This window comes from Aplidium turbinatum, chromosome 12 (assembly GCF_918807975.1).
Source record: "Aplidium turbinatum chromosome 12, kaAplTurb1.1, whole genome shotgun sequence".
NCBI lineage: Eukaryota > Metazoa > Chordata > Ascidiacea > Aplousobranchia > Polyclinidae > Aplidium > Aplidium turbinatum.
In genome coordinates this window covers 3,585,526-3,729,704 of record NC_137483.1, presented here as the reverse complement: position 1 = coordinate 3,729,704, position 144,179 = coordinate 3,585,526, and the positions used below count along the sequence as shown (strand labels likewise).

The 144,179-nt window shown below is 37.5% G+C and overlaps 6 protein-coding genes and 1 pseudogene across 7 annotated transcripts in view; 3 read left to right on the top strand and 4 right to left on the bottom strand.

Annotated features, from left to right (window-relative positions):
- The window catches only part of LOC145781102 (uncharacterized), a 17,058-nt gene extending 8,832 nt beyond the window's left edge, over positions 1-8,226 (bottom strand). Inside the window, exons 1-2 of the mRNA XM_082592857.1 lie at positions 8,130-8,226; positions 7,598-7,723 (exon numbers count right to left, since the gene is read on the bottom strand). Coding sequence (XP_082448983.1) covers positions 7,598-7,723; positions 8,130-8,142 — 139 coding nt within the window. The 5' untranslated portion in view covers positions 8,143-8,226. The remainder of the gene's footprint in view (positions 1-7,597; positions 7,724-8,129) is intronic.
- Positions 8,227-18,561: 10,335 nt separating this feature from the next.
- Positions 18,562-20,819, bottom strand: LOC145781431 (uncharacterized). The gene is made up of 3 exons (XM_082593213.1): positions 20,753-20,819; positions 19,414-19,553; positions 18,562-19,331 (listed from the first exon to the last, which is right to left on the bottom strand). Exons 2-3 carry the CDS (start codon positions 19,510-19,512, stop codon positions 18,942-18,944), a joined length of 489 nt encoding a protein of 162 aa, XP_082449339.1. The 5' UTR covers positions 19,513-19,553; positions 20,753-20,819; the 3' UTR covers positions 18,562-18,941.
- A 4,292-nt stretch (positions 20,820-25,111) lies between these two features.
- LOC145780812 (GRIP1-associated protein 1-like) lies at positions 25,112-45,197 on the bottom strand. The gene is made up of 18 exons (XM_082592454.1): positions 45,073-45,197; positions 44,540-44,676; positions 41,871-41,985; positions 41,467-41,608; positions 40,793-40,950; positions 39,102-39,246; positions 37,357-37,555; positions 36,559-36,658; positions 35,847-35,993; positions 35,125-35,355; positions 34,295-34,507; positions 33,621-33,812; positions 33,002-33,175; positions 31,224-31,314; positions 30,306-30,436; positions 29,282-29,513; positions 28,667-28,842; positions 25,112-28,406 (listed from the first exon to the last, which is right to left on the bottom strand). The coding sequence occupies exons 1-18, from the start codon at positions 45,112-45,114 to the stop codon at positions 28,365-28,367; spliced, it is 2,667 nt and encodes an 888-aa protein (XP_082448580.1). The 5' UTR covers positions 45,115-45,197; the 3' UTR covers positions 25,112-28,364.
- A 7,783-nt stretch (positions 45,198-52,980) lies between these two features.
- On the top strand, positions 52,981-72,274 carry LOC145781308 (uncharacterized). Its single transcript, XM_082593085.1, has 24 exons — positions 52,981-53,184; positions 53,266-53,389; positions 54,116-54,239; positions 54,447-54,563; positions 56,699-56,913; positions 57,359-57,543; positions 58,010-58,188; positions 58,827-58,922; positions 59,435-59,626; positions 60,171-60,385; positions 60,998-61,169; positions 61,684-61,789; positions 62,391-62,605; positions 62,719-62,920; positions 63,772-64,016; positions 64,321-64,441; positions 66,154-66,320; positions 66,707-66,925; positions 67,614-67,757; positions 68,180-68,817; positions 70,158-70,267; positions 70,802-70,937; positions 71,285-71,384; positions 72,067-72,274. The coding sequence occupies exons 1-24, from the start codon at positions 52,981-52,983 to the stop codon at positions 72,272-72,274; spliced, it is 4,434 nt and encodes a 1,477-aa protein (XP_082449211.1).
- Positions 72,275-76,478: 4,204 nt separating this feature from the next.
- LOC145781146 (coiled-coil domain-containing protein 154-like) lies at positions 76,479-91,733 on the top strand. Its single transcript, XM_082592910.1, has 17 exons — positions 76,479-76,722; positions 77,140-77,236; positions 81,424-81,642; positions 81,908-82,081; positions 82,452-82,591; positions 82,905-83,007; positions 83,531-83,677; positions 84,407-84,564; positions 85,018-85,161; positions 85,597-85,777; positions 86,156-86,254; positions 87,019-87,154; positions 87,520-87,755; positions 88,160-88,377; positions 89,025-89,358; positions 89,929-90,172; positions 90,749-91,733. Exons 1-17 carry the CDS (start codon positions 76,529-76,531, stop codon positions 90,961-90,963), a joined length of 3,039 nt encoding a protein of 1,012 aa, XP_082449036.1. The 5' UTR covers positions 76,479-76,528; the 3' UTR covers positions 90,964-91,733.
- Positions 91,734-95,162: 3,429 nt separating this feature from the next.
- LOC145780944 (uncharacterized) lies at positions 95,163-110,054 on the top strand (annotated as a pseudogene). Its single transcript, XR_014290685.1, has 17 exons — positions 95,163-95,346; positions 96,063-96,172; positions 96,528-96,738; positions 97,517-97,707; positions 98,553-98,772; positions 99,612-99,738; positions 100,280-100,375; positions 100,705-100,919; positions 101,220-101,364; positions 101,933-102,122; positions 102,616-102,843; positions 103,744-103,913; positions 104,656-104,832; positions 105,204-105,371; positions 106,097-106,235; positions 106,636-106,802; positions 109,159-110,054. The product of XR_014290685.1 is annotated as an uncharacterized LOC145780944 (transcript).
- A 2,769-nt stretch (positions 110,055-112,823) lies between these two features.
- Positions 112,824-136,989, bottom strand: LOC145781307 (paired box protein Pax-3-like). The gene is made up of 10 exons (XM_082593084.1): positions 136,944-136,989; positions 132,232-132,397; positions 131,784-131,931; positions 130,576-130,681; positions 121,607-121,836; positions 116,731-116,938; positions 116,135-116,388; positions 114,486-114,759; positions 113,540-113,785; positions 112,824-112,936 (listed from the first exon to the last, which is right to left on the bottom strand). The coding sequence occupies exons 1-10, from the start codon at positions 136,987-136,989 to the stop codon at positions 112,824-112,826; spliced, it is 1,791 nt and encodes a 596-aa protein (XP_082449210.1).
- Between the last annotated feature and the right edge of the window lie 7,190 nt (positions 136,990-144,179).

The following is a 144,179-nucleotide window of genomic DNA, read 5'->3' as shown; positions in this document are numbered from 1 at the left end:
CCTATACAATCTAGAATCATAACAACGCTAAAAATAATCAATATTTTTAATGGAGGAGGGGCATGGCCCAATGCTTTCCTCGCGTATGCCACTGGATGTAAAAATTCGAGAAATATTCAGAAGTTAGAAACTCATAGTTATGAGTAAGACTAACCAGTATAGGCTACTAGCCTGCAACAAATATATTTCTTCGGAAAAACGTTTTCGGTATATGACCACTATAGCTTGTTTGATTACTAGGCTGGCTAAAAAACAACTGCAAATGTACGCAATGCGTTTTAGTAAGGTGTTAGTACAAAAAATATTGACGCCGTCAGTGTAAACGCAAACGTTCGAAAAATCATACGCGGTATGCGTCAACGTAACTTGTAAAAAAAGTTGGCGGCGTCAGCGTCACCGCATGCACTAGCGTAAACTAATTTTGTTTGCTAGGTACCAAACATTCACACGGTATAAACCAATCGAAACAAACAAGTTTTATTTTGAATTTCCACGAAGAAACACAAGAATCTGAAAGTGTTCATCTGACATTTTGCTGCGTTATGGTTTCAATATGTTTAAAGTCATACTAAAGGAAAAACCTGACTTTGCGATTTTCCACGTTCTTTGTGTTTAACATGCTACCATAAAACGATTTTGAAAAAAATTTGGCCCCATTGCGGTCTGATCACCATTTCGCGCATGCTTTTGTCTGAGCTTTCAAAACGGGAATGGGCTTAAGCAGCGAAGCGTGCGATTATACAGTCTACGTCACCAGCGACTAGCAATCAGCTGATCGGGCAAGAGTTTTTACTGCGTGAGTTTCAAATGGTAGGTCTTGTTCTTCAAACAGTAAATCAGCCTCTTTTACATAGGTTTAACGTATTCAGGCCTTCAATCAATGTAAAAAAAAGAAGTTTTTGAAGGCAAATTCCACAAAGGCATGTGAAACGATTTCAACTAGGCAATTCAGAAGGCGTGGAGTAATCAGCATTTTTTACATGGATTCCACGTGTCCAAGCCTTGAATCAATGTGAAAATCCTTGGAACGCAACAAGTCTGAACTTTCCAACCAACGCGCGAAAAGACTTTTGATATCGCTACAGCTACTGCTGTCGCTGGTGACGTATTCTCGAGCAGTTTTTCCACTTCTTGGTCATTTTGCAAAAAATAAAAAATAAATGAAACACTGGACTTTGCGCCTTGCCAGCGCCATCGAAAACAATTTTTTTCATTCATTTTTTATGAAATGTATTCTTGAGTGTTCAGTTTACACATTTTAATGCTTAATCTCCGTTTAAAAATTTTATTTAGTATGCCTTTGAGTAAAAAGTGGCTCAACTTACCTCATCCTCCCCTAAATATTCGACCAACCTTTCCCAACGACAATTATTCTAAAATGACGAAACTAACTTAAGATATTTCAAATGCACGTAACCAGCTTATGTGACGTAACAGTGATAAACATTGTGAAGCGATTCCCCACAGATGTTCAAAAGGGTTTGTGCAATGTTTTACAGGTCTTACGAAGAATGTTGCAATCTCTGCTCATTTTTTAATAATATTTCATGCCGTAAGTTATGTGACGTGTGATTTAGGGAACGATTGTCCGTAACATCTGGTCACTCTAGAAGTAAAATTTTCCGAATTGGTTAAGAATTAACCCTTACCCATTAAACCTACTTTTTTTGAAAAGCTTACGTGCACCGCAAAAATTATTAAAAAAAAAAAAAATTGACTTCGAGGGGCGTCGAAACGTTGTTCTTACGAATATAAAGCACAAGATGAAAGCACTGAACTAAACACGCCAACGAAAAAATGTTGCATTCACACGGTATACAAACTCTATGCGAAGTAACAATAAGTTCGTGGGAAAAAAATCTCGCTGGCTGTAAAGGTATTCTTTGATAATAGTAATTCAATCTACTTGAGATTAACGCTTCAATAGACAATAACAAGTCAGGGAGGGAATACGAAGGGTTTTATTAAGTCTGACAATAGATTAGAAGGGGTTCTATTTATCGTAAAATGACAATTGGCACCAATAGTAATTTGATAAACCTTGGTATGCACTGCAGTGGCGTATTCTCCATGCATACAAAGCATGCACTGCATGCCTTACAATTCTGATGAAATCAAAAATCTTTTAGGAACAACAAATTTAGGTGTAGAAATTGAAAATGTTAATAGCAGAACCTCTTCGCTCTAATTTCAATATTCGAAACAACCCGTTAGTTCCAAATTCGAAACAACCCGTTTGTTTCTAAATTTTGAACTTTTCTGGTCCTGGCAACCCTGCATGCTGAAGAGAGCTCACAGCTCAGCATGCGTTGATAATACAACTTGCCTATTCGCCGCTTTTTTACTACAGTGTGGCGCAAATGGGACCAAGGCATGCAAAACAAAAATCACTATCTGGGGATATTCCCATTATGAAATCATCATCATCATCATCATAATCCATCCTCGGTTTGTTCCCCACTAGTGGGGGTGGCCGATTGTTTCCGCGCAGCAATTGTTTTAATCCCTTTTCTCCATTTCACCTTGTCCCTTGCATCTTCCTCCTTCAGTCCGACTTTTTTAAATTCATCCTTCACTTGTTGTTTCCACGTTCTTCTTGGACGACCGCGTTTCCTCTTCCCATCCACCTTTAGATCTAGTGCCTTTCTAAGAAAACTTCCTTCCTCCCTCCTTATCACATGTCCATACCATCTTACTCCATTTGCCCTTGCCAGTTGGTTATGGTCTCTCTCATCTCTAGCATATCCAACAATTCTTCAGTCCTTTTTTCCCTTCTCGTTTTCACCCCACACATTGCTCTCACCATTGACCTTTCCGTTCTTCTCAGGATTGCCAGTTCACTCTCTCTCAATATCCATGTCTCGCTACCATATAGCATTGCAGGCCGCACACAGCTCCGATATACTTTCCCTTTCATCCTTAGTGAGAATTTTCTGCCATACAACATTTCCCCACATTCCCTGAACTTTGCCCAGCCCAATCTTGCCCTTGTTGTCACCGCTGCTTCACATCCACCACTTCCATTTATCCGATCACCCGATCACGATCTATCCGATTTATCCGATCACCAAGGTGTAAGTTATTACTGACACTCGTAGCCTAGCGTGTTTGTTTTTTTAGACCAGTGTTTCTCAAACTTTTTTTAATAGCGCCCCCCTGGACAACGAACAGAGTATCAAAAGACCCCTTCGACAAAAAAAGTAAAACCAAAAATTAAAGAAAACATAATTATGACGTCACAAAGTTAGAAGAGTGGAATTCGCATTCTTGAAACAGTAGGTAAACTCAAAATTCGCTCAATTAAAATACTCTCGGATTGTAAGATCGGATTTGCGTAATCGCAGTGCTTCAAAGTAAGCCATGCGTTACGACCTCAACAAGCTTGTTAAGACACTGCGAAGCTACGTTGCCAACATAATTGCCGCATATCTGCCACAGAGCTCTTATAGTCACCGTTTTCTTTTGTATTTCTTTGAAGCGAGACATGACAAAAAATGCTTTGCAATCCTCTTCTTATAACTGCCCCGATTTACTCTCAGCACCCCCCAATCGCCCGCTTTATAGCCAACGCTCCCTTCCTGATTGCAAACTCCCCCAGGGGAGCGCTGGGCGCCCACTTTGGGAACCACTGTTTTAGACAATGAATTTTATTTTTTAGACTATTCCAGTATTAGGTTAAAAACAGATAAAGGTGGCATTAACATAATCTGCCAGCTCATCTCATTTACTGATAAACTAATATTCAAGTGTTAAGAGGCAATCTGTGATTCTATTTTATTATTCAGCTATTGAGTAATTTTCAAACCTCATTTTTTGCAAAACAGCTCCAACAGTTATCAGCTACGTAAGGCTCAGATTGCAAGAAAAGCTATAAAACCAAAGGCAAATTTGCAAACGATTCCTGGGGGGCATGCCCCCAACCCCCCCTACGCTGGCTATGACCCTCCCTCCATTGCAAGCCTATGAAAATCAACCAGATTACGACCCTAATGGTATGATAACCTGCATTGCACTATTACCATCAGGCATGGATATTCACTAAATGCTCATAATTGCTTGTTAATTCAACTACTGTGACTACTCTTATACTTGCTTTACACCTAGCCTACTGCAAAGGCTTTGTTAAAAAAAGCACCTTACTAGTAACCTTTCAAATGTCCTTCCAAACAAGTATTCTTTGAACATGCTTTAGCCTACATAACATTTGCTGTCTTCTGGAGCTGAGTGTGCCAGGTGCATCACAAAACTTTCTGCAATTTTCAGAAGAACCGCTACTAGCCTACCGCCCTCTAGTGAGGTGAGAATAATGCAATCGCTGTGAGCCTTCGTATCCCTTTCTTTTGATATAGTATCTATAACCCAGTGATTCTCAAATGGGGTAAGCGAACCCCAAGGGGTTTGCGAAGCGATTTCAGGAGGCCCGTAAAAGTTTCTGAGTTTGCAGCATAGTTGATAAATTACGAAATTTAAAAATTAGTTTATGCTTTAGGCTATTTGTGCATTGCCATGATTCTTAAACTGTACGGCAACGTAGGCTACTGATCCTTTCGTGGGTCCGTTGTTTGAAATTTCAAAGGACATCGCACAAAGGTTTGGTTTCCTAACTTAAAATAATCATATGGATGAGTTGAATCTTTTCGTAAGGCAATGTTGACTATGTTCAACTTAATTCTTCTGATGCAACGCATTGTTGATAACTGCTTAACTTAGAAGTGCAAACGTTAGTCAGTAGTCTATCAACAGTCACAGTTTTATCCTGACTGGTAATAGGCCTACAACGAAATACTGATTACAAATAAAAACAGGGAGAAGTTCTTTTTACCGATCGCAAAAAGTTATTAATTTTTGATAAAATTTATAGAAAAACATGAAACCAGCATATAGATTAGTGAATTTGATCCTGTGTGCCAACATATAGCTGATAAAATAACTTCGTCGTCATCATAAGTGCGCCGCGAGATTAGCAAATTTTTTTCAGTGATGTCGCTTTGCAGCTTAGGAAAGATTTGATTCCATTAGAAGACGCGATATACCAAAATATCAGATAAATTTTTTTTAAGGCACCCCTTCTACGGCACCAAAAGGGGTCCGCCAAGACCAACAGGTTGAGAACCACTGCTGTAACAAGTAACAACATTGACAATTGCAACTGATTTAGATCATTTATCGGTTTGTAGAAATGTTTGTATCGTCATAACAAGTCAACAAGCATAAACGGCTCAGAAGAATTCAAGATTAATTTTTATAGTGCTCATTTTGAGAGTGCATCTCCGGTGCATTTCAACACTTTTGATAACCCACCAGGGTCGATCAACATAGCAACTGTCTTTTTGTCTTGTTTTTTTTTTACTCTTACAAATTGTTAAAAAAAATTCACTAGCCTATTTTTTTTCTCTTTTTTCTAAATTTATAAAAAATTTATTGAGGTGTTGCGACCGTGCCATATTTTTGATTGCCCTGCTTTGGTATCATGCACGTTATAACATCAACGTTTTGTCGCTTCTACCTTTTTCTAGACCTCTGCTATATTTGTCATATGTTGTTTTTTTCGTTGTGATGGTCAGAAATAAAAACAAAGTGAACTGATTCTCAGACTCCAGAAACCACTTTGAAATCTTCATCCTGGCAGTCTTGCATACTTTTTTGAAGTTTGGAACCACTGACGTAGGCCCAGTCATCAAGATTGTCAGAGTTGCTATCTGTATCCAAACTTAGGCTACACCCGGTGGTTGAAGAATTAGATTGAGTGTATGGGAAGGCAAGGAAGTCAATCTACGTGTCCAACTTCAGGCATTCCCTCAGTTGTTCTGTTAAAAGACGCATTTGCAGGCTTTTAAGCGGTGTCGAACCGGCGCCCTTTCGAGTGCCGTCTCAATGTACTCACCACTCGGCTATGCAGCCGACAGAGTGAAGTTTGCGATTGTTGTTGAAGTGTTGTCTGTAAACTATTTCCTGCATTATATGACGTTAGTAGAGAGTGTATACTGCTCTAGCGTACATCCAGAGTGTCGAACCAGCGCCGCTTGATCTTGCGATTCCTTCGTCCACAAAGTCGCGAGTTTAACCAACTGAGCTATCGGAGAGAACTATGATTAATGGTTTAAAAAAGTTATCTCTCTAGCCAAATTGGACTATGAATATGCTACAGATAGTAACACCTATCAAATGTCACACGAGTAGAAATTGACACCTTGCTTAAACACTTCAATCTTTCGGTTCCCAGTGTAATGCTGAATGAAAACTCTGGGGCTGCATTACTGCGCTCTTTGCACGAATACGAATATACGAATATTCGGTATTATCTGGCGTATATTTTTGCATTCAAGATGATTTTTTAATTCAAAAACTTTTTAGGATGGAGATGATCTTGCATTCGAAGGAAACTCTAGGTCGACTATTTTTTTGTAACTACCTTGTTAAAGTAGGCTGTTTTGTATTCAACCCAGCGTCTTATTTTTTTTGTTTCATGACATACGCTGTGTCATTCTTTTCCCTAGATTTTAGCTTTTGTATTTCAAGAATGAAGGAATTACATGTTTGAGCAGTGATGTACACGCATACAAAAAATATTGACGCCGTCAGCGTAAACGCAAACGTTCGAAAAACCATACGCCGTATGCGTCAACGTACCTTGTAAAAACAGTTGGCGGCGTCAGCGTCATCGCATACACTTGCGTAAACTCATTTTGTTTGCTAGGTGCCAAACATTCACATGGTATAAACTACTCGAAACAAACAAGTTTTATTTTGAATTTCCACGAAGAAACACAAGCATCTGAAAGCGTTCATTTGACATTTTGCTGCGTTTTGGTTTCAATATGTCTTTGCCCATTGAAAACATCCTTTCAACTGCAGCGCTGGAAGGTTTTGGTGTGTTGTAGCGAAAAAAAGACATTAAAAAGTATACGTTGACGCTATACGCTAAAAAACCGCGAGAACTTTACGGCGTAGCCTCAAGCGACAACTATCCAAAAATATGTGGCCGTAAGCGTTAGCGTAAATAAAAAGTCTACGGCGTATACGTACATCTCTGGAAAGCATAGCCTACTTAAGCAATTGATTACTAATAGTAATTATTCTTTTAAGTGTATTGTTATAGTTACTTGTTAATACAATACCGTAGATGACGTTTTTTATTCCTAAGCAAACCATTGCACTCCAGGTATAAGAACGAAACTTACTAAGACGAAGAATTTTTATGTCAAAAACACTTGAATCCATTTTTTTTATTAATGCAATCATTTGAGAGAAATTTTGACTGTTTGTCAGAGATTTTGTTAAATTAAAATCTTCGTGTTTTAAAATAGTCGCACAAGGCTTCCCGAAGAAAATATTTAAACACAAGCAGCTTACGAATGACGAATATTCGTGTTCGTACGAAGAGCATAGTATGTGGCACATGATTAGAGTGTGAGCTGAAAGACGATATGTTTAATTCTTTCGTTTAGCCAATTTTAGGAATTGTATTTCATGTCTTGTCAAGACGCGAGCTATTAATTGGACATCGGGGATGGTTCGGAGCACTTTTAATATCTAGTTGCGCTGCAAATGTGCCGGCTTTGGCTATTCAAAGAAAATATATGTGTCTTCTACTTACCGTTGTTCTTCAGCTTTGTACAATACACTTCCAAGCGTTGTGCCAAGTCCTTTTTATGGACGGCACACTTTTTCATTAGGTTAATTTCTGTGTCAATGGAAACACGAGAACCACCTTTTTTGGCAACTGCAAAAGATATCGGTGGTAGCGATTATATAATTGCAATATTATTCGAAGACCATGTTCCTCACTAATGTGGAAAATGTTCAAGAGATGTTCAAAAGAACTATCTTCATGGAAGTCAGATGCATCCGAATTATGATGATATAATTTAAATTATTAGGTTTGTAGGCTATATTTAATTTTTTTGTAGTCTATGTTAAATATTTTGAGGTAGCCTGGGTTTGTTCATGCTATCAAGCCAGCCACTACAGTATCTTGGTTTGAGGCATGCATGTTCAAATCCCTGGACATGCGGAAATTCACGTGTCTCCACAAAGCAGATTGGAATCGTTTCCAATGCAGCGCTAAAATCTTGGTAATATTTCAACTGAATATGATCAAAAGTAAAACAAAATATGTGTTTACTTACAATAAAATGGCATTTCGTTTCTTTCTTGTTCTAATGTTCAAATCAGGACTATATATAAGTTTCAGCGTTTTCTACTGAAACAGCTAAAAAATAAAACAGGAATCGAAAATTATTTTAATATTGTTGTTGTCATTTTCATAAACTGTTTTTGGACTGTTAGAGTTAACTAAGTGTGAAGAGGAATATAAAACTATTACCATGGTCGTTGAGAGGATAATTTGGGCCGGTACCAATGAGATCCTCGGGCCCCAAATTCAAGTTCCCGGTCCCTTGGAGAGGTTGCAAGCCCTTAAAATCAAACCGGACCCTGGTCTAAAAGTACCCCTTGGACGTCCCTATCAGCTCTACTGGCTGTTACACTCAACGGGGCGGCCTATTTTGTTTTGTACCAACTGTGAAGAACTTTTTGAAAAGTTGTTTAGAAAGTCGATATTTTGATTTCGACTTGCACAAGATAACAAAAAATTCAATCAGGAAATCGAACACGTGGTCTTACATCGTTCGAAGTAGGCTGCAAGGAGAATACTAAGCTATATAGGCGCTGTCATTGTGTGTTTATGATTATGATCTAACAAAGAGATAGTAAGGTAGGCTATTAGTCAGAGGTTGGCAAAATTTTTACATGCGAGTGCCAAAAGAAGTTTAGATAATGCTGAATCTATTTGGATGAACATCCCTCGAGATTTATTATCTGTGATAAATATTTCACCTGGTAAAGACTTGAAAATATAATAGCATAATTATGTACCAGGATTTTTTGCACCGATTACAAATTTGACCCGTTGTGCTGTGTAATTTTCAGTTATCATTTTGCGTGAGCGAGGCAGTTTCTCAAATGTTTAGATTTGACCATATTTTTGCTGTGATACTATATGATTCTTTAGCATTTCTTTTAATAATGTATTTTTTCTTATAGGCTTGAAAAGGGCTATATGACTAGCCGAAAACGTTCGCTTGTTGTTTTTTGTTTTTATAATGTTAAATGTAGTGTTGTTGCTTAGTTATGTCTGTTTATGGTTTAAAAGAGTTACCTCTCTACCCAAATTGGATTACAAATTTGAATGGACAAACCACTCCACCAATGAAAAGGGCCATGAAAAGAATACTTTGGGCCCAGTACCAATAAAATCATCGGGCCCTCGAATCAAAACACTGCTCAGAAAAACGCACCCTATCCAAAGAACACTCGGTAGTTTCATTAAATTTTCCGGCCCCTCTCGGAAAGATTCCGGGGTCCTAAAATTACCCCGCACCTGGGTACAAAAGTATATCCTGGACCCCCCTTGCCAACGCTACTGCCAATTAGTCAGCTAGACATACTGTTTATAGGCACTGATTGATTAATTGGCGTTTATTTTATAGCAAGTATTCATTAAGTAAAGTCAAATAATACAAACGATCACATAGAATGTGTGGATACTGCAACGGGTGGCTGCGAAGTGACCTGGGAGGTATTCTAGTCAAGCAGCCACCCTCAACTGATCTGAATTAGTAATCCTTAAAATACAATTACCTTTTAGTTTTGTACTCTCCACAAATTGGTCGTCTGACGACCGTGCTTACAAAAACTGATAGTTGTTTGAACGTACGGTAACCTAGAATCACAATGTGTTCAACAAATTTAGCAACTTGCTGAAAGCTTGCTTATAATTTTTCAGTTCGAAGTGACTCAGCTCAACAAACTAGTTCTACTAGAGTAGGCGACTTCCACATAAAAACTTAGAAAGAATGATCCGAAGTCTGACGCACTTCCGGAGACTACACTGCAGTGCAGTGATTCCAATCAGCTTTTTTCAAATTTTTTTTTAAATTTGTCAGAGGTCAGACCATAGCCACTTGTATTTTACAGTAAGCTTTTAGCCAAAAATAAAGCTGCAACTGGTTAGCAACAAATTAAGCAGTGTAAGTCTTAGCAAATATGGTAGACTAAGTCATATTTTTTTTTATATATCCTTACCACACAAGCTAACCAGTGACAACCAGGAGTGACTACCAAAGGCAATATTAAAATGAATGCAGTAGCCATAGTTTGTGATGCAAAATATAGGAAGAAGGCCCTGGAAAAAGGTCCACGGTTTGCACACGACTTGTGGTAAGTAGCTACGCTAGCATAGCTTACACCCCTTTGTCGGTTGAAGTTGCATTTGCTCTCCATTCAGCGACACCTAGTGAATGAAATAATTCCCCGGCAACAACACTTCAAGAATCGGAAAACTTCAATCTGGCAATCTCGGTTACCAGCCCTGTGTCAAGAGCCTCCATAAGTATGCGAAACTATCAGGAATAACCTGTCAAGGCTTTGTCAGTCCGAGGATAAAGATTCAAAACCAACCAACCAGTTGTGATCTTGTCTATTCAAAACAACTGATGGTACTTGAAGCATTTAAATGATGACTGGCTTCGTTTAACTGCTGGTTGTTCGGTCTAGTTCAGTTTTTTTTTATATTTAACCATCACAGCAAAAACCACACATGCCAAACATATCAAAGGTCTAAAAAAAATGGAAATGACAATGTGCAAAAGTCTTGTTGGTTCTTCCAAAAAAAAGTCCTTGTTTCGCATGCGACAGAACAAGAAAACGAAACCAAACACTGCATTTCTTTTCTAGTACTAGCACTACTGTAGTTGCAACGTTTATCTGAAGAACGTTGCAACTAGTGCTAGAAGCGATAATTGTCCTGATGAACACCCAAGGTTTTCAGTATTAAAAAAAAGAAAATAATTGAAAAAAACTTACATTCGGCGTTAGTGAACGCTTCGACATAATAGTGACGAAACATTAATGTTGTTCTCGCACATGCTCGTTATTGACCAAAGTTCAGCGTAGAAAGGAAGTAATAAATAGAGTTCATTTAAGCCCCCTCCCCTCTAAGAAAACGATCCAGTAGACAATTCTGCACTACTCATCTTCAAACGATAATGATTTGAGAATTTTGTCATACTTTTTCGTCTCATGGACTTGTAAACTTTATTAACATAGCTATTGAGATTCGTTACATCGTTTCAACATCTTTGTTTGCTGCCATAGTGAACTTCAATGCCTTTAGAATGTGGTGAACCATCTACTGTAGGCCTACAGTTAGTCTTTCTTGTGCTTTGTTATTTAAGTCAACAACAGACTGTGAGGAAACTTGAAAATCAAGTTATTTTGCTTGGTTTTATATGGGTATCGTACTCTATAAATTAAACCTTGTAGATCTACCAAAGATCACTCATCTAAGTTAATTTTATTTACTCTTTGTTGTTTTAGGGGAAGAGAAGTTTATCGCCTTTTTCAAATTCCACTTTCCACTAGATTTAAATTACAACAGTAGCCTATATTGCCTACTAAGACCTTTGGTAAAACAATTTTAAAATTTCCCTCCAAAGCCTCTCCTCCCCCCCTTACCCTGAAAATTAACACGAGAAAGTGGTTATTTCGATTTGTGTGCCTGACTATGCGCATGCGCGAAAGTGCAACATAATACAAACAGTTGTGTGAAGCTGGTTATATTTAAACCGCCGTAAATTGACCAAAACCTATTTCCAAAAACTACTTTTCAAAATGTGAAGTCTCATTTAATTTGTTCTGATAACCGATTTAGCCTAATAAGCTGTAGATGTAATGTAGGCTTGCTCGCTTGGCTGCACCTCAATTAGGCTACACTGCAACTATCTGCCTTGTAAAGCGTTGAAAGCAAAAACTGGGTGTCTGTGACATGGGTGCAATGTTTTGAGCAAACGCACATTACTAGAGATTTTCATAATACACTAATATTATGAATTTATTTATTGTCTCTTTGTAGTTATCATGTTTACGATGTCATCACATTATTGATTGGTGCACCATATCCTGGTATAGCATGCCTTTCCAAATGCCACTTTTGTAAATTTATCCTACATATCATATATTACTATATTATACATTAACATATCTTACTATACGTATATCTTATATATTACACCCGACCGGATAAGGATGATGATTAGCCTACTATCTTTACTCTTCCATGAATAAGCTACTATACCGTACCATTTTGTATAATTTAATATTTGCCAGATAAGAATATATCACTATGTTACTACCAGCTTGCATCTAACTACTCCCTGATTATTATAAGCTATTATGTTCGTTCAGAGGATCGCTTGACTTTTCGTAAGATTATTATTTAGGTCGGTTTGGAAAAGGTGCTTGAAACAACTCACACACTACATCCTTCATCGGCACTACCAAAGAATCTCCACCTCTCATTAGCGATACCAAAAACACTCCATCCCTCATTGACGCTATAAAAGATGATTCAACTCTTATTAGAAATACCAAAAACACGCTGCTATATCATCATGCTTCTTATGCTCTTACATGCGCAGGAAATTAAATTAAAAAACAAAGCTTTTTTAACTATTTTATCTTGATAATGAGCTGCCATATTATGTATTTGTTCTGCAATATATAGGCTACTTAATATCGTTGCTGCGAACACTTTATTTCTGTATGAAATCTGTAAATAGTCCTTGTTTTGATAGTCCGTTACGTAATTTCAATATGTGTGTGTAACTGTGTATATTAGTTTGTTTTTGTGATGTTGGGTTCAGTCGTGTTCTCATTGCTTTAAGAATTGGCGCTCCAGTTGTTCCAGGAACGAGGAAGCGACTGATTCTTAACTAATTCATCAACTTATTTTAAAGTATCAGGTTTGGTGGCCTTGCTTAACTATATTTATTGATGCATATACCGCAATATTAGATCCTTTCATGCACGTCTTAAACCATTAAGGTTTTGCCACCTTTTCCTTTTGTTAGTTTTGTTACTGTATTTCTTTTTCACAATATCATTTCTTTTGCATTCTGACAAAGAAAAATAAATTGAATTGAATTGAATTACGCAACTTATTCTCACTGCCTTATGCAAGAAAGAACACAATCGGTACCGTTTTCAAATTCTTTGGTTTGACCCCACCTGGAATCAAGGTTAGGTCTACCAGCACCAGAGCCGAAGACGAAACCACTCAGCCACTGAGCTTGTTGAGATTTTTTGTATGATTTGTGTTATACTAAACCAAACTTAGGCTTACTTGAAAAGCAAATAGGCTAAATATATTGATTTGGCATAAAACTTGGCACAAACCAGTAAATACAGTATCAAGTCTCAAGTTTAATAAATGACCACCTCAACTCAACTGTGCTCTACACTCTACAGAACCGCAGAGACTGCAACTCCAATTGGGCCACGACCTTTTAATGCGCCTGTGCTGCAAGTAATTACGCACAAAATCAAAATAAAGCATTGATTGGTTGCATGAAGCTAAAACATTCAATTTTTTTACGTTTGCGCCTGATTGAGATTGTACGAGAGACAGATGCAGAAAAAAAAACTTGCCATGTTAATTTAGCAGTTGCAACATTTTAAAACACATTATAAATGTTTTTCATTGCAGAATACTGAAAAAGGTTAAATAATGTCGTGTTCATAAGCAGGGGAACCGGAACGGTTTTTGACTGGGGGGGCAGGATTATGAAAAAAGGGCACTTTTGTTGTTGAAAGGCCAATTTGTTTTAAAAGTTTTAAGATAAGATATAGCAATAATGCTCATCCATCAGCTCATCATCGAGTAATGATACAAGTGTCCGGTATACCAAGAACAATGGCACGGGAGGGCATCATGCTATGTTATGATGATGTAGGGTGGTAGGCTAATTACCTACTGTGATACAGAATTTTGTGTTGTGAATATTATTTTGAGGCAGAAATTAAAGATTATTTCAAATTGTTATATTGTATTGTAAAATGTGCAGTAAGTTACATGACCTTAAAAGGGCACCATTGCCCCCTTGCCTCCAGCTTCCGGCGCCCCTGTTCATAAGCGGCTCATACCAGCTCAGTGATGCTAATAGATCTGAAATCGATTTCAGGTCATGTCAAACCAAACACTTTAAAAACGGTACCGATTGTGTTCTTTCTTGCATAAGGTGGTAGCCTACCATAATGAGAAAAAGTTTGGTGATAATGTAACGACATCTTAAACCAGATATAAAATGAAAATTGAGCCCTATCGCTAACATACCTTAGTTAGCTGTTGTAGAGCGACAATAAATAAAACCTTTACATTATTATTAGGCAGCTCATACAGCAAGAGATCAGCACAACATATTATGGACTAACAAATTAACAACTTGGAGAGCCTGGGAAAATAAACGCAAACTAGGAAAGCCAAAAATGCGATAAAGAGACGAGATGGACAAGGAATGCTTAACAACCTATTGGCATCAAAAGATGCGCATTTCTAGCACTAGTTGCAACATTCATTCCAACGTTGAACAAGTTGATTTATTGCTTCACTGATGTTTTGCGCATCATGACAATGCGCATCCTCAGAGCAAACAACATGCAAAATAAAATTTACAAACTTATATACTGCAGTGCGATTGACGTAGCCTACGTCAGTGAAGCAATAAGTCAACCTGTTTATTGCTGCTTTTGATTTCACTTTCATCAAATGAACGTTGCAACTAGTGCTAGAAACGATAATTGTCCTGATGAACACCCAAACTTTTCAGTATTCAAAAGACGCACAGTTAACTGGATTGGCAAAAAAAATAAAGCTTTCGCTCTGCAGTGAGCTTCTATAGACTGGAAGTTATGAAATCATGTTGGGCGCATGATCTAACGATTTGAGCCTCTATCTATCAATAGAAAGTTTGTAAGTTTAACATTCGTAAAGAGCATGTTGTATAAAGATTGATTTCCTTGGTTTGAAATCTGCTTCATTCAAACTTTATGTGCCTGTGACGACAAACCAATTGGAGCACAGATAGGGATTAAGATCTACAAGTAGGCTTAGCCTATACCTTCTAGCTAGAACCAAGGCTTGCACAACTCAAAATGGTGCAAGGGTCCCAACAAGAAAATTACATTCACGGACTGCACAGGTCACAAACTATGTTGTAAGATTTTTATAAAGTGACTATCTGGATAATACTAGGAAAAAATGAAATTTAAATGTTCCATACCACACTATCTCACTGTTATATTTAAAATAGTTAATCTGTGCTTATTCATATAAAATAAAGCTTTGGTAGAGAGTTTGCTTTGTTGAACCATAGAGAAATAAAACAGAGTAACCTTAGCGGGTTTAACATACTTTTTTACACACAAAAAATATAATATAATTAAAATAAACTCAAACATTTTCGACACGTACGTGTGTCCTCATCAGGAATTAAATCTGCAATACGGTACATAAAATGAAAAATCGTAAGATAAATTTGACTGCACTACAACTGTAACGACACTCTGGACTGAAAAGCATAAACCATGCATAAACTGAACAAATGATACAGGAATGATTGCGAGTAAATTATGCGGTGGGAAACAGAACACATGAGGTGTAAACTACAGGCATCGGACAAACAATTAGAACACACACAAAAGGAACGATGAGCCACAGGCGAATAACTGCCGGTTGAGATATGGATAGTTACGTTTGATTCTTAAGGCTTCCATGATGTAAGTCTGGTTTGCGTCACGCAAATAACTAAATTTATACACAACATTCGAAGAACGAGCAAAGGGCGTATAGGCGACTTCAGTTGAAAATATTGGTGCACTTTGATATTGGTACAATCCATATCTCAACCGGCAGTTATTCGCCTGTGGCTCATCGTTCCTTTTGTGTGTGTTCTAATTGTTTGTCCAATGCCTGTAGTTTACACCTCATGTGTTCTGTTTCCCACCGCATAATTTACTCGTAATCATTCCTGTATCATTTGTTCAGTTTGTGCTTTTCAGTCCAGAGTGTCGTTGCAGTTAGGCCTACAATGCAAAGTCAAATTTATCTTACGATTTTTCATTTTGTGTATATTGCAGATTTAATTCCTGATGAGGACACACGTACGTGTCGAAAACGTTTGAGTTTATTTTAATTATGTTATCTTTTTTGTGTGTAAAAAAGTATGTTAAACCCGCTAAGGTTACTCTGTTTTATTTCTCTATGGTTCAACAAAGCAAACTCTCTACCAAAGCTTTATTTTATTTGAATAAGCACAGATTAACTATTTTAAATATAACAATGAGATAGTGTGGTATGGAACATTTAAATTTCATTTTTTCCTAGTATTATCCAGATAGTCACTTTATAAAAATCTTACAACATAGTTTGTGACCTGTGCAGTCCGTGAATGTAGTTTTTTTTGTTGGGACCCTTGCACCATTTTGAGTTGTGCAAGCCTTGGTTCTAGCTAGAAGGTATTTTTTTTCTCTATGATTTTCTCTCTGTTTTATTTCTCTATGGTTCAAATACAATAATTAGACTAAAACTGTCATTACATAATGTAACCTAATTGTAAAATATTTTTGAATCCTTTTGCGGATCGCATGTGGCTCGTATGTTGTGCACTGTGCAGGTCACTTCTAGACTCTTAAACATTATTTCTGACAAAAATGTGATTGCAAAAAGAAATTAACCTATCGAAGTCCGAGTGGAAATAAAACGATAATTAGTTTAAAGTATTTGTGAAATTTGTTTGAAATTCAGTCACAACAATCACCAAAACTTATCACTGGATTTTTTGAATTAAAAAGTAAAAATCTTATAAATTTCTGAAAATTAAAAATGTAGACATTCTGGATCGCAAGTATGATGATGGCTTTTCTTGGTCATTATGAAAGTTACTTTGCAAAGAACACTCAATATTGTCTGCCGTGCGTAGGTTATCAAAGACAGCGTTGTTAAAATCGATCTGTTAAATTGAACGATTTTTTTCTATTGAATTAGCATCGAGCAGGCTTCAAATGGCCAGATTAAACGTGAGTCGCTTCAACTAAATAAGTTTTAAAAGTAATGAAATATTCATTGTTGCCAAAATGTAGCAAAATTACACGATTTAAGTTTTATACAATTGCTAACAGGCAAGATTAGTCCCAAACAACCACCGGTCCGTATTGGTTTGAAATCTTTATCCTCGGTCTGACAAAGCCTTGATTGGTTATTCCTGGTACTGGTAGTTACGCATAGCCTACTTGTAGAGACTTTTGACGCAGGGTCGGTTGCCGAGATTGACAGAGAGAAGTTTCCGATTGTTGCCGGGGACTCATTCCATCCATTAGGTGCTGCTGAATGGATAATAGTCCTTAGAATGCGTTACCAGTACTCAAGTTGTGCACACCGCGAGTGGAATAAGCGCTGGTTGATATTAAACCTTCTTCGTTCACGAATATCATGCGCTAACCAATGGGGTTGTGCGATCCACTCGGTGGCGCTACAACTGGGTCCTAGCAACACGCTCGCAGTGATTGCTTCAAGCTTTAGCACGCTTTGTGTAACGCGCGTACAGCTGATATGGGTGGGATGGGAGTGCAGTGTTCTGTTGATGTGAGGGTAAGAAAGTGCATATTACAATGCTTGATACATTTTAGGCTTGATTTAACGTTGCTGTGGCTATAAAAGCAAATAAGTAAACAGGCTTTTCGAACACATTGCATGACAAGGTATCGACTTGTGGTGACAGGCAGAGAGGGAGACAGAGCAGTTTTTGTAGCTATAATCCTTTAATAATGTCCTTGAAGTCTATGATTGTGCTGTCTCTTCCTTGTAATAATAAATTGAGATGATTTAACTCCGTAAATATGTCAGTTAAATAAGCAAGATTTTCTTCAAAATTATCAGCATTCATCACATCAATCAATTTTTTTTCAATCATGCCATTTTGTTTTTGGATTTGTTTGGCAGTTTGCTTCTTTTGTATTTCACTATCAATTTTATTCTGCATAAATGCCTTTACTTCTCTTCTTAGCTGAAATAATCGATTCAAAGCATTGCTTTTTGATTCAAAGCATTTGCCTTTTGGTGACATTAAATAAAAACTCTTCTTTAATGTCATCTTTTATTTTGTAATGGACGTAAACTAGCATCTGTGCACAAGATCGAACTCCAGTGGACTCATCCACTGCAATGCTGAACAAGTCAGATTCTTTAATTTCCTTCACAACAGTCTCCTTAACATTTTCTGCCACTTCAAAAATTTGTCTCTGCTCTTTTGTTGGATAGTGAAACTTGCATTCCCTGCCATCACCTTTTATATAGGCTAAACTTATAGGCTACTTGCATACCATGCCTTAACCATTTATATAGGCTACCAAGTAGCCTACTTGCATGTTTAACTGTATGATGATTGATGAATCAACCATGTTTGATGGGTGTGCGGAGCACACACTCTAGATCAGTGATTCCCAACCTTTCTTGGTGTCGGAGCCGAATTTCAAACTTCAGAGTGCGTATGGAGCCGCATGAAAACACTCAAGTAATTATAACGAAAATTTTAACCCTGTTGGGCCCACTGTAAGAAAACACGTTCAAAAAAATTTTTTTTGCTGTTCAGCACTTGGTTTGTGACTCATTTAAACCAAAAACATATTTTTTTTTGTATGCTAGCCCTTTCGGCCAAGTTTTGGGCCATGTTGCATATATGATACATTGGGCCTTGAGTGGTAATTAGCAGACAGCATTGTTGATATGGTGGAGTGGCAAAGATGAATGTAGATAGAAATTTTTTGTTTGGAAAAACCCTGTCAAAGACTGTAACTTTTCCGATGATCAGTATTTGGGCCAAAATTCCCCAATGATCTTTAGTGATAGATTATGAAGCTTCATCCGAAAAGCAAAAATAGTGTACTATCGGAACTGAATGATGCAAACCACAAAACGCAATAGCAAAAATTTTACTTTTCAATTGTGAAAATCATAAAAGCAATTTCGGGTTTCCACAAAGCAGAAGCGGATCTCGCATTACATCTCTCATTACACCAGAAACAGGGCTATGCCAAGTACTAAGCTCTCAGTAATGTCGGACTCCATTCATTTGTACCAGACCCATGTTGAAAAACATGCCGATTACTTTCTCTATTTCTTTAGTGTTGGTATCAACACTTTTTCCAGTTTTTTGCACACTATAGAGATTCGTATTCTGAACTACATTTTCTATCATGTCCTCGCTGACAAACCTAAAAAAATACTGCAATGGCGTTTCCATGTGTTCATTAGCAGGTGGTTCGATCAAAGGTCCTGTAAATGATGCAGCAGGTTCTAAAAAGTTCTTTTTTCTCCATTTGTAAGCAGAATTACTTCGGTTCCGGATACCATTGGTAGCTCTTTTGCTTGTAGTGGTAACATTAACAAGTGGAACACCATCATCATTGTCTTCTTCAATGCATGGAACATTCGCAACCTAAAGCAAAATATTAGCATATGAACAACCAAAATTCAAAAAATCCAGAGGCAATGTAAGCCAAGTAGGCTATTGACTGTACCTGATTAGTGTGTTGTAACATATGCTCATCATTATCATCGTCGTCATCAGATTCAACAAAATTAGGATCATCGTCATCACTCTCATCCCAGTTGATCATATTGATCAAATCTTCTGTGGTATAACCACGCAAGCCATTTTCTACAAAAAATTTAACAGTTGAACTAAAAGAAAAAATCTCAAAGAATTGAAATTTGTGACTAAGGACCATGGTGTAATTATTGATCAAGACAAATCAAAAAAATAATACAAAAGTGGTTAGCAGTAGGGTTGGACTAACTTGGTATTCTGTAGCTAGTTTTCATGCTCCAGCGTTTGTCACTTTTTTGAAGGCATCAGTTCATTCAGTTTCACAGTAGGCTACAATAATTTGATATGGTTTCCAACATTAGTGTAAATACAATAGCCTATATAGCCTAGGGTTATCATATTTGAAAAAACAAAATTCCGGACAGTGCATGACTATTTTCATGAGACCATATATGCACTACCGAACTATTAGCCATTACTATTAGCCATTAGAATTAGTCAAGGATTCTGTATCAAAAATTCACTAGGCTTCCTCCTCTATGACATTTCAAGTAAATCTCTGATTAGGCTATATGTGCGAAATCGCCTGCTTTTATAGACTGTTGGAATGTTCTAGTAATTTTCGCAGCACGTGATCTATATCTAACCAATTCTGATTCAGCACAACGGTCAATAAGTTCAAGAAAGTTCTAAGTGGTAAACATCACTGATAAGGAAAACGCTCTGTTACATCATAATTCCGTACAACCTCGCAGTAAAAAAAAATGGCAGTGTTGCACAGTACGATTGCAGATGCAGTAAAATGAGCTGGCTGAGCGAATTTTCTAGAAAAAATTTTTCTAATTTCCCAAAACGCCCATCATAAAATTCCGGACATTTGAGCATTTTTTTAAATTCCTCCCGAACGCAAAATTTAACACTAAATTCTGGACATGTCCCGAATTTTCCGGACGGTATGGCAACCCTAATATAGCCGTATTATAAACTGATCAAAGACATAGCCTACAACTAGTAAGGTGTGATTAAATTTGAACTGTGTGCTTATTTTTACAAAGTTTAGTGTGGAATAAGCAATGCACAAGCTCAGCAGATCAAACAATTTGGATAAACACAGTATGTCAACAATGACTTGTCCTTCATCATTATCAGGAATCAGTGGCATGCAAAGCCCAATGTTGCACCCGTGCAACATCAAATTTCAAACATTTATAAAATAATGAAAAATCAAAAATGTTTATTCAAAATGAACTTACAATGAATTACTAGCTCTAATGGAACATGTTTCTCACAAAAACAACAAAATAACTTACCCTATAAAACGAGATATCTTCTTCAACTTTTGTGTACTTCTCAACTCCTTTCAGCAGACAAAATCGCGCCAAAAACAAACCTGGCTAAAGCACGTGACTTACATCTACCAATCGGTTTTCAACAAAAAACTGTAGCTCAATAGCGACACCAGCCTTTTATAAAAAAAAAAGTAAGTTTCGCGATATCCAAGGGGGCTCTGGAAGAGCCCTAACGTCATGTTGCATATATGATACAGTGGGCCTTATAGGGTTAAAGCATGAAAGCGTGTACCAACGAATAGCAACACTAACAAGAAAAATAACACAAATCAATTTGTCCAACTTGGCTTTGAGCTTTAACAAGTTCAGTTCAGTTGTTTTTATTTCTGACCATCATATCAAAAACAATAGCCTACACGTGCGCAATTGCAGAGAATGCAGTAGCTGCTTGAGGTGCTCATCGGTCAACCGATTGCGGTATTTATTTTTGATTCTAATCATTTTGCTGAAAAGTGCTTCACATACGTAAGTTGATTCAAATACAGAGGCGTTTCTCTGGGCATTGGTTTTCAAGTTGGGATACTTTCCCTCTGGAACTCGACTCCAAAATTCAAGTAGGTCTTCACTTTGAAATAATTGTTTGAGCTCGATATCTGACTGCATGTCTAGCAACTCCAATTGTAAATTATCAGGAGCAGTGGCCACATTAACTGCAATAGGATTTGATTTATGATTTCACATTGCATGTCGTACCCCCTGCTTTGGTGCTTCGTACCCCCAAAGGGTACACGTACCCTAGGTGTAAGATGTAAAGTGAAAAGTTCACTGACAGTGCAACCTCTACGACACAACGACTATGCAGTTTGTAAACAATTTTAACTTCGTAAATAATTTTGGCAAGTCAAAAAAGAATCGCCTTAAATATTATAAATAGATTTTTTATATTTTTTGTGGGATTTTCAGGGGCCAATGAGAGCCGCAAGAAGGCTAGCTTGGAGCCGCATGCGGCTCTAAGAGCCGCGGTTGGGAATCACTGCTCTAGATATACGCCACTGCAATATCCAGGGTTGCCATCGACATGGACCCCAAATTAAGGACAACAGAAAAATTAAATTTTCATACAAAATAAAACAAACGTTTTTGAACAAATCTCAGCATTTATACGAGCCATTATATATCACATGCCATATTGTTTGCCAGAAACAATGTGTTCCAGCAACTCATTGTTCGTAAAAAAATACTTTGTGCATCTCACGACAACTCAGGTCTAGGTTTACTTTTACTGTAGTAGGGATTTGACTGTCATTCTACTAAGTTTATTCACTAATTGTTAAAAATAAGACAAAATAAGGACTCAAATCAAAAAGAAGGACATTTCCTAGCAAATAAGGACAGTAATACTTTCTAAGATAGAGTTCTTCAAAATAAGGACAAATCTTAGAAATAAGGACGGTATGGCAACCCTGGCAATATCTCTGGAATGGGGTGATTTACCAATTAGGTCCGTGTTGTGCACCGTCTTCCTGGTGTTCAATTAAAAAATAGTTTTCGATTTCGCCATTTACTCGACAAACCTCCTAAGAAACTCGAGTTGCTAAGCGATCTGCTTCCGACGGCCCTCCCTACTGACTACCTTAGTTAATTACAAGCACTTTTGCAACTTTATGAGAATTCTGTAACTTTATGAGATGTTTTTCCTATTTTTGTATCACTCTGCGTTCCAACCTTCTAAAAACAAACATGTTTTGATAACTACAATGCATATCCGAATCATATTTAAAGTTATTCTTTCGCCCACGCGTGACCAAGCGCTGTACAACGCATTGTCTATTCAGCGGTCGGCAACCTACGGCTCCGGAGCCGCATGCGGCTCTTTTATCTCTGCGCTCTGGCTCATGCGGATGCGCTATGCAATGAAGTTCAGGAGCAGAAATCACATTAACTGCGTGAAATAAATCATTAAAAGAATATGTGTATGTTTATATCTGACCATGAACCGATTAGTTGTGTTTCCCAGTCATGTTAAAAGTTGACAACTGTTGGAATGGTAACTACAAATCAGTTCTACAGGGTGCGGCCGAATAACTCAAACAAAAGGCTTTTCTGTAAGCGTTAGGTTTTTGCTGTAAGCGGTCAGTTAGATGGTGCGCCTCCGAGCAAATTTTAGTTTAATGGAGACGAGACCAAATGGCTCTTTCAATGCTAAAGGTTGCCGACCCGTGGTCTATATGCTGCGCAAGGCTAGTTCTCGTCTAGAAGTACCCAGTTGTACCGCCGCTAGTGGTTTCGTGGTATCTTGTCGCACAACCCCATTGGAGCTATCGGAATGATGATACTCATAAATGACAATACTCACATCATATACCGCATTCGGGGACAGTGTTTCATCACTGTGGCCGATGGCCGAGTGGTTAGCGCGTTGGGCTCGCAGTCGAGAGCCTGCATGTTCGACTCCAGCCACCTGCACTTGCTGTTGTTTCTCTGGGCAAGAAACTTAACGATAATTGCCTCTACCTAGTGATCGATTTCGAGTAATGGGTAGTACCAAATTTAAGTCATAAGTAAAGTAGACAACCGGAAAACAGACATTGCCGTCGGCTGCAGCGTGGGTCAGGTGTATGTCGGAAGGCGTACACCGATGCATAGCGCTCAAGTCCGCTTTCCCGCAATGCAGGATAAAGATAAACAAACAAACAAACTGTGCAACCAATAAGAGAAGCGAGTGTGAAAAACTGAAACTTTACCTCAGATCTGTCTAAGTTTCCGCTTACAGGCCAAAGCTATGATCTGAGTATTGGGAATTAATCAGCAGCAGCGCCAACTTTTTTCATGGTGTCAACTGTCCAGTTGGATGGTGGGCAGCTCACATGTTAGCGAACCATAAATTCTTCCACTCTACTGGGCATTGTAGGCTTGGAGCCCTGGTTCGGCACCGCTAAACATCACGAGCCTGCATCTCTTATAAACTGTAGCCACCGACGTTAGCTTAAATACGACCAAACTGACATATTAGCCGCGGAATCGTGTAGGAGGAGATGTAGAACGAGTGGCGGCAGCAGAGAATCCTGTTTGAAAAGTTTACTCAACAAACTTATTTGATTTTGTCTCATTGGGATTGGAGCGAACGTGAAACATAAGAGGATCCTCGAAACATAACAAAAATTCGAAAAAAATGAAGGGGCCCTTTTTGAATTCACGTATTCAATTATTACTCTTCATTCGGATTAGCCTGAGTTTCCCGATTTAGAATTTCGATTCGATCGTCTTTAACCAGTCAGTCACCTGTCTGAATATGACGTGGCATTGTGACAAATCAACCTCTAGGATGTTTTGTTTATTGCACCAACTGCGGCGGAATGTTCTTATAGACTTAAGGTGCTGATGGCAACTCATAGGGGTATTCAGACAGCAAACCAATAGCTTTTTTAATTGATGCAAAAGGTGGTTGGCTTGCCGTCTCGTTACATGCTGAAAGGTAAATAGATTGAATTTAAAAAAAAAACTTAAGTTCAATTGAAGACCTGAGTTGTAGAACTATTTAAGTCAGATTTTGTGGAAATTAAGTTATTATCCAAAATACGTTGTATGATGGTCGACGCTTGTCGTCGAGCAAAATTTTTATTTAAAAAACGGCTTAGTTTCGCTATAACACACGCTGGTGTTCGCATAGAAATAAAAGATTAAACAAGGTTAACAGACGTTACCTTGCTTTATCTCAAAAGCCGTTGTTTTGGGCTTGAAGTTCTACTACTTAGGTTTTCAATTGCATTCAACAAATGAAAACTCGAAAAAAATTTATCTTTTTTCATCATTTAAAAGCTCTCAGATTTCAAATACAAAAATACTGTATGAAGATTTGGAGTACGGTAACCCGTAGAGGTTGCAAACCACAGACCAGTTCTATGGGGAACAATCAAAAGCAAGGGGGGAACAATCAAAAGTTGTCATAGCATATTTAGGACCGTTATGAAGATAATTTGTACCGGGTACAAATGTTGTCATAGCATATTCAGGACCGTTATGAAGATAATTTGTACCAGGTACAAATGTTGTCATAGCATATTCAGGACCGCTATGAAGATAATTTGTACCAGGTACAAATGTTGTCATAGCATATTCAGGACCGCTATGAAGATAATTTGTACCAGGTACAAATGTTGTCATAGCATATTCAGGACCGTTATGAAGATAATTTGTACCAGATACAAATGTTGTCATAGCATATTCAGGACCGTTATGAAGATAATTTGTACCAGATACAAATGTTGTCATAGCATATTCAGGACCGTTATGAAGATAATTTGTACCAGGTACAAATGTTGTCATAGCATATTCAGGACCGTTATGAAGATAATTTGTACCAGGTACAAATGTTGTCATAGCATATTCAGGACTGTTATGAAGATAATTTGTACCAGGTACAAATGTTGTCATAGCATATTCAGGACCGTTATGAAGATAATTTGTACCCGGTGCAAATCTTGGATCTCAAATCAAAACACTCCCAAGAAACGCACCCCACCCAAAGTATATGCGGTGGTTTCTTCAAGTTCTCAGGCCACTTGGAAAAGTTACAGCCCCCTAGAATCATCCAGGGCCCACAACTTCGCCCTGCCAACGCTACTAATCATATGACGTCATTCTATTGCTTTCATTCATCTCCACCTTTCATACAACATTTCATTTACGTAACTTAACGTGGAAAGTAAACGCACACACATCTTTGGCAACCATTAAAATAATGTGTTTCATTTTTTCTCTTGCCTTCAACCGCACTGCAGTATATAACATTGTAAATTTTATTTTGTATGTCATTCGCTCTGAGGATGCGCATTGTCATGGTGCGCGAAACGTCAGTGAAGCAATAAATCAACTTGTTTGTCTTTGCTTTTACTTTCACTTTCATCAGATGAACGCTGCGACCAGTGCTAGAAACGATAATTGTCCTGATGAACACCCAACCTTTTCAGTATTCAGCGCCACGATGATTCTGGTGACTCCAAGCAAAGGTCTTCATAAAATAATTGCACAACTGCAAGACTTGCATACGATGCTCTTGTAATTTGCCTCCAAGCGAGTTAGAACATGCGACATGGTAGAGATGAGCTACAGTACGATCTTAGAATTAAGCCGGAAAAAGTATTTATCAATGCTTTCGACTTAACAAAACGCACACTTCATGTTATTTTAGAAGCCTCCAATAAACTGATCCAGTGTTTGAAGATCAAGCCAGGGACCAACCATATAGTAGCCCAAACACAACTACTGATAGATATGAAGCTGACTATAATTCAGAAGAACCAAACTTGATGTCTTTGACCACCAGCGCAAAACAATCGGTCTCAGAATGGTCACAGTGGATTGGACGCAATGGAACAATTATATAACAATAATACTAACCTATGACGTCAATACACGGGTTTATGACCAACGCAAGAGACATGACGACATCAAATACTTTGCATTGTATGGGACAATTCGGGAGTGGAACTGCACTATGTTTGTAATGAGGCAATTTCAAGGACAAGAATGAGTGAAAAATTGAATGTAGCCAGCCGAGACTAGCGAACTTAGGGCTGTGGCTGGGCACTCCTGATTTAAGACAAACATGTCTGTGGGAATGTTGGATACAATTACTTGCTTCACTAAAAACATTTATAGTATGGGCCTGAAGTTGGAAGGATAAGATCTTAAGAATTTACTAAGTCGATGATTTTAATAGGACACTACAGCCCTCACAATAAAGCACAAATCAAAATATTGGTATCATTATGTTAACGTTTCGAGCACTGCATCAATGAGCACCCTCAGGCCAAACAATACGCCTCCCTGTTTTAATGGGAATAAATCTAATATTATGGCATAGATTTTTAAACAATAAACTTCATCAATATTCAGAGGCAATACTGACTCAGAGGATGCATCTGACGGAGTACACGAAACATGGATGGCATCATTGTTGTACCTATGACATCATAATAAAGCTTGTGACCAAATTGAAACAACAATTATCCGGAACAGTTGGGTACATAACAGCATGGCCATCACCGCATCAACCCAAGCGCAGTCAATACAAAGAAAACATATTCTGCCAATGTTAGATGCCGGAACTTCATAGAGGTTTAAAGTAAAAGGCGGTAGTTTCAAACCAGGTTGCCGGTGTTGATGGACCACAACACCGGAGCAACCAACAACATGGTGAGGTAACAATTCACTGGATGACCCCACCTAGGTCATTGTTTCATTGCTACCTTGGCTTTTACCAATCAGAAGCTGATAAAACATATTCAAGTCTTTAGCATGGTATTACTCATTGCTTACACACTAAAAGTCTATAACGTGTAATCACTTTTTTTGTAAATGCAACGATTGATGACGTAGGGGACAAATGGAACTTTCGGTTCTAAGGTCCAAACAAAGACGGCTGACATAGGTAGCATGGAACTGATAATGGTGCCCACTTCAACTGGTAGTATGGAACTGATAATGGTGCCCACTTCAGCTTGTAGCATGGAACTGATAATGGTGCCCACTTCAGCTTGTAGCATGGAACTGATAATGGTGCCCACTTTAGCTTGTAGCATGGAACTGATAATGGTGCCCACTTCAGCTGGTAGCATGGAACTGATAATGGTGCCCACTTCAGCTGGTAGCATGGAACTGATAATGGTGCCCACTTTAGCTGGTAGCATGGAACTGATAATGGTGCCCACTTCAGCTTGTAGCATGGAACTGATAATGGTGCCCACTTTAGCTGGTAGCATGGAACTGATAATAGTGCCCACTTCAGCTTGTTTAATTATATTTCATTTCCTAGACAACAAATCAGCCGTTTTTACATTGATTCAACGACTGATTTGCTGTCTGGGTTAGAACTTCCAAATATATTAAAGGTATTCAAAGATAAAAACATATAATCAGATAAAAATGGCAACACGACATACAGTCGTCAATCCAACGTACGTTAGCTTGGCGGGTGGGGGAGTCGCGCTTGATAAAAACTGGTGGGATTCTCTAGGTAAGAAGCGAACGTCAAAGAAATAAACGTACCTCGATGATGAGAACATGCAACGACAAAGTACCAGTGTATACTTGATAATACTATGACAGTTACATCACAAAGCACAAACACCGGGCTGGACACGGTCCTTGGTGTTGAACCAAGGAAGTTTGCTGAGCTGTCGGAACAATGGTCTGGCTTGCATTGCGACCACAACTCAGGAGAGTTTGCTTTAAGGAAGATTTAAAACATTTCATTAGCATTAAATGTAAACGTCTTGCGTAAAGATGAGATCTCAGATGTGCATTGTGCAAGGATGGAAAGTGGTTCACAAGTTTAAAGAGAAATTTCCCTGGAAATTGACTCGAGTTTTCAAGCTTATCCGAAAGCGCCGAGAGAAGTGCGTTTGCTTGGCTTGTTCCAACAATTTGTGACGCCACTTGTGATGTCATCACTCCGTGACGTCAACATTCGGAAAATTTCTGAACATCGCACCCATCCTCGCTTAAAGTATCAGGTGCGGATTAAGCGCATGATCTCGTAGAGAGGTCGAACTGTCACTTGTTAATAAACCGATCAAATAGAATTTTCTATAAAAATTGCACAGCGTAGGTTCATGGAAGCAATATGAGATCATTTCTTGTCGGCCAACAACTCTGACATGTTGGATAAGTCCTGAAAGCAAATAAGTTCATTCTATAATCAGCACGAGTTGAAGCAATGTAAAACATAGCGCCAGCTTTGACGTATTCTTCAAAACTATGTTATTGTTATACATACGAACTAAATACACGCATGTAACTTCCGAGATAAATACGATAATTGTAGTGAAAAAAAAAACGGTCGCAATCTTTCATGAATATTAAAGTAAATTCAAATTGGAACCTATCAAGGCGACAAGATTTGGGAATTGCAAAGTGACTTCTTAAACTTACTTGTTTGAGAGCTAAGTTTTTGGTCATCTCTTCCTCCAACATCCGGGTTAGTTTGCGGTTGAGCTCTCGGATGTTAGTGACATCAACGTCTTCTTGACCAGTGATGATGCTCTTCATGCGGTCGCTAAACTTCCGGGAGCCAAGTTCCTCTTGGGAAGACCTGGCTTTGTGATGGTCTAGAAACGAAGAGGAATTACGTTGCTGGGAAGCAAAACGTCATGAGGTAGAATATGTTACCTTTATTTGTTACGTAAGCAGCAAGTAACAAAGCCAGATGGTGTGAAAGTACAGTTTTATTAATTTTAAACTTTCCGCTAGAAAGTTATTTTTTGCTTTGGCACTGCATTGAACCAAGGAAACAAGCCTCCAATTAGAAAGAGTATTTGTATTACTAGGAAGGCAAGTGAAGTCTTCCAGAACACGATAAACTTTTACCACCGTAAATGATGATGAAGCACTTTGCAATGTAATGGTTAGGTCATTGTGATGTGGGGATGCGTGGCACAAGCTGAACAGGGGTAGCTATTACATGAAAGTGACTTGTGTCGCAATGAATGTAACGAATGCCAAGAAAAACTTAATGTAAAGCAAGAAGGTGGCACAAACAAACTCCACCTGTCCGAGTGTGGTGAACATATTGCTGAAGTAGTTTTGTTTTTTCGAGCAACTCATCCGCCATCGCTCCAGCGCTCTCCTCCAGGTGACGCACTTGCTCCTCCAGGTTCCACTTGTCCTGCTGCAGGGCAGTCACTCGGCCCAGCAGGTCCCGACTCTCGGCCTTGCTCACTGGGGCGACTGGAGCGGGGGTGGCGCTACTTTTTGAGCCCGACAATCCACCACTTCCTGTCTGCAATGCCAACAACATCAAAGTTACATAACTTAACGTTTCTTCCACAATATTGTTACCCAGACAGTACGTAGGCCATCTTTTACATTGATTCAACGTCTGCAATGACTGATTTGCTGTCTGGGTAGTTTCCAACAAATTCTAGTATTTTCTATCTTGGCTCCAGAAAATATGAGACGAGTAGTTAGCATCAAACTGTTCACATCCTACTTCTATGACAGATGTTGTAGCATTGGCGGTGAGTCAAAATGTTGTAAAACAAATTTCTTACCCTAACAAGTAAAACAAATCCAGGAATAATAATAACAACTTGTTACGTCAAAACTAGGCATCGACGACCAGTCGACCACATACTGATGTTCCTGAGGACAAGCGACGAACTCGCGCTCTTTCGAAGGGTCTCAAACCAACACGGCCAAGGTTACAAGTAAGACTGATCGTCCTGTTTCGGTATCAAGCACGTCATAACGTTCGCGTTTAGTCGCTTCTACCTTTTTCTAGGCTTCTACGTTTGGTATAAGTTATATACTTTTTCGTTAAAATGGTCAGAATAAAAACAAACTGAACACTAGGATGTTTCATATTTTCACCATTTTAGATTAATATGACGTCATAAAGATGTGGGGCAAGGCCCTTGAAGTTCTAAACACCAGAATTTTTACGTATTATGAAAACTGCTTCTTGGAAAGTGACAGAAGTGGTGTCAAAATGAGCATAAGAGATGATTTCCTATGACGTCTTCTCGGAATCGGAAGCTGTTTCTTGTGTCTGTGATACATTGGTTGAACCGACCTGTGATGTGGAATCGGAACTGGTCTGTTTGTTTGGCGAGATGAAGTCGCGAAAGCTGAAAGAAGATACGGAACTGCCATCTCCTCCCGTCGTATCCTTCGTGTCGACCACTTGAAGGAGCTCATCTAGATCTACAGGATATAACTGGTTTAAACCGGTTTGGAAAATTTACAATGGATTAATTAATCAAGTCACTTTCAGAGCAATAATAGCGGCAAGATCAAGCAAAGATGGTCATTTCGTGGGTTGTACGATTGAGTTTTGCATTGAATTTGCACGGAGCAACTCATAATCTTTTGCATTGAGTTTGCACGGAGCAACTCATAATCTTTTGCATTGAGTTTGCACGGAGCAACTCATAATCTTTAACAAGCGGAAACGTAACACTTCAAGCACGTGACCTGTCTTACGTCACTGGTTCAAAGCTGTTTTACCAGCAAACGAAACTGCCAGAAATAAGTTATCTTTATACAATAATCAACATTCATGTAAAGGAAAAAGGCAAGTTGAGGAGGAAAGCAGCAAGGTGGGGTGGGCTTGACAAGAGAAGACGCGTTAGACAGATCGATGTGGAGGCAGGGTGTGAAGGCGATTGCGACACTTGGAGGTGAATCCGGCCACCCTTGTTAACAGGGACATCACCAGATTAAAACTGGACTACTACTACTACTAACAACAAATAATTTATTTTCACACGAGTCAGTTCAATCATAAACAGTTAAAATTCGATTTCGATCAGCTGGCAGCAGATCATCTTCAGTTAAGCTTATTCAAATAGAATCCAACATTGTTGTGGGTTTAACACCTGGATATTTCATTTTCTTGATTCCTGTAACACTCGTGGAAATATGCCAATCGTGACGTAAAACCCACAGAGAGAGTGTCATGCAACGTCACAACTTATTTGTGGATACATACTTGAATTGCTTGAAGACATTTCTCCGAGCTTCTCTTGCAACTTCTCGTTTCGCTTACGTTCGTTAACCAGTTGTCGCTTCAAATCTTTTAACTGAAATTGCAACAACGTCGTGGTGCAAAAGACTAAATGATACTCATTAGAACTCATATGCGGGTCGCCGTCGTGTCCCAGAGAGCAAAATCCGTCATTTTTACATTGATTCAACGTCTGCAGACCTTGAATCAATGTAAAAATGACGGATTTTGTTCTCTGGGGTGAGCCTCTGAGGCCGAGGGTCTATCCTTTTGTCACCCAAGATGCAACTAGGAAAACGTATCGCTTTGATAGAATCGGAGGAATGACACCACCACATGGAGGATATAGTAAGCAAGTAACATCACACGAGGAAAGGTCTTGCAATCCAAGTATGTAAAGCAAAATGTCTTTCATCGTCTTACTTCAACTTAGTTTTTATGTTAGATACAGAAAGTGCCGGGGCACGTCTTTTAGGTGCAGACAGTTAGGTGCCTGCTAAATAGGTGCGCACATTGTGGCGTCAGGATATTTAGATGCTATTCCCAGTAAAGTTTATTTCATTAGGTGCTTGATGGTAATACTGCAGATAGAGGCGTACGCAAGATCTTCTCAAGAGAGAGGCATAGATTTTGTATTTAAAACAAACAATATGATACAACGCCCTTGACGTCTCGCATGTACTTAACACAGTGAACCACGCGTATTGAGGGTACGTTCAGTGGGATACGCAGGATTTTGTTACTGGGGAAGGAGGCATTCGATGTAATTTGACATTTTTGATCAAGAGTAGCTTAATGCTACTTTATAGACTGACCAAAGTCTAAGGTAGCTGATACTATCTGTTGGTAAAACATAAACTCTCACGCTCTTTGCGTATGTCACTGTAGTGTACTATGTATGCATTGAATTATTATCAGAGCAAATTAAATCAAATATAGTAATAACTATATTTGATTTAATTCGCTCTGCTTTGCTTAGCATTGAGCACTTTTTGTAATATTAATAGTTTTCATTGTTTTGAATTATTATCAGATATGTCAATATGAAAAGCATTATAGGGCAACGTCATGAGCCTAATTAAAGCACGAATTAAATTTCTCTGTGAAAGTTTAAATATCCGAAAAAGTTAAAGTACCGCATCCTGTATGTTTGTGGTACCACAAAGCGAACTCTCTACCAAAGTTTAAATATGGAATGCAATTTATTACGGTAGGTTTGCGTCGGCGAAAACTTTATCAATAAATTATTCAAGTTTCCAAACATGCCTGAGTTCACTTGTACTTGCATATTATTATTCAGGCACTGCGCTCTGATATGTTTCAAAGTGAAATTCACTTTGTAACAGCGGGGAGAACTGCAGCATAATCAAGCATTTCTGATGAATTTGACCTACCGAATAACGCCTAAATGACAAGGCGCCACAGTGCACCGCGCCTAAATATCCTGTTGCCACAGTGTGCGCACCTATCTGGCAGCACCTAACTATCTGCACCTAAAAGACGTGGACTGGAAAGTGCTACAACTCATTTGGTTTACAAGGGCCTTGTTGATATTAGTACAGTACACGCGGTGTAGGCAGATGTAATATATAAGCAGTACTGGTTGGCGAAAAAAGAAGTATTTTTGAACCCAAATAAACAACTTTTTCTTACAGCTACGCAAGCTGCACAGACAACAACGACTATTTTGTGTTGTAAAAGTTTTTGTTGGTAACGGGCGCATTGGTACAGCTAGTAGAATAAGCAGTAAGCACACAACTCACCGCAGCATGTCCTTTCTTCTCAACTAACTTTTGCTTGCTCACTTCATCTTTGACCTCTTGCTTCAACTGGATGATGATCTCATCATACTTAGTGGATTCCTGTCTCTCTTCCTCAACTCTGCGCTCCGCTTCAGCAACGAGAAGATCCTTTGAGGCTACCTCTTCTCGGATTTTCTGGAAGAGTAGATTAGTAATCGTGTTTTATTTTACGTCTACTGCAATAACATGGTACAGTGCGAGTCACAGATGCAACACAAGAAACAACTGGAAGTAGTTTAGGACATGCAGTCATCGATTCAATTGCTCTCAATATTTTAGCATGCTACTAAGTGTACTGCAGAGCACAGTCGCGTGCGATCTGCCGACAGTGCAATTATTAGTGTACGGCACAACATTGTGTATAATAATCCTAACATGCTTATTGTTTATCTTCAATATGTAAAAGAATCTCATCAAAATAGTCCATTCTGAAGTACTTGAAGACACCTGAAGTTTGATAGGCTACACAATACACATTTTACCAGAATTTAAAAACATGCTTCGGGGGTTTCACAACACCTTCTGGGATGAAGCTTCAGGTGCCGTTTTCTGCGTTTGAGGCTACTACTGAGGTACCTACCTCGAGATCACGTTGGTGTTTTTTCTTCAGTTTTTCAAATTCCTTCTCGTGTTCTTCCTGTTTGGTCTCAGCCAACTTTTCAGCATCCACCAGCGCTCTCTCGAACCATCCCTTTGAGTTTTCCAAAGACGATACATTGGCCTGCATGTCTCTCATCTGCTGCTGGCAGGTGTCAACCTCTCTCGTCTTTGCCTTTAATAAAAATCGAAAAAAATTCTCGTCTGTGTATCGTTTAGGTAAAGATGGTCCCATGTCCTATACTTGATCCAAGCATCAGGGGAAAGTAAGGTTCTCATTATAACCAGCCTTATGCACTAACGAGAGGAGGGTGGCCAGTTCCTTTCTCTCGGTCGTCTTTCCTTCAGCAATTATCATCACCAATTTATCAAACCCTGGGTAAAGGTGAGCAGTGCTTTTCAACAACCAGCTGAAGCCGGGAGTCGAACCAGGATTGCATGATTGGAAAACGAGCGCCGTATCCACTGAGCCATCCCACTGTCGCAGTTGATAACAGTAAACAAATTTTATTTATGCTCTGTTTTTCTCATATTGCATTAATGTAATATGTTCTGCTTGTTGACGGCTTTATAGTAGAAGTATTCAATTGTTGGAAAAAATGTCTTGTTTTAAAACCATCAGCGCAGTTTAAGAATGGTTTTGCATTTGACACTTACCCTGTCCTGGTGGTTCATTCTAATGAGTTCTTGCTCCTGTCTTTTGCAGGTGTGCTCAAGAGCCTTTATCTTCTCTTCATAATTATCTTTTGTGTTTTTCGTTGTTGCCTCATACTCCTGTTTCAAAGAGGACAATTGGGTCGAAAACTTGGCATTGTTCTCCTGGGACTCCACCGCCTGAGTATCCATCACTTTCTTCCGCTTCTCCGCCAGCTAGGATATAATACAAAAAGATGAGGAGTAACACGTTCATGGAGAAGCCTACCACTAACACATGGATTGAAGTTTGGTGAGGGAATCTTCAACTTCGTAGTAGATTCGATTTAGATTAAGATGTTTTAGATATTGACGTTGAAAACTAGAAATGTTGAAAATACATCAGAAATAACAATAAAACTTTCACAAGTTCGACCCCAACAATAACAATTCCTATTTACAATGCAGCTTGGTTGAAACTTAAATGCTTACTTGTATCACAATTTTGATCAGTTTGTTCTTGCCGAGTATATACTCTATGCAAACAAGAATAGCGACAGACACTGAAGCCATACCAGCCGATTTTCTTACCACTGTGGTATGAAAACAAGCAACCAGTTGTAACCCCAAGACAAAAATACAAAAAGGGATTTTATCTCGCTATATTAGAAGTAGTCGGAGCAGTGGACTATAGTATAGCGAGTATATTGCACAGTGCAGATCTGAGCTTTTAACTCACATTAATCGGGAGCAATTCAAAGAAACACTTTACGCTTTCTCTATTCAACGTACGCTTCATAGTCTAAAACATTGCCACATTGCGTAAAAACATCATTGGGAAACCCGACGCTAACCTCCTTAGCCTCCGTCAGTTCCCTGCGTAGCGCGTCATTCGATTGTTCGACCTGGTCCACGCGCTGCAGCAGTGCACCACTGGCGCGCGCGTTCTCCTCAAATTTAGTGATTGCGTCATCTTTCTCCATCGTCGCCTTCTCACGTCGAGAGTCCATGGATGCGATGCGCTCCTCCAACGCTTTCACTCTGGACGAATGTTCAGACCGTTCGGTTTCATACGACCGAAATTTCTATGAAAAGAAACATACAGAATACAGATAGTCGACGTCGTTACTTGTTGTCACAGAAAATGCCACATTTAAAAAAATCAGACTCAGTGTTCACCCTGAATGCACTCATACAAACAACAACCTTCGTGGCCATACCCAGATACGTATGGACTGATGAGGCCAGAAGGCCGAAACGGTGTGCCACCATCTGCAGTTATAGACCCAAAATGAAGTATGTTAGATTTTTGTTTACAAAACATTCATATTTTTTTAGCAAGAGCTACCCCTTAAATTTAAAGCTCTAAAAAGATATAAATTTATAAACTTGTGTTTGAAACGCTGCATTGTCAAAATAATTGCAAAGCGCACCATTAAAGAGCAATCAGTGCTTGCATGAAGATAACGGGTTTCTAAAGATTCACAAAATTCGTGAATGAGAACAAAATGCAAAGCCTAAAAACAGAATTTTTTTCGGTTCAACATTTTTATTCTACTCATTTTAATCAACTTACCTCTTCCTCCTGGTGCAACAAGGACTTCAATTTGTTTATCTCTTCCACCAGTTGACTTTTATCTTCCTCTAATAACTTGGCCTGTGTTTGAAAGCTGCCAACGCTGCTCTGCTGCCTCTCAAGCAGATTGTGGGCGTTCTGCAAGGCCTGAGGAAACATAACTGTAAAATTAACTACGGAATTTAGATATATTAAGTAAGCTGCCTTATTCGCGTGTCACACGGCCGTAGCCCAGAGCATTACACGCCAGTTCTTGCTCTATCGTTAAATTTGGCCAAGTCTTTTGCAGAGCATCCTACTTTCAGACCATGGTATTCGAGCAGATGTTGCATCGTTTGCTCCAGTCTGATTATTGCAACTTGTGCATTTACAACATACCTGAATTAAAATTAACTACCGAATATACAACTATAAGTAAATGAAGTTTGCAATATGACTTATGAGGCTGCCAGACGATTCGTGTTAGCAAAATCCTGGTGCTTGGTGAAACTTACTGAGAAAAAATTAACCACTTGTACAGACATTTTTGTTAGATTGACATTTGCCTTCCCAAAGTATCGCATCCACATGAAAGATGCTCCAAGGTACCAATGATACAAATAAAACATAAATAACATTTTACGTCTAATTTTATACTTTCTTCACACAAGCAGACAAATTATTCCAACAACCGAGCGAAATCGACTTGATGACGTCACAACCGCATACCCACCTTCCCCAAGGAGGAAGTTTCATTCTTTAGCTTTTCGACTTCGCACTGAAGAGTCTGTTGGGATGCATCGTGCTGGGAAGACAGTTCGGCCGATTTTGCCCTGCAAAATGTTTAGAAGTAATTTTGATGCCAGAATTGCTTAAAGGCCGAATGATATCTTACCATCCATTAATTAAAAGGAAAAGAAATTCCACTAAAACTTACACAAACCCACCCGACAAACGTCAAGGCCAAAATTTGTTACAGTATCATTTTAATTACGGTAATTATTATTAGGAGTTTTTAGATATGCATGAACGGAGCATGCTTACTCAATCAGAATGACTAAATCTAAGAAATTGCTTAAGACATAGCTCGTGTTAACAGCAGAACTAACTCTTCACGACTTTAATTCACCATATCAGCATGTTGCACTTCTTCCAATTGATACTCTACACATATCAGTGGTTCACTTCTCAACCTTGTTATTTAAAAACAAACCTCGATTGCAGAAGGATTGAAAAATCAAATAAAACTATTGACAAAAGCTCTAGTGATGACAAAGTGGAACATTAAAATAAATTATATATAATATAACTGAAACTTGTTACTTGTTATCAAGTTGGTAAAGATGTGGAGTAATTTAGCAAAACCATCACCCTCCACGATCTTGAACGAAACCATCTAACTTTTAAAAGTCAAAAAATAAAAATCACTGGAGCCCGATCTAACGCGCCAAGCATCTGATAACAAATCAATAGTTATAGCAAAACAATCTTGGTAATAGTTTAGCAGCCAACGTTTTGACTTGGCACTCACTGGAATTCTGTTATGAACTTCTCCTTTTCTTCCTGCAGAGCTAAATACAAAGCTTGCTTGCGATCAAGCTTCTCACGGAAGGCATCGGCCTCACTGGCCAGTGCTCTGTGTTCTCTCATGTGGCTGCTCCGTTCATCTTCAAGTGCTTTCTCAAGCAACATCTTTTCTTCTCTTTCTGTCTCGTACTTGACATGAACGCCTGAACACACCGAGTCATGAGCACGCGGTTTTTGAAATCCTTGTGAGTGAAATAAGGTCAAGTTTTTCAAGGATATTTGTATACCATATGGCCAAAATATTGTGGTGAAATATGGTGGGAAACCTTGTTAAGCGGAAAGCACAATAACAATTCATACGCCGTCTATTAAAGTGCGTCAAGATTCATAAAGTACTAAGTCAAATAACCATTTCTTAAAATTCTTCATAAAAAAAAACAAAAAAACACAACCGTAATAAAAACACAAAGCTGCACATGATACAGTAACTTGAAATAGATAACAAAACTACGGTACGCGTCATCATTGATACAATATGTACAATTGTACAATAACATCCTAGTAACACATTGGCCCAGGTGAATATGAAATGGGTGAGATGAAACATGGATGAAACCTGGGGGAGGCATTCAGTCATAAATCATGCAGACTACGCATGATTTCACGTACTTCGTCACTACGTTGGGAGGAGTATTTGACAAAAACTACAAAATTGAGAGATATAATCATTGCACATCATATGCAGGGCTTCTGTGGTTACACTAAGTGTAGACATACCATATCTTTGCGGTGCCACAAAACGCTTTTCTTATACGTTTATCAACCTTAGAACAGCATTTAGCCATCTTTTCCCATTCATTGGAATGCTAGTATATCAACGATAATGTCAGACACTGCAGACGTTTTTCTGCCCCTGGACAGGTTAATGATGAAAAATGATGCGGTTGCACAAGTAGGAGAGGAAGTAGACGTCAACAAAAAAAGCCAATGGTCAAGGCGGTCTGATGAGATCAGTTACTAAAATTTTCTCAAGTAAAATCGCTTCCAAGGTTCAGAAGTTTTGAAACGAAAGGAGGCAATAAAAGTGGATTGTAAACAAAAAAATTAAAAAGCAAATATAACCCCGCCCAGTATCACAGACGCTGTGTGAGGATGGAAAGCACGTAAAAAGGTTAGTAGAAAACATACGACGATCCAAAATGAGACAGTCAGAGATTTTTGTAAAAATCATCGAATTATTATACCAACGCCCAACATAACAGAATTGTTCCTTTTTTTGTCAATTTTATGTCATATGCTACCATCAGCACAACCTGCAAACCTCAAAACAGTTCACATGGTTGGTAGGCCAATCATGGAGAATATACGCCGGACACTAGAAACTCAAGATATTGGGGTCTAAGTTGTGGCACCTTTTGCAAGATTCATCTCGAGATGAGGGATACTCTACCAACAAAAAGTCAAAGCCTATGTCAACTCAGCAGCTCCTAAATTGTAAATACCGCTGTCGCATCACCTCCAGAGTTACCAGACAACAACTGCTATATATTTCTTTATATCATTATAACGCCTGGCGGTGTTAAAATGCGAAGGCATTATCCTAACAAAATTAGGTGATAATTTCCTTCACTGGATCGGCCCTCCCTCAGCATGCCCATTGCCCATGCAATTTACAAGAACAAGCAGGAGTGTTTAACAAATACTTTTATTGAAAGCATGAGTGTTGTGTCTACGATAGCACACATCTACCTTCATATTCGCTCAGTTGCTGCTTCAGTCTTTCACATTGAGCTTCTGCATGGAGTAGCCGCTCGTCTGCTGAAGTCGTGGTCAGAGGATGACTATCAATGGTCTGATCGGTTCCATTGTTCTCAATATTTATATGATCTTTGCTCTGTGGAGTAGGCAATGGTGGTATATCATACAATTTATACCATGACAAAATTCGAAGTGCGAAGAAGACATCCCAGTCAAGAAATAACAATGCAAGTTTAACTATATATATATTCCCCATTGCATTTGCCGCATCTTTGCGCTGTTTGCATGACCCATGACTTGTTAGTAAGTACAAGGAAACACCAATTTTGGGCTGGTAAAAACACAGACAATGTCTCCCTAACAAAAACAACCCATCGGTAGCAGCAAGGGGTCTGCTACTATTCGGCGAGTCCGATTCGGCTAATCCGATTCGGCGAGTTCCCTATTCGGCGAGTTTTTGAAATTTTATTTTTGAAAGGGAATTATCGGGTACCGTAGCCTAAATATAATTGCCGTTTTTACATCGTTAAACGTTGAAATCGTGCAGAAAGGAATAAAAATTAAATGTTTGAACTATTAAATTAAAATTCGTTATGTCAGTTCAGTTGAGTTGTTTTTATTTCTGACCATCATATCAAAAACAATACACGTCAACATAGCAAAGGTAGAAGCGACAAAACGCGAACGCTAAAACGTGCTTGAATTCGTCATGTCCGGTCAGTTGTTTTTATTTTTGATCATGACATCAAAAACAATTCACGTCAACATAGCAAAGGTGTAGAAAGAGGTAGAAGCGACAAAACACGAACGTAACGTGCTTGAAATCGTCATGTCAGTTGTTTTTATTTTTGATCATGATATCAAAAACAATACACGTCAACATAGCAAAGGTGTAGAAAGAGGTAGAAGCGACAAAACACGAACGTTAAAACGTGCTTGTGACCGAAGTAAGTTATTGAGTTGAAAGAAATTTGGCACGGTCGCAACACCTTGGACTTAACACCTTATCTTAGGTACCCGATAATTTCCTTTCAATCCAAGCTGTAGGCCACACATTTGTTGATCCAAACTGATCATTTTAACTATTCAAAAGTACTAACTTATACATATAAACATGATTTTTTTTTGTAACATTTTCTTTTTTTTATTTTCCCTTCACATCTTACATTTTTCTGAAGGTGTTGCGACCGTGCCAAATTTCTTTCAACTCAATAACTTACTTCGGTCACAAGCACGTTTTAACGTTCGTGTTTTGTCGCTTCTACCTTAAAAACAACTGAACGGACATGACGAATTCAAGCACGTTTTAGCGTTCGCGTTTTGTCGCTTCTACTTTTGCTATGTTGACGTGTATTGTTTTTGATATGATGGTCAGAAATAAAAACAACTCAACTGACGAATTTTAATTTAATAGTTGAAACAATTAATTTTTATTTCTTTCTGCACGTTCAGCGACGTTAAAACAATGTGAAAACAGTTAGGCTAGGGTACCCGATTATTCCCTTTCAAAAATAAAATTTCAAAAACTCGCCGAATAGGGCACTCGCCGAAAAAGGCTCTCGCCGAATAGGGAACTCGCCGAATCGGACTAGCCGAATCGGATTAGCCGAATCGGACTCGCCGAAACGGCCATTCCGAGCAGCAAGCACCTAAACTTGCAGCAGCTATGATTTACCACTAACCTCAATGACATGTTCATTTGTTGATGCATCATTAGTCGAAAGTGGATCTTTTTCGTTAGGTTGTTCATCATGGGTGGAGGTGGAAGTTGGTGTCAGTTTTTGTTGTTTAACCAAATCCATGTGTTGTTGTAGTTCTTCCTTATGCTTAAGTTGAATGCCTACAATGAACAGTCACATGATTTCTCAACAAAAATAGACTGTTCCCCTGGACATGAATGCACAAGAAACTTTTAGCAGACTCTTCTTTGATGTGTCCGCCACAATCTCCAAGGAAATCAAAGCCACATTATTGTGACATGAACGAAATCGCATTCTGAAGTTTTTGTTTGTCGCCTAATAGAATAACCGGAATGGCCCGTTTCGGTGAGTCCGATCCCTTAACGGGGGATTTTTTCAATTTTTTTTTTAAATTATCGGGTACCGTAGCCTAATTATCATTGCCGTTTTAGGGTTAGGGGTTAGAGGATAGAAACTCACCGAATCGGACTCACCGAATAGTAGCAGACCCAGAATAACAGACTAAAAAATACTGCCAATAGCGTAGCAATTAGCTGCAAGGAATCAATTACTATCTTCAATATAAACAATATAGAAGCTTGAGCCATCAACAACAGCTTAATAATGACTTGGAAATGTGATGGTCAGATTTTTTAAATGATGCAACAAGATTTTACTTTCAATGCTGTTTTTCAATGCTTTGTTTTCAGCTTGCAATCTCCGCAGGTCAGAGCCTGATGACGAGTCTGGTGCAGTGCTTCCACCTTCTCTTTTCATTTGTTGATTTTCTTTTTCCAAATTGTCAACAGAAATAGTTAACTAAAATATATATTGTTGATTAAAATTACAATCTTGAGGCAAAGCTAACAAAACATAACGGGATTATAGATCAGTTTCAAGATGGCAAAATCTGTCCATTTGGAGTAGATAATTCAGTGTCTGCAGATGTTATGTTTTATTAGCTGAGGTTCATCATTTAACATAAGGTGAAGGTAGGTCTACAAAAAAAAGCTTGAATATGTGCCGTTCCTACTATATTATACAGATCATAACACCAATTCTATGAAAAAATACCAGTTACTTTGGTAAGTTCTTGCATTAAAGTTTGGTTTTGTAATGAAAATTCTTCTTCCGTTTGTCGTAATAAACTTTCATATTCCTGGGCTTGCTTGCTTTTGTTCAATGTTGAAAGAGCTCTAAAACATAAAAGTTCTCAATGACTACTTCTTCCAAAAAGTTCACCTCGAGGTAAATGTAACATATTTATTGGCAAATGGTGTAAATAATTACTATCTACGAAAGGAAAACCTATCTTGAACAGCTGCAAAGACAATTTAACAGGTGTGCCTACTGCCTTTGGAATGAAGACGCTTTAAACTACAAATGCAGACCTCCTAACCAGTTAACCTGGTTAATTTGGTAACCAAACACCAGAAATACCGGTGTTTGATCAAAGTGCTATATATATAGCCCATACAGTACATCAATTGATGATTTAATGCATTTGCCTAGGTTTTAATAAAATTGTAGTAATGTGAAATTATGCTGAAACTTTAAAGCTAAAAAGTAAGTTTATTTTCCTAGAAAGTGTAGATATTCACAATAAATCACAATTCTATTTGAATAAGGACCTTTTTATGATCCCCTTTTAGGCTGAAACAGGTTGTCAAGGGTTTAGAGAGTAATAGGGGAAGGTCGGGACCTGCGAGCCACTTTTTTCTTTTAGATGCATATCTTCTACGTTTCTCAAAATTTTTCTTTAAAAATTGGTTTTGCAATGCCTTGTAGTGCTACCTACTCTACAGCAAAAGCACAAGTTATTATTTCAGCAAATGTTTAATTTACGCTCAAAAACATAAACACGCGCCAAGCGGCTTATCGCACCCCACATGTGGGGAGCGATAAGCCACAATTAGGGATGGGCAATTCAGAATAATTCACTATTCCAGAATTATTCCGGAATACTAAATCGAATCCAGAATCGAATCCAGAATACCGAATCCTATTAACTTCTGGGCTCCAGCAACGCAAAAAGTAAAAAAATTCATGCAATGTTTATTTGCAAATTTGGACACAAAAGGAACACAATCAAAGTAGATGTTTATTGTAGTGCAACACATCAAGGGCTACGGCATTCCAAATTACTGCAAGACAAACGAGAGCCGTTTTGCCAGATGCTGCTTGACACCAAAAAGTAACTAAAATTTCACCAGCTATTTAAAACACCCTAAATAAATCAATTTCGCCTAAAATACACATGGTTTTTAAGACGTAAGACACTGCCATCACGCATACGCAAACCTCTTGCAAAACGTTTTCTATGCGAGCAGGGATTATTCGCTAAAAAATTAAAAAAAATTTTTTGAAAAAATTGAGTGGGAAAAATTTCACCAAAAAGTTGTCTGGTTTCAAGGTCAAAAAGCTTGGCACCAAAGACCTTTAAATTTCACCAGAACTTTTTAATTTGGTATCCTACTTTCCCATCTGGCAACGTTGAACGGGAGCGCAGCTTAGTTGCCGTCAAGCCCGCACTGGAAAAGCATCGCTCGGTAGAAGCTGATTGGCAAGTATGCTGAGATATTTCAGAGCCAACTCCTTTAGCAGGGACATCTGCTCAATTCTATCGCAGTGTCGCATACGCACGTGAATTGAAAAAAAGCATTGCACAATTGTGCATGTGTACAAAGCGTGAAGAAAATTGCGCGCTTAGTTTCTTTGATTGCTTATGCGAGCGAGTGACGTAGGGATGCATGCGCCGTGCGCGCAACCACTTGCAAAATGTTTTTGAAAGTGCGAATGGCGTCAGAGCAAAAAAAAAAGAGAGTAAACCACACTTTTTTCAGTGCACTGTCTCAAGCTGACAGGTTGGACAAGACTTATGCATATCTTTAAAACCGAATCTTATTACCCGGTTTTATAGCCATTTTGGATTCGAATAGTTTAGGATCCGAATCCTTCTGGATTCGGTATTCTGAATTGCCCATCCCTAGCCACAATTGCGATAAGCCAAAAAATGTAGTATTTTAGCAAATAAATCACTTCGCCATATCAAAAATACAATTCTAAAACATACTGTAATTATTTATGTGTGAAATCAATCTTCAAGCCAGCTTCCAAGCTTTAAATTTTGAAATAAACGATAGAGAATTTTCAAATGATTCCTTGGGATGAGTTGTCAGAATTTTCATGTAAAATAGCATAATTAATAGTTGCAAACAAAACAAAAGTCAGAATTGTGATATATCCTAATGGAAAGGTGTGAAAACAAAAAAATGATGTCATATGACACTTTAACATCTACTATCACAGGCACTTGTCATGGCTTGTAGGTCCCAACACAAGGTGACTCAAGGCTCCCTACCTGATCGTTCAGAAATGAAACAACAGCTGAAAAAAAACTAACATTGCTATCTAAAAAACTTTTAGCTTAATCTCATCATAAATACATCACCTACCACTACAAAAAAGTTCATGAACATTTCTTGCATAACAAATGAGTTATTTTAAAACACATTCAGCCAAAAAAAAATACTTTTTTAACCCAAAACCTATAAATCCTCTTTGCACCTTCATTTTTAGTACAATTTTAACCAAAAGATTGTGGGAAAGTTATCCAAGCATAAAAAATATAATGACATAAAAAATGCAAAAAGAGTAGTTTACATTTAAAAAAAAACGGGGGTGGATTATGGCTCCCACCATGATCATGGGTCCCGACCTTCCCCTACCTATATTTGATTTAATCATTACCTTTTCATTTTAACTTGTTTGTTTAATTCTTTTTCCACCTTTACCTCTCGATCTGTGACATCTTTCAATTTTATGCTCAGTTTTTTATTTTCATCTTTAAGTTGATAATTTTCAGTCCTCATCTCTATAATTTGAAGCTGAAAATATAAATTCAGGAAAGCAATTAACAAATACAAATATCATACCAAGTTCTGCTAGTGTTTCACAGAAGAAAATTGGGAGCTGATTACAAGTCTCCTTCCTGGTAAAAATTCCATGACGTCATAGACAGGAATCGGTCAAGACAAATGGATTGAAGTGTGTAAACAGTAAAGTAGTTTCACCCTATATGTTTGGTTGATTCCTGTCTAAGACGTCATGGTACGTTTTTACCAGGGCGGATACTTGTACCAGAAAGTTGGTAGAAATAACTAATCAGGAAACTTGGTCACAATAAATAAAACAGTTGATGAAGATGATGGAATTACAATTACATGGCTGGACCTTGATCAAGTGGTATATATATATAATAATTAAATCAGATTAGGTTTTACCTGCATGCGATGAAACTCTTCATCTGACAAAGCACGAGACATTGCGACAGCAACTTCTTTCAATGTGCGGTGAAGCAAACAGAATATCAATTAATCTAACACAAATGTGACCAGTTAAAATATTGCATTCATCCTATAAATTCTAACATTAAGTGCACTACAGAGCACTAAATAATTGCTCAAAAACTGTAAAAAAATATTAAATGGATCGTTGCTTTAACACAATAGCAGCAGCAATGAGCACAGAAGCAGCGATGGGATGGCATAGCGAAAAAGATGCTGCCTTTCCAATACAATGATGGTTTAACACCTGGCTTAAGCTGGTTGTGGAAGAAGGATGCAACCTAATTCGTACCATGAACAATTCGTACCGTCAGTTCGTACCTTGAAAAGATTGAGAAAAAAAATTAAAAAAAGCCGAAGTCGCTGATCGCAGTTTCCACAAACATATTAAAATTTTCCGCAAACAAACAAAAACTCTGGACCATTACCAGAAATTTTAAAATGTTTGCGGAAACTCCGATCAACTCTAACCCTTTTAAAATGTTTGCGGAAACTCCGATCAACACTAACCTCAACCCTATCCCTTTTAAAATGTTTGCAGAAACTGCAATCAGCGACTTCGGCAAACTCTTAGGATCATTACCGGAAATTTTTAAATGTTTGCGGAAACTGCAGAAAAACGAAAACTGCGATCAGCGACTTCGGCTTTGTTCTATTTTTTTCTCTATATCTTTTCAGTTTGTTTGTTTGCAGAAACACCCTAAACCCTAACTCTTTTAAAATGTTTGCGGAAACTCCGATCAACTTTAACCCTAACCCTTTTAAAATGTTTGCGGAAACTGCGATCAGCGACTTTGGCAAACTCTTAGGATCATTACCGAAAATTTTAAAATGTTCTCGAAAAAAAAAAACTGGGATCAGCAATGTTTTATTTTTTTCTCTCAATTTTTTCAGTTTGTTTGTTTGCGGATAGGCTACTGACACCTAACCGATACTCCGTTACCCTAACCCTTTTAAAACGTTTGCGGAAACTGCAATCAGCGACTTTGGCTTTTTTTAATTTTTTCCCTTGATCTTTTCAAGGTACGAACTGACGATACGAATTGTTCATGGTACGAATTAGGTTGCACCCGTGGAAGAACACCATTGACCTCTACCCAGGGACGAGTGTAATAAATTGAATGGGCATAGTTGCTGAAGGAAAGGCATGCGAGGAAAAGGAACTGGCCACCCTACTACTCTAGTTAGTCCTGAAAGCTTAGTATGTTGAGAACCTTATTTTCTCTTTTTCCTAAGTTCAGTAACTGAGTAGGAAGGACGGCAGACGCACTTTGCCTAACAGCATTTCAAGTAACAATATGATAGGCCTAAACAAGTGCTTCAATTCAATGATGATTGACAAGTCATGAAACTGGCTGAGCTGAGTGATTACTCTTTTTAAAGTTTAGTGAGAATCTGTCAATCATTCAAGTGATTGTGGAAATTTTGATTTTCAAACTGAAAAAGCTTCTTTGGGAACTTAATCCTGAAAGTGTTGCATACCTATACTTAAAACCACTGACGCAAACTAGGTCACTGATGGTGACAAAGTAAAGTTACCATCTGACGTATAACTGTGTGTAAAAATTTTGGAAGTGGCTATTTTTCCACAATCAGGTGTTGCCAGAGTTAGGATTAAAGTTAGGAAGGATTAAGGTAAGGGTTAGAGTTAGGAATATAATTAGGGTTTTGATCTTTGCCCATAAATAATTTTTTTTTCCAATATACCGGTACAAGTTTTTGTTTTACATAGCTTAACTTTTCTCAAATTAGGGCAGAATTCCTTATCTGGCAACACTATTGAGGCTATTATTACACTATTTAGTGTAAATATAGCCACAGCCAAAAATTTTCACTCATTACTACTAGGTGCCACTGAGTGACTGCCAATCTGATTAAGATCTCAAAGAAGCTTTCCCAGACCGAGGATAAAGATTCAATCATTTAATCATTGCCTCAGTCTCTCTCAACTAGGGTATGGTGACCATAACATTTACATAAGTCCTGGACAATAAAGCAATAGCCTATTGTACCTTACGGTACTTGATTCTGTTAGGTTGACAACATTAAAACTTCTGAAAAAAAGCAGGTTTCAGAAGAAAACTTAATCCTAAACGTTACAACAATGTGAAAGAGCTTCTTAAATGCACTTTAGTAAAAAAGTAGTTTTGTTGAACATACTGTGTTATTTTCAAAAGAAATACCGGTACCGTATCAGTTTGAAATGTGGCCAGTCTCCCAGTCATGGCTTTCATGACTTCAACAACAACACTGCAGCAAAGAAACTGTGGCCATTTTGGCAAATCAACCAGCATACGCCACCGTTTTAGGCTAAGCTAGTAGGCCTACGTAGTACGTACTACCTAGAATACCAAAATTACTACCTAACTAACCTGGCCTAACCTGCATTCAGCTTTTGTAAAAGAGAATAAAAAATAAGTTCTGACAAACAGTTTCAGTGTTTCCAAATGTTCAGTTCAGTTCGTTTTCACGCACAACGCAAAATAATACATGCCAAACACAGCAGATGTCTAGAAAGAAGTAGAAAAAAGTATTGTTTCGAATCGACTAAGAAACTCAGATCAGTCAGGATAGCCTAGTTTGTTTTCTTTGATAAACACGGCATTTCATACAGATTTAATGTGATAAAAAAAAGTGTCAAGCGTCATCGGCTATAGAACCAGAACATCATCCTTTGTCAAGCCTTTGAAAAACTAAATATAAAGTTTTATAAAGCTCAAATAAGAAGCACTAGAAAACATAGGCCCGATATCATGATCGTTAAAACATGACTCAGTGAATGAAACAAAGAAGAGTTACGATGCTTTCCAACCTCATTTACATGATCATTTATCAAGTAGGCCTAGCCTACTTACCACCAATTTTTAAAGATTTTCTGCATGTAGGCTAGGTACTTTACTGCAGAAGAAAAAACTTTTAGAGATGGAATTGTTTTAGGGGCCTGCAACCTTTCTAAGGAAACGGAAACTTGAAGAAGCCACCGTGTATTTTTATGTCTTTACGTCCGCCCCGATAGCTTAATTGATTAGTGAATGACTTCGTGGATGAAGAAGCTGCAAGATCAAGCGGCGCTGGTTAGGTTCTCAGGGTGTGCATTTGATCAACGCATTCTAAGGACTGCCTTCCATTCAACGGCACCTAATGGATGGAATAATTCCCCGGCAACAAGATTTCAACAATCAAAAACTTCACTCTGTCAATCTCGGTAACCGGTCCTACGTTAAAAGCGTCTACAAGTAGGCTATTAGGCTACGGACCACTGTCAGGAATAACCTGTCAAGGCTTTGTCAGTCAGAGGATAAAGATTCAAAACAAAGACAGATGTACGGTAATGCGTTTTTTTAGATGTGTCTTGATTTGGACCCTATTATCTCGTCAGTAGGCTATAAGGACCCGGATCATCCTTTTAACCGCTCTGACTGCGCAACAACAAAGGTCTTTAATGTGTTTAGTTTTCTACGCTGGCCACACTCGTACGTAGGCTACGTACGTAAGAGCACTAATTAATGTTAGATATTTTTACTACCAATTTCATAATATATAGGCCTACCATAGCTACGTCCCGTTTTAGGCGGGACAATCCCGCTTTTTAACGTCTTGTCCCGGCGTCCCGACCGGTCAGCCAAACGTCCGGCTTGGGCGTTCAGCCAGCCAGCATAACACACGATCATTACCAATCAGCATGTTCTCGTTACATACGGTATTTTGTTTTCTCGGAACATCCGCACCCGTTGAAAGAATTTTTTCCATCATGAAGAGCATGTGGTCAGAGCAGAAGCAGGATGCTGGAGCAGAACGTGAAAGCCGTTATCACATGTAAAATCAACAGCCTACTGATTGGTTCTGCTCTGACTTTTACGAGAATGTAAAATTGAACAATGTCTTTTTGAAGAAGGGCGAATAAATTATGATTGGACGAATAAATAAATTCGCAAATGCTTGTACGCAGTGTTGGGTAAATTCAGTGCAATTGGGAGTTACTTATCGACTTCAAAACCGCAGGCTATTTTATTATTCTTTCTTCCTTTTGCTTTACAGAAAAAAATCTAAATTCTCGAATTATTTTGTATCGTTAACGTCAATTCCTTTCTATTTTTCGAACTGAAACCGATATTTAGACAGAGAATACTCGCATGAACTCTCGATAACGATACGGTCAATGAAGACAGCCGGGATGGCAGCAGTGGCCTATAGTGGTTAGTGCGTTGGGCTCGCAGTCGAGAGCCTGCATGTTCGACTCCAGCCAGCGTCGGATTAACTATAGTAGCAGATGTAGCAGCTGCTACGGGCCCCGCGCTTCACAAGGCCCCGCGCTTGGTGAGCAAAACATTTTTTTTTGCAAAAAACTGTCGAATATAGTTTTGTAAGTAATTTTTGGCTTGCAAACTGGAATGGCATAGGAGAATATTATAGTTGTAGGATTAAATTACTAGCACCAACGTCTTATCTCTTCCTAATTATTGTAAACTTTAAAAACTGGTAATTTCCGCTGGAGGCAACTGCCTGATCGAGTGCCACGAGCCCACGATACTAGTTGTTTGAAAGATTATTCGACTGTACTGTACAGTGTAGGCTACACCAGTGAGAAGAGTATCAATCTTGCCGATTGCCTTGGACAGAGTTATTAGGCTACAACGCGTCCAACATGAGTGGGAAGTACAGTAGAACTCGGTTAATCCGGATTCGGTTAATCCGGATCTTTGCCTAATCCGGATGAAACTGGAAGTACAAATGATTTGTAATCTTTTTCTTAAGAAACAGCTTCGGATTATCCGGATTATTTAATCCGGATCTTCACCTATTCCGGACAAAAGTTGCGCTTTCTCTATCGCTTTATCCGGATTTTCCAGACAGTTTTGCCATTTTATGCTAAAACGTAACGTGGCTTATTGCGAGAAATTTCTTATCTATTGTTCCGTTAATGCGACGCAATAAATTATTGCGGATTTCTTCTTTTCATGAACAGTAATCCCTCCTAACGCAAAATTCCTGCGCAAATGCCCAAACTCGTACTGTAACTTGAAAAGATGTCGGTGGAATTTTCGGCGGTATGTCGGTGATGTTTTTCCAATAGAAGACTTTGCTTGATTTTTTGTAAGTTTTCCAAAGAAACTCGTCTTCTGTAACTGTTTTCAAAAGTTTTGAGTGACTACAGATTATTCCGACACGCATGTCTGAAGATATAACTTTTGCCAGTGTGTTCTTGCGTTAGACGCAGAGTCTACAAATACAATCGTTTTACATGCATAGGCTACTGCATTTCAAAAGAATTCTATCGCTAATATGGTGATCGCGCGTCTCGGAATTGACAGATGACCACACTAATGCGTTCAATTTCGGTGATTTTTACCGATACCCTTCTATCTAGGTAACGTCAGGCTTGATAAAAACCGTCATCGGTTAATCCGGATCTTCGCCTAATCCGGATGGAATCGCCAGTCAAATCGAACCCGGATTAACCGAGTTCTACTGCTAGAACCGAGTAGGCAGAAGCTGACTCAAGTGCCGGATTACCGACCAACAAGCACAAGAAGTATTGTCCAAAATCGAACGCACGATGAGAATGTAGGCAGTTGCAGTTCAGTTTCAGATGCAATGGATATCAACTAAAGACATATTCCCGGTGGAAGTTTTCCTTGCAGTATTGGAAAGCCTACAACCTGCGCTGGAGCAACGTCGCAAGACATGCACCAATTCGTAAAGCACATTGCTATTGATTGCTCCTCTCCACAACTCAACTATTTCACTTCGATTAAAGAAAACAACTTTGACACCACGTTTCCTAACATTGACAATTTGTTACGCATTTATCTATGCATGATGGTAACTAATTGTACCGGAGAGATATCATTTGCAAAATTGAAGTTGATTAAAAACTAACCTATCTGCAAAACACGATGGGGCAAGAGCAGCTACACTGTCTATGATCAAAAAATATTAAATCTTTAAAATATTCAATTACTTCCCAGTCATTATCTGTACATCAAATCAATCTGCTACAGGCCCCGCACTTGGTTAATCCGGCACTGACTCCAGCCACCCGCACTTGCTGTTGTTTCCCTGGGCAAGAAACTTTACGATAATTGCCTCTACCCAGTGATCGATTTCGAGTAATGGGTAGTACCAAATTTAAATCATAAGTAGAGTAGACAACCGGAAACAGACATTGCCATCGGCTGCAGCGTGGGTCAGGTGTACGTCGGAAGGCGTACACCGATGCATACCGCTCAAGTCCGCTTTCCCGCAATGCAGGATAGAGATATAACAAACAAACAAACAAATGTAGGCTTATGTAATAATATCGGAGAATGTAAAGTTAAAAAATCACAGCTAAATGGTCTTGGTCTTTGGAGGCGTCCCGTTTTGAAGTCACAAAAATATGGTAGCCTAAGCCTTAATATAAAAAAAAAATTGTTCAAGTGTTTGTTGTAAGCTACGTAATCAGGCCTGACATCGAATCCACCCCACGAAGTAGTCTTAGAACCAGAACAACATCAACATTTATCAATTTATCACTTGCTTCTCGAATTAGTTAGATATTCGTTGTAACAGCCTACTACAGTATAGTCAATGAGAAGTACACGTTTTAACAACTCAGTAGCAATAACGCCCAAGGCAAAACTGACGAGAATTATTTGACAACTTGGTTAGTCATTATTATTTGTCATATTTAAAAGTAGTCTAGAAGAAACATGCTAGCATGTCAGGGCCTCTGACTGTTTTTTAATTGTACCAAACAGATAAAAAGTGGTCATACAAAAAAGCGACTAGCCTACTATAGGCCTAGTAAGCAGAACAGATATTAGCCTAGATCCACATAATTATAAAGCTTTGGTAGAGAGTTTGCTTTGTTGAACCATAGAAAAATAAAACAAAGTAACTTCAGTTTGTGTTTTTGTGCAGTTTGTGTTTTTCAGTCTGGAGTGTCGTTAGTATACAGTTATAATGCAAAGTCAAATTTACCTTACAATTTTCATTTTATTTATATTGCAGATATGTAATTCCTGATGAGGACACATGTAGGCTACGTGTCGAAAACGTTTGAGTTTATTTTAATTATGTTATATTTGTAGGATGTAATAGCCTACATCATGTTAAACCCGCTGAAGTTACTTTGTTTTATTTCTCTATGATCCACATAATTGTGACCACAGACAAAAATATTGGTAGGCTTAATAGCCTACTTTAGTTATGGTACGTTTTCGCTTTTTAAATCAAACCAAATAATCAACTAGGGTACAGGTAGTAACCTATTCAAAATGAAAGAGGACTATTTATTATGTCTAGGACTATTTTTTTCAATGCTTCTGAAGTTAAATACTGTAAGATCAAGCACTTTGTTAACAATAACCAGACACAATATCTGTGGCAGTGTAGTCTCCATCATTACAATAAACTACCACGTTCCTACTGTTTGTCGGTTGGGAAATACTAAAAATCTACCAATTGTGTTGTCAAACACCTTCAAGTGAATTTCATTTTCGCTTCCAAAATTCCTCAGTTGCAATATTGTTGAAGCTCTAAAAATAGGTCTTCATCACTTTGCTTTGAAGATGCTTCTCTTCCAAATTTTGGTGATCTCTAAAAAAGGGTCTTTGCCCTCTTAAACAGCGATGCTACCAATGCTTATAATTTAGGCCTTTCTCTCTTTCCTCACTTCAAGACTTTACCAATTAAAATGTTTTGTACTAACTTAAATAACCTTTAGGCGTAATTTTTTTCAAGTTTGTGACAAAATTCCCCATTTGGCAAAACTGCTACGAATGAAGACATTTCATCAAAAGCTGGCAATCTTTCTCAAATAAATAACATATCAACCGTTTTAGTTTTATAGATACATAGGACATGAAAGCCTTGTATGTTTTGGCACTTCTGTCCTTGCAAAAGTCTTCACATTGTTCATCGTACTACGTGATGAAAGGAGACTTTACGGTCACTGACAAGTATCCTGGAGGATTTACAGCTAGAGTTGACTTTCCTGTGGTTAGAGACTACCGCTATGGATGGCTGATCAACATCACTTTTAACATTGAAATCGAGCATTTCAAGGTGAGGTTTTACAGTATTAAAATACGTTATTTTCTCATCGTCAATGTTTCCAACATCTTTTTTATAATATTTTTTATTCAGTTTTATGAAGGTAAAGTGACGGGAAAGCATCCAAACAAGAAACTTTTTATCGTCCAAAACGAAGATTATAATGTATTTCTGCACAGAGATGCTTCAGGGAAACGACGTTTCTTTTGCGAAGGAAGTGAGTCGGCTACATGAGCAGTGCCAAGTTCTTTTTTAAATGTTGCAGTGGATCCCCATAGCGTAGCGTAACCGTGATCTCAGACTGCACACCACATTATCTACTATTGTCCTGTATATCAACCCCAGGACATATGTGGATCTCACAACGCTCGATGAACATTGAACACACAATCCATTGGCTGCTGCGCCTGGATGTAACAATGTGATCTGCGGCGGCCTCAAACGCATGAAGAAGAAGAAGCGTGACCATTTTTTTGAGTGTTCAGTTTTTCCAATAAACTTTGAGTATACAGTCTTACTTGTATTTGCTTCGAGCTGTTTTTTTAAATACAAGTAGAGTGTATATCTCAAAAGTTGCTAAAAAACGTAGCCTAAATACTTAAAGAAATGGCCACGCTTCGCCACTAGTAGCCTATAGAGTCGTACCGATTTGAAAAGAAAACAAGTCAAAAAAGCTGACGTCAAATGAAACCTTGCTTCGACATATTTCTATACTAGTAGTCTATTAGTAATAGAAACAAAACGTATTGTGCTTTTGCTTCAAGCGCTAGTGAAGTGAAACAACAAACTCGCAACAGGGGTACAACGAATAAGAGACCGTGCAAGACGAAGCGCTGGACCTGTCTCTTCAAGCGATCTGGCACTTTCTCATCATGTTTGGTTTTCGTTTCAAGAAGATTACTGAGCAAGACTTACTTCAGTGTCATGTTTCTTTGTTTTGAAGAATGTTCTTCGACACCGACTGCAGAAGTACGTTTTATACCGTTGATGAACGCAGTGGAAACGCTTCCAGAAGCTTTGGCCAGAGCTGATGCAACTGGAATTACAGGAGACACTCTACCAACGGTGTAAGTAGCCTACTTTACCATTCGTGTAAGATTTGAATTTGCAAGTGCGGCTTGACAACGTATTTCTGGATCCTTATCCAAACAGAGATTGTGAAATGTTTTCTTATGTTATTTTAAGTAATCTTTAAAAAGTATTTACCCATAAATAAACTAAGACGATTATAAAAGACGACTGCCGTAAATATCTTTAATCACATATCCACATAGAGCGCCAACCTCGCCAACCAATTCCACTCTATCGCCTTTGGATTCATGGCTCCCTCCAGTGGTGGAATCCAACCTTGTTACAACTTCAACCCTCATTTCATCTACAACAACAACAACGTAAGTATCGTACAGAGGGAGGGCCGTTAAGAGAATGATCTTGGGCCCAGTAGGCCTACCAATGAAACGCCTTGTTCCCAAAACAAGACATTTCTAAAAAATAGCTCAAAAAGAATCCAGGTGTTTTTTGTTCCCAAACTCCATAGAGAGAATCCTGGTTTATATCATCAACCCGGGTCAATAGCATCCCCTGGACCTCATTGTCTACGCCAGTGGTTCCCAACTCGTTTTTAAGGCGACCCGTTTTTAAAATAAATTCAGTTTCGTAAAATCTTGCGATCCAAGCAAATTGTCGTAATATTTTAAAAGCCATACAAGATTGTGTTGCAAACAAACAGCAGCACAAAAGCAGTAACTGTTTCCGAAACTAATATGTTTATCAAATCACTGATGAGATAGCTGTGCTGGCTTGCTGTCAGTGAGTTTTTCAAATCGAGGCGTTATTTTGCTTAGGCATAGCCGCATGTCGGCTTTAACTTCCAGTTGGTTTCGCTGTTCAGTTTTCAATACACACATGTCGCTAAATCCAATCTTACAAAGCCAAGTTGTTGCAAATAGAATCTGTTTTTGAATCACTAATTGTGAAACTGTGGAATACACTTTGTACATGGAAGCCCAAAAGTGGATGTTTGCAGAATCTTTGGAGTATTTGTTTTTGAAGGACGCAAAAAAATACGGTTTGCTACTTCTGTTGTTAGGTCCATAAACTGTTCTGCAACATGGATGGAAAATTGAGGCAGATCTTTTCCAACAAATGGATCAATTATCCAATCATTTTGGTTATTAAGTGTTAGAGATTCTCCATAGTAGTGCGCAAACTTTTTGGCAAACTGTTCCATGTATCTAATTATATCGTTTGCTTAATATCAACTTCATTGCCACAGATATATTGCGTTAGCTGAGGAAATATGTCGTACTCATCTCTGGTGACATAACTTTTACAGATTATGAGTTTTTTGTGTTAAGCAGAAACTTTTGCGGCGCGATCAAACCGTAAAACCGTTGCCTTGCATAGAGAATTCAGAGAGTCAAATATATCGGCAAGGTAAGCAACTTTTGCCTTGAAATCTTCTTGCAAAAACTTCTCAGCGAATCTCACACAGTTCTGTTGCCTCAGGAAGATAGCAATCTCTTCCCGCAAATTACAAACTCGCTTCAGCACACGACCTCGTGACAACTATCGCACTTCTGTGTGCAACAGCAATGCTTGATAACAATCAGAATAAACAAAGACGAAAACAAATGTCGATTTACTGGACTTGTTTTGATGAAGTTTACACACTTCACATCATTCAACGCTTCGTGCAGCTCTTGAGACAAGTGCAGTTAAATTATTTTAATTTTACCAGCCCCAAGTGCAGCAAAGGCCTTTCTGTGGAGAAAGCAATAAGTCCATGCAGCACTTGGGGCTTTGTCTTTGATGCGTTTTACCACACAAGACTATACGTGGTCCAACGTGTGAAAAACTTTGTCATAGTTTGTCCGACATAGCGTTCGTGACATATAGTGCACGTTACAATATATATCCCGTAACTTTGTCAAGTTTATTTATGTTTGAGACTGAAATTTTTGTTGGGTTTACATTTAATAATAGTAATAACAATAATAAAAGCGAAAATTGTTAAAACTTCTTGCACTACGATCATGCTACAAAGCTTTCCGATGTCTCGACATGAAACGCTTCATGACTTGTGTTTATATTTTCCAGTTTTGTGATCGATCTCGTCACGTTTTAAATTTTTTCATTGTTTTTTTTTTTCGCCCAAGATACAATATGCCTGAAAACAAGCGACTCAAAAAAATTATCAGGCCACCCAACTTTGGGTCGCGACCCATGAGTTGGGAACCACTGGTCTATGCAACAGCTGATTAGAAGAGATGTGTACTATCAGACAAAGATGGGTTCTCCTTAAATTGCATTCGGTCAATTTCTGGCACTCACACTTGTGGAGGCTTAGACCACCGGCCAGGTGTTAAGAATTTTGGGAACAGATTGGCTTTTCTCAAAATCAATGGATTCCCATGTGCATTGTCATATAAGTCAAGTAGCCTACCCAGCTCAAAACACTATAGCTAACTGTACCTACTGTTAGCTGCACCCTGCTCAAAACATGATATTTATTAATATTTTTTAGCACTTCCGCCGCCACCACCACTACCCCGGTTCCCAACTTAAAAGATTTTAACCTTCGCTACAATCTTCGTGACGTCATCACCAAGTCACTGCTCTTTTTCGAAGCGCAGAGATCGGGAGCGCTATCAAGCGGTAACCGGATTAAATGGAGGTCTCATTCGGCCTTGAAGGACGGCTTGCCAGATATGGTTGATCTCAGCGGAGGATATTACGTTGGTAAGCATCCATCATTGTCTAACGCAGCCTACATCGGAGATCTTCACAAGCGCGTTTATGTTGTCTTACGTCATAACAACTCGTTTGTTTGATAGCAAAACAGGGCAGCCTCGAATACAAATTAGTCTTCATAAGACCTGTCAAGAAATTCCAAATGATTTCTTTTCATACACATTTTGCTACTTTTTATCTTTCTATAAACTCTAATGCGTCTTGTTAAGAAGGATTTAATTTTTGTTTGGATTTCAAAGTGTCTCCGAGCAGCATTAACACTGCAGAAATCGTTCTTGTAGTAATACGCTACAAATCTTCCCCGAAGTCGTTAAAATTACTCGAAAATATGGATTACATTCATGTTGCTCAAGGAGAAGCAAGTTTGAAATGAAAAAAATTTGTTCAAAGCAAATCAAACGATTTCATTCGTGATAAATATGTTCTGCGACAGACGGGGGATATGTTAAGTACAACTATCCGATGGCATTCTCCACCACATTCCTAGCTTGGGGACTTTTGGAGTTCCGCAATGCTTATCTTGCCTCCCATCAGATCCCACATATCATGAACGCCCTCAAGTGGACAACTGATTACTTCATCAAGTGTCATGTGTCTCCATTTGTTTTCTACGCGCAGGTAACTTTTTCTTGATTGTTTGTAACGCTTTGACGGCTGAATCAAAAGTTAGTGTCTATTACGTCATGTTACATAGTCACAGGTTTGGTTTGAGTGCAATAAAATATCTTCCACAACTTGGTGAAATGTGTTCAATCAATTTCTTCTTGCAATAGATTGAGTTTCGCTTTTAGCAGCATGATCGTTGCTTACTTCACAATGTAGATATTAACGACCTGTTTTAGCCTGATAGTTTGGGTTCGCTGTGATAGAAGCGGTTTGCACTAACTTTCGGAACACAGTATTCTAGTCAAATTTCTTCACAAAAAATGTTTTAGCTGATTATATTGACAACTACAATAAGCGACCCCCCTAACTTAATCTCTTTTTGTTTTGCTTCAAAGTTAGCGCTGTTCAACTGCATTGATAGTTTATTTTGAACTTTAGATATATTTTGTTATACAAGTTGCATTGTTTATTTATCCAGGTATCGTCCCCGGCATTGGATTCTCAATTTTGGGGAAGACCCGAGGAATTTAATTCCGACAACCGACCGATTTATAAAATAGATCGCAGGAATCGCGGTTCAGACCTCGCCGCGGAAGCAGCGGCAGCAATGGCGGCCACCGCGATTGTCTTTAATCAAACGAATGCAACATACTCCAGGTACAACCAATCAGGCGTCCATAGGCCGTGCGTGCATTGTGAGACACAAAGGTCTTTGAAAGTCTTGTTCGTTTCCCTCATTTACTTCATAAGCAAAGAAGTGAAAAGCTCAGAAGCCTTGTACTTATTTTAGCAGTGCATTGAAAAATGATTTAACTATCAACAAACATTTAATCAAGCTTATTTTAATGGTAATACGTTTGTAGTCAGGGACGTTGAAAGGATATTTCAGCCCCGGAACAAATGAGATATTTGGGCCCCTAATCAAGACAGTTATAAGAAAAACGCACTGTATCCAAAGAACATGCTTTGGTTCTTTCATGTTTTAGAGCCCTTTTAAGAGATTCCCGACTTCTAAAATTATCCCGATCTCGTGCCAAAAGTACCTCCTGGACCTCCCTGTCAACTCTACTGTTTGTATTAGTGACAATAATGCACAAAAAAACACAAATTTCAATTTAATTGATAAGTAATTATATGATGGAGGTTGGTACATGAATACCATAGCTGGTGCAAAATAATAAAATTGTATTAACAAAATCATCACAAATTAGGTATGCCGCGTTTCTGTGGGTATTTCTAACTCTTACCACAATATACATAGAGAAACGCAATAAATCGATAATTTTATAATGTAGTGAGCTGGTTAGACATGCGGAACAGCTGTTCATGCTGGCTACGAGGTACCAAGGTGTATACAGCGAAAGCATTCCAGAAGCAGCAGCCTCGTACAAGTGAGTCGCTTACTACTACCAAGCAACAAAACTATATCGTTAAAAAGCAAACGCAAACTCGTTTGACTTTAAGAAGACTCAATGTTGGCCAAGACAAAAGATTTATGTGCTTGAGTTTTAACAAAGCAACTTCAAGAAAGCGAAGTTAGTGTGTTAAAAAAAGGTTTGTTAGGTAGAGTAAAACCGTATGGTGTGCATATGATGTTTATATGCTGTCTTTTTCGTGTTTCAATCAGTTTCTGAAAATGACACCACATGTAGGCTATACATCACTCTATGTCCGCCGTCAATTTGATGGCTGGGCAATCCTTGATCAGGTGATCGACTTCCTTAAAGCTGCATTCACAGTGCGGACATTCAGGGCCCTCAGAATGCCTTGTCTATATTGTGTTTGACTATTGCGAGAGTATTTACTGATAGTCTCTTGGGCTGGCTGTATCATTTTTGTCTATCTGGCTGTACCATTTTTATCTATCTGTGAAACTGACTTCATTTTTTTGAAATGATCACAGGTCATGGAATGGCTTCCACGACGAACTTGCTTGGGCGGCTCTATGGCTCTACAAGGCTACTAAGAATGAGAACTACATTTCTCTGGCAAAGAAGAGATTGAAAGCGAACCCGGATAAATCTAATCTGACGTCATTTAGTTGGGACGATAAAAGAGCTGGAGCTCTGGTGTTGCTGGCTCAGATAACCGAAGAGTGAGTAGCATTTGTAAAATATCTATAACTTTTACTGAGGAAAAGTTTCTTTAGGTGGGATACAATACAATACATAAAAGCACTACTTTGCCTCTCTTAACAGACAAAGGGTTTGATAAGAAAGATCTGTGTGCACTGTGCAGCCAATATATGGCACTGTCAAGTATCATGTTCAAAATTGTACATGCATGAGATTAGTTCCATACAGGTCTATGTTTTCGTTAAACAATTGACAAGACCTGGTAGCCTACCTCCTTTCCTGTCAAGCGTAGCAGAGTCAGACATGAAGTTGTCTAGCACCTCAGCGTTTATGGAACCGAAATAATACAATAATAATATTACCGTAATGTTTTATGCTTCTTTTCAGTAATACATTCACAACGCTACTTACAATTGTCCATGTTGAACGTTGTAGGGTTGCTTAGCTTGACGTGTTTGTGATTCAACAAAGTTACATGTGACAACAAAGGCGTAACACAACAATAATAATGGTTACTTTTTCTACTTGTTTATGATGCAACAACACAAACTCTACTTGGTGCAGGGAGGATTACCGTCTAGATGTCATGAATTTTTGCGACTCACTCCTCCCCGGAAGGGCTTCCCTGTACACTCCACGGGGGCTGGTTTTCGTAAACGAATGGGGCCCACTCCGCCATGCGGCTAACGTTGGGGCGTTGTGCTTAGTCGCGGCCAAAATGGGGCTTAGACCAGAAATCTACAGAAAATTTGCTTTCCGTCAGCTTGCCTACATGCTAGGTATGTTGTGTGAACCTATTTATAGCCCCAGACTTATTTGTGGGTCTAATATTTATCTGGAGAGATAAAAGACTTCACTGCTAAATTCACTTCTTCTGCTAGCTTCACTGCTATTTAAAAAGGAGTCTCATATGTATATTGCCTTTTTTTGATATACCGTCAGATGATGAGTTATATCAATAAGGAGAGCAAATTCGAGAAAGAATGGTGAAATGTTGCAGATCCAAGATTATTGTTATTCCTTTATCTGACAGCAATAAATTTATTTTTAAATTGAACCATATGGAGTAGACCAACTAAAAGGTTTAGATAATTTTCTCTTATTTTTCGAGTCAAAATGTTAAGAATAGCAACATTATTTTAGATTCTTTTGAAAGTTTCCTCAATGCATTTTTTGCTCATGACACAGCCGTCTGCCACACATCGAAATAACAACAATCTTTATGAATGTTACTCCTGTTACGAAACTAAAAGCAGAATGTGTTACAAGAGACTACAAGACATTTTCTAATAACTACAACTTTTTAAATATATAAATATGTATAATATGAATATAAAATATGGCAAACTGCTTACAGCTTTTAGAAAGTTTGTATATTTTGGAATCCTCAGGTGATGGAGGCCGCAGTTACGTTGTTGGGTTCGGAAAAAATCCTCCCACTCGACCTTACCACCGGGCCAGTTCATGTCCAGACCCACCAGCCCCATGCACATGGGATAACAAAGAGGCTGATCGACCCAACCCACAGGAGCTGACTGGGGCTCTGGTTGGGGGCCCGGACAGGTAATCAGAATATCTGTAATATCGTAATATAGTAATATCGAAACTTTACAAAGAATTGACCTATAGAACTATCCACAGAGACGAGACGAAAGATCAAAGTAAAAGTCGCTGCAAAACTTTCTGAAAAATAACAATTTTATTTGCATCTGTTAATATCTTTAACGTCATACAGGATAAAGAGTATACCAGGTGGCTTGATGTGCTAATAAATTACATGGCTGAGACAAAGTAGCTTACACAATAATTATACTGAATCAAATGATTGGATAAAGTGTAAAGAGTTTTTCCCATGTTAGGTTTACTCATGGTAATTGGTTTAAATAGATTTATTTGAACACATACGTTTGTTAAAAATTAAGTTTACAATAATATTGCCAAGATAATCTTTCCTTGTGGTAAATACTTTCCCAAACAGCACAATTTGTAAAAGTGACAAATTTTGCTGTCTGGGTTAATAGTTGTTTTATTTAAAACTTCCCACAAACAAGCTGATCTGATGAACGTTTCCTTGCAGATGGGATACGTACGTTGACAGTCGTAATGACTACAAGGGGAATTCCGTTGCTCTTGACTACAACGCTGGCTTGCAAACTCTGGCTGCTGGCATATTGGAGATCCAGGTTCGTTTATGATTGACTGGTCCTTTACTAAGGATATAGGCTACGAGTGTAGGATGAAGATACAAGTGTCAAAAGCACAGTTTTGTCTAGCTTAAGCTTCAATAACGACAATGGGCATAAAATGCTGCGGTCAAACAATTTCCAGTTTGCTTCTTTTGCCTGCCATTGTCCGTTTATCTTTTCAGTTTAATAGCTGTTCTGACTTTGCCCAATTTACAAAGAGAATGGCTAATCTTAGTCCAGTGCTCTTCAGCCTTTTTTCTTTTCATGCACATTTCATTTTGCAATTCCATGCACTCTTTTAGATTGTGATTAATATAAGTAGCTATGGCCAGGCTTTTCCTTCACTCGGGGCTTCACAAATTTTAGCCTTTGTAAAAATTTATCCGATAAACATTACATTGAACTGTAGGCATGATGTATGCTTGCAAGCTTTTTTCATTGCCAACCACACGTCCACATTTACCTATTTTGTTGAGCCAATTCGAGTTTCTTGTGTTGCAAAACACTTCTTAAACGAGATGTCCTACCTCATAAATGAACTTTTAATACTGATGGTTCGACAAATGTTTCACTTTAGTTTTGTTTTGAAATGTCTCAGGTGACTGGAGAGACATTTTCAGAACCAAATCCAGAAGAACTAAACGCGGCTGTTTCTGACACATTCTCCATCAAACACGATTATGGGGAGGTGCTGCACTTGTCTTTGCTGTTCTATGAGGCACAGCGGGCAGGGGAACTACCTAATGACAACCGGGTGCCATGGAGACGATCAGCCTTTGTTGATGACGTCGGTTACAATGGAACAAATCTGAGGTTTGTGAAGTCAACAAATTAAAGAAACAACCTTCGTCTTAAGTACAAAAGATTTTTACAATTTTGGAAACTCGGTGTTAATGTATACTTGGGATAAAAATGATCTTTTGCAGCGGGGGATACTTCGATGCAGGAGATTACGTTAAATTCAACTTCCCCATGGCATACACCACTACTGTGTTGACATGGGGTTTGCTGCAGTACCGCGATGCTTACGAGGCCGTAGGGGAGATGGACAATGGAATGAAGGCCGTCAAATGGGCCACTGACTACTTCATTAAGTGCCACGTCAGCAAATACGTCTTGTATGGCCAGGTAAGTGACATCTGCATTGATGCAAAATGGTAACCAGTAACTTATTCCAGGATCATTATAAAGCAGCATTTACATGCATCGTGACAAATTAAGGGTGTACAGATTGAAGCCAAAGTCACAAAATTGCAATGTGTAAAATGACCGACAATTGAGTTTGCTCTTGAAATCTTGTGTATTCGTGAAATGAACATTATCTTTGAGAGCAACTCCCCGAGATGGATAAGCGCAGATCACTGATCCGCACATAAATTGGTGCCTGGAATGTTACACTTATTTTGGGATATATTGGGAATGATCATTCCGAAAAAGCAGTCATTTTTTCTTTCAACTACACTTTACTACAGCTTTCGACATAATGACCGATACAGTTGCTTACCATTTGGCCCACAAGTACGGAATATTTGCTTGCTCTGTGATTTTCCCAAAAACTCAAAGCCAGCATAAAGACGTTCTAAGCAGCCAATGGTGTTTTGTTTACGTGACTAAACTATACCCAAAATAGGTCTAAAATGACAGACATTTAAACAATTTTTGTTTACCTACAGCCGCTTATGCACTGATGTCATCTAGGAATTTCAGATCAACGGTTTAAGAAACTACATTCGCTTTGGCTTATCTGCTACACTAGAATTACTACGTTTTTTTTCTGATTTACAAACTATTGTAGGCTACATTTTATGGATTATATAGGAGTAGTGGTGTTGGATTTTAAGAAATTTAATTTTTCTTCTTGAAAGCAACTTGTATCGAAACGAAAAACAATTTTCAAATTGGCAATTGACCCTTCTCATGTGGCAGAAAAGCGGAGCTGTGTGTCCAGCAAAGTAATGTTCTTATGTCATTTCTTTTAGGTCGGGTCAGGAACAGTAGAACATACTTACTGGTTGACACCGGAAGACATGGAACTAATACCTCGACCGGCGTTTAATGTGACGGACCAACGGCCAGGAACGGAACTGGCGGCGGAAACAGCAGCAGCAATGGCAGCAGCTTCCTTGCTTTTCCGTGATTCGGATCCGGATTATGCGGATATTCTAATAGCTCATGCAAGGGATTTATACGAATTTGCGGATAAGTTCAGGGAAGAGTATCACAGGTACGTGTCCTTTGAACTTTTTTCTGTTATTCATAAGTCCACAAACTGAGATTGATTTGATATTGAGGAAAAATGTGTTTTTAGAGTGAGACAGCTTTTTTATGATGAATTCAGGTATTTTTGCAAACTTTCAAAGGGTTTTAACCGCTGCCGCATCCTCTTCAGTGAAAAACATCAAGCTGATTTTCTGCTACACCTTATAATAGGTCATGACTGGTTGGTCTTTGATTGCCACAACATTAAAATGAATCACGTAATCAGCCAGTTTGTGTCGTCATCGTATGCTTGTGCTTGGCTTTTACAGGTCCATACCCGAAGTGAGTCGCTTCTATCGGTCCTATTCAGGTTTCGAAGATGAGTTAGTTTGGGCTGCATTGTGGCTTTATAGCGCCACTGGTGATCAAATGTATTTCAAAGCTGCTCAGGTTAGAGACGTTCATAAAAACAACCTATTATTTTATCATCATTGTGTTATTGTATGTGATGCAATGCAATTCACCATTGTTGTCATAATCAGGGATATCTAAAGAAGGGGATACGAAGGCTTTTATTACGTCTGACAATAGAAGGGCTTTTGTTTATCGTAAATAAGCTGTGTTTATCGTAAAATGACAATTGGCACCGATAGTAGTTTAATAAATCTTGTTATGATAACTTGCATTGCGCTATTAGCATCAGGCCTGGATATTCACAGCATACTCATAGTTGCTTGTTAATTCAACTACCCATATACTTGCTTTACATCTAGCCTACTGCAAAGGCTTTGTTAAAAAAACAGCTTACTGGTAACTTTTCAACTGTCTTTCCAACTATGTATCCTTTAAATATGTTCTACGTAACATTTGCTAACTGTCCTCTGTAACTCATTGTACCAGCTGCACCACAAAACTTTCTACGATTTAAAAAAGAACCACATGTTTAAAGCACTACAAACTACAGCCCTGGTACTGGTAGTATCATGAGAATAAGGCAATCGCTGCGAGCCTTCATATCCCCTTCTCTAGATATCCCTGGTCATAATATGTACTTGTTGTTGTCAAAAGTGACATTACAATGAAATTTAAGTAGCCAAGCAAATTGCCAAGATTAAATTTCACTTAAAGTTTCTGTTTTATTGCTTTGTCAGCTGATTTCGAAATGTTTATGATTTTTGTGAGTTCAATCCATGGCGACCTCTGTTTTTTTGTCGTATCCAGGCTTACATCTGGTGGTTGAAGATTTTAGATTAAGTGGACGGTAAGGCATGGAAGCCAATCTTCGAGTCCAACTTCATGCATGCCTTTAAGTGTTCTGCCAGAGACACAGCCGCATGCTCTTGAACGGTGTCGAACCGGCGCCCTTTCGATTGCCATTCCAGGGCTCTCACCACTCGGCTATGCAGCCGACGATGTCGACCTTTATACACAGGCCATGACAACGTGCAGCTTCAAATTTGACTGAAGGCCGATCTGTTAGTAACCAAAATTGCTAGTATAACTTTATAGTTTGAATATTAGTTAATAAATATAGTCTTTGTGTAAATTTTGTGTAATTTTGAGCTCCTTTTGTGCTACTGTTACCATACAAATAATAAATTAGATTTTGGCACTTGTGCTGAAAATCCAAAAAGCGTCTGGCAGCACAGATAAAAGAGAAAGATTTTTTTTTTTTTTTTAAAGTAAATTTAAGAGTTTAAGATTCAGAGATCTCACTTTGGCAATTTGGATTTTAAAACTATAGTTTAAAGAGATATAAAGTAGAGTTAGTTTAGATTTCAAAATCGAAATTACATCGGCCTTCAGTCAGGCCTTCAGTTCGCACGTTGTCAAGGCCTGTGCATATAAATCGCTATGGTTCAATCCATTCATTCAAGAAAGCACTTTCAAATTAAGTTGCATATCTTGATAAAAGAAAGTATTAAATTGCGGTTCTGTAAAAGACGAATAACAGTTTTCGGTTTAGCAATCTAGCAACGTGTCTTGGCCAGAAAACGACGTACATTTTATGTTCAGAATAATTGTTCTCAAAATATATGCTAGAATGATGGCAGCTATTTTACTTGCAATGCTTCCAAGCTCAAATAAACTCACCTTTGCAGTATTGCAATGATCAAGCCAAGATTTATCACCACTCCGGACTTAAACAAGTTGCGTTGTAGATCAATTACAATCATTTCAAACTTGGTAAAGACAATCTTCATTCGTTCTTCTGGGATGAGAAGACAGCCGGAGTCCAGCTCCTCCTGGCCCAGTTCACTCAACAGAAACCTTACAGAAGAGCAGTCCGTAAATTCTGTGATTCATTTCTTCCAGAGAACGGTTATCCGTGAGTTACGCAGATATTTTTTCCAGTCAGCATATCACTCTTTTTATATTGTTTCAAAGTCGGCAAAATTTTTAATGTTGTCAATTATAATTTCATAACAATCTTTTAATCTAATCAATGTAAAAAGAAACAAATTTGCTGATTTGATAGCCAAACTTTTGCGCGATGAAGTTTTAACTTTAGATTATCCTAATTTAGACTTCCAAACTAGATATTTGCCTTTTTTACAGCATTTTGATGATATCGGACGTTAAAATGATGTTAAAATGACAACATCTGTATTATGTTTATAGTGATATTGTTCACGTTACCTCTATAATCTAGCTTTCTCTTCCACTTGTGCATCTAGCAAACTTCATAGAGGTTTACGTGGTGTTCTATTTCAGGCACACACCCAAAGGCTTGGTCTACATCAACCAGTGGGGGGCACTGAGGCACGCTGCCGGTGTTTCCTTCATCTGCCTCGGTGCCGCCAACTTAGGAATCCGCCCTGAGCGATACCGGAAGTTTGCACGACGACAGATTCATTACATGTTGGGAGATAGCGGGCTAGGTAGCTATGTAGTTGGATATGGGCCGTTGCCACCCAAAAGACCACATCACAGGTAAGAGTTTATAAAATATTACGATTTTCATCGTGTCTGAGCTAATGGAAATGTTGGTTAAGGTTTAGTTTGAATGGAAGATAGCACAGAAAACCAACTTCGAGCCCACCGTGAAAGTGTCAAACATATTTGGTTTCAAAAATAAAAATATTACTCTTTCTCTTGTTTTGTAAAATAAGAAGTAGTAGAAGGTTATCAATAATGATCACAGTCTAATCTTTAAAAGCCTTAGATTTCTTTGCATTAAAATTTAAATTGAGTAAACATGAAGGTAAGGAATCTGTTTGTTTAGGTCCAGGTACGTCTTAAACTACCCTTAGAAAGACACAGGCAATGCACATTGCACAACTCAATATTATGGTCATAAAACAATTAACGTCAAGCGAATTATGTCAAAACATGTACTCGTCTTCAATATTAGGAAACTTCACTTTGTCTATCTCTGTAACCGGCCTTGCGTCAAAAGCCTCTACAAGTACGCAAGACTACCAGGAATAACCTTTCAAAGCTTTGTTAGTCCAATTATAAATATTTAAAAACCAAACAACTTGCCAGTGAATAGACCATTTATCTAACTTTTTAGGGGGAGGGTGCGATACCCTTTCATCTTTCTTAAATGCAGGACCCTGGCTGAGACCACAGTAAGAAAACCAAAGCTAACAATAATTGGTTTGTATTCTTTTTGAAGAGCAAGCTCCTGTCCTGATCCTCCAGAAAAATGTGGTTTCACATATCTTCGGACAACTACTCCGAATCCTCATCTGCTGAAAGGTGCACTTGTCGGTGGTCCGGATATCAACGACAGATATGCAGATGATAGAAATAACTACAAGTAATGTATGGTTGTAAATGATAAATCGTGCTGTGTATTGTACAGCTTTTATTATTGTGAGTAAATAAATAAATGTAGCCTACGTCTAATAAATTAGTCTCCATAGAATAATATTTTGTAAGTTCCAGTACATCCATTGTTATGTTGAGTTGGCTGACTGTAGCTTTCAACGGCCAATGGAGTCAATTTTGCTAAACAAAATGTTTATCTTTCGGAGGAATAGGTCGAAAGTGTTAATATTGCAAAAAGTCTACGATTGTATACATAGTGCAGTTGTTAAGAGGTATTACATTTCTTTTGCAATGCCAAATTGTGCGTTTAAGCTGAAGAGATTGAATTTTGATTGTTGACTGAAGTAGGCCTTTAAGAAGAATTAGAATTATCTAAGATAAATTAGGTTAACTACCAAGTTTGTTCTCTAGGTCAAACGAAGTTGCTTTGGATTACAACGCAGGATTCCAATCCGCCATTGCTGCTTTAAAATACTTGGAACTTCATCCTCCTGTGACTACAACCACCAAACCTAACTCAACTACGGTTTCTCCAACTAAGGAGGCTGCGGAAGGCATCTCCGACAATGTAGACTCAACCGAATCCTTAAAAGAGTTCATAGAGATTCTTGACTCTACAGAGTCGATCGAAACTATTATTGATGGCATAGAAGGTTGGCAGGTTGAAGAGAAAGATCTTCTTACCACTCCAAAAAGTGTCGAAGTCACCACAGCCACGAACCTTGCACTTTCTTTAAAAAATGCCAAGACTACAGCAGGTGCTACAACAGCGCCACCCACTGAGCAAACTACAGCAGAAATAGCAATCGCCAGGGAAAGTATTGAGGCCACAACTAACGCTTCAACAACTGCAGTTGTTACCAGCAAAGGAGTAACGTATACCACGATCGGTACTACAGCATTGTCCACAAGTAAAGCAACAATCACAACAACTTTGAACACTACTCAAACCGCTCAAACTACGGCAGAGACAACACCTCTTCCACCGCGTGTCATCAGACTCACAGAGCCAACTCAGCTAATATCGCATCCACAATGGGTTCTCTATAGTGAGTACGAAGTTTGGATGGAAATTAATTTTACTGTATATAGTCTATCCAGCTGGCAAAACTGGCAACACGTCTACAGACGTTAATGAATCAATGTAAAAAAGATCCATTTTGCCAGCTGGGTAGATATTGTAGCGGGACGGAGAGTGTTGAATGCGCTCATTTACAATAAAAACAAAGACAACTGCCAGGGGTATCGAACCATAAACTTCAACTGCCCATGTTGTCCACTCACAGCTTTTACAGTATAGAAAACTATATGTGCAGTCGAACCTTAGCCAAAGACAGCACCAATCGGTTGCAAAGTTTGCCTAATTTTAAACGAACATTGGTTAAAAATAGAAATGCTTTTCCATTGGTAACTTTCTAGTTTACAAACTGAAGTTTGCAGATTGACTTTTTGAAAAAGAAATAGTTATCCACTTGGAGTTGGTTGTTTGCTAGCGCTAAATTTCTGTGTTCAAGATGATAATAATGTTCTGCTTTTATTGTTGCTCTACAAATGCTAAAGTGCTTTAGCGACAGGGCTAGTTTAGCGTTGGTGATGCCTTCAACATTTAGTTGCAGAATGGTCACTCCTTGACCTACAACAGCTGGTGCTGTTCGCCCTGACAAGGGCGCTGTGCTTGGTCTGGGGGTACCATTCTGATGATTGTTCTTCCGCATGTTGACTTTTATAGCGACAGTTGTAGCAAGTTTAGTTTCCCAGAGTAGGTACTTGCGGGGACGACCACGTGGAGGTACTTGCTTTCGTCCCCTTTCGTCTCCACTTCGCCAAGTATTCAGATCCCCGCCCGAAAACCAGCTGGGACATGGCCTCTCTAGACTTGCCTCATCAAGGCGTAACCGTTTGCTCACTGGTGTTGGACGCTATGGTGCAGACATGTTGCGCTGGGGCTTGGCAGAGAGTGCTGCTTGTGAGTGTGGCGAAATGCAGACGGCAGCCCACATTATCAAGGATTGCCGGCTATACAGACCACCCCATGGTATAGAAGGCCTAATTTCCATCGATGACGACACCAGGCAGTGGCTAACCAACGGATGCCCTGACATATAGCGACAACACGAGAGAAGAAGAAGCGACAGGGCTCATTTTTAATTTTTGTTAGATTTACGATGCCCCCACATTATTACTCAACTGATCCTCACTTGGTTACGCGAAAATACAAGGTACCGTTTTTACAGTCTTCTGTTTGACCCGACCTGGAATCGATCTCAGACCTACCAGCATCAGAGCCGAAGACGAAACTACTCGACCAATGAGCTGGTTCTGCGTTGAGAAATACGTGATTGCCATTTTGATAAAAGCCTGATCCATCTTTTAAACATTTTTCTCATAGCTGATGAATGCCGACCTGTCGATATATTCAACCTTTGCTCGATAGACAAGCGAACCTACCAGAGGCACAAAGCAAGACAGCACTACTACTGCAGGTATCAAGCATTTAAGGTGAGGCATGGTTGGTGAAAAACCAGTCAGTAGATACTCAGGTCGGGAGTGCTTGTGGAGTTCACTCGGATGTTTTTGGTTTGTGATCACTCATTTTTTTTTATAAAACTTATACAACTCCTTGACTGATGTTGATGTGTAAAGTAAATAGGATTTGCCACCAAACTTTTTTATAAAACTTATACAACTCCTTGACTGATGTTGATGTGTAAAGTAAATAGGATTAGCCACCAAACTTTTTATTTATTTAATCGTGAGGATATGAAGATTTTGTCGAAGGTTTAAGTCTTGTTATGACTGAAGTTTACCTATTGGTAGATTGTGCGCAGGTTGGTTGTATATCAAAACAAAAACAAAACTAGAATGAATCTCCGCTTGTGTGAAGTTGAAAATACAGTATATATTCCATATTTGAGATTCCAGAAACTTTGCAGCGGCATGGGCCGTATTTATTATACTGCAATAAAGCCAAAGTTATAGAATCATCTTAGCCTCTAGACTACTTCAAACAGAATAGATGTTTTTACAAACCAGGCGTGCGTGCAGTACCAAGGGGGAGCTTGTGATGATGAAATCCTTTGGAGTACCTACCCGTACTGGAACAGCCAGGAGGCGAGTGACTCTGTCTACTTTTCAGTGGAGGACGAAGGGTGCAAGGATCCAAAGATAGGTTTGTCTATCCTAAACACAACTAGTAGAATCGAGATATGGTTGGAAGTAGACAGGGTTTTTTACAATGTTTTATCTTTGTTTGCTTGAAAGTTTATTTGTGAACCATCGTTTTTATCATCCAAATTCGATTTTGTTTCCACAAGTCAGAGTAACAATTTTTTTTTGGTGCAAACTTCCCGTCCCATGAAATGCCTAAAATAAGTTGAGATGCCCCAAATAAGTTGAGATGCCCCAAATAAGTCAAGATGCCTTAAATAAGTTGCACACTCAACTGCTTGAAAACGTACGAGAAGTACTTTGTGCCATTCACAATCAAACTGCTCACTTTTGATTGTTTTTTAACAGTTGCGCTGGAGAAGTGTGAAGTCGGCGGTTTGACAGAGAGCTTTCACACCTGTTACGTCACATCAGAGAACGCGACGCAACAAAGCTCCAAAGCATGTCGGTACGTATCATTCTTTACACACGTCGCCGTTACAATCGGGTCCAGAAGCGCAGCGCTGATCAAAGCAGTGTAAACTTCAAACTCCACGTTCATGACGTCACGATAATTGAATCAATAATAATAGTGATGTATTATTATTATTGATTCAGTTATCGTGACATCACAAAAAGTCAGAGTTTACAACACTCCTCTAAGCTCTGGCTAACCCACTGATTAAGTTTAAGAAAATAATAACACCACATGATATGCCATTCTTTAGGGGTGAAGTAATTAGTGAAACACTTTTTAAAAGTATTAGACGTGTGCCAAAGTCATTCATCTAAAATTCAATGAGATGTTTTTACACCCACGAGCGTTGTAGCCTTTGGCATGTAGGCTACACCATTCACCTCAGTTAGTGAATCAATCGCTTTAAAATTGAGATCCTCAATTGTCTTACTTTTATTTTCCCCTCGCCGACTTGAGTGAAACAAATTCACTCCTCACTAGTTTTTGCAGAACCAGAGTTTCTGAATTTAGGCTATCATGAAGTTTATACTGTTTTAATAGGTTACATTTACCTTTTTAAAATGAGAGATTTGCCACCAGAAGGCTAATTTACTTTCGATTAAGAACTTCTGAGATGGAAGGTCTGTTGTGGCATGTTTAGTTTAGTTTTAAAATTTCTCTTTTTGTTCACAAGGTGGCGGGCTTTCGAAGTTTGCGTAAACGACTTGGTGGGACACTGCCCCAACACTTGGGATATTTGGAAATTCTGGAATTCAAACTCCGGAAAACCTTATTTTGATCTCACGCAGGTGCAGTGCTACATCGCTGGAGCCTCTACTATCGTCAGTCGGCTCTTTCTTGTAACTTCTTTTGTATCAACCGTGTACATTATATTTGCATAAATGTAAAATATTTAAAAAACTTTTGCAACAGCACTTCTTCTATTCAACCGTGAAAAAAAACTGTTCCTTTGTACATGAAAACTACGTATTTTTAAATCCTAGATACAAGTTCCAAAATTTTGTAATTGTGCTTTTAACTGAATTATTTTTTTGACTGCAGCAAGTGTGTAGACTAGTACGAGGGCTAAATAACAGAACGAGCTAAGTCCATTTTTGCATTTTTTGTGCTTTGATACTGGAAAGTGTTTCTCAAGCCCCGTATTTTTACTGACAAAAAGAGCTAAGTTCTAGCCTGAACAGGTTTCTCAGAACTGACTGCTCATTTTAAATTACTAAAAACTGTAGTACCGTATTACGATTTACGATTCCAATGCAATTTCTCTTGAACGTTGTCACTTGTAAAGAATAACGCAAGTACCCCAAAACTGATCGTTTAGCCGTTGCGAGATAACATTAATCAGTGAGAGTTGAATATCCCCAGACAGCAAAATTCAAAATTCATATCTCATTTTAAATTTAAAATTAAAATTTTAAAATGCCATTTTCTCAAAACTACTTTTGGGTGACTTGGCTCGTTCTGTTATTTAACCCACGAGTAGACTACGTTTGCAAAAACCACACAGGCGTTTTTCTGCTGTATTTTTAAAAGCCTTCTTATTTTTCTGTTGGTTTTCACAATATGGCATTGGTATACACCATATGCTCCCATATGTTTTTATTGTGTGTTTTCAGCTTTGTAGCTATTTATACAAGTAGCCTACTACTCCATGCTTATTTCTGAAGACACCTGTAAAGAAGCGATTAATCAATTTTTCAAGGTGAAACATTTTTTTTCGTTTTTTAAAGGGGCATGTGCGGTAAGGGTGGTTAATTTTCATTCCAGTTCAGTCAACTTAATCTACTTAAATAGAAGTTTAATATCTGACATTGTGATGTAATTTGACTCACTGCCAGTTCTTTCTATCTCTTAGACGCAAAGAGACTTTGGAAAGATTGATGACGTAGTTTATTGGGATATTAAGCGTTAAACAGTCAATTAAATGTCGCACAGTTTTACTTTTGAGGTTGTAGATTGCTTCCAAAAATACAGAAAATTTCTTCGTCCACTTCAAAATAGACATACGCTACTACTTGCAACTGCAACTTTACAATTGACAAAAACTTCCACTTTTGCATTCTGTTCATTATCAACTAGAACTCTACAATCGTCTTCAACATACTTTCGATTACAACTTTTCTACTTCTAATCCTCATAATGTACAACTCTACAAATCATACTCAAAGAACGCGGCTATTTATACAAGGTTTGTTTTGACCAAAAGATTCCAGAAACTATGGTAATATTACTTCACAATAACTCATTCTTCTGGTCAACAAGTTAAAGTCGTTTCCAGAATTGCACAAACCCAAAATATTCTAGAAGCAAGTTTTGCAATAAAAGATTACGCAATTAAAGATTACTTAAGACAAGATTTACACAATTAAAACAGCACACTTATTTAAGAATATATAATGCAGCCTGCCGTGGGGCTACGCACATTTATTGTGACACTCACATTTGCCTACTCTTATAATGGGGAAAGACACTCCTTGGACTAGAGTAGGCGAAGTGCCTCCTAAATTTGTTTTTCCCGCTAATAAATGTCATGATAAAAATACAAAAAAACAACATGTTTTCATAAGTTTAAAAATGCGTATAGTCGCTCATGTTAACTAATTGCAACCCTGATATGACTGTGGGCCTATATGATCACTCGATGACTAATCCCTTGCATTCTTTCAATTAAAGTTAGAAATTAAAATTTATAGAAACGTTTTTTTCCGTAACTTAAAGTTTTCCTGAACCAATGTCCCAACTGCGCTGAATGAAAGCAATGTCTTCAAAAAAGTTGTAAATTTTTTAAACTTTTTTTTAATTCATTGTACAATTAAATTCTTTCTCTCTCCATTTTGCTTTAAAAAAAAAAGCCTGGTCTTCATCCCGAAACATCAGGGTCGACCAGTTGTTTACAGTAACTCACCTTTAACTTAAATTAACTTTGACTTAAATTTCTCTCCATTGTTGGTTATTATTATTACGTTTGATTTTTGGTTAAAGAAAAACATGTTTTCATTTATTAACCGTCGCATTCACTCCTCCATTCGTTTTATATCAGACCTGGTGTCATCCGATTGTTTTTATCGTTTAGAATACTTTCAACTCTTCCAACGCTCATTGTATTTGAGTTTGTAACAGTAGATGTTCAGTGAGCTCTTCGTCAAAAGTGGTTCTTTGTGATCTTCGTGCATTTGTAGTTTGTGCATTATTTTGTTGTTTTAGATATGAACAGCTTTGATGCAAATACATAATAATAATATACAATCAAACCAAGGATACAAAATTATTGTCATCTCTGTGAGATACTTTTGGTGATTACGTCTAAAAGACGTAATGATAAACTTACCGGTATGTTTGTTTTCTGCATTAACGTTCTTTTCAAATGTAATCTAGGATTGATAACAGGCTTCGCCTGATTGTAAGCCCAGTGTGGTTGATGTGGTTGATTGCATATGGTTATAATTTTTACTATTGTTACTGGTGATTTGTATAAATTTTGTACAAGCCTTGCCTACCATACAATGTCAACAGATTATAATAACGATAATAACAACATTAATATAGCATCACATCCACAGTGCGAACTATGCTTTTGCGCGCGGTAGCCTACATGACGATGGTGATAAAATAATACGGTGCAGGATTTTCAGTCATAATGTTCAGATAAACATAATAAGATCTAAAGATTATTGTTATTAAGCCACTCTTGAAAATGTCGCAAAATCTTTCCACTGAAAACGTGTTGTTGAGTTTACTTCATGAAACAACCACTTGAGCTAGCTGTCTATTGTTACTTACGAGGTATTCTCAGTCTTTACTTTTACGTTGCTTAAACATCGGCCAACGTTAAAAGCGTCATCTTTCACAGTGTTGTGTATTTCATTCAACTTAATCTAATGTTTTTGAAACAAACTTTGTCTTCACAGACTGTAACAGGCAAGCTCAGACACATTGTACAGATGTAGGCTAACCTTTGTTTTAGTTAGCCGCAAATCATCAAATAACACACAGTCATGCTATGGCAGGTTTTGTTATACTTTTAATATTTTCAACCAAACGAAAGAGCGAAAACGAAACCATTTACGATAATCGTTGGAAATGTAGTAAGTTTTTATGACCCCAAAATCTATACCATGGTATTGTAACGTGGTATTCCATCAATTGGCTTTTGTAAGATGTTGACAAAGCCCTGGTATTAAGTTACATTTAGTATTCAGTTGGATTGAAACAAGTTGTTAGCATAGGTCGAATTTTTAAGCGACTACATACGGTATAGCTTAAAGCAGATTAGTTGTGTATTGGAGAAGAAAATATACTTTACGCATGATAAACTAAATGTAGCAATGGCAAAGTATAATGCACTGCTAAGTAAGTATGTAGGGTATTATTATCACAAGCAAGAAGCTAGCAACACCTACCGCTATAAAAATATATTAAAAGTTATTGAGCAAAAGGTTAAAAAGGTTTTGAAAGCCTGTCGATCTGTTTAAAAAACAAATAGCCCAAAATGAAGACACAACACTTATGTTCAGCAAACGTTTCGAAAAACGAAACTGTTTTGATCTTAGCCTAGTAGCACTGAAGATAAAAACAGTTTAGTTACCTGTGGCAAGGTAAGAGGCACATCCCACAAAACTGTGGAACAAATACTTAAATCAGTGGTTCTTAAACGAGAAGAAATTTCTCCAAAGAGATAAATTTCAGTGAAAGAATTTTTACTTTATAGCTGAGTTTTTATAGATACTGTATCGCATTTGAATAACTGTTTATGTTAGTAGACTATCGATTTTTTCAATTTATTATGACACCTTGTAACGTATTTGCATGTTGCGTAGTGGACAATCACATCTGTCACCCTGTTTATTTTATTTTTGTAAATGAAATTAATAAAATAGTTTGATAGTGCTTACAAGGAAGAAGTATTCTTTGTGATTTTAAAAGTAACATTTTGAGGCAAAGGGTTCCTTCCTAAAGTTGGTCGCATTGTAGCAGCTTACCAACTTAATTGAAAGCTGATCATTGTGACAAAACAGTCAATATTTCATTTTAAAGTTAGCACACTTTGTCGCCACGTCATATTTTTCATTTGTCAGTTGTCATTTTGTCAGGAAGAAGTAGGAAAACTTAAAAAAAAATTGTCCAGTTTCTAAATTTCAATGGCTGGTAGGCATAGGTTAGCCGTACTGCCTGGTCTGTCGTCTCGTACAGGCACTGCAAGCTTAGCAGGCAATGATTTTGTGGCTACGCTTGCAACTTTGGATGATGACAACAGACAACTTGTACCTTTGTCAGCACCCAAATCAAATATAAGAAACAACGGAAGACACTGGAATACACTATCTTCCATCAAGTAAGTTGAAATGTAGCCCCTTTTAACACAGTTTCTTACATTTTTGTAATAAGTTTACAGTAGGCTACCGTTTTGTGATGTAGGATTGTAGGCTGCTAACCCTGTCAATCGAAAACAGCTTTGTTGCTTAGCCTTGGACTGCGAATGTGGCCTCATTTGAAGGTTAAGCGTAAGTACATCTTCACGTAATTGCTAGCCTATAACACATCATCTGTATATCCTTGCAAGATCAAAGTATTTTTTCCAAAAATTAAGCAAGTATGATTCCCTTTAGTTCAATTCTTTGGCTGGATAATTAGGCTACGAAATATCTCCGAAAATATTTGCAGCCTGATTAAAGTAGGCTACAGTCTGGTAATAGTACAGTTTGGTAAACGTATAGCAACAAATTGTTTGACCACTGATTTCATATCTTAGATCCAGAGATAGCGAAGACGCGTTAGCTTCACCCATTCATCAAATTAGCACCCGAATAGGGGTTTTAGAAGAAGCGAACAAAGCTATTTTGGAAGAGGTTAGTAAGACAGAAAGAAACTTTGCTTTCAACCAGGTTCCACTGGTTTAGGTCATTGATGGACACATGATTGGAATGCCTGATATAACCATGTAGGCTATTGTACAGTAATTAATAAATTTACTGTAGTAAAGAATTAAATTATAGAATTTTGACTTTTATTCACTGTAGCCTACTAATTTTTAGAAACGCAAACTTTTTGAACATACAAAAACGTCAACCAAATATGGGCTGTGTAGCCTACTTAGTCTGGGAGCCTACGACAGAAGATTTCACCCCATTAAGGTACAAAAAGTTTGACCCCTTGAAGTTACTGGGGTCAACCATGTCACTCACAAAAAGTATGGAAGATTGACCGCGCCTGGTGGATCTGGTCCCTAGAGCCCCCTAAAAAGCCCAAAAAGGGGGTTAATTTCACCCCATAAGGTACATGGACCAAACTTGGTGAAAACGAAGTTCTATGTCAGGACATCACAAAAATATCAAATCTAACAATAGTTTTGGGAGGAAAGATGATGTAAGACTCCCCCAAAGTGACCCCCCAGGGGGTTAATTGCACACCATAAGGTAGGCTACATGGACTAAAGTAGGTTAAATCGAAGTCTTATTTCACGGCATAACAAAAATATCAAATCTAACAATATTTTCGGGTGGAAAGGTGATGTAAGATGTCATCAAAATAACCCTAAGAGGGTTTATTTCGCCATAGAGTACATGGACCAAACGTGGTCAAAACGAAGTCTTATAGGACACCACAAAATAAACGGTCGTTTCTTTAGCCTATTCTTCATTGTCACTGCTGTCGCTTTCACTTTCTTCGTCTTATTCTTCGTCTTATTTGGATAGTCAGTTGTTCAATTAAGTCAACATTTAGTGGTCGTATCAAGATCTTGGATCAATTTTCTGGCTACTGTAGCCACGGCGCCGATCCCTATAGGACAGTGGGGACATGTCCCCACCATCTTTTTACATGTCTCCATCATCTTTTTACATTATTTTTGTAACGTAAAAGGGAAAATATTACCCGAATGTCACAATTTTACCAGTCAAACGTTTAAAATATATTGAAAGGAGGGGACAACATTTTTGTTTCATGCGAGGAAGCCCCAACCGTAGTAGAAATGTTTTATTAGGCAGAGAAACCCTGGTGTAACTCGCAAATTGTATTTAATTTGGTTACGCCAGGGCCACACAGTTGCAGAGTTTTAGAATTACTTTGAAAGAGTCGTACAAGCATGTAGTGCAGTAAGTGTAGCTTGTGTTACTTTTGTATAAGAAAAAAGCTATTTTTTCACTTATTATTACATTGAGGTTAAGAGCTGCTGAAATGTCTTTACCGGTTTGGCAAAAAATTGTATATAGGAAAATCAGCAGTTGGAAGGCTGGCAGGCAGCTTTTTTTCAATTGAAAAAACTCTTACCCTACCCAATTTTTAAAAGACTTGTCACGTTCCAAATCGTCTTCAGTATGGACATTGGACATGGCCATGGTCAACCTCCTAAACTTCAAGATCGATCGGTCAGAGTATTTTGCAGTCATTGACAGCTCGCAGCAAAATCTTACTGACTATTTCAAGTCGACCGATCTTGAGCACTACAAAATTCTACAAGAATCACTCTTTAGTGGAAAGCTACAATCACATTTGGTAGACGATTATTATCTTCAGTTCTTTGACACAGAGTCCCTTGCACAAGATTTTCGAATGATATTCAAGAAGATACCATCCGCTGTCCGGCAAATGTTTCCGCAAGTGGAACTTTTGCTCATATCACCAGCCCGCTCGTGTTCAGCTGAACGCTCATTTTCAACTTTGCGACGTATCAAAACTTTGTTACGATCTACCATGACACAGAAACGGCCAAATCATGCAATGGTCTGCTATGTGCACAATAAAGTTTTGAATTCGATCAACCTTCATTACAAGCCAAGGATCAACCAAGGACTTCGTTTTTAATTCGCCGGAGACTCGTTGCCGAGTTGCAGTGTTTGGACTTCTGCTGTCCAATGCTGACACTGACAATTAAAATACATCGCATTAGACTTGTAGCCTATCTACTGTAGCCCCATTTGTTTGTTTGTTGAACAAACCCCAATCTTTCAGCTCGCTTCGCTCGTCTGCCCTTTCTTTCCTAGTAAATGTCCCCACCAATCTTAGAAAGCGATCGGCGCCCATGACTGTAGCCTATATGCTTCTTATGTACTTTCTGTTTTTGGTGTTACAAAGCCATGTATTGTCATGTCCTGTGGCCTTTTTTCGATTGACTCAATATGATTTATACAAAAACTTTTTGTAAAGTAGGCTATAGTTTCATTTCATGCATCATGGGACAGCTTGTGAATGTATTTCACCAAAACCTATATCATGGCCACCTAAAGATACGGCCTGATTTGTCACATTTTGCAGAAATTTCCAGGTTTTTCTAACTTTGGGCGAACGTTTAAATAATTTTTTCTAAAAATTAGATTTTTACGCTTTCTTTACTCTTTTCCCCAGATGACACAATAAGTTTTAACATCCTCACATGATGAAAAACAAAGAAAATTTGATTTCGAAGATTTTAGTCAGACTGTTAATTTTTCAATAACAGTCTGATTTAGCGTTTTTCAACTTACTTTTTCTCATTTGCTATTGCTTCCCCAAGGCAAAAAAAAGGTTTTATATCATTAGGAAGCCGCAAAAAGTAAAAACATCTCAAAAAATGTCAGTCAAGCACTAGCAGTAGCTGTAATCAAAATCTGCAAAATGTGACAAATCAGGCCGCATCTCCAGGTGGCCATGCCTATATATAAATATTTTTAGATTTAATCCATTGGTACTGTCCTGGCATAGCACTACCGTTACACCAAGGTTGGTTCGAGTAAGGAATGAAGTAAATTAAATTATAGGAGAAGATTCACTTTTGGGTAGGTCTTTTATCATCTTCCCAACTGAGAGTATTGTTAGATTTGATATTTTGTGGTGTCCTAGGACCTATAAGACTTCGTTTTGACCACGTTTAGTCCATGTACTCTATGATGAAATAAACCTTCTGGGGGTTACTTTGATGACATCTTACATCACCTTTCCACCCGAAAATATTGTTAGATTTGATATTTTTGTTATGCCGTGAAATAAGACTTCGATTTAACCTACTTTAGTCCATGTAGCCTACCTTATGGTGTGCAATTAACCCCCCGGGGGGTCACTTTGGGAGAGTCTTACATCATCTTTCCTCCCAAAACTATTGTTAGATTTGATATTTTTGTGATATCCTGACATAAGACTTCGATTTAACCTACTTTAGTCCATGTAGCCTACCTTCTGGTGTGCAATTAACCCCCCGGGGGGTCACTTTGGGGGGTCTTACATCACCTTTCCACTCGAAAATATTGTTAGATTTGATATTTTTGTGATGTCCTGACATAAAACTTCGTATTCACCAAGTTTGGTCCATGTACCTTATGGGGTGAAATTAACCCCCTTTTTGGGCTTTTTAGGGGGCTCTAGCGTCCAGATCCACCCGGTGCTGTCAATCTTCCATACTTTTTGTGAGTGACATGGTTGACCCTAGTAACTTCAAGGGGTCAAACCTTTTGTACTTTATGGGGTGAAATCTTCTGTCGTAGGCTCTCGGTCTAACTCTATGATAAGTGCTAAAATTTGAGATACTGATAAAGCACACGCGATAACTTTCACTAGAAAGTTGTAAAGCACCACAAATAGAAATAGATTTAAATTCTGTAGCGTTGTGGAGTATTAATATCATATATGATATTATGAAATCATTTATTTTTTTGTCCAAAACTTGTACAAAACGAAAAAGGGTAGCGTTATCTACAATAGGCTACCAGCACTCTGGGACGTTGAGAGGATAATTTGAGTCTAGTATCAATGAGATCCTCAGCACTACATCAAACACTTATTTAAGAAAAACGCATTATATGCGAACAATTTCTTTAAACGTTTGGGCTCCTCAAATTATGCCAAGTCCTAAAGTACCCCTGGACTTCCCTGCCAACGCTACTGCCAGCATGTCAATCAACGTGAAAAAGTGGCAAAACCTTGAAAAGTTTAATACGTTTAAAATCAAGCCCTTGTTGATCTGGTAAATTTCTTTTCGAGAAAAGGCTGCTGGTATTTTCGGTGTATTAAAAGATATGAGATTTCATATGTCCATTAACTGCTCTGACTTCTGAGGCTTTTGTAGGTTTACAGACTGCAGGGTAATGTGAGAGCTGACGACTACGCAAAGAAAGAAGCAGCAAGAGACGAAAAGAAAATTCAAAGAGATCTCATGGATACAATACGTGCAAGTAATGATGTCATCGGTCAGCTGACGTCACGCTTGCGTAAAGCCGAGGAAAAACTGCATCAAGAACGTGAAAACGTCAATAACGTTACCCTCCATGCGAAGAAACTCGAACAAGTAAACTGAAGATTTATAACATCTGTACAACTTTGAAGCTTTTTAACCCTAGCAGTTTGGCTTTGTAGCCTGGTGGGTAACATCCTGGAAAACGTTTATACAGAAACTTTATCCAAACATGGCTTTTTAGCTTGCAATTTCGGATTGATTATTATGATTGTTGGGAATGATTATTTTCGGGCTGAAACATACTTTTGTAACAACATTGATGGTTTCGCAGCTTTGCAATCACAATGAGACGAAATCACAACAAATATTTGCTTAGATCGTATTCAGCGCTCAGAAGGACGCGGAATCGCAAAAAGATTCACAGATCATTCAAACTGGAGATCTCCGTCACCGGATAGATGAATTGTCGAGAAAGTGGGAGCGAAGCGACAGGGTGGCAGAGTTAATGACAGATGAATATCATCAGTTAAAGAAGAAGCTCGAAATCCAGGTACTTTTTTATCGTTTCAGGCCTATGCTCGATGGTATATATTTTTAAGTGAACTTGAGGACAAGAAAACTAAATTTTGTGCTATACGTCACATATTCATATATTTTAAGCCCTAAAGGCCTTGCATAGATAATGAAAGCTTTAATTAGATTTGAAAAAGTTTTTTTGCTGGCTGGTGATTGTCAGTTAGTTTGTTTAATTTGTTTCAATTTCTTGTTTAAAACTAAACATAGAATTGTTGGCTACTAACCCTAAGCGCACTACTTTCATCTTAATATTTATAAACGGTCAGCACACTACAAGAGAATCTTTGAGAGTGTTGGTAGATATTGTTGTTGCATTGTAATTGTAACTTCAATTGGTTTTGCAGACGATGGAATTATCTCAGCTACAAAACGAAACGATCCAGCGCTCCAAGCGAACGGAAGATGAAATAAAACAAACCAAGGAACACGCCCGGATTCAGAAAGATAGCAACTCTCTAGCTGAACAGAACAACTTGCAACTAAGGTATAATTTCTTTGTTGTTAAGCAGAAAGAAAGTTTTTAAGGGGGTAGTGGAAAATATCTGTCATTGGCGTATAATCAGGCGGTGCCCTGTAGACTTTGCATTCCATGAAGCAATGCACAGAGCGTAACAATAATGACTTTTGTCGTGAGAGGCGCAGAAAGTTTAATCCTTTTCGGATAATGGAAGCTCTAGCTATGCCACTGTTGAAGTTGGTTTGGTCGACAAACTAGATATGACAAATAAGATGGCATGGACCTTCCTAGGAGGGTTCTGGTTAGTTTTTGGTAATTTTTTTTATATTTGGTATCGTAGGCGTCTGCTGGAATCCCGGATGACGGAAGCGCGGGATGCAATGGCGGAGATGAAGAATAGAATGGCCCAAAACGAAAACAGTGCAAGATCTCAAATGCAACAGGTGGGTAAAAGTGGTCCCATACTTGATTTCAAGCATTGTGATAAAAAGATAAGGTTCTCAACACACTAAGCTTTCAGCACTAACTACAGTAGGGTGGCCAGTTTCTTTCCCTCACATGCCTTTCCTTCAGCAACTACGCCCATCCAATTTATTACACCCTAGGAAGAGGTCAGGGGTGTTCTTCCACAAGCCCACAACCATGCAACAGATGAGACACAGAATGATGAAGCTGTTAATTTTTAGCGTACAGCATTGAAAATAACTCAGAGTAAATAAACCTACTTACTGCATGATGATGTGCAATATGATGTTTAACTTATGTTGGGAAATGATTTTAGCTGTTGTACAGCGACAAAAACTGTTTTATTATTATAAACATGCCAGACCGTCTGTTTTACAAAGGCAGATGCGTACATTAATAGTGTGAACATATTGTACAAAGAGAACATTAATATGATGAAAACAAAGCCAAACCCAGAGAAACTACTTTACATTTCACTATCAAGGTCTTGTCTTTCTTTAGTTATCATTGAAGATCACGGATCTTCAGTCAAACATCGCAAATGTGTCCCATCAGAGACAGGAGGAGATGCAGTCCATAGAGAAGTCCAGACAAGAGCAACATCACACGGAGGCAAACGAAAGAATCAAACTGCAAAGTAAAATCCAGGTCCAGCAGAATATGAAATTACAAATGTCATGAAAGTTGCTAAATTTACTCAAGACTTTAATTTTTTGTTAATCTCAACAAAAGTATTGATAGTTTTATAAAATGGGGAGAGACCTATTTCAATCCTGAACGGTTTTGTTGGTTTTTGCAAACAAAGAGACATAAATATCGACCATAGTTTTTATACATTTGTGTAGACTATTCTCTACGTAATACTTTGCGATAAATGGTTTGTTCTTTTACAATCAAGCTGGGAAGTTAGACCTTAATTTTTCGTAAAAAATTATTGCATCAGAGGAATGTGCGTTCTGTTAACATCGGCATAGATGACTACAATGAATCTGTCTGCATTATTATGCTGCTCTTGTTTCATAACAATACAATAGGCCATACTGTATAAGAAGAAGCATTGTTTTGTGGATAGTTATATGGGTCTGCTACTATTCGGTGAGTTCATAACCTGTAACCCCTAACCTTAACCCCTCACCCTAAAACGGCAATGATAATTAGGCTACGGTGCCAGATAATTAAAAAAAAAGAAAATTGAAAAAATCACCGAATAGGGATCGGACTCACCGAATCGGACTCACCGAAACGGGCCATTCCGTAGTTATATAATACCCATTGTTGGACTAGAACTATAATTGAAATTTACATAGTTTTTTGGTAATGATCTATTATCATATATTATTATAATAAGAAGGCATATTTTTCTTTTGTATGTGACAGATAGCGGTTGAAGAGATGAGCGAGAAGCTCCTTCAAAAAGAAGTCCGACTCCGGGAGGAGGCTGTCAAGAAGTTTATCGATATCGAGAAGCTCTTCCAGCAAGAGGAAATGTCGAGATTAGAGTTTGAGAAACAACTCCGGGAAGAAACAGAAGCAAGGTTGGAATCGAATTCGCTGAATTAGCTGTTTTTGCTTTCTTTGTAACTATGTGAAGAATTAAAGCTATTTTGCTCCGTTAAAAAGTTATGCTTGTAACTACCTATGCTTGAGAATAAAAAATTTAGTCAAAACAGACTTCTTGAAATTTTAACTTGCTGGAATTAATGCATGCGTCAATATCCCCTGGGAAAAATCCTTGTACACTGACGTGACGTTGCTTTGAGTAACATTTGCATTTGCTGATTATTTGTTGCTGTGTTGCCTTAAGTCTGTCTTGAATACCTTATTTTAGTACTGACTTGGGTTTGATTTTTGTTTGCAACCTAGCTGGCTTTTAGCAAAATAAACGTTAAAGTGAGGATTTTTGTTTTCACAACATACACCTTGTATACCAAGTCCTTGTACACCAAGTCTAATGCATAAGCTACTATTCTAACTTTCTTTCACACCAGGTGGGGTATGCAGCAGAGGCTCTACTTGGAGGAGATAGAAGCGATGAAGGAGATGAGAAGAAGCGACCGCGCGAAGCAATCCTCTAACATGAAGAAGATTGACGACTATTTGATGTTGCTAGGAGAGAAGTCAAGTCACGATAGGTTGGTAAAATGTAATGAAGTATTAAACAGTCCGTAATTGAATATTATCAACTTGCGTGATCACGATGTTTAAACAAAAAATGTTTGTAATTTTGAAATACAACAAAGTCTTTATAAGCGATAGAGTAACACTGTTTCATTCACGATGCAAGGACATGTGAGACGCCTTTCAGGTATTGTGTCGTCATTATCAAATGTAGGCTATATCATTTAATATGCAGCGTTTTGTTCGGCAAGCTCGCTGTGGTTTTTCACAACTGGTAGGGTTGTTTTATCTTATTTGATCGGCCTTGTCTGTGGCCCACCTTTCCTTTCTTATATTAGGCCTAAGGTTTGTGTGAAATTTGGTAGGCCTATAAAAATTTTGGCAAGGATCCTGCCAAATAATACTGACTGACATCGATCAAGCTTTATGAAAACATAATGTGTTTGAAGGAAAGCTCTCGAGAAAGTTCTACTTGCCGAAATCACGAAAAGAGAAGTGCAGACAAGTCAAGTCACGTCACAAATAGAAGGCGTACAAGAGCAACTCAGAGTTGCCATTTCCGCAGTACAACAAGCATTAGGTGGGGTACAACTACAAGTAAGTCAAGACAAAGAACAAGTCCTCTCACAGGTATGTTCATGTAACCCTATGGTTGAAGCCGATAATGACGGAATAAATAAAACAAACTATGGTTAGAGAAAAGGTTTTGATCCCAGCGATTTTGTGCCCTGTCTGACTGAAGATGCAATTGTAGCGAAATCGATTTCTCATCATTAAAATGGGCTGGTTAACTGTTGCTGCATGATTAGCAATGCATCCTATGCTGTGTGACTAAATGTTGAGAACATCTGACGTTCTAAAGGATCTCAGTTCGATACTCACTCAAAGCGCATGGATATAGATTGGCAAGGCTGCTAACAACTAACTAAAAGTGCTAAGATTGTCTTTTGAGCGTTAGTCTGACAAAGAAGAATAGCGAAGTTTCGATCGTTGTTTCAATGATTTCAGGTGAAAACGCGACTGGCATCTGAAGAAGAGAAGCTGTCTCGGGCGGTCACCGACGTGGACGCGCGACTCACCGCTATATCAATGAGGCTGACGCAACAGGTGGGCATGATGACGTCACAAGTCAGGGTGATCTCTTCCCATTGCTAACCTTTAGATCGTTTCTCAATGTTCTCCAACGTAATTTTCATACCTTGGTTATGTCCTCCCTTCCATGTCGATTGTTGAAGTGTTTCCGCAAAATCGTTGGCTTTCTGGAAGTAACAGTTGAACTTGGACCACTAGGCATATTTATAACTCCTTCAGGTTTCATATTGAAACTCACGAAATTGCTGTGTTTATATTGTATAGTATGTATGATACAGTACTATTTATAACTTAAATAAATTCATAATCGACGAATTCGCAAGATCAAACGACGCTGGTTTGACTCTCGGGGTGTGCGCTTGAGCAACTCATTTCAAGAAGAGTTCTCCATTCAGCTGCCTAGTAAATGGAATAATTGGACTACTGTTTCAGTATAGCTTTATCTCAATTAAGGAACAACGATGATGACAGACAAGCACCTTTGGTCAGAGTTCATAGCATGCTTAACTAACTCTCTATTTGCTGAAAACAGACAATTATATTCATGGATTGAATATACTAATCTTGTTCTTGTTGCTTTAAGAGATTTCTTGTTATCATCCGCTAGTCCCGAACGAAAAAGGAAGTAGCAGCTGCAATAATTGGTATATGTGGCAAAATGTAATCGCTGAAAACGTGCATGATAGGTTAAATGTTTGGATAGTAATGTACAGGAATGTTGCTAGCACAGACATAAAACCGTCATCTTCAATGAGTTAAAGCCTGTTCCATTCTCACAGGATGAGACAGCGGAATCAAAGATGAATCTATTGAAACAATCTGTAAAGGACGATCACAATCAACTGCTCTATAGCACCAACGAGTGGCGAAAATCATCGGACCAAGAATTAACTTCAATGCGTGACGTTTTAAAAGGTAAGGTGGCTGATATTCATTGAGCTTTCTAGAGTTGAACTTTCGCTGCCTAACGATTTTGATTGACTAGAAATTCTTATTTTTGGACTGAGAAAGTTCTTTTGGAAGCTTCTTCCTGGTAGTTTCTCATACTTGTAGAGAGTTTGAAGCACTGACGCAGTCCTGGTTACCGAGATACAGTGTAGTTCCTGCTTGTTGAAGTGTTGTTGCCCGTGCATGTATTAATTCACTCATCTGGTGCCTTGTTTTGCTGAAGCTTATACATCAAAGGTCTCACCATCGCCAGGTCCTTGTCATTTCGTCGCTTGCATATTCAAGGAAATATCATTCTACAGTAGTTCTGATTCCATCACGTTCATTTCCAGAACTTCCACAAAAACTACGCGAAGCACAAGAGCGTCTCGATTTGTTGAAGTCTGATTTTGACACTCGCGTTAAGCTCGAGTCAGAGTCACGGTTGAAGGACCATGACGTCACAAAGAAGCAACTACGTCAAATGGGCCAACAACTTGAAGAAATCGATTCCTCATCGATTGAAGAGAAAATTCGCCTCGCCAACACGGAAAGAGACATCATTGCTGTCCGAGGGGAAGTCTCCCAGGTAGCCGACTGTTTGAAGTGAAGATACTTTTTTTCTTTGCATTATTCTGTTTCCTTATCCAATGAACGCCAGTGGAGATCTATCTTGTAGCAAAATCTATTTTCAACCCAGCTTTTTTTCAGGAAACATTAAAATTTGATAAAACTTAGAACTATAAATGTAATTTTGTTTAATTTCTCAAGAATAGTAGTCTATATCGATATGTTAATCATAAAGATGTTAAGGAAATATAAGCATATGCACTAAGCTGAACAGACCAAAAGCTTACTTCTTGTTCTGCAAAGCTTCTTTATCTCTGATTGTTAAAAGTACCGGTGGAAAGTTAAATCAATTTCTTCGCGTTTGAGTTGCAGCAGTTCAATGTCTTCATAGAAATGAAATGTTGTCAATTTTGCATGAAACAGATCGCGAACATATCGTCGGAGATAAAGTCCAACCTGGGCGTTCGCATCAATTCCGAATCCAAGATGAGGCTGGAGGATACGAGCGCCATCAAGCTGGATCTCGCGCGTCTTCGCGTCGACGTCCAGCCATTGCTGTGGCATCATCACGCTTCTGGAAAGACCTTTGTTAAAACTCCAGTGTCGTTCCTCAATGAGTGGGGTATCTACCAGTGCGCAAGGTAGGCTATGGAATTTCATCAGGGTGCGATTGCGCATTGATTTTAGATATTTAAGGACACTCTTGACTATTCATCAGGCGGCTACTTTACAAACATGGTATCGTACTTTTGACTTTCTATCTGCTTTACAACATAGCACGTTCTTGTGGAATAAGCTATTGTAACGCAACATATTGTGACTATAATCTGTATTTATTTTGACGTTTGTCGATCATACGCAACTCATTTCTTCAAGGAGCTGCATCAGCTATTAATCTGCACATGGTAGTGCACAGAATCGTATTGCTGTAACTAATGAAACAGGCGAAATTCTAAACTACTGTATATTAACCATTAGTTGACTAACTTAAAGACTGGTTTTACTCCGATCTTAAGTTGTGGATCGATGTCAAAAGAAGGAATTGAACTTTCATGATTAATATTGATTTCACATTTCTCTCATTGTCCACTTTTATATAAGTTTTGTTTTGTGTACCGGTAATAATCTGAATTCTCTTTCCACGTTGTTTTGACATTTTGCTCGTGCTTGGCTGGTTCGCTTCAGGTTTGATTTTCATTTTGCAAGTTTAATTGTTTTCCCACAATTGATCTGTGTGTGTCATAATTCTTTTTTTTGTGTCACAATTCTTAATAATTTATTTATGTAGGTGGTATGACATCAAGATGAGATGGCTAAGGCTGCTGGATAAGAGCAGGAAAAGAGGAAAATCAAAGAAAGCTTCACCAAACAAAGCTTCTCCTGCAAAGCAGCTACCTGTAGTCTCGGATCCACCTTCTCCAAACACAAATCGTTCTGCGAAAAATTCTCCTTCTCCTGCTAGAAAATCTTCAGTCAAGTCTACTCGTTCAAAGAATTTTTCATCTTCTTCAGGAAGTTCTCCAGTCAGATCTGCTCATGCGAAGAAGTCTCCATCTGTCTCCAGGAAACCTTCTTCAGATCTGTCTGTTCCTGGTCCTTCTGCCGGTCCAGCAGAACTAGAGGTGAGAACTTTGGTGAAATTTTTTAACATTTCTTACTGTCTTATATTGAGGCGCCTAAAATGCCATGGTATTGTCGTTGTTGAGCACTAGAGTGTAGTATCCTGCCAATAAATCAACCCGTTGCCTTTCCGTAAACTTCAATTTGTATTGAATATGAAATTTTTTAATGGAGTTATAGCACTATATCATTTCTTATCGTTTCCACCCTTTGGTAGCCTACTGCTGAGCGAAATTCTTTCCTTTTTTCTTGCCAATTAAGTTGATTGTGTGTTTTTGACACCAGTTAGTTGTTGTATATTTCTGGGTAAAGATGTGGAACTGCATCCTGTGTGAAGGTTCTATTTTGGAAAATTAAAGCTGCCCAATAATTTTCATTACTTTAAGGCTTACTCTAGTGTGGAATAATATCACTTGTTAGCACCCCGTCTGAGTAAAATAGGCGAAGATGGCTTTTCAATAAACAGTCACTCTTTGACCAGAATTGACCAGCTTGGAGGGTTATGGTCCAACACTCCCCAAAGGCTAAATAAAATCTTATAACGAATTAATCATATCGATGTCTAATTTCAGGCGACAAACGCTTCCTCCGAGGAAGATCGACCGCTTTCTGGTGACGTAGGCGACTTCGGTGACGTAACCGACGACGAAGCTTCAGGTGAAAAACCAAAAACTTCCGAGCCTGCTTGGTACAACCAAGACAATATCTTGCAAGACGAGAAAGCGGATAAACTTGATACGAGGACAGACGGAGAAAAAGATCCAGAGGAAAACGTTGAAGTAACGAAAGGAGGAATGTCCGCAAATGGAAATGAAGGTAATCATTTCACTGTTATTCTATTGTTTTCTTTTTCTAACTACTATTCTTTTTGGCTTTGTATCTTTGTTCATCGAACTTTGTAATCATGTTTTTATTTGCGTCCATTACGACAACATACAGTACATTGCGATCCCAGATGTGATACAACAGACAGCTGGAAGCAGCAAAGTGACATAATAGTCTTCGAGTCTGTCGCTCCCTTTGTTTTGGCATGCTATTAAATGTCTTGCCGAGACACAGCCACGTGCTTTGGAGCGGTGTCGAACCCACGTCCTTTCGAACATTGCGCAGACGTTCTCACCACTCAGCCAAGTTTTGCAAACTTGTGGAGGCTTTGAACTATATTGACTCAAACTTGGTAGCTGAGATTGACAGAGTGAAGACCCCCTTCCCCAAAAATTATTTCCTTCTCTAAATGCCGCTGCCACTAGGTACATCTATCAAACGCTGACAGCAATTCAATCGTTTTTTACGATTAAAAAATGGTTGATTTGTTGTCTAAGCACTCACTGACTATAAATATTTAGAGAAGAATGATGAAAAGTTAAAAAGATGACGTCATTATTTTTTCAGGACAACGTTCTGGCGATGCAAATTCACGTCGAAGCTCCGGAGAAGATAAAGGGTCCAAAAATTCAAGAAAATTAAGTAACAAAAATGGTGCGTCACCTGGTGCTGGCAGCAACAACAGTAATGCTTCCGCTGGACGTCGCTCTAAGGCAATGAGATCTCCAATGAACACAACCAGTGGCGGAGGCCAGTCGTTCGATATGGAAGGAACGAGGTAGACTGGAACTACTTTCTAACCAGATCCCATAAAAACCATGACTGTACAAAAAACGTTTTCTTGGATCGTTTGGACTGTCCCTGAAACTAGAGAGAGACCGAACCGCATCAAATGTTCGAAGATTACGCACAAGTAACAATTTAAAATTGGATTTACTGAAAGAAATGTTAGTGTGAGGCAAAAATGGAAAAATTTTGACAACTTCAGCAAAAAAATCTTTCGAACATTACCTAGTTAGCTAGTCTTCGTCGAAGAGCACGAAATGCGCAATGATGGACACTCAGTTTCGTGTTGACAGCCAGAAAGCACGTTTTGTTTAACATCAAGCCATTTCTGAAATTTTGTGAGTCTATCGTTATGAATCTTAACTCTTAAAGATTTTGATCTCTCAATAATTTTGAGTCTTACTCAAAACTGTGAAGGTCAACTCGTAACCGATCTCTTCAAAAAACAAACTCAAGTTAGGTCATTAGAGTTTTATTTTTGATATAAAAAATTGCTGCTAGCTCTTGTGAAGCACCATGGGTGGTTTTATTTCAATTAATTTGGTTCGTTCTGTTTGCGCACTGTGAAGTTTAAAGCTTGGTTGTAAGAAGAGTGTTATCTTTGTGTTGTAGATTATTTTTATTGAAGGTATAACTTTTGTTGTGGCAGACTATACATGACTTGTTATGTTACTGATTGTCGTATTTCATTTGTGATATCACATAACTCATGCAATGCACGTTTGAATGTCAAACTTACAAAATAAAAAAATCCGCAACTTCTCAAGCACGTGCACCACCTACACACAGTGGAAATTACATTACTTTTTTGTACTTTAAAGAAAACTGTTTAAAAGGCATTATTAACTTCAGAGAGGCCAACTCTCAACCTCAGTTGGTTAGCGCGTGACTTCTGGAACGAAGAAGCTTTCAAGATCAAGCGGCGCTGGTTCGACTCTCGGGGTGTGCGCTTGAGCAACGCACGTTAAGGACTGCTCTCTATTCAGCGGAATCTAATGGATGGAATAATTTCCCGGAAACAAGACTTCAACAATCGGAAACTTCACTCTGTCAATCTCGGTGACCGGGCCTGCGTCAGTGATTCAAAGCCTCTAAAAAGTATGCGAAGCTGCCAGGATTAAGCTCTGCAAGAAGCTTTCCCAGTTCGAGGATATTACGAACTTTAAGGTTTCGGGAAATAAAAAGTTGCTTGTAAACGTGAGATCCACTCAAATCGCGATAAAGCAGCTGAAAAAACGCACTCGGTCATTTTCAGCCTTCTGCCAATCTTGAAACCACAAAGCATTTGGAAGTGGAGCACTTTCAATCTTAAAACGTTTGCTTAAAAGCTCTGCCCTCTTGAAGAATACTAAACAACAGAAATGAACTCTTGAAAATCCTTAACAATCTTTAATTATCCAATTGCTTGGTTTGGTTGATACTTGAAAGTAATTGTTTGTCTCACAACAGCTTAAAGTCATTGACAGACAAACTGCTGAAATTCTCCAGTAAGAATTTTTAAGAATAACTAGGCTACGTCAGGTAACAAGCATCTTTCTCTTGCTAAAATTAAAGGGTGTCCGACGTTTTTTTCGTAAACAGTTGTTCGTAAAACAATTGTTCGTAAAATTAATTCTTTGTAACACAATTCTTCGTAAAGCGTTTCTTCGTGCATGCAATTGACCGTAATACTAATTGTTCGTAAAACAGTTACAATTCTCTACGAACAATTTATTAGGATGCTAGAGATGTGCTGGATGTGACGTGCTGTAGACGAGCAGACAGAGTGTAACTGTAAAGTCCCTGATTTAGAATGGCAGCGAAAAATGAAAGCCAAAACTTTTGTATGTTGGCCAGCTTTATTACAAAGATTATAGTGCACTTAACGCACAAGGGCAAGAAACTACTTATTGGAAATTTGAGCATTTTCAAAGGAAATGTCCTGAACGAGTAACAGCGGGGGAGCCGTAACAATTTTTGACTGGGGGGGCAGGATTATGAAAAAGGGTACTTTTGTTGCTGAAAGGCCAATTTTTTTAAAACAAGGTATAGTGATAATGCTAATCTATCAGCTCACTATCGAGTAATGATACAAGTGTCCGTTATACAAAGAAGGACATCATGCTATGTTATAATGATGTAACCTACTGTGTTGCAGAATTTGTGCTGTGAATATTATTTTGAGCTTTTGATTGAAAGCTTTTGATTAACGATTTCAAAAATATTTTCATTGTCGAATATCTCGAAAACTAAAGCCAATTCGCAAAAAATATGTGCATTTCGGAATCAGGGGCCTTGAAATAATTTAAAATGACTCTCACCTTTATTTGTGCCAAAATTTTTTTGTTGGCCTAGGTTATAATTAGGCTAACAGCGAATAGCATAAATTGTTATATTGCAAATGTGCAGTAGCTTACATGACTTTAAAAGGGCATCATTGCCTCCCTGTCCCTCCATGATGCCCTGCCCCTCGCTTCCGGGGCCCCTGAGTAACAACTGAAAAGTTGTTTACAAACAATATTAACCTATCACCTGTTTACGAACAATTCACTATACGAATTGATGTATACGAAGAAATGATTTACGAAGAATTGTTTTACGAAGAATTAATTTTACGAATAACTGTTTACGAACAATTCACCTATAAACCATTAAAGTTTAGAGATGAGCAAATACTGGACGTGCTGCATCAACAATAAATTACAAACTGTGCAATTCAGTAGCAAAGCAATTCTTACGTACAGGTGCAAAATTCAAAAGTGCGTTGATCAATATAGTCATTATCCCAAACAACAAATCAGCCGTTCTTTGCTGAAATAAAAACAGTTGATTTGCTGTCTGGGTACATTGCAGTGAAAGGTTTGCGGCTAGTAGCTTTGACTGGGTTATACATTAGGGCTCGGGCCAGGGATGATTTTAGTAGCCTAGGAAGTTACATAACGTAGCACACTTTTGCTCTCATGGTCTACTTTTGCAGCCAGTTTACTTTATTTTGCAACAACTTCTGCTTTTTTGGGATAAAAACTGCTGATTTTCAGCTGAAGATTTTCGCGCGAGTGCCACAGGACAACATTAATTGTGACGTATCGATATGAAACTAAACACACTTGTTGAAAGCGTTTGACATTGTTCTATGGTCACAAAAGTGGCGCTTGATTGCATCAAGTTGTTGAGCAAAATAAAGCACTTGAACAAAATCGATATTATTCGAGCGATGTTTTGTGACAGAAACTTTACTGTGCTTTCAAGGGTACAAGAATAACATGCATTTTTGTTATGAACACACTTAGCGTAATCCATCACAGTTAAGCTGATTGAAGCATTAGAACAAAACGTGTTTTAGAAGGTAAGATTTGTTCAATCACATTTGCATTAATTTACGTATAACAAATTCAGTTTCAAAATCAATCTTTTGTAGAAAGATTTATTTAATAAAACAACCATTCAACGTTTTCTCTCTACATTGAGAAATTCCAAGTCTGACTATTTAGATTGCTGGAAGATGGAGACTTTCGCTTCTTCGACTGTTGTTTTTCTTTAGTCATCCATCTTCCAGCAATCTAAGTAGTCAGACTTGGAATTTCTCAATGTAGAGATAAAACGTTGAATGGTAGTTTTATCAAATATTTCTGGAAACTTCCTTGGTTTCATATTAGTAGAAAGATTTGTTTTAGTTTTTTTAATAGGCTACTGCACTCCAAAGCGTCTTCTTGCAGGAAATCAGCAGGCAGTGATAGTCCAAGTTTTTAAAGGGTTTGGCAGCAGATGGTGTTGTATAGTTGATAAAAACAAATAATATTACGAACAGTTTATTTTCGAATTCCCAATTTTTTTTGCACTCAAAGAGATACAGTATTAGACACAAAACCATTTAAAAGTTTGCAAACGAAATCGAAATTTCGTTTACGTTTAATCAATTTTTTTAAATCAATTAGGCTACGTTTAATTTTAATCAATTTTGTTTAAATTTAAATACGCTACTGACTACTTCATCTAGAATCAAAGCATTCTATGAGCCCTCTCGTTTCTAAAAAGCTGAACCATAGCCTGAAAATCACTGCCCTAATACAGTAGCTTTCAGGCTTAGAATTTTTTTGTTTAAGTCAACCTAGATGCTTGTATAATATGCTTATAATACGGAAATACTTGTATACTTGCAATAGTATAACAAGAGCTGTATGAAAATTTCACTGATAAATCTTATTTACTTAGCAAAATCAAGATGAAGGATTATATAATGTTGCTGTTTTTGTCACTCTGCTTGATCAACATATCTGTGGTGACAAGCTGCCCTTCCCAGTGTATTTGCGAAAAGGGAAGACTAACTTGCAAGGTCCCTGGAGCGCGTTCATTGCCACAGTTTCTGCATGCTACTAACACAACGGTACTGGACTTATCAGGTAAAGAGGAAGTTATTTTACTGTCCCTTTACAAACTTGAACTAAAATCAAAATTATTTCCCCATACACGAAAAAGCAATTAATTAAACTTAAACGTCCAGCAGCAGACACTGTTTTATAAATAATTAATTGCATTCTTCATTTCAATTAAATCAACTGATTTCAGATTTAATAATAATTTACGAGAACGTTTAAGCAGCCACCAGTTTGTCAACGAGCAGTGCCGGTCTTAGGGTATTTCGGGCCTTGTGCGGAATATGCTTTGCGGGCCCCAATGACAATGATCCAATTCACAAGCGTAGCTAGGTATTTTGAAAGGGGAGGGGGGGTTTTGACGGCCGGCGGGCGAAACCTGACGGCCGAAGGCGACACCCAGCGGCGGGGGGTCTGGGGACCTCTCCCAGAAAGTTTTAAAATTACTTTGAATTTGGTGCATTCTGAGAGCATGTTCAACAAAAACTTGGGTATGAATATTTATGTAAAATGGTTCTGTCCGGTGGCATAGCAAAAGGATACACTTCAAGGATACCGATAGTTGCTTGTGAATCGAATTGAATTTTTTCCATTGGATAATGACAAAAATTACTGCATTTTCTGAGTAAATTGCGGGCCTCTTAATTTGCGGGCCCTGTGCGATCGCACGGTTTCCACACCCCAGACCGGCACTGGAACGAGCAACACCATAATTCAGTAAATTTTTTTTTAATCTGAAACAGGAAATAATATATTGAACATTCCTAAGCATTCCTTAAAAAGTTTTCCAAACTTGGAAGAATTAATCTTGGATGGAAACAAAATCTATTTCATCGAAAACGGGGCATTTCAGGTGCGGTACATAAGAGTTTCAAGGGTTTCAGAAACTAGCATTTTACTTTTTTCTTCGTAATATATTTAAGTAAGTTAGCTGCAATTTGGTAGCATTTTCTCTTTATGCGCAAAATCAAACTTAACACTTTATAGTTAATATTTTGCTCAGAGTCTGTTACATAAATTATGATATTGTTAAGCAAAACTAAAGGTTCAGTTGACAGATAAACAGCAGTGGCCGAAACCTTTGTTATGTAAATTGGTGGTGCGATACTGATGAGTGCCACAGCCCTACAAAAACACTTGTGGGTTGTGCCCAATTCTTTGAAATAGATACGGTAATATTTTTACTTTTTTATTTACATTTTTAAAAGGGATGTTCCAGCTTGAAGAAATTATCAATTAAAAATAACAACCTTCATTTTCTTGAAGAAGAAGTGTTTGCAGACATTCCGATACTGGAAGAACTTTATCTTTCCGAAAACAAATTGACTAAGTTCCCATACCTTAAAGAAAATAAATTTCTGAAAAAGTTGTGTGTATCTCGCAACACCATTGAAGCGATTCCAGACAAAGCACTTCAAGGTAAAAAAAAATCTGTGGCTTTAGCTGTTAAGAAGGCCGTATATGCATTTCTCACTAGAGCAGCTGCTTTTCTCGCCCGATCGAGCCCACCTTTCCAATCGAAAACATTGTCGATCCACTCTGTTCTTCTTCCAGGTCTCCCTTTTCTACAAACCTCTCCTTTAATTGCAGCTAAAACCCAACTATCCTACCCTTCTTTTCCAATGACCGTATTCGCAAAGCTTCCTCTCTTTGATGTTCATCAGCACACCTTCAATTTCCCGGATTCCAGTCATACTTCTTCCCATTCATTCGTGCGTCTCTTAGTCCAACTGATTGTTAGGACTTGTGTTCTTAGCCACATTTCTATAACATTGAACGCATTTTCCACTGATTTTTTAATATCTAGACTACGTTTTGCATCCGTAGAGCGGAACACCTTCGCAGTAAGGTTTTTGCGAGCTGTAGCCTGATGTAAGCTTGATAATTATGTTATTTGGCTTTCGAATATCTTATTATGACTTAATATTGCTTATTAGACGATGGCCCCACTAGATGTTTGTCAGTTTGTCATTGGGTTCAAAATTGTTTGTGAACTTCGAGCGTCCACTGACAACTCCCATCCTGGTGAACCTGCTGATTTTGGCTCACGATTGCTAAATTTATTCGCAACTAACTTCCATTTTCTGGGGGTCGTTCCGCTAAGCGTCACTTATCAGTATCTGTACTTCCCAAGATGGAAAGGGGAAGGGGTCTTCAGCTGTACTGGGGTAGCAACATAATCTGAATACTTTCACAGAAAACCGCCTCATTACCGAACTCAAACTGAAATACAACAAGCTTACGTCATTGTCACGTGACATCTTTCCAACTGACGTCACTAGTTACACCACATTGAAGTTAGTCGGAAATCGATTGCAAAATATTCCAAAAGTTGTAAAGGAAATGACGCAATTAGAATCCCTTTCTGTATGTTACAATCCGATTAAGGTAAGATTCCTATATTAGCTTTTGTTGTGTTCAATCTGTGTTTGACGGTAGCCCAAAGGTTCCAACGCCTCAATTATCTTCTTGTGTTTTTTTTTTTGTTCATCTCACGAACGCAAATCAGTATGATCTGTTAGACATGAAGTTTCGTGAGTTATATTCATTGACATGTTGCTATATTTTTGCACTGCCATCTGATAGAAACAAGAGGGAAACCATCCAAATAAAAATAACCTAAAAATTCAGTTCAAGTTGAACCAGGCTATCCAGATTACCACGATAATAGTGATCTAAATGTTTTGGTCCTATACAAAGTGTGTGTAATTACAATAGCTAGATTAAACCAACAGAAAAAAATCACGAACTTTGTTTGCTAACAATTTGCCGAAAAATACGCCATTTAAAAAAAAATCTGTCAAAGTATTTAAAAAAAAAAAAAGGGCGATTACTTTAAACCCGTATCAACGTAAAGTCAATCGAGGATCCGCGTAAAGCAGATACAAAAGCATCAATAAATTTGAGAAAAATGTGATAACTGTAATATTAACTACGACCTTTTAGAGTACATATTAATTTAAACAGAAACAGAAAATGATTGGTAGTGGCTGTTAAGCCAGGACCTTTGAGATTCTTCCTTTGAAACCTGATTTTTTTTCAAATCATTTTCTGTTTCTGTTTAAATTAATATGTACTCTAAAAGGTCGTCGTTAATATTACAGTATTCACATTTTTCTCAAAGTTTTTTTTGTCGCTTTTTCTCCATATCACCAATTAGTTAGATGACTGACTAATATTCGTACTTTTCGTTCAGGTTCATAAACGAAATGCTCTCTTGTTCATCTGTTTAGGTGTTCAAACCTGGAGAATTTAGAACTTTAACAAAATTGAAGACATTTGCTTCGACCAGTGTTGGCTTAACAGAGATTTACGACAATGTGTTCAACTCTGCCGACTTGGAGGAGTTGTACTTTGGCAAGAACAGCATCAGTGGAGATTCTTTGCCTAACCTCTCTGTGCCTAATCTTAAAACATTGGTCTTGAATAACAATAACCTGCAACGATTATCTGGTATGCTATGTTAGAGTAATCTTGTGCAAATGAAAACTATTATCTCAATAAAATCGTCGATGCTATTCCGACTTATGCTTAGTGTTTGGAAATTGGGTATCGGCTACTTAGCCTGTACGGGAACACAAGGACTCTAATCTTCATGTCAACCTTCAAACATGTCTGTAAGTGTTTTGTCAAAGACACAGTCACGTTCTCTTCAGTAGATAGACGTCAAACCGAAGCAACAACCCTTTCCAGTAGCATACCCAGAAGGGATTTATAAAATTCCCTGCCACTAGAGAAGGGTGTATGCGTGTGACGTCATAATAATTGAATCAATAATAATAATAATAAATACCAATATCATTTATGGGTTTGCGACTGACCATTTCTATTACTCGGTTGCGAATTATTTCACAATTCTTCTGGAATCGTTTGTTCCTATTTAGTTCCATCTGAAGGTTTTCTAGCCGCATGCTGTTTATTGATTAATGTTACTGACAGACTATGACATCATTGAGATGAACAAGTAAAGCGATGGCTGGAATTGTTGCAACAAATCCAAACTTTGTGAAAGTAGAAAAAGAAGATAATCATTGCAATGCATGTTAACGCAATTGCAATTGCATGATGTAAAATTGTAGGCTTAAGTTATAGTAGTAACCTTTTTTTAATTTTTTAACACTGATGAGCCCAGCCTCATGGGCGAAACACGTGTCTATCGCTGAGTTCTTGCTACACTCGACTGCCGAAAAACACAAGTTAGTTTTTCGGTTAAAATTTTGAAGCCTATGTAGATTTGCCAATACATTAGCTACAGTTTTCTTTTCAATAAATTATCAGCCTACTTTGTTCAGTGTCTGCCTTTGTTGGAGTTTCACAATTGGAAACGCTGGATATGAGTTCATCCAACATTAGTGAAATTGAAGGGGTGACCTTTGCACCGCTTTCTGCTTTGAAAGAGCTGGATTTGCATGGAAACCAGTGAGCAAATTGTTACAGAATGTGTCATTATTGTGAAGCAATTTTAATCTTCAGCATTTGTTACCTGCCTAACAAAGCGTCGAGACGTGATTGTAAATGCAGTTATGGTTAGGGACACTTTATTCGGTTTTGTTTTATACAAGTTATGCTAAAATGTTATTTATTGAAAATATAGAGTGTTAATTATAATGTAATAGCCTATTAGGCTATTGTTACCTTATACTGTATAGTTGCAATATTTTAACAGGTCAGGTCTAGGTCTAAGTACTGAAAATATACTATCATCTCAACTACGCTTCTGTTGTATGGTATGGTATCTCGCGCAAACAATAAGCGAATCAGGGTTGCCATTCGAACTTTACCACATGAATAGTTGTTTTAATTAAGGAAAGAAGAATGAGCTACAGTAGGCTACTACAATTAATACACCGCATGATTTCAATTGTTGAATGGATTTAGATTTTATATAAAAAGTACAGAATTAAGAATAATATTTTGAGACCTAAATTGGCAATTTGCTGCAAAGATTGCTTTTTTATAGTCTTCCCTCTGTGCCAATGCTTAACTTCAATATTAACTTGGAGAAGCTTCATCTAGATCAGAATCAAATCAGCGAAACTCAAACAGACGATCTCAGGTGAGAAACGGACAATTTTGGTTGCTGAATTTAAGTTAAACCTAGACAACAAAATCTGTTGTTTTTACATTGATTCAACGTCTGCAGACGTTGAATGACTGCAGACAACAGACAAGTAGACTGCAGACAACTACAGTATGAGCCGATGCTGAACTTTAATTAAATTGATTGTGTGGCTTTGTCAAGCTCTATTGTCATTGATTTTAACCATTATGACTTTATCCAATGCAAAGCTCCTCCAGAGTTCGGACATTAAATACATCTACTTGCTCAACTGTTGCGTCAACAGTGGAGTCTATGTCGTCACAACTACTTTGTTTTGTTTGCAGAAACCTTGACCTCATTGAATTGTCCCTTTCTGGTAATGCTATGACGTCTTTCCAATCTCTACTGCTTGGGAATTCCCCTCGCATGACGTCACTTGACTTGTCTCATAACTTGTTGGATCACATTCCTGACGTAGTGAAAACGTCATTGCATAACTTGAAAACTCTCAATATGTCAGACAACGGGATAGAAGAGATTAAACAAGATGATTTTGTCAGTGAGTAATTGATTTTCTTTATTAGACAATTTACTTTGTGTTTCGTGCTAAATAAAGATGCAGTGTCACACTTTGCTATTAACAGAAGGCTGAACAGTGAACACTCACTAGTACAGCGAGCTTTTCTGTTTCACTGATCATACCATTGTAGAGGGTGGCAGTAAAGACGTTTTTAACGCTCGTCTCTGACAGGTGTCGAAGCTGAGATGTTTTATTGGTAATCAAGTGAGTTATTCTCTTGGTCAATCGCCCTTAGTAAGGTCGTAAAAGTTTTGAAACTAATTTTTAGTCTCGTTTCAGATTTTCCTAAACTCCAGACCTTGAGCATGAAAGGCAACAACATTACTGAGCTGCCTGATGAGTCGTTCAAGCACTTGCCGAACTTGAAGAAGCTTCATCTTTGCAGAAATAAATTAAACGAATTAAATCCTATGACTTTTCAAACGTATGTAATAGACATTGCTTGGTTCGCCCTTAGATTTAGTTAGGCATTGTTTCATTTACAAACAACAAATTGGATATTGTAAACATAACGCAGATAGGCGACTACCTACTATATGATTTTGAGAGGAATATTGTACTTTAATTACGGTAACATATTTCTCTTCCCTCTCCCTAGAACTAATTACGTTTCGGGCATTATGGCCACAATGCAGGGAGCAAACAACTAATGAGAAGCTATGTTAGAGAATTGACTCCATTAACATATACTTGTCTTTAAAAACATAATATCCATTTTCATCAAATTGCGGCCAATGGACCCATCTCAGTTGCCTTTCTCCATCGCTTTTATTTAGTTGCGATATGAAGAGCGGCCAACTCAGATCAAAGCGGTATGTCTTAAAACAGATGGAAGCCTTGTTCCTGTTTCTTTTCAATTCATCAAAATGTTATATAACAATACCCTTTGTGCTGTAATACTATCTATTTCAAAACAGATAACTTGTATCCCAGAAAAATGTCAAAATTTACAGAGCTTCTTTAAATGAAGTCTGTGAAACATTTTTTTACAGTCTTCTCTTTCTGGAAGTTTTCACTGCAGACAAAAACAGCATTGAAGAGATCCAAGACAGCACGTTTTCATCAAATTCAAACTTGAAACATCTTTCACTAAACAACAATCAACTGGCGCGGATCGACAAACGAGCGTTTGAAAAAGTCACCAAATTAGAAGAATTGTGGTTATTGTTCAACAACTTAACGGTAAGAAATAAAGTTTAGCAGTTATACAGCTTGAAAACCGAATGAGACTTTTCACACGCCATTTTATTCAACCACATTACTCTTTTTTGGTGTAAAACAGCTAAAGTATCACGTGGTGTTTCAAATGAAAAATCTGCATCTATTTCGATGTTTTGTCAATGTTGCTACAGTGTGTACTATATAACTTTTATGTGGTCATATATATTTTTTTACTTGAGGCTGATAAATTAAAAAAGTAACGAGGTTACGTTGTATTGTAACTTCAAACTGTCATTGTCTGTGACGGCGTCTGCACCAGTTGTACAAAACCTCAGAAAGAATGCGAAACTACCAGGAGCTTCCTAAGAGCAAACTAAATATAATGTGTTATTTCATAAAAAACATGGGAACTTTTTTGAGAAATCAGGTAAAAAATATCAGCAAAAAGGTTAGTTTTGCCCCAAAATGTTTCCAAACACTTTCACGTTGTTTACAGCTTTTCTTTGTGTTTCAGAAACCACCCCACCTCGGTCTAAACACTGAATTGCGCGTTATAGGACTTTGCAATAATCCAATTGGCAATTTGGAGGATGGGGCTTTGGACGGGCCTAAGGGCCTAGAGGTCGTGCAGTTGCGCAACATTGGTCTGACGAGATTATCTAAAAATGCATTTGGAAACACTGAAGAAATCCGAATTTTAAATTTGGCTTCGGGAAACAACCTTTCACACGTCCCTACAGTGGTGGGTGGTGACCGCTGTAATTGTTCTCAAAACAAACAAACGTAGTCACGTTGTAACTTTATGTTTTATTACCAAAGAAAAGTTATTAACCTACAATCGTCAAAAAATGATGTTTTTAGTCAGTTACATTTTATTGCTGGAAGATTTTCATTGTAGCATGCAGCATTAAGTGGATTATCAAACGTTCTTAGAAAAAGAACAGTCAATTCAAGTTTGGCAACATTGTTTCTTGTGCTATCGTAGCTTTGTATTTGATTGACATTGTTCTGGCTCTAAGAGCTTTAAAGGGCGGGGAAACCCAAATTAACTTTGCGAGTTTTTTGTTTCAGCGTGATGTCATTGTGTACAACATGCGTTTTAGCAATAAAAAAATCCAAATTTTGTTGCCCTCGTCTCGCTAAGGCCGCTTTTGTTTGATGCCCGTTTGCGAGGTCTCGTTGCGCATCAAGCTGTGATGCTGTTCGCTGTGACGTCACAAGGTACATATAGTTGTGGCCAAAAGTTTAAGACCAGACTTGATTTATGACGATTTTTGCATTACTTTAAAATACTGCATTAGATATAAGATGATGCATAAAGATGATGCAACTGAAACAATATCTGATGCAGTATTTGAAGTAATGCAAAAATGGTCATAAATCAAGTCTGGTCTTAAAATTTTGGCCACAACTATATGTACCTTGTAACGTCACAGCGAACAGCGTCACAGCTTGATGCGCGCGAGACCTCGCAAACGGGTATCAAACAAAAGCGGCCTTAGCGAGACGAGGGCAACAAAATTTGGATTTTTTTATTGCTAAAACGCATGTTGTACACAATGACATCACGCTGAAACAAAAAACTCGCAAAAAGTTAATTTGGGTTTCCCCGCCCTTTAATATTTCATTCAAAAATCTTTAGATTAAATCTATGCCGCGTCTTCGAGTCTTGAAACTGAGTGGGAATCCAATCGAGAGGGTTTCCGTCAATGATTTTGCAAATCTCAACAACCTGAGAGAGATTAGATTGAACGACATGAAACTACAATCTTTTGACATCACGAGGTTGTTCCCAGCGCTGCCAGCTCTGAGGTATGAGATAAAGAATATTTGATATCCCTAAGCGTAGATTTGAGTTTAGAAAATGGATGATTGTGTTTCAAGAGTTTTCGATAAGGGGTTTGAATAAAGCTGTTTCAATCATAGAACCTAAAAATCATGTTTGCTTTTAAGATTAATTTCTTTAAAAGTTTGTTTGTCTTCTTGTGAAGCGTTCAGTTAAATTTTTGGTTCTTCTTAAATATGTGATGAGAGGTATCTGAAGAGGGTTAAAGTCTAAGAACGAATAATATAGTTTCGGGAGAGAGTTTGCTATTTTTTATACCAAAGACTTTGGTATAAAAAAGAACGAATAAACTCCGGACGTTTAGTTAAGTGGGCATTTTTGCACAAAATTAAAGTTAGATCAATTCGATTCAATTTGAATTGTATTTTATCTTTTTGAGTTGAATTGATCAAGAGCACAGGGCTCATGTACGTCTACTGATATTTTTTTCAAATAGTTGGGCACTTCTAAGCCTACTTTACAAGGTGTCGAATCGACACCTTTGCATCGTCGGTCAAAGGTTCTTACCAATAAGCCACAAAAACGTTTCAATCCAATAAAATCAAACACACACCTTCAGCATGTAACTAGTGGTCGATCTATGAAAGTACCTAACAATACATTGCCTAGAGAAGATGTTAGGCAGGCTGAAGTTAAACATTGATTGAAACAGAATAAGCCATATTCTTGCTGGACTTACAGCCTGTTAAAAAACATTCTTAAAACTAGGTATCTCTACCTGGCATGGAACCCGTGGCGTTGTGACTGTGAAATGCAGTGGTACTCCCTGGGAGTGGATGGAGCAAGAGCCGACATTGAGACGTTGGACAGGGAGGAGATAGTTTGCTCTTCACCTCCACGATACAAATGAAAGAGGATTGACTTTCTCAGATTAGGAGATTTTCGGTATAGCTGTATTTATGCGTTATTTATGTTGTGTCAAAGTAACTGTTTATACTTTTGCATCGTCTGTGGCGTTTCTGTCTTACCAGTTAATTCGTTTACTTTAACAGTTTAAATTCAAAATTCCGTAAAATAATCGAATGGTTAACTGGCTCGATTAAGATAACTTGCTTTGGTTAAAAAAATACAACAGTGTCTGAACAGGGTATTGAACGCACGACCTTTGTTCAGTTCTCTGCATATTCTCCTCCTTTGTTCACTTTTCTTGATAATGCATCCATTGTGAGAAGTATATATCGTGAGAGGACTTGTTTAGAACAATTAAGATGATCTTCATGCTTCCTCCGATGGTGACGTTGTCATTCACATCACAGACAATGTGCTACGAGCTCCGTGAAACGCGTGGACCGCACGTCAGCCATCTTGAGCCTCCCATTCATTGCCATGCTTGCCCAGGACCATCATGACGTTTTTACAAGAGTTTCTTATCAACCGTTAGGTGGCGGGATGGAAAAATTGGTCAGAGTTAACAAAAATCACAGGTAGCTTGTTGTTAACGCGCGCGATTGTTCGAAGATGTTTTGACAACGATTGATCATAGCGTACAAGAATCTTTAGTGCTTGTTTGAATCTTTTTAACGTATTAATCCTTTTATGTACAAAACGTCTAAATTATTTTGGTTGGTTTATTTTTGCATACCGTATGAATCTATGTGTGAATCATAGCCGATGCGGCCTTTCAATAACAAGACGCTCAGTTCGTAATTTTTTCAGCGTTTTCTATGCCATGCACTGTACCAAATTGTTTTTGGTTGATTGATTGATTCTGTTGAAAATTACATAGAAATGTCATTCGTTGTATGCCACGAGCACGTCTCCCGAGAAGGCGGCCTCTGTGTATAAATAAACAGTGTTAAATTCTTTGTTTTTGCTTACTTTGCAAGTAGTAAATGAATTGCGTGACGCCACAATAAAGAAAAGCGCTCATGTATTGTCAAAATCCGTACCAAAAGAGCCTGAGGAAAATCCCACAGTAACAAAGTTGCAAGTAGGGCCAATGCAAACAGGTCTATTTTGACAAACCTTTTTTCATTGTTTTCATTTTCAAACCATTGTTTCATCGCTAAATCGAAGGCATTTTTAGATACTTTAAGAGTTTAGGTTAAAGAAAAAAATATTTTTTTGAAGTTTCACATTTTCGAAAGTTATGGGTTTTATTATATTTCATTAACAAAATTATTTTTGCAAACATTTTTATTTCATGAAGAGGAGATTTCAAAGTGAAAGGTCTAACTCCAAATACTTATTACGTCATCTGCATTGAAACAATTACGTCATCTGGAGATGACGTCAGACCTGACCTTTTTTCAAAACTCGATACTGAAGAGAAAATAACATGCCACAAAGTAAGCGGTTTATAATCCCAATTCTTGTGACAAATGGACGTAGAGGCACTGGTTTGATTCTCCAGCAAATTGTTATAGCCTTTTTTTAATTATGTGTTCTTAGCTGAAGGGCAAACGTACATATCACTCGTGTTTAAATTTGTATTGTTGGGAATGAAAAAAATTGTTTTGTTGTCTGTTTATCTGTTTCATTGTTGATTTGTATTTTGTTGGTAAGCATCACAGTGGTTAAACCATTTAAGGAAGAAGTTACAAAGCGTGTTTAAATCAACGCTTTATTACATCACTTTCATTTTAATTATTTATTTGTGTCGCAAACAATTTACTGTGTTTCGTAGTCAGGTAGTGCTGACGCCAGGAAGATCGCTCCTTTTCAACAAACAATTTACTTTCGTTTAAGATAAAAACAAGTGGTAACTCTCCTCCTGGAGCAAGTCCTGGAAACGGGCAGGAAAACTCTGGAGGATCGTCTCCCAACGACTTGACCATCATTTACATTGTTTTGGGAATTGCACTCGGAGTGGCTGCGCTGGCAGGCTTCATTGGAACAGCCGTATGGTGTCGCAAGTGAGCTTTAAACTCTTATCCCAGCGAACAAGCAGTCCTTTTTACATTGATTCAACGTCTGCAGATATTAACCGTTGAAACAATGTAATGAAGCACTAATTTGCCGACTCCAAAGATTTCTTAGTTGGGCTAAATCTCTGTGTTGCATATACTGCTATTGGTTAGCAATAAATAACGTTTGGTTGAATAGTTATAGTCGTACTTCTTATACGTAGCAACATTAAAATAAATTGACTAAAATTCGTTGTTATAAAGACACGTTCACTAACTTGAAACAAAGACGTCATTTCTATTGGTGCAAGTGCGGTGAAGATCACAAGGGAAAAAACGAATCTCTGAAAAAATAAATACAAATCCTGCCCTTTCCCTTTTTGCTTATATTTTGCATCAAATATACTATAGGCCGGTTGCATCAAGAATGTGTTTGGTTGACTCTTTTTCAGTAAAACCTACAATTAAGTTACTACCAGCACAGCTACATGTAAGAAGAAATTGATTGCATTTTCTCTAAATGGTTGCACCACCCAGCTGACAATAAAGTGCTGTGGGTTCTAACGCACCACGATTGTAATCAGCAAGTATCTCATGCAAATCTGATCGATTTGAATTCCAATATGAATAAAGAAAGGTTTATAATAATTATATTGGTGTTATGTATTTATTACGCCACACCCATAGTGCAATCTATACTTATGAGCGCTTTAGGATACGTACTGTAGCTACGTGAGAAAACAAGTACCGGTGTAACGGTCCAGGAGTTACTGCGGTCTAAAAGTTACCGTAACTTCTGGACCGCGTATGCGCAGTCTGAAAGTTACTGCCAGTCCAGAAGTTACTAAAACAGGGTTTTCAGATTTGACGCTTGCAGCAGATTTGTATAAATGATTTCAACATTGGAAACATGTTGAACTTGAATTAAGACTTATCCACCATTGCATCTTAACATGGTTTACAGCAGAAACGTAATTGGGAATGAAGCGAAAATAAGATGAAAGTTAAAAGATGAGTTTTGTACCAGAAGTTGTTGCTGTATTGGAATGAAATTTGAATTTGTAACCTAACAATTTACGTAGGCTATCATTTTAACCTGATTTGTTTGTATTATACCATTTGAAGTTGCGTCCGTGCCTTACGTGCGTTGGCAAATAAATTTGCATGGGGAGGTGATTGACTAGATGACCACTTAGCCTATAGTCTTAACCTACAATTCAAAAGTGTTATGAGTGTTTTATTGACTCGTTGTAGGCTATATGGCTTTGTTGAAACAAATAGTTTAATTGATGATCGCTACAAACATTTCAAAGTTTAAATCGTGGCTATACGTAAATCGGTGGCATTTAATAAGCTATACAGGCCTTAATACATCGTGCAAAGTTTGCATTTGAAGGCTGACTTGTTAGCCGCTGGTCTTGAGTTGTAGTTGACGAACATAGTCTTTGACTATATTTTATGTAGGCCTATTTCATGAAAGTTAAAACTAAAGTTTTCCAGTGAATGAAGCACTGAGCCTATTTTTGGTCTGATTTCTCATAACTACCGTTTTGAAGAAATATAAAGTAACTTAGGCTACATGTAGGCCAACCGGTAGTCAAAACGCCATCAACCTTCAGTGAGTAGGCTATCACAGTCTCACACGAGGGGAAGGCTTTAGCTTTTACGAAAGAGTTGAACACTTTGAGATTCCAATGAATTTCCGTTGGACTCCCATCGAAAACACGTGGCACGAAACTTAAAGTCTAGAATTATGGTTTCGTGGTGAGAATATTTATCCTTGGGATTCATCTTTTGCATACTTGCAGAGGGTTTAATCTACTGACCAAGTGAAGTTTCAGTCCATTTACAAGTTTTCCCAAAAGAATTTCGAAAAAGCACACCCACTTACAATAGCAGTAACTTTTGGACTGCTTCTGCGGCGTTGCAGTCTGGAAGTTACTGTCAGTCCAAAAGTTACCAGCGGTGCCCGGCGTTTTCACAATCGATAGAAAAGCGAAAATTGTTTCAACTAAGTGTAATGAATTCATTGCTCTCAAACTAATGTAAGCTTTTCAGTTAACATTAAAAAATACTTATAATTATTAATCTGACCTTTTGAGAGGTTAGAAATTTAATTATTTTTTAAAACAAAATTAAATAAAATTTAAATGAAATATTTGGCAACTCTTGTAACTTTTGGCATGCAGTAACTCTTGGACTGCTACACCGGTACAGCAATTGTCATAATGTTGAACAAAAATGAAATGTTTTCAAGCGAGTTTCAAGTTTGTTTAAATTTTATGCTTTTTCAATCCATCTTCAACAGTTCTTCAAAAAAAAAACAAAAAAACACATTCATCAACTGACGTCGCATGTTTTGTAGGGTTGAAAAAGAGCGTCATAATCGCTTTGCTGACATCAGCGGCCTGGCTGATGACGTCATGAACAATCACCAACGGGTGGGAAGAAACGGGAGCAGGGCGGATGGACCGACTCCGAGGAAGAGAACGGATGTGAAGGATGGCCATGAGAATTATGACATCAACGGAGGTGTTGCCAAGATCAACGGAGGTCACGTGAACGAAGCTTGCGACGTGATTGGACAAAAAGCGCGAACAAAGCTGTAAATAGATGAAATTTGCCCGAGCTTTGAGATCTGCTTCAGCTAGCAAACACTGTACCACAAAAGATGAAAACATCATCTCGTGTTGTATTTTATTATTGCGATTGAGACAGATTGAGTAAAAGTCCTTGGGCTCTACTCTGCATGCCTTTTGTGGCTCAAGGACTTTACTCATTCTGTCTCAACCGCAATATAGCCTACATCGTTTGACTTCGCATGATGTTAGTTACTCAGTGAAAGCTCAAAAGTTCGTTTCATTGCAATTTGCTGTACATTTTCAATTTCTATCGTGTTTAAGGTTTACGGTGTGACTGCGTTGTTATCGTGACTTATCCTTACTGTCTTTAGCGAGAATAATCGGTGTCTTTCATATGACCCGATCTGGAATAAACGACCGTTATTTGACCATGTTCAACGTTTCCTCCAGGTGTCTATTTACTTGTTCAATTTTGATGACGTACATCGAAGTAAGTGCAGAGTTAGTAAAGTGTAAATAACCTTATTGCTTAGTAAGAACTAATTCTGGTCAACATTTTTCTCAAGAATTACTTGTTAAATATTGAGTTGTAAGTGGTGCTGTGCTAGAGTTTATTCGATTGTGACGTAATGAAAGTACTCTAAAACAACTTCGAAAAAACAATGTTTGATTGTTTTTGTATTCCGAACAAAATACTTCATCTATATAATTAAATATAATTCAATAAATTTCATAAGGAAATTGGTTAGAACAGGTTGTCTGTTGGGCTGTTGTCCCTAGGTAAATATAACTTGCTTATTCTGTTTCTGTACAGCTGGACTCTTTCATTGTCATAAAACGTGGAAGGCTGATACATTCAGTGATTGCCAGTCCGCTTTGGACGCAAGGTTGGCAACTGGCATTAAACTGTGTCCAGCTATGTTCGAACTCAAGACATTTCGTTTTTCAATGCGTTACAAACTTGCGAGGCTCATCGATTGAAGTCTCAGGCAAATGAACGGCAGAGAATGCGGCCGCCGCCTAGTGGATCACGTGATGGCAACAACAATTAGATGAAATAGTTTTTTAAGATTGAGCACACGATTAAACACAAGCAACCATAAAAATTGAATATTTGGATACCATCAGATGAAAGTATTGAATAGAGAGATTTACAAGAAGTGTTGAGCTTGCCAATACACTCTTGTGAAACAGCATTGCCGTGAGAGAATATCTGAGAGAGACGTATGCTACAACCTACAGTATTTCTTTTATGTAAAGTATTTAACTGTTTCACATCTTTTCTTATGATTACAAGTTAGACGATGGGATTTCATTCTGGTCCAAACAAGGCTTGCAAAACGTGTGATTCAGTGTAATTGTCACGGTTGAATAAACACAAAGGATCGTGTACACTGTACACTTGATGTAAACTTAGTGTAAACAACGCTTCTCACGTAGTAACTATCTTTTTGTCATCAGCATTTCTAAGCAAACACTTCAATAACAATGAGCGACAGAACAAAACACAGATCAAAAAGAGAAAAAATCCTGGGAAGTTCAGATGTAATTGCAATTAACGATATTGGTTTGGGCAGACGCACGCATGTGGCTATAGCCAAACCACATAATCCAAATAATTGAAACATCGCAAGAAACACTTCTAATGGCATTAAATTTAAATTTCATTGCTTTATTTAACGACCGTTTTACCCGAATTCAACACACGTCATTTATTTGTTTTGTTTCCTTTTGATTTTTGTGAAATAATCAAAGGGTGTGCTTTGGAGTGTTTTATTTGTCATATTCAAAGAAAGAAACAAAAACAGGACGAATGTAAAGTATGGACTACAATTGTATGTGGGAAATGCAGAGGCAACATTGAAATATTTTCAATTGCAATGATATTTGAAAGCCTTTTTCCATGAAAGTTTTTTTATGAAGCACTGGAATAGTCGGCACGCTGTGTTTTTCCAATCTAGCCAATCAGATGGCGTTGCATCAAATTCGGGTACAAACCATATAAACCTACCAATGAATAAAAGACATGCTACTTGCTACAGCGAAAAGGATTTAATGACATTTGAATTGAAATGTAATATAAAAAGACGAGGGCGCAACTGCCTTCAACTGAAATAGAAAAGCCACAAATTTTAGTCGCATAGCTAACCTTGGTAAGACACAAATATATTGCGTATCTATTTGGATAACTGGTAAATTTAAAGGAAGATTTTTAATCAGCAGTTCATTCACGAAGTTTTGTTTTCGAATTTGTATTAGCTGGCTAACTTACAATAACAAATAAAATTAAACTGAATTAACAAAGGCTGCGCAAAGTAGTCTCGTGTGAGGTGACGGCTTCAAGTTGATGAAACACGATCGTCCAGTACACTTTTGAATCCATTGCCGACGTATTATAAAATCAATAATATTTCTGATGTAGCACAAGACACTTCAGAAAAGGCAAACACTGCTGAAGGCCAAGTCCACGTAAGGGCACACGATAAGAAGCATTTACAAAAAACAAAACATTTAAACTATTACACTACACTTCCACAGCACAGACACTGGCAGTTCTGATGGTCATGTGTATCCCTACCGCTGATCTGCGTACAAAATCAAAAACAGAATGACAGACAGATGTTTTGCGTCTGGGTTAAGCAGCAGGAGATGATAACGTTACAAATGAGTCTAAGCTACACTGCTTGGGACATCACGAAACTAAGATGTATTGCTTTGACAGCATAATAAGACAATGTTATAACGAGGTTAATAGAAAATAAAGATTTTCATAGCGCTTATATAGGAGCAGCCTTGTCAAGTAAACACTGAAAGTTTCAGACTTACAAACAATGACGTTTTTTCCGAAACAAACACACCAAGGGTGGTGCAGCTAATGTGACTTGTTCTAGCTGCAAGAGGCACTGTTGAGCCTTGTAAAAACAAATTTCATTTTAAGCTGCAGACAACATGTCAGCAATAAAGCCTCAGTCTAACACTTCATCTGAGTCCGATGCCGATGGAGCATAGATACTAAAAGTCACTAAGATTTGTGTCAAAAAAGGCTTTTCAGTCCCTGAAGAATAATTACTTTAGCCAGTCACAAGGCGGTTATAAACAGCAAAGGCAACACGTCACAACAAAACAAGTCATTGCGTACGTTGTAACTGCGTAGCAATGACGACACCGGTTCTCAGAGGCGGTTGTAAGTTGTTTTTATACAACCAGATATCAAGTGTTAACTCAAAAGAGCGAAGGATTAATGGTATTATCTCTTTGCCAATAATCAAAACAGGGTTGGCGGATCTTCTCTGGCACTGTTCCTTCTTGAACTGTCGCTGTGCTTTATTGTTTCAAGACCAGATCTGAGAAGATCTTAATCTTGTGAAGCAGAAATCCCGGATGTTGAATCAAAGTCTCTGATGGCGGCTCCAAAGTTGATCGTCGATCTCACCACTAGGAGGAGACATCAGTAGGCGTGTTGTACGCTGGCAGCCCCACCGATCAGCTGCAAGGTGGCGCTATGTTCCCTTGATTTCATTCTCAACGAAGCGATTCTTTCGTTCCCAAAGTTTCCAGGGGCTGAAACAAAATGTGAAATTAACAATAAATCAGGTTAAAAGATTTAAAATATTTGACTTCTTAATGTCACTGGCGGTGCCTGCTTCAATAAAGCAAAGACTCGACTGCGTCTACACCACAAGTTTTTAACCTAAAGTAAATTTACTCCAAGTTGGTGAGCAGGTGGCGAATAGGATTAGAAAGCTTGCTGCAAAGCCGAGTGGTGACAGTTCTACGACGACGTTCGAAAGGGTTCTAGTTCGACACCGCTCAAGACCATGTGGCTGTGTCTTTGCCAAGGCACTTAACACTTAAATGTGGACATCAGAAGGTGGACATGAAGATTGACTTCCTTGACTTTCGTCCACTTAGTCTAAATCTTCAACTACCGGGCTTAAGCATAGATACAACAAAAAGATAAAAAAGCATTGAGCCATGAAACAATGCATCCCATTTGTTATCGCTTGGAGAAGACAACTTACAGTTGCTTGGAGATATTTGCTTCGAAGCGTGTAGTTTTGCCTGAGGTGATTTTTTGCAATTTTTGCGTGTACGAGAAAAAGTTCTTTCTGTCAATCAATCAATTGAAAGACTGTGGTTAAAGACAAAGCAAGACTCACTCACTCATCTGTCCATATGGCGAGTACTGGCACGACGCGTAAGGATGTGACGGGGCGGATGACGTCATCAGGGTGTCGGATGACGTGAAGCTGGGTGTGACGCCATACGTCGATGATCTTTGAGCAAATGATCTTGCTGCGACATCAGAAGAGGATTGGAGTCTGGATGTTGGTTGGCTCACACCATCGCTAGATAATCCAAGGTTCAATTGGGATCCTCCACTGTATCCTCGTGACCCACCATCGACTCCTTGGAGGAAAGATTTAAATTTGAAATTAAGGACATAAAATAATATACAAAACGGGTTAAAGATTAAAGTTGGTTAAATTAGTTTTAGTGTAAACATCATCAATAAAATGTAATGTGAAACTCTATGTAAGTTAGTACAAAGTCGTATCGTCTATTCAAGATTAGACGATTTGCTAGACTAAAAATAAAAAGAAACATGTTTCAATGGATATCATACAATATTGCTTGAACGACGACTTGCAGAAACGACGACTGAAAGTTTCAGGCAAAATAACGCACAAAACCACTCAAACTGATTTAAAATTGATATTTTGTTGCATATGCACGAATTCATGAAACGATTGTTTCCTTCAAGTTGAACTTGTTGGCTGCATATCCGAGAGGTGAGAACTCTGGTAAACCACCAGAAGGGAGCTGGTTGGACACCGCTCTAAAGCATGCGGCTGTGTGTTTGACATGACACTTAAAGGCATACCTAAAGGTGGACACAAACGTTGGGTTCCTTGCCTTTCCGTTCACTTATTCTAAATCTTTAATCAATGCGAGTAATCTTTGAAAAGACAAAAATTTACACTGTTAGTCACTAAAATCCACTTATGTATTAAAGCAGGGGCCGTCTACCTTTTCTGCAAACGTGCCTTTTTTACGCTTGCACACTTCAAAAAAACTTATCAAGAACAATACAATTTTAGATCTTTACCCGGGGTGATGTTTTGTTCTCCATTGGATGCAGGAGAAGATACCGGATTTTGATCAGGAGTTTGTTGGCATGAGCTTGCTCCCTGGTTTCGAGATGAATTCGTAAAGTTGTAGTGACTTTGAAGATGCGACCGTTGATTTGGTCCATCAGATGATGATGCAACAGCCGCAGGAGAAGCAGGATGAGCTCTTCCTCTTCCTAAAGAAAGATCAGTTGGATTCGTGCTAGAAGAGGAGTGGTTGTTGTTGCCTGTGTTGGGATGGAAGCCTATCAGCTGCAAAAACGAAACATCATTAGTAAGCGAACTGCTGCTACTTCGCCCAAAGTCCGTCTTGTACTTAAAGGTCGAAGATGTATCTTTTTATAATCTCAGGGCAAAGATGTTAATAAAGAATGAACAACTTGGAATTCATAATGTTTTGTTCTGGATGAAGCAATTTTTGTGCAACAGTTTCGCTTCTTGACAATAAATAAGTGGCAATATAGCTCATATATGCTAAATATGCGAATTTCTATTTATCACTTTTGTTTTAAACAATTTAATCTTACCACATTATTCATTACGTTAAAATTCAATTCGCAATATCAATAACGTTGTTAGTTAGCGCATGCCAAAAAGAAGATTTTAAAGTTAAAAAATTATTGCCGCAAAAAAGTAAAGCAAATCAATGTAAGGACTAAGGAGTATACTTGTAAATCAAAGCAAGTGCAGCAATAACAACTTAACACGAAGCCAGAAGTCATCTTTCTCATCGATGACGCCAGTGAAAGTCGAGTTCTTTGTGTTCGAAAAAAATGCAAACATGGTGTTTTATGGCGGACACAACATAAATAGGGGACTAGATACCATTATGTCTCAATACTGCAGAGCAACTTTTGTTGAAGAATGGTGACCATCTATGGATATAAGGAGATCATGTAACCATCTGGCTACATGGGATTTGTTCGCGTCGTTTTTGTCGTGTCCGGGCCAGTAGTCGAAAATCAAGATAACGTTGACAGAAGCTGTGGAAGCCAATCTTCGTGTCCACCTTCAGGCATGTCCATAAGGTCCTGAGGAAGGAACAGCCGCTTGCTCGCTAGGGTGTCGAACCTGCGCTTTTTCGGATGCGTACCAGGGCTTTCACTACTCAGCTATACAGCCGACATATGCATTTGCTTTTTTGTTTAGTTCAGGCATGGCCACCTAAAGATATGGCCTGATTTGTCACATTTTGCAGAAATTTCCAAGTTTTTCTAACTTTGGGCGAACGTTTAAATAATTTTTTCTAAAAGTTAGATTTTTACGCTTTCTTTATTCTTTTCCCCAGATGACACAATTGGTTTTAACATCCTCACATGCTGAAAAACAAAGAAAATTTGATTTCGTAGATTTTAGTCAGACTGTTAATTTTTAATAACAGTCTGATTTTGCGTTTTTCAACTTACTTTTTCTCATTTGCTACTGCTTTCCCAAGGCAACAAAAAAGTTTTTTGTCATTAGGAAACCGCAAAAAGTAAAAACATCTCAAAAAATTTCAGTCAAGCACTAGCAGTAGCTGTAATCAAAATCTGCAAAATGTGACAAATCAGGCCACATCTCCAGGTGGCCATGGTTCAGGCTAATCAAACAACAAAAACGTTGCTATTTGTGATTAGCAATTACTTACCGAAGCACCACCAGGAGGCGATGTCGAGTGGTGGTAAGGATGAAGCGGGTACGAGTCTCCAAACTGCGCCGTGGATGAATATTGGCTGTAGCGGGCCGCAGCGGCAGCTGCTGCGGCGGAAGCTTCCATGAGCCCATACGCAGCAGCGGCGCTATGATTGATCTCACCTCCATCGTAGCGCATTGATTGGGAGGGATGATGTACTGGGGAGGAAAGGACTGCAGGGTGGGGGCGGTGGATTGAACTACTGGCTTCTGAAAATAGCATAGTCATAAAAAGTTTGAGTTTCTATTTACGTGTTTTTTTAAAGTTTCAAAAAATTTTTAAACCTATTTTATAATCCATCTTTGCTCTTTAAAAATTATTTTATTAAACTTTAATCATGAAAAAACAGAAGTTTCCTCAACAAGGGAAGCCCTACTATAACCCTGGAGCCCCAAAACAATAAAGAAAGAAGCTTAATTGTTTACAGTGTTTGGGAAGACAAGGCAAGCTTTGCAATCACATTACAAAGATGGAGGGCTAATCTTTTCTTACATTAGTACGCTGTTTACTTTGAAAGAACAATTCAGCTTCTAAGTTATAAAATAGCTCACCTTGCGTTGAAGTGGAGTACGGGAAATCATGCATCGACTGAGTTGGATGAACGTAATTGTGAGCAGCTGTGCCCATTCCTACTGCACCTGGCATAGTGTGGGGATACCCTAAGTGCGGCGTTAGGTGGTGGGGATGAGGTGGAATTCCATGGAACTGCTGGGCCGACATTTGTTTGCGCCATCGAGCTCTTCGATTGCTAAACCAAACCTTTAAAAAAATAAAATCATTGACAAAAACTGATAGAAAACGAAGATGGGTTTTGTTTCTGGCCAGTCTTTCTTTCGGTACCGTTCCCATTGTGCTCCATATGTAGCACATTGGATGGGAAAGCGTTTTAATAATAATCAGTTCGGTTGTATGTTTCAAACCAAAAGTCTTTGACCAGAAGCAAGGTAACTTTTAATTGCTGGCTTTTCCTTTCCCAAAATGCTGGAATAACAGCATCCACATGCATGCGTAATTACTGGTTAGTGTCTCCACCTCGGGTTCAGTTAAGGCTAGGTTCAATTCCAGGTCAGGACACACGAAAGATTTTTGTAACGGTACCGACTGTGTTTTTTATTACAAAGAACAATGGTTTAGGTAATAATGTGGTCACGTGGCAACTAATAACTATGATGCAAAATTAAAAAAGATGCAGTCGCTAAATATACAATACTCTAGAGCAGCAGCAACTAGAAGCCACTGTAAAAAGGTCAGTTTCTCAAGTTGCTGGCCTTAGATTACCCTTTAGATTTAGTTTGGTATTTTTGAAATTATTGACCAAGAAACAAGAATTCAAAAGAATTTTTCACTGATGAAAAGTGCCGATGGATAGACAGAAACACGTTTATCTTTAAATCGACGCCACTCTTTAGCGTTGGAGATCAAATCTACTATAATATTTGTAGACCAAATCGCGTTTGTTTAGTTTAAATGATTTCAACAAAGTAAAATGACTTATGTTACGTAATTAATACGTTAAAAAACATTGAATAGCCACAATAAGCTTGATTTTCCAATTTTCCCAATCAAATGATACATTCTGAGGTTAAATCAAAGTTTTAATTCGTAATAACTTGAAACAATAAGTGCTTTTTGTTTTCTTTCCGATAGCGGCTTCCTAAGATATGTAATGAGTCAACGATTATTATCATAGAGGATGTTAAAAAAGTACTGATTGTCACTTAACGTTTGCGGCATAAAGCGTAATGGATTATGAAGAAATAAACGTTTAATTTTATCAAGAGACAAAAGCAGTAAGTCGTCATATTTTGTCCGGTCTTTCGCAACTGTTGAGTAAGAAGTCGTTGATGTCATCAAAGGAATTTTAAAATGTAGCAATTTTGATTGACAAATGTCTTCAAGACAAATTGTACGCAACGAGGGAATAGAAAATAATATTTGGGGAGAAATGTTAAATATTAATTTAAAATATACTTTTTCTCCCTGCTTGAATACTTTATCAGCACAAGAATCGCGAATACGGGTATTTGTTATTATTAATATTCACATTTTGAAGTCTCAGGCTACCAGATTGCACTTTTTATTGTAGTGAAACGGCATTCTAAAGGTAAAAAATAATCGTACAAAAATCATGGTTATTTCTCACTCTTATCTTCACGGCAGTGAATAGGATACTTATTGAAGATACAAAGTCCGGCCTACTAGCATTATTTCCTTTTCAACGAAAATCTCGGCCTCTTCCACGTCGATTACTTGAGGTAATCGTTATCAAGATTGAGGCAGATTTTTTTGAAGCTCCATTATTGCAGTGTTTCATGTTCAAAAAACGGAGATTGACAGACGAACTTTTTGCTTGTAGATAAATTGTTTATAAATTATTGCATTTAATAGTGAGCTCTGAATAGAATCTGTTGTCAAATTATATAATTTAGCTCATACTCAGAGATTCGAATCATTGTCGGTTAATTTTTCCACATTTTTTGTTCGCAAATCTCGATATTTATCCATTGAAACATTGGGAGAAACTAAAAGTAACTTTCGAATCCAGAAATGAACATGAGCCGGAGTTTTAAAGTATTTTGGAGCTAGAGTCTCGGTTTTCGGCCGGAGTCGAAGTCGAGCCGGAGTCTGAAACGCTTGGCAAAAATAGGAGCCGAATCGGAGCTGGAATCTGATTTTTTTGCCAGTTGATTCTTTTAACATGCAAATATTTACGCTGCACTTAACGAAGTTGTTATTTTTGTGTATTTCCATGGTATTATTTTCCAAGCAGTAAGTTTTTCATTTGAAAATATGCTTTCCTTTTCATGATAGGAGATAAGAAAAGTACAAGTGTTAACTCCCGTACGTAGAAAAGGCTATAAAACATCGGGATTGTGGTTTGTGTTATGCATTTGGAGTTGTATTTGAGTTTGGAGTCAATATTCCCAAAGTATTTGGAGCTTGATTGGAACAAGAATCCAAAAAACCTGACTCCGTGCACCTCTGCTTTCGTCCCAAAGGAAAAAAAAATACCCAATGTTACCGTCACGACATATATTTTGTTTTGCAGCATTGGTATCTTGCAGATAAACTAACTACCTTTACGAAGAAGAAGTAAATCATATGAAGCCTTTAGCCAGTTTATGTCAACAGCATTACACAACTAAATCGCTTGTTTCGCCTTATCAGCATTATTGCAAGAGCAGTATTATCTGAGCCGTATCTAAAACATGATAAAGCTTCCACCAAAGGAAGTCCGGTAAAGAGAATTGCAAGCAAGTAAATTTGTAAATCAGGTGAGTTTTGACCCATCCAATCTTCGTGTGTTATTATTTCTGAGTTCCATCGGTTGGGCTGAAAAGTATTCTTGTATGTTTTGTTTTGCTTTTAAATAATCTTGCTTGCTTTGTTTCCACAGTTAACTTCTTGTGAAGTCGGCCCACAGTAAATATTAATCGAAAATCATTTCAAATGTCTCTAAGTATTTTATGCTGATGAAGCAAAACTGTTTTCACTTGTTTAGAAACTTCGGGTTTTGTGATCATCATAATTTCATAAACACTTTCTCAGTAAATGTCATGTTCAATGTCAGTTTAAACTGCAAACGCATTCCACGCCGTGTGCTGCACCTGTGATCGCAGTACACCGTATTTTATCGCAATTGGAAAAAATAAAACATAATTGTTATATGAGTACAAAACATAGTTGAAGAAATTTCGCATTCTGCCACGTAATTAAAAATATAGCACACGCGCAAATACTATATGAGCATTGTAATGTTTGTTTTTAAACATTTGCTTGACGTAATTATTTCTTATGTCATTTGATCTCAAAAGTCTCTAATTACCAGAAACCGAAATAATTTGCTCAAATCGTGTTGCGCCTTAGTCTGTGACGTCAAAATAGTAGCCCTATTCAACTTTAACAAAAGTTGTAATTTCAAAAATAGGATATTTTTGAGAAATTCTTCAAAGTTTTTACGCGGTTAGTGCAGACCACCAAGGCGTTGCCCATTAACTAAAATTGCGGTGAAACGTTTTCTGTGGCCTAAAATCGCGGGCAAGTCTTCTCATCATTGTTGACAATAAAGTTAGTCGCTGTTCTATCGTCTTTGAAGAGTTTTTTTCCTAACGGATCTCGTGTTATCGTAACAATAAACAAACAAGGTTTTAAGAAGGTTGCCAACTGTTTGGTCGCGCATAGTCGCGTATACCGCGATGAAAGCGATAAGCAGATTATTGGACACTGATTAAGAAATTAACTTTTAATTATACCTAAGGATGTACAACTAAGAAATAACCGAAACAGCAAATCAACCGCATTTACATTGATTCAACGTCAGTAGAAATGTGAAAAATAGTTGATTTGTTGTCTGGAAAGAGCAAGGTAACATTAACTTAATAACCCAAATTGCGAACTAATTTTTTTTACATTGATTAGACGTCTGCAGATGTTGAATCAATTAAAAAAAGGCTGATTTGCTAGCTGCATAAGACAGAGCCATGAGTGACACTGTTAGACTTTGACATTAACCACTTGCTATGATAGCACAGTGACGTTTAGCATTGTAACAATTGATCAGTAAATCCACTTCCCATCTTCCAAATACTTAGCCCATTGGAGCGTTTATGAAATAACTCAGGCACTGTAAGATCAAGATTCTAAACATGAATTGCATAAAAAACGAAAAAAAAACAAAGGGAATTATTTTCGATACACTAAATTTCCAAATTGTATGATGTTCATAACACAATAACCTTATCTTTTTTTTAAAGTTGCTCTTCAAGCATTGTACTACAAGACTTGAATCTGCTGCTGTTTGAGTATACCGATTTTGAAGATGAAACAACTTCTAGGGTCTTGTTAGCTATGGCCATGTCCCTTACACCAAGACAAACTGTTTATCCACGTTTCCTTAAAAGATTTTGTCACCTTTCTGCATTCATGGACGTGTTAGTATCGCATGTTGTAACCGGTACAGTTCCCATGTTGTGGAAATACTGGTCCAAACCCAAGTTTCAAAATGTTGTCAAGTTATGCTGCAGTAAGAAGACTGTGTGGTTGTTTATTGCAGGTCCAGTCGTGCAATTGTTTTGATGACATTGGTTGCACGTGGTTTGTTTATATAACAATTCGTCACTAGAAAACTAATCGTAAGACAGCTAAAGTAACCTCTCTTATCCAAATTGTAAACAGCTAATCATCACACAAATGTGGTACTTGACCAATATTTTTCTAAAAGTTTTAATTTCCTTCCATACGGAGGAGTTCAATGTGTTTTAATGCTTTTGTTGTTATTGGAAAATCGAAACATTGTCTTCATTTCTAATGTGAACCTGCTAAAAAAATAAGCGCCTGATCGCATTCTAAAATCAGGTGATTGTTTAATGATTAAATGTCGAAGATGAATTGTTACGTAACAAGGTGACTACAATTGGTATGAGTCACCTGTACTCTGGCTTCTGTAAGTCGCGTCCTTTGCGCAAGTTCTTCTCTTGTATATATATCTGGATAGTGTGTCCTTTCAAAGCATCGCTCCAGCTCATCCAACTGTTCCGCACTGAAGGTTGTCCTACTTCTCCGTTGTTTCCGCTTTAACGGAAGATCCGGTTCTAGGTCGCTATCTGATCCGCCATCTGGTTCGTTCGCGTCATCTCCTGGTGACGTCGATCTCTTACCTAAGTCATAATGTTTCATGACGTCAGCGTTAAAGTCAAGCATTAGACCAATTATAGCCAATTAAAACATAATTGTTTCGAGTTGTGACCTTTAACGTAATAGCTGTCATAGCTCACTTTGTAATAATTTTAAACTGTAAGTTTTTGACCAAAGACTGACTTTTTTTCGGTTTCGTTTTGATGTAGCCCGAGACCCAGACAGTAAAATCCTTCATTTTTATATTGATTCAACGTCTGCAGATGTTGAATCAACGTAAAAATGACTAATTTTGCTCTCTTTAAAATCATCCCTAAAATGAAGATGGCAAATAAATACACTTTTGGCCCCATTCCCCTTTACAGGGCCATTTCACTTTTCCAGGGATTGTCTGTCAATCTGCAGCAAATAAACGCCTTCAGATTGTTAGCGGATCGGTTCTCCGATTCTCACGACTTTTTGGGATTTGTTAGAAAAAGCCACAGAAAGCTGCGTATGTTTTTCGTAAAATTTTAATTCTGAAAAAAACGTTCGCTTTTACTTGTGTTTGGATTGCACTGCTTTGCTAGATCATTGGATTAAGGTCGTAGGCCGGACTTCAATCACAAGCAAGATGACGACATAATCCAGTTCTCTTGGGACAATTGCAACGACAATCACAAATTATGTTGTAATAAACGGCCGTGCTCTTATAATGCTTATAAGCACCAAGAACCAGCTTCATCATTAATTTATGAATTGGGAAAACTGTGACGCAAAGGCAAAAATCTTGCCACAAAAAACTCAGCTTTTCGAATTGCACAAATCTGAAAAGTTTTTCTGATCTTCTTGAGATGGTGTTCAACCATCAATACAAATATGGCACAAAACCAGGCGTTTCTGATCTGGGTGCATGTCAAAAACACATTCTCGGCTCTCAAAGGAAAACTAACGAAGCCAAGTTGCAACATCTAAGAAATAAGTAACTTTTGATAAAACTATTTTTTAAAGTTACCACTTCAAATCCCAAACTCCCAGCTTTCTAAAAAACGATTCAAAAAGAAAAAAAAATCAAAAAAGAGTCACAAAATTAGCTTACATAAACCTTGAACACTTGAGACCAGAAAGTTTGACTTGATGCCTCAAGAAGTATAGGATTTCATTGAACCTTCACTTTGCATTTTTTTGTATGAACGAACCACACAAAAGCGCGTCTTTCTTTATAAAGGTCCAGAAGCGGCATGAAGAAGCACGCAAAGCAGCAAAACAACCACACAGCTGTTCGTCGTTACATAATATGATGCAACCAGGTGATTAGAAGGCCATGCATCATTGCAAGTGGCAGCTTTTTCTGCCCACACAAAAAAGCGCATAGATAGTTGTAGCCAATGAATGTACAATGAAAGCACGCTAACAATAATGTCATCATAATCACTTCGTGACTACAACAACGACAGCTGTCAATTCGTTTAGTTATTCTGTTAAGCGTAAACCACCATAGTAGAACATACATGTGCCCGGCCCTGTTACTATGGTACTTTGCATAATCCACAACAACAAGACCTAACTCAGTGTGAGGCACATTTCCACCTCTACTACATTAGCCTGCTTAATCCATTAAACGAACATTTTAACGGATTATAGTTACTTTATTTGCGACTTTCACAATTACCCTGAGCCTGCTCAGCCACCCCACAGTTGTTGTGGGCTGAATGTTTTATTTGATGCTTTTGTGTTTGACAAGACACCCCACCGAGTTTTCGAACAGCGCATCTGGTTCTTTTGGTTCTCCATTTAGCTCTTGTTGTGTTTCTTTTCTAACTTGGCTAATAACTTACACATCACAAAAACATAAAATCTATACATTGTACGGGTAATAATATATGTGTATACAGCTACTTTATGACGTAACACTTCTCAATATATCAAGTTCTGTTTCAGATAATCAAAATCATTGTAAGAATTAACGTACATTCTCATTTGCCTTAATGTAAACTGTCGCAGCTTTAGAGTGCTTTATATAAAATAAATTAAACATAGAAACAATATAAAATGCAAACAAGACCAAACAAAAAGAAGTATGAAGCCCAGTCAGTCTAAAACAAGAACAAACTCCGACAAAAAACATGAAATTGAAAATAAGTTGCTCAAGAGAGTTTCAGACTTGTTTGTTGATGCCACAACATACTACGCTTATTCTTGTTTGTATTTTGCGTTGATTCCATGTTTATTTATTTCATGTGAAGCACTCTAACGGTGCGGCCCTTTAATGAAATTGACGTCATTTTTAACAACGATTGCAATTATCCGAAGCAGAATTTGATATATTGAGATAGGACGATAAAGAAAAATAATGAACTGGTAGTAATTGCCCTGTAAAGTCTAATTAGTGTCAGAAACATGTAAAATTAACGTTCCTTCGATCCAGGCCGCGTTTTGGTGCACCTGAAGAAACAAAATGGCGACCGCGCCCGAAGGCGAAAGAATGAACAAGAACACCTGGATAGCTTTAGAGAGTGTGTGAAAGTGTATTTCCGCTCTTTTGTTATTTAAAACAATATTTCCAAGCAACATTAATTACTGGCTCAAGCGATCAATGCATTTCTATTTGACCAAAATCATCTGCAAGCAATCTTCAGTTAAACGTACATGCAAATAGCGAAACAGTAACAAGAACCAGTTGACAGCCACCTTTTAACAATCCACAGTGACCAAATTTAATCAAACAATATCAAATTGACGAGTGTGATAATGAAAAAATAAAATCATTGTCATTACATTCCAAAATCATTGCTTATTCTCCAGAAGAATTGTGTTTTCAAACGCTTCTGTTACGTAGCGATGACAGAGCAAGAAGGAAAATAGCCGCAGATTGCTGGAAGCTCAAGAATGGAAAATGATGCTGAAAACCACTTCAATGCTTTAAAATGTTTTCTTTTTTCAAATCAAACAAACAGGTTATTAAAACGTCAATTACTTTTAAAGTGATTAAAATACAATGATGCAAAACTAGAGATTTGCTTCTAGTGAGCTGCTGCTTCTTTCAAGAGCATGTTTGTAGCGTATGCCACCTGTCAGTAGATACGTCAAAATATAGCCACAACTGAACAACTCTGTTTAGTTCACAGAGTCAGTTACAATCCCAACTGTTGACAAGTTACTTTTTAATGATGTTGAAACGATGTAATATTTATGTAGTAGTTTAGTTGCACAAGTAGTGTTTGATATTAGCAGAAAATCCAGCAAACTCACTGTAGCGAATGTGGATTTAAAAACCAGAAAGCATAAGGGGCGAAACATCAGCGTAAAATTGGCGATGAATTTTTAGCCGTTTTTTACTCTTTCCATATGTTCCTTTTTCCGCTAATTACCTAATATTATTTACGTTCCTAAACCTTTCCTTCTTTTCTTGATTCCACGTGGTAAAACGCATTACAAACATGAAATATTGTGGTTTATAAAAACAAACAAACAATTTCCATTCCTTAGAGCAAATAGATCTAAGAAAGCTGTCAACTTTTGTTACCTGGTCTTCTCAGGGGCTGACAATGAGACTTCTCCAATTACTGAAAATGTCGAAACGGATTGCGCATGTCATGAGTAGCAAGGCATCGGTTTGATGAGCGTCAGAGAAACTCTCGATTGCGCCATTTCAGCAAATGGCAAGCAAGGCACATGACATTGACAATGACTGGCATGGATGACCAAAATAACGCTTTGATTTGGAAGAGACAAATCAATTGTATAAGCGGTGGCTAATGGTTTCCCATCAGAAATGAAAATCCTCTAAAAAAGGTCTAGTTAGCCGATACAACTGTATAGCATTTGTACCATCAATGGCCAAATGTGGGTGTGCTAATCTGCATTTCCAAGCACAAGCCAGTTGGAAAAGTAATACAGATATTTTTACTATTTTAGTACAATAATTCACTTTCTGGTGAACAACATCACCCAATCAAGGTGGGCTTACGGAATACTTCACTACAAATTGAGCGTCCCTTTATTCGAGGTAATGGTCAAAACGTGATATTACTATGCCAGCTATCAAAACCACGTTGAATCAATGCAACAAAACTTAGTTTGTGGTTAAGACAGAAAGATGACACATTTTTTCTATGACGTAACAAGCGATGTGCGTTCTTAGAGATAAATCTAATGCACAAGAGGGTACTTTTCACTTTATTAAAATGTGTACCGTTGTCTTGATACAAATAAGACGTTTATCACTTATGCATTCAAAATGTGAATGTAGAGATGTAAAGAAGACTATTAAGCCTACTCAAGAGAAAAATAATTGATTATTTAAGTTAGTAACACTTCGCCAAAGAATGTTATTTTAAGCAAATGTTTCGCTATTATACAGTAGTGAGTGGCATCGCTCATAACCAAATTTGTAACTTGCAGTAAAATGCAAGAGAAAAAACGAATAAATATGAGCCATGTTGGTTTCTTTTTACTTATAGAAGGGAGAATACACGTTCCTTCACAAAAATCAACATTAGTTAATCGTATTATGAAAGACATCTTAGATTTAAAATCTTACGGCAAGAAAAGCAGTAAATACACTTCCAAACCAAAAATTACACATTTGAAGTAGAATCTGTTTATTTTTATAACGGCTAAGAAACAGAATAAAGTTCTTTTGAACTTTGCATCAAACTGCTTTTCTGTTTTTATAATACCAAAAGTTGGAAGTCAAACGAAACTACTCTTTTTGTATAACCAACTGAACTTTGTTAACTTGTGATGTAGAAAATAATCACAAATGCCATTGCTTAGCTTTGTGACGTTACTGTGCTATGGATAGAAAATCTTTTCGAATATAAGTCCAAAGCGTCTTTCACACATAGTTATGAACAAATGCAGTTCTGAAGTAATAAACTATGAAACTAAGTTTGAATTTGCAAAGTGAAATCTAAATCCACTAGATCTAAATTTCTACTTGCTCTCTACAATCTACGAGTGCTTCAAGCAGCATACTGTTTTTTTTTTAATTGCCGGCGGCATAGTCGAGTGGTGAAAGCGCTGGAACGGCAATCGAAAGGGCGCTGGTTCGACACCGCTCAAGAGCATGTAGCTGCTTCTTTGGTAAGACACTTAAAGGCACGCCTGAAGGTGGACACGAAGATTGGCTTCCTTGTCTTTCCGTCCACTTTAACTAAATATTCAACCTGGATACGACATAATAAATATCCATGCAATTAAGAAGGCTGAGTTTGCTTTTTTCGTGCGGCTAAGGTGTTGCTATTGACATAACGACACAGTTGTAATCACAGAAAATATACATTGCTTGCATTCAAAAAAAAGTTTTTGGGGATTTTTATGTTCTGAAGATAGAAGGTGTAGGTATGGAGATGACATTGCTTGAAAAATAACCAACAGTAGATCATAATTTGAATAAAGTTACACATAGCCTACATAAATATTTGGAAAAGCATTTATTTCTGAAGCAAAATTAGAAAAGAAATGTCTTAAGAGCTTAAATTTTCTTAAATATCTTTACGAGTTAAAAACAACAAAAACGTTACATTTATCTAGACTTAGATTGAAAAATATGTTTCAGCTTGATAATGTCTAATAAACAAAAATAAAGAAATAGTAAATGCTTACCCTTATGCATAGCATGATCTAACTTTATGGTCTTATTGATATTTACTTGGGTTTAAAGGTATTTATATTAAAATCGATATTTGCGCTGAAGCTAATTCAACAAGAATTTATAGATTAGCGGTCAAAAACTTTTTTTGGTACACCCAACAAGTGAAACTTGTTAATTAGGCAATTTTAAGAAACTCTTCGGTCATGAACGATTATTTTTCTGTACAACTATCCAAGTTGATGGAATACCAACATTTAGAACTGATCTATGAAAATCAGGAGTAATGCTGATAAGCTTATGATAATAAAAGTGTTTCATATACCGTATTTAGGTATGGCCAGAATCAACCCAGACAGCCACTTTATCTGGCCAAGAACTGGTAAAGATCTGGTCAGATCCGTCCCCGATTTGGTAAAGATCTGGACCGGTGAAACGGTCCAGGAATTACTGCGGTCTAAAAGTTACCGTGCTGCTGCAGCATGGCAGTCTAGAAGTGACGTCAGACCACAAATGACTAAAGCTGCCCGGCGCTTCCGAAAGCGATATAAAAACAAAATTTTTACAACTTAGTTGAATTGAGTAGTTGCTTTCAAGCTAATGCATACCTTTTCATTTAAAATTAATCAATGCTTAAAATTGTCAATGTAACCTTTTGAGCAATAAGAATTTCAATTATTTTCATAAAAAAAAATAATTATATTTGGCAACCCTGGTAACTCATGGACTGCGGTTGCTCCTGGACCGTTGCACCGGATAAAGTGGCTGTCTGAAAAGGTTACCATACATTTTGAAATTTTGCTTGAAGTTTCTTTAGAATAGCCCAAAAAGCTATTAGAAACAAACTTATTTCAGAATATTACAAAAAGAAACCCAGTTTGGTTTCAAATATTAAAAATAAAAATAATTTCATCCAGCGCCATCACTGGTCAGATACTAATGACAGACAGTTTGGAATTTGGAACACACAACGACAGAGAAAAGTGTGAAGAAGTGCCAACCCAGACAGTAAATCAACCGTTTTGTACATTGATTCAACATTTGCAGACGTTAAATCAATATAAAAAACGGTTGATTTGTTGTCTGCGAAGTAATCACTTCATGTTGGAAATAGTGGAGTTCGCAGTCAACAGCCATTGTCGGTTCGTTTTACGGTAGTTGAGTATTTGGAAGTAGCCTAGTGTCTCGCTCCACAGGTCTCCAAATACTTTGTATGACCTTTGACTTCCACGTGAGACCTCACGTCGACAATGTGTATCCGAAATGTAACAAGCAATTTCCAGTTCACAATATCTGCGCATTACGTTGTTAATATGTTTTTTTTTCATATCTGACGAAGATTACAAATCAATCACATATGAACAGCAATAAAAAAGATTTTGGCAAATTCAATTCTACTGAGAAGAAAATCCAAATTGTTTCACTGGAAATATTATGGTTAAAATATTTTTCAAAAACATCTTTCGACAGTTGCTTTGACCAAACACTCACAACTTGCAGTTTTGTTTTGGCAACTCTATTCATTAGCGCGAGAAGGATAGCGGGCCAAACAGCGGGGAGTATTATGTCACACAATAGGTGCTTGCTGGTTAATAATGTCGGACAAAAGCGACACTTAAGAGACAAAATATCGCCCATGAGAAATTGTATCACATTTTTCTTTTTTCTGTTAAGTTGAAAAAAAATTGGGTCAAAATACTTTTAATTTATAAACGCTAAGCCTCATCTTGGCATCAAACAGGAATGCGATACTGGCAGTTTTACTGCCAGATTTTAGAAATTTGGTGTTTTTCAATAGATTTTCAGGTTAAAATATGGCACAGCCGCAACACGTTAGTTAGTGTATCGGAGGATTCATGCTGTTGACAAAATCAGCCCAAAATGCAATATTATGAAAAGGATCATGAAGATTCGGGAAGCGGCATGAAGAAGCGAAGTTTGAAAAGTTGCCTTATCAAACTGGTGTTTTGCAAATAGGCTACTGCGCATTGATAAAACATATGTTTTTAAACTATTTGCAATGCTGAAAACAATTTAAAAAAGAACACTAAAAATAAATCAAAATACCAAAGTCAAAATAACTGCCAAATGCATTAAAAAAGCGCTCAAATTTCCGAAGCTTGGCGTTAAAACCGCCAATATGGCAATTTTGTTTGCCGTCCAAGACGAGGCCTAGCGCTTGGCTTCCAGTTCACATGCTATTATAGCGACGTCTACGGTTGAAGGATCCATTGTGAAAGTATTGAGTGCGACAATGCCCGCAACTATACACTGGTCAGGGTCAAATAAGATTCTGAATCGAAGGTTTTCTTCGATGGTCACTATGAAATAAACAAATAAACAGAAATATGTCGCGAATGTTTTCCACTTGACAATTATTTCTCTTGAATCCTCACAAATGGACTGGTATTGCTGAAAGCGATGGATTAAAGGTCATTTAATACAAGTTGTTATTGTCCAACTGTGACATGAAAAATATGTTCATGTGGTCGTTGTGACAAAACAATACCGGCTTAGTGTTTTGCCGGCAGATATGTGAACAAGCGGAAAAACATTTTCCTATTCAAATCAAAAAATGTTTCGTTATTTACTTGTAAATAGTCTACTATTTCCACACCCTAATCTGTGGCAATCTTTTTTGGACTCCGCTTTTGGAGATAGACCAAAATCAGTTGTTTTTGCATTGCACACGTTATATTGCAGACTTCAGACGTTGAATCAATGTAAAAAGAACGAGTTATTTTTTTTCTGAGAGTTGTGGTAGCTACGTATATTCTTTTTTATTTAGTACACCCCCAAACAAATCATATTTTAAGGTTTTGTTGCATCGGCCTCTTGTCAAACTCATTTCTAAAGCAGCGAAAGACAAACGTTTAAATGATAGCATCAGGTCAATTCACTTATTTATTAACATTTCTGCAGGGTGGCAACTGACTTGTAGACCGTAGCCTCCTGTCGTTTTAAGTCTCCTTGTCAGAGACGCTAAACTGATGTACTACCGTGGTACAATAGCCTACTGACATATTTAATTATTGAATTTATCTGGACAACACTGGAATATGTTGCTCTGTCTGCGTCTTTGATGAATAAAAGAGCGATAAATAATGAAAAGAGATCTCAAGTTCTATTCGGGGACCTGTGGACCACCTGAAAGCCGACAGATGACGTCACAATGGATGACACCTACCTTGTTCCGATTGTTCCACTTCACTATCTACGTCACATCCTTTGGCTCTTAGTGTCCGACTGATGGAACTGACGGATGGTACATTGCTCCGATCACATATCCCTTCCTGAACGTAATAACATTTGCTGTGATGGCTTAGGTTGTTACAAAACTTTGCATATTAAGCATTTTCCTGGGTGGTTCATGATGAATATTTCGACTTGAGGATGCGCACTGTCATAGTGCGCAAAACGTCAATAAAGCAATAAAACAGCTTGTTCGTTTTTGATTTTACTTTTGTATTCATCGGATGAACGTTGTCACAATTTCCAATAAAAATAAAAATCCTCATCAACACCGATACTTTTCAGTATTTAGAAGTAGACCTACTGTATACTTGTCCTATAACACTGGACAAGAATTCGTTTGGCATTGAGGTGTTTATTCGAACGTTGAAGTGAATGAAAGAGAGAAAAAGAGAAAGAAAAGGGGGGGGGGAGAATGAGAAGGGTGTAATTTTAAAAGTGCCTAAGCCCAAAATTTCCAAATTTGATGCCCAAATTTGAAACAAGACTGAGTTACTTTTCAAATGAAAAGTTGTGTGTGTCCTGAAATCTGTGACAATCTGAAGTGGACATGGCACTTTTTTCGTGTTGAAATTTTGCCACATTTTATGTGACAGCCAAAAGCACTTTTTCCAACACTAACTCCAATGAGCAAAATGTGACAGACACTTTGAAAAGTAGACTCTTCGATTGTTTATTTGCCTTTCAATATTACAAGTCAAATATAGGTATGGAGTATCCAGTCAAAGCGCTTCTTGTGCAATGTACAGTATAAAAACTCACAGATTTGTAAATGTTAAATAGCCAGTTTAATAGAATGCACAGATAAACACTAACACTACGCATGTGGTACAAGAGAATAATGGCTACAGGAAAAAGTGCATTGACGAATATTTATTGAAGTATGCTGAGGTTTTCAAAAATTAATCAAGACCAATGTTCAATGCAATCAATGCCCAATAAATGGAATAATTTACAAAAAACAATATTTCAATACGCAGGAAATTAAAACTGTTAACCTTAGTGACCAGCCTGCGTCATGTTCAAACATTTTACAAGAATGCAAAACTTTAAAGAGGCTTTTTCAGTCTAAAGAGAAAGATTCTTACTATCAGCTGCAATACTTTATTGTGTTAAATCATCATTTCAATTAAACCTCACTACCTTGATAAGTTTTTCTCGGATCTCCCAACTGAAGATGTCCGGATTTTCTTTCTTGTATTCTTCAATTTTACTATCAACTTCGGCTGAGGCCACTTTAGGCTTATTACCTCCAATTGCTCCTGGTTTTATGGAGCCCGTTTCTTGGTATCTATGACGTCAAGAAACGATACAATTATTACAAATAATACCAATTGTGAGGTAACAAGGAATGAACGGTATAATTCACAAAATGACAGCAATGAGGCAGCCACAAAAGGCTAAAAAAACAATAAATCAAAAGAATATCAGCAAAACTTTAAAAAACAAATTGAAATAAATAGTGGCACTTCATTTTAGCATCACGTCATTTTTATACACAGTTTGTACAAGTAGAATGCTTCTAAATTGCTTGAATTTACACGAACTTCGCATAACACCATTTGAAGCTGTAAGACATTAATTTGTTTACCTGCATAAAATTTTGCTAACGCACCCATGCGAAACCCTCAGTTGTCTGCTAATGACGCAAGGCCGCACTCCATGAGCGGCCATTTCGACAATCTTATGACGTATGTGATTGGGGAGTGGGCGGCCATTGATAAACATTCCGCCGAGCTGGTTGACGCGGCCCTGACCTAAAAACAACTGGAAGTATTAAACTACTCCAGTGAAGATTTTTAGCTGCAAGATTAATTTGCCTAGTGAAATTCGTTCTTGCAACGTTAGCTTTGTTGCAGAAAATAATGGTTTGTTTTCATAAACGAGGAAGCAGACTATAATAACTGATAGGGGTCGATACCATGACTGCACAGTGCGATTGTAACTCATTAGATGTAGCAGTTGTCTACATCCTACGACAGTCGCATGCTGAGAAGGTCTGTTCTTCATCTCAGTTTGCAAAAAACTTGATAATTTTAAGGACATTAGGATTGACCATGTTTTGATTATGGCAGTTTGTACTCAAAATTTAGTATTTACAACAAAAATGTGGCATCGATTCAGTTCAGATACACTTTCCCCTGGTCCACTTCTAATTATCCCATTGACTCAAGGTATCAATTGGTTCGCTTGACTCTGAAAGTCTTCTCCAATACAAAACTTTCCATGTTGAAAGTGTAATTAGGCTAGAAAATCTGGAGCAATACATTATTAAAACAAACATTTTAAATAAACAAAAGCGAAAAAAAAAGCATTTACAATTTTATTTGGATCAGAGACATTTTCATCATTGTTAATTCAGCGAAAAGTTACTATAGAGAAACATTTCTTTTATTTTCCATGACACGTTTCTTAGAATTTTTTATAACCTGTTCTTTCACAAAGAAGGTGTTAATCGGATTATTCCAAACACGTTAGTTAGAAAATCTTGCTTTGTCAAAAACGTGTCAAAACACAAATAAATATTTTGAAAACTTTAACAATTTTCTCAGGTAAAGCCGAAGTTTCGTCGTTTTGTTGTTAAAAAACCTTTAATAGATGCTAAAACAACCACATTACAAAGAAATAGATAGATGTTTTAAACTGTAGTAGTGTAAAAGATCAGACAAGATTACTTTTGCGTTTCAACAATTAGGTGATCGCGCGCCTGAAACAGGTGATACTTGATGATATTGTCTATCATGTCGTTTTAAGTTGCCACTTTCATGTAAACAATACCACCCAGTTTGCGCCACCTGTCAAATGACCAGATTTCATACTACCACCTAACATTATTCAAAATATTATAACAACCTAATTTTTTATAAGTATATTTTCTTTTAAAGTACTATTTCTTAATTTTTTATAAGCTCCGATTAGCTACATCAAATGTTCAAAAATTTATTTATTGTAATTACAAGTTTTTAAACATTAAAATATATTCTATGATCAACAAATCACAAAACAGCTACACACGTTGGCCATATGTGCAGTAGGCTGGAATCATTATTAAAAAGGTTTCATCCATGTGTCTTTTTAGTTTTCTCGTCAGAACGATGACATTGTGACTAAGGAAATGTACAATCTAGTTCCTTTGCAATTTTATACTCAAGTGAAGGCTGTAAAGATGGACTTTGGTTTAGTCAAACAAAACGGTAAATATTTTCACAAAGAATTTAAATTGAAACAAAATATTTCAATCTTTCGAAATATGGTTGCATAGAGCACTTCGGTTGCATAGAGCACTTGTACTTCTGACAAATTATCAAATGGTTTCATGTCGAATACTCAACAAACTTGTTTTTTTTTTTAAATGAATTCAACACTAAAAGCTTACGAAAGGGCAAACACATTATTTCGAAATTTAAATCACTACAATAGATTGCAGAACTTTTTCCCAGTGTGGTGTGAACAAATTTTCACAATATTTAATGATTAAAACATGCTTATTATTTACTCTACAAAACTCACTCCGCTTTGTCTCCAATATTCCCATGCATGTCAAAACTTTGCTTTCAAAAATCAACCGTTCTATGTAGATTCAACTTTTAAAGATGTGTTAACAGAAATACTGTTTTTAACTTATCACCAATATTGCTTGTATTGTCTGTGGCTACTTCCATTGTCAAGACCATTGTGAGGCGTTGAAAGAGATAATTAAATATGAACGCAGGGAGTGTATTCATCTTTTCTTTTCACAATAACCCTTCAAAGTTTAAATATTTCTCAAACTTACAGAGCACTTTCAATAATACAAAGTGAGTGACACCATGGTGCTTGTTGTAAGTGTAAATGCTTCACTCACAAGACTGAAACGTTCTGAAACAATAACTTTTCACATTTTGGAATAAATATTCTGTGGCTTTAAAATGGAAGACTTGGGTTCACCAGTTAAGAAAATTAAGCATTTTCCAAATTTTTACAAATAAATGTTTTAAATGTTATATTTTAATATGGAAATAACGCCAAACATAAAATGGGCTACAAAACCTTAGTTAGTCCAATCAGTTAAAAAAAAAACTGCATAAACAAGCTTATTCCAGCAAAAAGTAACGTGTACCAGACGATATGAGTTAATAAGATTAACATGTGTAGTTGTGTACAGTCAACAAGGCTTATGGAAATCAAATGCTGTAACTGCAACCGACTTTAATGACGATTGCGTTGGTTATTTAGCGTAGAAGATTTTATTTTTTGTTTTATACATCAGGTGTTTTGGAAAATTGACTTAAATATTTCAGATCTGGAAAAGACTGTGAGGTTGCCACCCTGAGTAACCAAAGCAGTGTAGTTCAGCAGTTTAAAATGTGTAACATTTTCATAATGTAAATAACCTCTGATGTAACTTCAGCCAAACTTCCATTTTCGATGAAGTTACATGTAACTTTAAATTGTAAATCTTTAATAGGCCTATACTGTGTATGTATTTTTCTATTAACTGCTGCTTTTTAGATTTATTCTGTTTACTGGTAGTACAACTTTCATTAAAGATTTAGATTTTTGTTTTGAATTCTGGAAAACTTTAGAAATCTAAAATTGTTATAGCTTTTATAGATACTATAAAACATTAGATCATCACAAAAATACACTTCGAAAGTGTCTATTGGTCTAATGGATCAATAATGTTATTCTAAATTTAGTGAAATAAGAATGAATTTTCCGAAATTTTGCAATATTGGTAAACACTAATTTCGGCTAAAAAATCATGAGTAATGTAACTCAATTGTTTATCGATGAACATCGATAAAAGCTAGAATCCTTTTGATTTCAACATTAGCCTATTCCAAAGGGAAAATAGGATCTGTAATAGAACATGGAATCTAGAAATAAAGTGGTGGAAAAGTTTTTCTAGTGGAAGTGTCCCATGTACATTGCACATCCAAGTCCGGAGCATGAAAGGTTGATGCAAATACGTATGATGAAATAACCCCTTCCTAAAGTAACAATGGTTCTAAAAGAAAACTTGGCAACTTCTCACACAAAAGACAATCCATGCTTGTATCAATCATGACAATAATGACAAAAGAAAGTAGCCAATCTAATACTTCAGAAGTCATCAAAACAAAATAATGGTGTCTAGTTCTGGGCGGACGTCAAAGAAAAAGAGTATTTCAATCCCATAGTAGAATTGCAATAATACATATAATTGTAATAAAGAGGATTGTGATACCATACTAGTTTCAAGCAATATATCAAAGAAGTAGACAAAATAAGACAAAATATTTATCAGACAAATAATAATAAGTAATTAAACCTTATGGCTAAATACTCAAATGCAAGGTTACCAGACATAAAAATTATGATTTTTTTTTATCCAACAAAGTCACATTTTACATAAAATAACGACAAACTAATAAAAAAGCGTTTACTGCCTGACATTATAGAGTACCTTTTGCTCAATACCTCAGTACACACAATACAAGAAACTTCTTTTAGGGCCGAAGCCTGTGGCCTTATTTAGCCTAAAGCAGAAAGTTACTATAACTGAAAACTGAAATAATTTCAATTATAGAACTGAACTTATATTTTGCCAAAAAAAGTCTTCGCTGCTTAGCAGAATGCTGAGTGGGGAAAAACCAAGCAAATCATTTTCTATTCCAAAGATATGACACAGAAATTATTGCAAACAAAAATTGTAAACAGTCTAATTCGATTTTTGAAAATATTCTATGTTGCACAGTTGATCCAGCAATAGCAACAACAAAAATTAGGTTACTGTAATAAATCTGGCACTCCTCAAGCAGTGCTTGTTGGTATACATGGGTATTTCTATCCGAATATGTCGGAGGGAATTTTGCATTTGAATTTGGAAATTGGAATTTTTAGTGAAAGCAAATCTGTTTTTGTGCAACTTCCAACTTTAATGCATAGTTTTTTTTTTAGTATTGTGATTTTTATTTTTTAATACATTTGAATTACTTAATTACTTATGTTTTTGTGCATATTAAACTGATTGGTCTAACAGTTAATTGACACTCGACCAAGAAAGCATAACAACATTGCATTTTAACATTTCAATCCAGCACAATTTATTTCCTGAAATTTATTCTCAAAATGCATCAAAAACAGTTTAGTATTCAATTCTAGTTTAGAAAAAATTATAAGTTGACAAGCGGAGGTAAGGTTTAGTGTTTGATGTGTTTTAAATATTATCAAAGCAATGAAAAACTTTTGTAAAAGCAAGCATTAGGCCAAAACAAAAACAAAAATGACAATAAAAATTGCATTGTATCAATGGTCTGAGTGCGATTGAACTTATCTCACCTTCAAGAGGAAATGAAGGCCGAAAATTTGAACTTGGATGCATCATGGAAATCTTCGCTTCTTTTAGATTTGTCGCAATTCATCAAAACTTGTTACAATACAAAACTGACCAATGATGAAGTTATGACTCGGTCATACCAGCACCAAACATTTCTAACAGTTGAACAGCTATTCAGAATCTTCACCTGTACAGGGTACATATTATCAAAAAATCTTGTTGACTGATACACATTTGAGCAAACGTATGCATTACAAGCATGAAAATAAAAACTTTTATCAAAAGAAAATCACAAATTAAATGTAACCTGCTTTAGTATTTTGTTGTTATTTTTTGTAGACCTATACTTTCACTTTTTATGTCGCAATTTAGACATTTTCAATACAAACACCAGTGAGCAAAATATGAATACAATTTAAAATGGCGGCAGAACAAGCTGGGTAGGTTAAAAAGAAAATGCTGCTTTTGAAATGCCTTAAAGCCTTACTGAACAATCACACAATAATCAACCTAAACATAAATTTGCCGTGGTGCCGAATTTTCAAACTAACTCTCTCTAAATATGGCTAAGGTGCCTTTTAAAGCAACTTAAAACAACAATAACAGAAATCGGTGCTTTGTTACAATTCTGCAACTACCAAACTGCTGGATGGACAAGTCGCTAAGCCTGCAATTATGACGTAGGCTGTATTCAGCATGTCGCTATACCTGCTTGATACCGAAAGAATTTCACAGTCAAATTTATATTAAATCTTCCATACAAAACCTTAAACTTGCCTGATAATAATTTCTATGTAGCCGAAGGATGGGGAATATACAGTAGTCTGCAACAATAGAAATTGGATAATTTAGGCGCGGTTTGCAATCACCAAGGCTTCCGAAAGGTAAGAAAGCAGCAGGGAAAAGCATTAAGCTTCAGCAGCAAGTTTGTAACAAGTAGCGAGATATTCTTTGTGTCGTCATAATTCAATGGTTTGGGTTACTGCTAAACACTAGAACTAGGCTATAGAATAACTGAACTTCAACCAGACTCAGTCCAAGTTCAAAAGCATATTTTTATTTTTATGATACGCATAAGTCTGAAGACGTTGAATTATAGTTTCGTAGTAGTGTTAACGCTACGGGAGTTAATTTCTACAGAGTTTGCTGCTTCGCATTGAGTGGCTTACTCTGAGCAGTGCGCGGGTAGCCCAGGCCTTACAGCCTGCTTGTAGTCTACATTAAAGTCAGTTAAAAGTCAAGCATAACTTTTGAAAGCTACTTTAATAACCTGATGCAATACTGTACTGTAATGTATGATACCTTTTCTCCACTCTTGTTGAAAACTATTGTTCTGATATTGCGGCTGTCATCTAATAGCATATTTGAACCTTTCGTCCAGTACGTTATGGTTAGCCTACCGTGTGTCCACAACATACTTTTTGCTTTGCTGATGATTTAAGTTAATGCTGTATAAACTGAAAAGATCACAATACTCTGCCATCGCAACGACTTCGTCTTGGACAAGCGGTCTTCTCTCTGCTCCATGCTTTAACAGACAATGTTGTCTAACCGTTCCCTTGAATTTTCTCTTCTCAGCCTTTTTTCTCGCTTAAAGACGCGATTAACGAAAGTTGAAAGATTAATTACCCGGGCACGCGTTGTATTTCTTTGCTTCTATGAAGACCAGGGCCACATTACTTCGCGGCAGGCTACCAATGGTCCGAAGTATTCTGAATGTTACACAAACATAATGCTTGTGTATACTGCATAGAAATTGGGAGGGACTGCTTGAAACAAAATTTTTGTGATCAAATTTAAACGAAATTCTTTTTAAATAGTAATTCGAAACGAAACCAAAATAAACAAATTTTCTCTAAAATGAAACTTTTTTGCTTTCATTCGGACCAGGTTTAAAACCGTACACGCAGAATTCTGTTGGAATTCAAAACGACTTTTTGTTAGTCTAGTGATTTTCATAATCTGAAACACAAGACAGAATGTTACGCATGTAGCAAAATCTTGCTAACTTGTACGAATTTGAAATGAAAAAGCACCGCTCTAGACCCGATGCGTTCAAACGGCACTTTGTACATTAAATTCTCGTTAGGTCTCCAACATGTTATCAGATCATCAAATTTCTTAATTTTCTCTAATTTTCACATATTTTTATTTTTGAGATCATTTTAAAAGTCGTTTTGCTTAAGTTATTCAACGCCAGAAGTAAAATGTCCCTAGCTCGCTCTTAAAGTAATGTGTTTGTTTACTCGATGCTCTGCTCAATTGATCACGTTTATAACCGCTTTCAGAGAGCCAAGAGCCCGCGAACGTCTCCACTGACTGTTCGGGCTCAATTTACAAAATGGTGTCGGTCATATTATAAGTTGGCTTACGTCATAATGGTATTTGTGCGCCTTGTTTGCGTTTGTGCACCATTTAACGAGACTACAATACCAACGTGAGCTGCAAAACATTTTGTTATAGGATCTGGTTATGTAAAGCAATAGCCAAAAACTGTCAATGATACTTTGCGCAGAAAATTGCAGTAAATTGAAAAAATAGCGTCCGCTTTGGTTTACTGCTCGAAGCCAATCGCGATGCGAGGCTGTTAGTTTCGCATTTTTTCGAAGCTATCTTTCAAGCAATATCACCAATACACCTTCAATGAAAACGAGGGGTGATGTCTACAAACTTTGTCATAATTGAACATTACTAAACAGTTGTTGCGTCACAAAAAGTGAATGACAATAGATACTTTTGTATATTCTTGACTCATGAATAAAAACAAACAAGGAAATCCTGCGTGTGGGCAAGCGACATTTATGATGTCATAAAGTTAGGGTTGAAGACAGGACGCAGGACTTTGGTATATTTCAAACGATTATGACATGAAATTTTTACGCTTTATGAAACATGTACAGGTGTGAAATCATAATTGATTTCAGGGATCTATGGCTTATGACACTTCAGTTATTCGCTTCTCACCTCATCAGAACTAATCAATTACTGCAAAGTTTAAGGCCCTTGCCAGAAACTAGAATGTATTGGTTTTAAGTCAAGCATGAAACTGCAATTTTATGTTGATAAAAATCGCTCTGTAGAGTTCGATTTTGTTTAAAACTTGACACATTAAAGTAAACTTTTGTTTTTTTGTCAAAACACACACACAGGTGAATCATATTCCTCTCAAGTTGAAATATGCTCTCAAGATTACATCTAAGTTGTGTAGGAATTCCTTTCACTTCTGGCAAATATTAGTGTGATAAACAGTAACAATAACAGGTCAGCATGATATCAAAACACAAATTTTACCGCCTATCATACACTCTATACCTGTGACCAATCGTTTTAACGCCACGGAATTACTTTTACTATGCACAGTCTGATAAAGCATTCTGTACAATTATGCTGGCTTAGCTAATTCACACCTCTTAAGTATTCGACACACCAAAAATAATGCTGTTACTTTAATCCACAGCCTTGAAATCTGATATGAAAGACTCAAGTATAAAACGTTACAAACAACCTATTTGCTGGTTGTTGCTTTCCAGTCTCTGCTCAAGATGCGGAAATTAAGACTTTAGATGAAATGCTGTGAAAGATTGTTCAGTTACCTTAAAATGAAGACAACTCCATACTAAGGTAAGTAAAAACTTGCTTTTACATTATTAGCGTTAATTCAGTGCCTTAATTCATGTTGCGCTTATCGATATAGAAACTTAAGCAAAGAATACGTTGATATGCTGTACGTTTCCTGCATCCACGCTTCTATTTCTACACTAAAGCAATGCAATCATTAAAAACTAAATAGTTTTTCGAATAAACTTCAAAAGAACTAAATAGTGAAAAACTTAATGTCACTACTTTTCAAACTTTGTTGATATCGTCGAGATATGTTTTAGCAAAAACGATATGCGCTGAATTTTGTATCTGCTCTGGGCTTTCAAAGGACCCAAATATTCTTTAAATAATTGCATTTCAATTTGCTGTTTTTTTTTTCTTATGAGGAGTTAAAGTTTCAAGACATTTATAGAGTTGTGCTACGGTGTCGTTTATTGTTTCAAAGAATTTCACTAAATAATTCAGCAAACATTGAGCTTATAATGAATTACATTAAGCTACTTAAAAAAATATGTATTTTTTGTTCTGATAATTGTTCACTGGCAAATTTAAGCAAATAGCGAATGATACTAAGCTAAAGTAAAGAAAGTAGTAGACGAACGTGTTTCCAGATTTAAAATATTTCTAAACTATTTTAAGTTACAATATTTATTGAAAATTTTTTTGTAATAAAACAGTTAGGGTGGCAAGAGCAAGTGTGGGAGGGGCTAATATTTTAATGTTTGAAATAGAATTTTTGTTAAAATATAGCTACTGAATAATCTAAACAATTATGAAACCTCCTTCAACAAGTAATACAATGTTATTAAAACGTTGCAATAGTAAAAAGAACATATTTTTGTGGGGAAAGATAAAATTGAGAGGAGGCTGTTGACCTCCCCCCTCACAAGCCTCTTTTCCACATGGCTCCGTCTCTGTCACCAACTAAAAAACCTTGGTAGAGAGTTTGCATTTTGTGTCGCAAACGTATAAAATTGCTTAGTTTGATGTATTGCTAACCAATGTGGTAAAGTATTTTATGCATTTGGTCAGTTAAAATGTATATCCAATCCATATGTGCCAAAAAGTGATGTAACTACATGGGTTCTATGAAATCTACTGGCCCCTAATTGCATCTTGATAAGGAAACAAAAACAATGTTTTAATGTCTATCTTCAAAGCATTATTTTTGCCGCCCTATATACTGTTTGTTCAGCTAGGCCACTGCTCAAACAATGATGTATTCCTTCAAAATGTGCAACTAACTGTTTTTTATGCAATTGCTTTGCAACAATAGCCTACGGTAAATTTTGATGACATATTCAGTACAAGAAACCACCATACTAAGTTAATAAAATTACTCTGAAGGTCAGATATACTGCCTTCATTGCGTCTAATCAACGTAAAATGATGGTTGTTAGTACATTGTTTTGTAAATTTGCGTTTGGTAATGCTAGGAAAATTAGATAAATTGATTTCTAGCTAGAAAAAACTAAATTCAAATGGTCAAGAATTGCTTAAAAATCTTTAAAGAGAGCAAAGACTTGTTTTTTTTTTAAAGAAAAACACCACAAACAATTCTAAAAAGCGAAATTAAAGTCGTTTGTGGAGACAGTGCGGCGACCCTAGCAACCGTTATCCAGCAAGAACAACTGCTAAGTTAGTAACTGCAAAAGTCTAAGGTCAGTGCGTATCATTCAAATTCAATAGAATTTGGACCTAAGCAAACAGTCAACAGATTTAAATGCTTATCTCAATGTTCCGCACAGTGCGAGTATATTACACGGCAATAAATACATTTTTAGTTTGAAAATCGTTTAACACAAGATCACCCAAGTGTGACCATTAATTGACGTGTACGAATGCAACCTTTGACCTCTACATTGATTGGTTAAATTTAAAGCACACATTTTTGACCCCAAAACAGCGGGACTGCGCACTGTGAACATGTTAATGTACTTGGTAGCCATAAATTAGTCGATGATCGTATTGCCACGCTGCCACATCAACAATCAACATATACCGAGTCAGGGGATAATAGTCCTTCTTTTATCATGCAAGCATATGTGTTCGTAAAAAGGTTAAAAAAGCGACGGGGAGATCTCTGGCCCAATGTGACAAAATATTATTTTTTGTCACGAAGTTGTTACGTTCTTACGTAATTAAGCTCTTTTGTCGTATTCAGGCTTCGCTTACTCACTACATTTTTGTACTGTAATTGGAGACTTAGAGTAATTCGACGAAAAGACGCAATGACAATGTTAATGTCTACTTTCAAGCCCCGATTTCAAGCATATCATAACCAGCAGCGTGTGTTTGGTGAATATCAAACTCTCATTTTTCCGATTGTCAGTCGAATGCTCTCTCTTTTCGGTTTTGCAGTCTGTGATAAAATACTTGATACATAATTATTGAAAAGGTTTTCGTAACCGCCTGGTTCTGTGAGAGATGTGGTGATTCCTTCAAAGCGCTACGGTTAGCCTACTTGCAGTCATTGTAAAGCATTACGTCAATTATTAGTTCGCTTACTCTTCTATTCTTCCTCACAATGCCAGTTGATGACCCTATCGATAATCGTATTATTTTCCATATTTCAACTATAGTTACCACATAATATTGCATTGTGTTTCTGTGGTAGTTTGTCAGATAATAGATTAAAACCTTTTGAAAATTCAAACTTATTCTTAGTTATACAAAAGCAAGTAATAAAGCTAGAGTACAATATTTCAATTCATCACTTTTGCAATGACTTTCTTGGTTGAGAATGTGATATTGATCGTGGGAACTTGAAAACCAGTTAATGACATTTTCTGACTCCCTTTTGACTGGCAACACATTGAAGATACTTTTTTGCATTTATTGACAACTGACTGTTAAACATGATAGCGCCAGTAACGTTACGAGGAGAAAGTTTGGTGGGATAAAAGCGTAAAATCGACAAAAAAAAACTTAATAATCTTTCAGTCTGCTTTGAACATTTTCGTGCTACTTACATAATAATAAGATATATGCATTTCAATCTAATCATTCGAGATTTTATTTAAACACATTGATATGTCGGTATGTCAATAGCAACATTGTAGGATAGCCAACAGGAGTGCGTTCATGATCAAAAAATAAAAATACATATAAAAACTCTAAAATGGTAGTGCTATTTTGCATTCAAAAACTCTCACAGGCATTTTTTCATATAGCCTACTCAGAATTGAAATTTTTCTTTTTCACAGATTTAACTGACTACTATTCATCATTCTGTAGTTATTCTACTTCTTTTCCTGCTTATTTTTTTTTCAGATGGTTGCTGACGATTATTATCTAACATGAAACTTTGGACAGCTAAAAACTTTTCCTTATAATTTTTTTGATGTGTCTTTACCTAATCTACGCTGGGATTTGCCTTCAGCCCAATTTTGTTATGGTATATCTTTCTTATTTTGTCTTACTATAGTATTGAACATTAACAGCTTTTGCAATATGGAGATAATAATTGGTATAAACATTTCAAAATGCTTTTGTTATGTGAACAATAACAACTTAGACAGCAAATCAACAATTAAATACTATGATTCAACATCTGCAGACATTGAATCAACGTAAAAAACGGTTGATTTGCTGTCTGAGAATGGCATGGTGATATTCGCGACCGCAATGCTTTTTAG

Coding starts and splice junctions, on each gene's coding strand:
- LOC145781146 (XM_082592910.1), top strand. CDS start 76,529: ATGGCTGGTAGGCATAGGTTAGCCGTACTGCCTGGTCTGTCGTCTCGT. Junction 87,155..87,519: donor AATGCGTGACGTTTTAAAAG/GTAAGGTGGCTG, acceptor GTTCATTTCCAG/AACTTCCACAAAAACTACGC. Junction 87,756..88,159: donor TCCGAGGGGAAGTCTCCCAG/GTAGCCGACTGT, acceptor TGCATGAAACAG/ATCGCGAACATATCGTCGGA.
- LOC145781307 (XM_082593084.1), bottom strand. CDS start 136,989: ATGATGCATCCAAGTTCAAATTTTCGGCCTTCATTTCCTCTTGAAG. Junction 131,932..132,231: donor GTTAGCAAAATTTTATGCAG/GTAAACAAATTA, acceptor TTGACGTCATAG/ATACCAAGAAACGGGCTCCA. Junction 113,786..114,485: donor AGAACAAAACATCACCCCGG/GTAAAGATCTAA, acceptor CTTTCCTCCAAG/GAGTCGATGGTGGGTCACGA.
- LOC145780812 (XM_082592454.1), bottom strand. CDS start 45,114: ATGTCTCGTGCTTTGTCAGATGAAGAGTTTCATCGCATGCAG. Junction 33,813..34,294: donor GAATGAACCACCAGGACAGG/GTAAGTGTCAAA, acceptor TTTTTATTAAAG/GCAAAGACGAGAGAGGTTGA. Junction 28,407..28,666: donor AAAACTTAGCTCTCAAACAA/GTAAGTTTAAGA, acceptor ATTTGCTTTCAG/GACTTATCCAACATGTCAGA.
- LOC145781431 (XM_082593213.1), bottom strand. CDS start 19,512: ATGATCAACTGGGATGAGAGTGATGACGATGATCCTAATTTTGTTGAA. Junction 19,332..19,413: donor TGTTACAACACACTAATCAG/GTACAGTCAATA, acceptor ATTTTGCTTTAG/GTTGCGAATGTTCCATGCAT.
- LOC145781308 (XM_082593085.1), top strand. CDS start 52,981: ATGAAAGCCTTGTATGTTTTGGCACTTCTGTCCTTGCAAAAGTCTTCA. Junction 60,386..60,997: donor TCAGCTTGCCTACATGCTAG/GTATGTTGTGTG, acceptor TGGAATCCTCAG/GTGATGGAGGCCGCAGTTAC. Junction 61,170..61,683: donor CTGGTTGGGGGCCCGGACAG/GTAATCAGAATA, acceptor GTTTCCTTGCAG/ATGGGATACGTACGTTGACA.